Source organism: Oncorhynchus kisutch, linkage group LG27, assembly GCF_002021735.2.
Source record: "Oncorhynchus kisutch isolate 150728-3 linkage group LG27, Okis_V2, whole genome shotgun sequence".
NCBI lineage: Eukaryota > Metazoa > Chordata > Actinopteri > Salmoniformes > Salmonidae > Oncorhynchus > Oncorhynchus kisutch.
The window spans coordinates 25,433,799-25,577,977 of record NC_034200.2 but is presented as its reverse complement, the minus strand read 5'-3'; the positions used below and the strand labels follow the sequence as shown (position 1 = coordinate 25,577,977).

Sequence of the window (144,179 nt, the reverse complement as noted above, 5' to 3'; positions counted from 1 at the left end):
TGGGCTAGCATAGTAATCACAGACGCTCTCTGATTAATGATAGCAATGACTGAATACTGCTGGCACAATTCATGCAACAATTGTGCTCATACTGCAATGCACGTTGGGTAGATGAGTCATAGAAACATGCTACTGTGTTTTTAGTGTTTGCTGAATTTGGTGCTGCTTTTTTGCTATGATTAATGCAGTGGTGGATTGCATTTTGCAGAGCATATCACAAGCTGCTTTATTGCAATGCATTTAGATACAGTAGTAGTAATACAAACAGTGTATAACAGTGTATAACAGTGTATCTGATGACTTTTCAATCATTTGTATTCTAGTGTGAGATATGTATCTGGGTGTATACCTGTATATTAAACACCAACCACACCCACCAACCACACCCAATGGTTGCTGCAGCTATGCATGCATGCTGTCAAAATGACCTCAATGAACAGACTCAAGATATATTATAATTGCTATACCTTTCTGCTAGTCTGACTTTGAACCCAGTGAGTCACAATAAACAGACACTAATCCAGTATTCAGACAGAAACTGAGAGAGGTCTGTTTTCTTTAGCTATATTAAAGGGGCAATCTGGGATTGATGCATCCATTTTTTGCTTTTAGATGAATGATATAGTATATATAGCCAGTTTAGACACACTTAGGTTTGAATAATGGAGCGGGAGGGGATGGCTGCTGCTTTACAGGCTCCTAACCATCTGTGCAATGTTGTTTGTTTTTTCGCATTGTTTGCAACTAATTTTGTACATAATGATATTGCTACTGTCTCCTATGACCTAAAAGAGCTTCTGGACAACAGAACAGCGATTACTTACCTCGAACTGGACAAAGATTTTTTCTTTAACGAGTCCGACGCAAAGGATATACTGCTTTGTCGAGACAAGGCACAAATCCCCGTCATCAGTGTGAAGAAAAGACAGAGAAAAAGGGGGAGGAGGGCGGGTGCCTTGTAAGAATTCGCCAACGAGTAGGTAAACCACCACTTCCCTCCATATTATTGTCCAATGTGCAATCATTGGAAAACAAACTAGACGATCTACGATTAAGACTATCCTACCAACGGGACATTAAAAACTGTAATATGTTTCACAGAGACTTGGCTGAACGACGACACGGATAATATAGAGCTGGCTTCTCCGTGTTTCAGCAGGACAGAGCAGCTATGTCTGGTAAGACGAGGGGCAGGTGTGTGTGTGTCTATTTGTCAATAACTGCTGGTCTAATATTAAAGAAGTGTTGATGTATTGCTCACCTGAGGTAGAGTATCTCATGATAAGCTGTAGACCACGCTATCTACCTAGAGAGTTCTCATGTATATTATTTGTAGCCATCTATTGAGCCCACTACAAACCGATTCAGGCCCTAAGAAAGCATTTATAAGCTGTATAAGGCCAAAAGCAAATAAAAAAAATGCTCATCCAGAAACGGCGCTCCTAGTGGCCGGAGACTTTAATGCAGACAAACTTAAATCTGTTTTACCTCATTTTTACCAGCATGTTAAATGTGCAACCAGAGTGAAAAAACTCAATACCACCTTTATTCCACACACAAAGCTCTCCCTCGCCCTCCATGTGGCAAATCTGACCATAATTCTATCCTCCTGACTCCTGCTTACAAGCAAAAACTAAAGCAGGGTGTACCAGTGACTCGCTCAATACGGAAGTGGTCTGATGACGCGGATGCTACGCTACAGGATGGTTTTGCTAGCACAGAGTGGAATATGTTCCAGGATTCATCCAATGGCATTGAGGAGTATACCACCTCAGTCACTGGCTTCATCAATAACTGTATCAATGATGTCGTCCCCATAGTGACCATACGCATATTTCCCAACCAGAAGACATGGATTAAAGGAAACATCCGCACCGAGCTATTAGCTAGAGCTGCCACTTTCACTAATTCGGATGCTTAACTCTTGGAACTACCCATCCCGGATTTCATCAACTACACTAATTAGCATAGCTCAACAGTAAAAAAATATTACTAGAAAATATTTATATTCATGAAATCACAAGTGAAATATAGTGAAACACAGCTTAGCCTTTTGTTAATCACCCTGTCATCTCAGATTTTGAAATGATGCTTTACAGCCAAAGCAAGACAAGCGTTTGTGTAAGTTTATCGATAGCCTAGCATAGCATTATGTCCAGCTAGCAGCAGGAAGCTTGGTCACGAAAATCAGAAAAGCAATCAAATTAACCGTTTACCTTTGATGATCTTCGGATGTTTTCACTGACGAGACTCCCAGTTAGAGAGCATATGTTCCTTTTGTTCCATAAAGATTATTTTTATACCCAAAATACCTCCTTTTGTTGGTCACGTTATGTTCAGAAATCCACCGGAAATAGCTTTCATGACAACGGCAAAAATCTTTCCAAATTATGTCCATAATATCGACAGAAACATGGCAAACCTTTTTATAATCAATCCTCAAGGTGTTTTTCAAATATCTATTCAATAATATATCAACTGGGACAATTGGCTTTTCAGTAGGAGCGAGAGGAAAAATGACTACCTCTGTATTTTACGCAAGAATCACTCTGAGAGCCCTCAGCTGGCCACTGACGCAATGTAGTCGTTTATCATTCTCATTCTTCAAAATAAAGGCCTGAAACGACGTCAAAAGGCTGTAGACACCTTAGGGAAGCCACAGAAAAGGGAATCTGGTTGATATCCCTTTCAATGGGCAATAGGGATGCATAGAAAGACAGGGGTTTCAAAATAAGAGTCACTTCCTGATTGGATTTTTCTCCGGATTCCGCCTGCAATATCAGTTCTGTTATACTCACAGACAATATTTTTACAGTTTTGGAAACTTTAGAGTGTTTTCTATCCTAAGCTGTCAATTATATGCATATTCTAGCATCTGGTCCTGAGAAATAGGCGGTTTACTTTGGGAACGTTATTTTTCCAAAATTAAAATTAGTGCCCCCTAGTTTCAAGAGGTTAAAAGAAATCCCGCTATGCCCTCAGATGAAACAGGAAAAAAGTAAATACAGGACTACGATTGAATCCTACTACACCAGCTCTGACGCTCATCGGATGTGGCATGGCTTGAAAACTATTACGGACTACAAAGGGAAACCCAGACGCGAGCTGCCCAATGACGAGCTAAATGCCTTTTATGCTCGCTTCGAGGCAAGCAGCACTGAACCATGCATGAGAGCACCATCTGTTCCGGATGACTGTGTGATCACGCTCTTCGTAGCTGATGTGAGCAAGACCTTTAAACAGGTCAACATTCACAAAGCCGCAGGGCCAGATGGATTACCAGGACGTTTCTTCACTGTCATTTTCAACCTCTCCCTGGCCGAGTCTGTAATACCTACATGTTTCAAACAGACCACCATAGTCCTTGTGCCCAAGAAAGCGAAGGTAACTTGCCTAAATGATTACTGCCCATAGCACTCACATCGGTAGCCACGAAGTGCTTTAAAAAGCTGGTCATGGCTCACATCAACACCATCATGCCAGAAACCCTAGACCCATTCCAATTCGCATACCGCCCCAACAGATCCACAGATGAAGCAATCTCAATCACACTCCACACTGCCCTTTCCCACCAGTGAGAATGCTGTTCATTGACTACAGCTCAGCGTTCAACACCATAGTGCCCACAAAGCTCATCACTAAGCTCAGGACCATGGGACTAAACACCTCCTTCTGCAACTGGATCCTGGACTTCCTGATGGGGCGCCCCCAGGTGGTAAGGATAGGCAACAACACATATGCCATGCTGATCCTCAACACTGGGGCCCCTCAGGGGTGCATGCTTAGTCCCCTCCTGTAATCCCTGTTCACCCAGGATTGCGTGACCAAGCACGATTCCAGCACCATCATTAAGTTTGCTGATGACACACTAGTGGTAAGCCTAATCACGGACAACGATGAGACAGCCAGTAGGGAGGAAGTCAGAGACCTGTCAGTGTGATGCCAGGACAACAACCACTCTTTCAATGTGAGCAAGACAAAGGAGCTGATCGTGGACTATAGGAAAAGGAGGGCCGAACACGCCCCCATTAACATCAACAGGACAGAAGTGGAGCTGGTCAAGAGTTTCAAGTTACTTGGTGTCCACATCACCAACAAACTATCATGGTCCAAACACACCAAGACAGTTGTGAAGAGGGCACGACAACACCTTTTCCCCCTCAGTAGACTGAAAAGATTTGGCATGGGCCCCCAGATCCTCAGAAAGTTCTACAGCTGCACCATCAAGAGCTGACTGGTTTTATCACAGCCTGGTAGGGCAACTGCTCGGCATCTGACCGTAAGGCACTACAGAGGGTAGTGCGTATATCCCAGTACATCACTAGGGCCAAGCTTCCTGACATCCAGGACTTAAACTTAGCAACAAAAGAAACGTCTTCTCACTGTCAACTGCGTTTATTTTTAGCAAATTTAACATGCGTAAATATTTGTATGAACATAACAAGATTCAACAACTGAGACATAAACTGAACAAGTTCCACAAACATGTGACTAACAGAAATTGAGTAATGTGTCCCTGAACAAAGCGGGGTCATAATCAAAAGTAACAGGCAGTATCTGGTGTGGCCACCAGCTGCATTAACTTCTTGGCGCACCCATCCCTTTAGCAGGATCAAATTCAAATTAAATTACTAAAAATATAAAATGTTCATGAAATCACAAGTGCAATATAGCAAAACACAGCTTAGCTTGTTGTTAATCCACCTGGTGTGTCAGATTTCAAAAAAGCTTTTCGGCGAAAGCTATCCAAGCGTTTATGTGAGGACATCTCTCTCAGCAGACAAAACATTACAAACAGCTAGCAGCAAAGTAGATTGGTCACGAAAGTCAGAAAAGCAATAAAATGAATCGCTTACCTTTGATGATCTTCTGATGTTTGCACTCACGAGACTCCCAGTTACACAATAAATGTTCCTTTTTTTCCCAAAATATTATTTTTATATCCAAAATACCTCCATTTGGTTGGCGCGTTACGTTCAGAAATCCACAGTCTCGAGCAGTGACGACGGGGGAGACGAAAATTCCAAATATTATCCGTAAAGTTCGTGGAAACATGTCAACCATAATTGTTTATGGTTCAATGAAAATGCATGGGAAACAGTGGTTAAACCCTTTACAATGAAGATCTGTGAAGTTATTTGGATTTTTATGAATTATCTTTGAAAGACAGAGTCCTGAAAAAGGGTCATTTCTTTTTTTGCTGAGTTTATATACAGTGTCATAGGAAGGCCCAGAAAATTGTCAAAGACTCCAGTCACCCAAGTTGTAGACTGTTCTCTCTGCTACCGGACGGCAAGCAGTACCAGAGCGCCAAGTCTAGACCAAAAGGCTCCTTAAAAGCTTCTACCCCCAAGCCCTTAAACTGCTGAACAACTAATCAAATGTCCACCCGGACTATCTACATTGACCCCCCCTCCCTTCATTTTCACACTGCTGCTACTCGCTGTTAATTATCTATGCATAGTCACTTTAGAAATGACCTTCACTGTCCTGTACCCCCGCACATTGACTCGGTACCGGTACCCCCTGTATATAGCCTTGTTATTGCTATGTCAATTTTTTTAACTTTTGTTTATTTAGTAAATATTTTATTTCTTGAACTGAATTGTTGGTTAAGGGCTTGACAAATAAAATATGATTTGATTTGATTTAGAAATGTTATTTTATTTGAATTCCAGATTACCCTTTTAACAGAGACATGTAATAACGCTGTCATATGGGCAGCTCTCCAGAATAGACTGGTAGTGCTGTGAAAAGGAAATGCTGCTTGCATTTAGAAATAGCGGGGTATTGCATGGTCAGAACATCAGCCAGGGCTCGCTGCCAGCCTGGTGTCTGCCTTGCGGCCTTTAAACAGGTGTCTTCCCACACGCCTCCAGTGTGTGTCTGCCTCTGGACCCTAATTGATCCAGGATGGTGATGGCATCTGTAAGAGATCCATCTCTTTTACAGGCAGACATGCAACACACAAACACACACACATACGCCGTACACGAGCACATCCCAAATGGCACCGTATTCCCTAATTAAAAATAGTCCACTATATAGGGAATACGGTGCCATTTGGGATGCAGCCCCTATCAGCTACACAGACAGAGCACACAGCTTGAGAAAACTCATGTGCCTGATCGAATAGCCGAATGGTCTGATGCTTCTCCTCACCACCAAACCACTGGCCAGTGCACTGCACATTGAGGACTGAGAATCTTTTCTGATTGCAAAAAAATTGAATTCTCAGCCTGTGTTTCCAGAGCTTGAAAAACCTCATCATAATTAGCCTCATTAACATAATGGAAAGATCAAACACTTTATTATCTAAAAGTTGAAAGTGTGTGTGGGCGAATGAGAGAAACAAAATGGTGCACTTTGAGGCCATGTGGCAGAGAGTGATACGGCTGCTGGAGATGGGGGTGTGAGCAGGTGGGTCTGGGCAGGGTGGTGTTGTTGTGGATGTTTGTGTGCGTCTGTATGTTGTTGTTTGTATGCGGATGTTTTGTATTGTAAAAAAAATCATCATAAACTATTTAATAAATAATAATAGCCCCATAAAGTGCTTAGCACATGGCAGTCACATGAGACTTTAGCATGTTCATCGACTAGAAATATATATTTTTCATCTGGTGAGGAAAGCGTTTTTGAGATTGCTTGGGTGACTTGCTGTCATATTTCATACTCCACTTTTTTTTGCTACATTAATACATTTCAGAATGAATCTATTTCAAGATGGAGGATACAGGGAATGACAGTGTATGGCCCTTAGCCTGGAGATGATTTGCCTCATTGATTAGCTCGTAGACATGATGGAGCAGAAAGCAAGGCCTTTCTGACAGACTACCACACTAACTAGCAGTATATTTACTTCTCTTACTGTCAGTACCACATGCCCACAGAGTATGTTTGAAATGTTATTTAGACTCTAATAATGTTTGACAAACTCCTTGACTGTGTAGGATTGGGCTTGCCAGCTTCAGCAATGTTGTTGGCAGTGGCACTTCTCAAAACACACTGAAATGCCGTAACAGATCCTCAAAACACAAGCACGTAAAACTAAATTATGGGTTGCTATGAGCAAGACTGAGTGAGGGGCCTTTTGTTACGTAATGCCTTGTTGCGTTCTGAAGAAACGTTGAGTAGCCACTTTTTCTCCTTGGTTCAAGGGAAACATTTAAGCAGTACAATAGTAAAACTGACTCTGAAGGAATGTGCATGTTTTTGTGTATGCCTCTGAAATGGCACCCTATTCCCTACATAGTGCTCTACTTTTGACCATAGCCTATTCCTTTGGGCCCTGGTCAACAGTAGTGCACTATAATAGTGAATAGGGTGCCATTTTAGACACAGTCAGTGTGTGTTTCTCCAACATCCTGATCAATGCTATTCACAGTGAGGTTGTTACATAACGCTGGTCCTCAGCAGCAGTGAGAGCTGCCAAATCTCTGTTTGGCTTCCCCAGCAGCTAGCCTACTATGGCAGTGATTTTCTCATGGAACAAATGAAACGGGGCTCAAGCTAAGGATGACAGATACATAGACTGCGTCCCAAAGTTCCAGGGTCAAAAGTAGTGCACTACATGGGGAATAGAGTGCTATTTGGGATGTAGCCATGGATCCACTCTCCCTCTCCGTTCTCACAAACACTGTGCGGGGAAATCTGACAAATTAAATACGATGTAATATGACAAGTGAAATGTATCTTACACAGTATTTTCAAATAGGTAACCCATTCTGAGGACATCAATTTGTGATGAGATGCAATCAACTGCATTTAAATTCACTAAAAATGTGCTTATTACTAGCCTCATAATCACCAGACTACCATCCATGCAGCGAACATTTATGTAAGCTCGCGAGATCAGGCGGCTTGCAAGGCTAGCTTATTACAGGAACACCAACGAGCAGGGATCTTCATTTACTGGCTAATCAGACTCTCAAGGATAATTGTGTTTTCCTTCTGATGAGAAACAGTTAGTATTCTCAATGTCAACTGAGAGGAAGGAGCAGATTTATGGCAGGTGTGGGAACAGCTTGAGGCCAGTGTCACTATGCTCAGCCAGTGAGTGTCATTGGCCAAGTGATACAGCCTGGCTCTGGCTCTGCTATTGAAGAACCAACTGTCTTAGAGCCTGTTCGTCTGTCCGTCTGTCCGTCTGTCCATCTGTGTGCATAAACTGAACTTTTAGTTCAATTTGGTCTTAATTATGTGCATATTGATGAATGTAATCTATGAGGCAGACTGTTTATCTACATTACCTCAATCTTTGAAAAACCTAAAAATAAAATAAAAACTTGGGCTACAGTAGCATTCTCATACAAACACATAGGGTATCATGGCCGTGTTGGTCCTGGATCAAGCAGGGTCCTGACAACACCGCCATATCAGCACAGCAGCTAAAAGTGTGTGTGTGTGTGTGTGTGTGTGTGTGTGTGTGTGTGTGTGTGTGTGTGTGTGTGTGTGTGTGTGCGTGTGTCTGACACTGTGCTTCTCAAGAGAGTCCCACTGTACTGCTGTCCCACTGGCTACACCAACAAACAGGCCTCACCGTGTTCTGCAGCCTCATCACAGAGGCTGATTATCTTAGACAGCACTGTGCTGCACCACAGAGGGTGTCGCTAACAAACAGACATGGATACCATTCTCATGATACAAATCAAAGACACACAAATAGGCACAAGCACACACACACACGTTACTGTACCCAATATGGAGCCCATTTCTGTGGCATGCAAAACTGCCCCCATCTAAACATGAGATCTGAACAGACTTTGTTGCTTGAAGATTGGTATGACTGCCCTGCTGTGAGTGACTCAGACAAAAATAAACAGTTGGACATGATTACATGGTACCCAATGTAGCTGCAGAAACTGCACGTTTGAGGACAAATGACTCATAGGTGCCTAAAAATACTGTGACATTAAATACACAGCTTGAGCTATGCCTTTCTTTTATTCAGAGCACGTTAATGCACTGTTTGTGGTCTTGGTGACTCATCTTGCAGCACGTGATGAAAGATGAGCCTTGCACTGTAAACATGTTGTCAGACACGATCACATGGCATTGTGGTTTTTAAATGAGGTAAATCTGAGGTTTGGATTAGCTCTGACCTTTTAGTTATATGAGTGCTTCTCAAGTGAGTGAGTCAGTTGGGAGGATTCCCTTTGCGGATGTTGAGAATTCCATTGGTGTATCCCAAATGGCACCCTACTTCCTATGTAGTGTACTACTTTTGACCAGGTCCCTATGGGCCATGGTCAACAGTAGTGCACTACTGTATATAGGGAATAGGGTACCATTTGGGACGCACACCAGGTCTGTGATACATTGGGAAGAGGTCAAGTTCCAGGTGTTCATGTATGGATGTGGGGTTCCTCTGGGTCACTCCTGTTATCATACATTACCCAGCTGCTGTCTGGGAGGCCATGACACACACACGTTCACGCAATCGCATGGACGGACACACGCAAACACAACACGAACACACACACACTCCTCTGACACAGTTTGCACTGGCACACCAGCCCCCCAAAAATTCCAATGATTTAAATGGAATATGCACGTAGCACTTATATAGATACTCATGTGTATAGTAATTTAAAGAGCTCTCAAGTAGAAATAAGCTGTGCTAAACTTTTTGTACTAAATGCATGATGATGATGCAAGGGCAATTTATCTGGAATTTACTCTGAAAGTTTTCTATATAACATGGTGTATGTCCTTAACTGGCTCTGGCAATGTTTTCCATAGGCATAGAGTATATATCCTCTTTCTCTGTCCTATGCATTTTCCATTTGTGGCTGGAGAGTGGTTTCCTTCCTGATTTTAAGAATACAGGATGAATGCTACCCTGGCCTGCACCATACATGCAAGGCCCACTACTCACTGGTCAAATGTCTGTAAGTAGTTAGTTGCAGTTGTAAAACCCAAACCCACATTTCACACACACAGCTACTTTTAAACTTTAGCTATTTTTTGCCTTGTCAGGTTGGGATTTTGATGATTCAACTCGTTAGATAGAACCCTTTTCTAAGTGCTGCACCAACATTTGAGACGAGAACCAAAATGATGGCTGTCTAAAGACTGTGGTCTGAGTAGAGGAAGCTAGACAGAAGCACTCAGCTTTATTACGTTGGGAGCACTTAGCTACTGCTGCAATTAAACACATCCACCACTGGATATTAGCATTACCTGACAACATAGAAAATGTTAGAAAACCCGTTTTTTTTGTCAAGGATGAAGAAAAATACATCAAAATCTGCTATAGATTATTAATGAAATGTCATATCCTACACTACTGAATGTTTGTGAATTATTACATTAAGTCATATTTTTTTTTACATACATTTTACATAAATTATAACATGTTTATTATAGTCATGATCATGTTTAATTTAATCATTCAGGTTTTCAATGTGTTCTAACTGTCATGTAGGTTGGGATTGCTGCACACAGTTTTATCTCTGTTTGTGGTATACTGTAAGGACTCAGGGAAATCTTGTTCCGTACACAATCTTGTTCAGTATACAATCTTGTTCAGTATGCAATCTTGTTCAATATGCAATCTTGTTCAGTATGCAATCTTGTTCAGTATGCAATCTTGTTCAGTATACAATCTTGTTCAGTATACAATCTTGTTCAGTATACAATCTTGTTCAGTATGAAATCTTGTTCAGTATGAAATCTTGTTCAGTATGCAATCTTGTTCAGTATACAATCTTGTTCAGTATGCAATCTTGTTCAGTATACAATCTTGTTCAGTATGCAACCTTGTTCAGTATACAATCTTGTTCAGTATACAACCTTGTTCAGTATACAACCTTGTTCAGTATACAACCTTTTTCAGAATACTCACATGTTCCAGATTAAATATTTACATGGGAGTTCAGGATAGATGCATGCCTCAGGTATGCACAAACATTCAGGATGGCAAATAAGGTAAGTTCTATATGTAATTCTGTCAATGACCCCAGTTGACCCCCCATATATAAAAAAAGAGGGCCAAATATACACATTCACAGCAACTAAGATCAGAGACTGATATCAATGCATGGCCTTACTTCCAATATGAATAGTGCTCTTTTTATGTTGTTTTTCATGCCATAAACTCCGGAAAAGGTCTTACATTGACACACTTGATGGTTTATTGGTCAAGGTAAAGTCAAGACATCTGTTTTGCTGGGAGCTGGACATGAGACACTGTGAGTCATATTCAGCTGGACTGGATGAGGTCTCTCCTCCTGAGCACAAGCCACTGCCATCTTTTCACTTCAGTTATTACAGAGTGTTAGTCTATACACACAGAAAAGAACTGGTCTGCATCCCAAATTGAACTCTATTTTGTATATAGTGCACTACTTTTGACCAAAAGTACTGCACTATATAGGAAAAAGAGTGCCAATTGGCATGCAGCCCTGGAGATGGCATGCAGCCCTGGAGAGTTCCTCAGCAGAGACCTCATGTTCTATCAAATCTTTTAAACATTTTTTTGGGGTCATCCATCTTGGCCCCACAGTGAAAATGTATTGAACTTGTTTCCTAACATTCAGAATCTGCAGAACCTGGTTTTACAGTTTGATGAAAATATTTCCAGAAAGGTTCATTAAGGGTTATTCATTGTGGAAGATTCAATGGATCATCTAATTTAATTGAGCATTTAGTCACAAGCTAGTCTTGGCGTCATTGAGTTACGACTCAAGCTCTTTTACTTGTTTATTCCCCAAACAGATGGTGAAGTTGAATCCATTCCAAGCAGATTATACTTGTCTCATGATGACACAAATAAATGGTACCCTTAAAATGTGTTTATCTTGTCAGTTTCCTGAGATTCTCAGGACAGGTGAATTTCAATCTTAAATCTAATACATTTTTGAACATCAAATCAAAGTCTACATAATGAATGTTTGTTGAGCAAAATGATCATTATTAGGCTAATAATGGCAGCCTCAAGTAAAAACCCACAATCTCTTATGGCAAAATCTGATGCTGAGTGTTGCAAATATGCCTACAGCTGAGACTGACTAAAGAGACTCAGTAGGGCAAAGGGTAGAAGGCAGCAGACTGACTAGGCTGGTGGATGAGACAATGGGTTTCTGTTCCAAAAATGTTGTTTAACGAAGCTCTCTTTAACTTTTCAATGTGCTTGTTTGTTTTCCTGGAATTCAACTTTATCCCAGATCTTATGCAATTCTTCAGATACGTTTTGCACCCATATAATGTTTGACTATTTAGCTGAAAACGTTTATATTTAAAAAATAAAAATAAAAATAATAATAATATCTATTATATTCGGTTGTTTGTTGGGACATAATGTAGATTATCATTATATTCATGAAATCACCAATTAGCTCATATTGTACAATATGCAAAGCAATGCAAAACATATTTTTGCATGAATGTCAATGAGCCTCCATTTGCTTATCATACATGCTATGTTTTTCTAATTGAATGATTGATCCTATAATTTCATTGGCCGACTGTTTCTTTAAATACTGGCACTTTGTTTGAGATGTGGCCCCCCTGGGGGAAGTTGCCATGTGTCTGCATAAATATGTAGGTATTTGATTTGAAGGTGAATGAATGTTTAGGTTGTGCTTCCCTCGACCGTGCACAATGGGAACCTGTTTTTGTTTGTATATTTCAATCTGTTCTACTGTGTGCTCCTTGTCCTTTGACTAGGCTTAAAAGATAGAACTCTGAGGTTTTGACTAATGTTGAAGGACAACATTTTTTGTTGTTGTTGAAACTTACTACCTGTTCACATCTTTATTTTGCCACTTTATGAACCTGTATGTACTGTACATATGTTTGGCAGAGCTCGATATTATCTTGTTTAAACCTGGGGTGGTCTAGGATTAGCTACATTTGTTCCTCTTCTGCCTCACAAATGCCAGGATATTTATGACTGTCATTCTAGAGCAGTGATCTTTTATTAGAAATGTTTATTAAGCTTAGTGCCTAGGTGGGCTATATTTACAGTAGGCAACTCAATTGATCTTTCTCCACAACCTATATTCCATCTGAGGAAAATAATCAACAAGATGGAATTATAAGGGTCTGATATAGGCTGTTTTAAAGCTTCCCTGCATGATGGTAGTTTTTCTGAATAGACTAAAATAACCAGGGGGACAGGAGCAACATCAACTGGGTCTGGGATAATCCCAATGACATTATCAGCTGGGGCTGCTATTTAATCAAACATACACTCACTGTCCAATCACTGAAATGTATATTTTAATCTAAATTGTGTGACAAACTCATGTTTGCAAAGTTATTACATTGGCCACTGTTTTCCACAGTGTCTCTTTCCGAAATGGTGTTGATTGGATGCCACCCCTTATATTCCGTCCCATAGGCTGGTGTTCCAAGCTGTGTAAAATAGATTGTCTGTTAGTTCAGTCACAGTGACATAAGTATTGAGTAAACTAATGCATGATACTTGTTAAAATATCAATACAAACACCAGAATAGATGTAAAGAAATGATTATATTTTAAAACTTGTGCCATAATAGTCAGCTGTAACCAACAGCTTGGAAGGTAAGCTGAAATCATACTATACCGACAGAAATGTGGATTCTTCGCTTTAGTAACCGTGAAAACTTTATATACTGCTCTAAAAATAGAGCCCACATGGTCCAATGGGAATGAAGGAGTATTCAGTCATCGCACCAACCATATCACAGAAGATCGTCAAGGTGGGCGGGTATTACACATTGGCTAAACGATTGGTCAGTATCACGAAAGCGTAATGTAATCACGTGGGGAAGGCTGGCTGTAAGATTTTGAATAGGGAAGTTTACAGTGTCGACGGACTTTCAGGGAGTTCACTGTTTGCTATTAGAGCAAGCAAGAAAGAAAGAGCGTTCCCCGAAGAACACTGGAAGGCGATAGTCAGACCTACTTCTCTCAACTTTTTTACAACAGCATATCATACATGCTAAGACATCGAAGACGCACGTTTAAAAAAAAAAAGACAATTCAACTACCTTGAATTTTGGGTGTAATTGCAGCTGCATCTATATAGGAGCGAAATGGATGTTATTCCTATGTGCAGCATTTTTCAGGAGCTCCAGATTGTACATGACACCGGATACTTTTCAGCTTTACCATCTCTCGAGGAGTACTGGCAGCAGGTATTTATATTTGTGAATAGTCCTATTTTTGACAGAGAAACACTAAAATGAATGAAACATGTTTTCCACATCGCAGTAAACTTGTGCGCAACTGCAGGTTGCTGTCAGTGGAGAGGCAAGCTGTCAGGAATGCAAAACAACAAAGTTTTACTATTTGGACTTGTAGCACGTTCTTGACACCGTAGTAAATTCCATTCACGTCTTTGTAACAACTCAAGCATGGATGCACGTTGCAATTATATTAGTTACGCTAATGGCCTAGTCCAATGCGTGAACCACGACACATTGTTTTTATTCCGTTTTAGAGACGACTGATGCGTCATCGTGAAAATAGTGTGTGTGTCTGTGTGCGCGAGAGAGAGCTCGTATTTGGAATTAGCGGAGACGAGTATGTGCGTCTTCAAATGATTTTGTTAAAAATTACCACCATCTCTGTCAACATGTGTTTTCATATGAATGACATAATATTCGAGAAACTAGGTATTATTTTTCTGCTGGGTGATTAAAGTGAATTTGCTACACGGTGTAGTTTCCCTTGCATTTGCGGGCTTGGGGCTGTTCACTCTCCATGCGGTCTGAGGCATTTAAAGCTCGCCAGAGATTCATTCTGCCCTGTTGAAAATAAATGTTTGCAATGAATACAAAGTATTTTTTTAGGTTTACCAGAAATCTATTACATAACAACTTACTCTATAATGTATATTGCTTTTAACTGATGTTTTCTATATCCAAATAGTTTGAAATTAATTCATTATTAATATTGTTACTTTTGAATATATTAAAGTTAGTGGTCACTTTCGGGTTGTCACGCTTTACGGAAGAGTCCTTACTTCCCTTTTAGAATAAAAAGAAGTCCATAAATGTATGTAGCTCTTGCGGTATTCATAAATAAAGCTTTTTATGGACCTGCTTGAACCAGGCCTACCTCCTCCATTCCCTTGTGTGCCATGTTATTTCTAGCAATGCCACTGGATGCCTTATTAAACCCACATTATGCTGAATAATTGATACATTTAAAATATCTACAAGCACTTCCCTAACACACAGGGGCCCCTGTAGCATATGTAAATTATATAATTGTGCATGATGACAGCTATGCTGGAGGAAAGAGCACCGCCACCAACTGAGTAATTTCTTCTAAGGAAATGTTTACTAACCTTCCCTGATCTAGTCCGCTTCTTAAAAGGCATCCTATTCCCTATATAGTGCACTACTTTGACCACTACCCTGTGGGCCCTGGTCAAAACTATTTCACTATGAAGGGAATAGGGTGCCATTTGGGAAGCAGCCATAGTTCTGGGGACACCCGTTACATGCACTCCACTGCCTTCAGAATTGTACATTGTCTATATATGTACTGCATAGGTTGTTTATATTCCTGTTTCCTACATGGTTTACTCATTATCCTCTCCTCCATCTGTGGGTGTATATATGGATTGTTTCCTACATGGTTTACTCATTATCCTCTCCTCCATCTGTGGGTGTATATATGGGTTGTTTCCTACATGGTTTACTCATTATCCTCTCCTCCACCTGTGGGTGTATATATGGGTTGTTTCCTACATGGTTTACTCATTATCCTCTCCTCCATCTGTGGGTGTATATATGGGTTGTTTCCTACATGGTTTACTCATTATCCTCTCCTCCATCTGTGGGTGTATATATGGGTTGTTTCCTACATGGTTTACTCATTATCCTCTCCTCCATCTGTGGGTGTATATATGGGTTGTTTCCTACATGGTTTACTCATTATCCTCTCCTCCATCTGTGGGTGTATATATGGGTTGTTTCCTACATGGTTTACTCATTATCCTCTCCTCCATCTGTGGGTGTATATATGGGTTGTTTCCTACATGGTTTACTCATTATCCTCTCCTCCATCTGTGTGTGTATTTGGGTTGTTTCCTACATGGTGTCCTCATTTTTCTCTTATCCCATCAGACATGTCTGGAGTTAGAGCGGTACCTCCAGAGCGAGCCCTACGTCTCGGCCACAGACGTCAAGTTTGAGACGAGCCAGGAGGACCTCTGGATGATCCTGGCCCGTGGGGACAAGGCCGAGTCCGACCCAAAGATCCTAACTCACATTAAGGAGGAAGACAATCAGGAGGCCAACAGCTTAAACTCCGACGCCAGCAGCGAGGCGTCCGACGGCTCCGATGACCTCTCCCCTACCCTCGACTTCACCTCCAACCCACTGAGTGACATTATGGGAGAGGACCTGAGTTCTACTGTTATCAGTACTCCACCATCTTCTCCTGAGGTGAGCAAGGAGGCCTCCTCCATATCCTCCCAGGTGTGGAGCGGTATACAGACCGTGTTACACTCACCTGGGAAAATACAGACCGGGGGCATTGGTGGACGAACGGCCGAGAGGGGAAGCTTAGCCAATGGAGAGGATTCTCCAGATGGGAGGAGGCGGGTCCACAGGTGTCATTTCAATGGATGCCGTAAGGTCTACACGAAAAGTTCCCACTTGAAAGCACACCAGCGTACACATACAGGTAAATTGTTGATTGTGTACAGGTAAACTGCATGACCCAACAACATCTCCTCCCATTCAAGTGTATATGTGGATTTAAAAGAGCAGAATCTCTGAGCTATTAGACCAGGCCCTAGTCTAATATTATACAGGTAATGTATGCCAGTCCAGAAAGACTGGTGGTGGGTGTTGTTACCCACATACTAATACTGTTGTCACAGCAGAGAGGCCTTGGAAGAGAAAATCCAGACCAGCTGGTTGTCTCCTCAGTATTCGGAATCTGCAGCCATTTACTTTACAAAGAACATTCAGAAAATTTTACATATTCATAGGCTTACAAGAGTATTTGTTTTTTATTTCTACTCATGAATTTGGTCTCTGCATTCTTGGAATAGTTCACTAGAAGGAAGGTCTAAACTGTGAACTAATTCCCACAGCAGCATTGACTTCACGTTAACTAAGGGGGGTAACATAGCAACCTTTTGTGGGCATAGCCAAGCCAGCCATAGAGGATGTGGATTGGATCTTGAAAGCAGATCACATTTCACCATGGGAAAAGAAAACGACTGAATCATTTAAATTTAGAGTGGTGGGAATTTTACATTTACAGTTATTCCTTTCTGAGTTATGTGAGCAGTTGTCCCCCATCACCTCTGACCTCTTGCTGTTTACAGCTGTCTTGCACATGAGTACGGTTCCAACATTCCAAACCAGAGCTAATGGAATTTTCACCGTTAGAAACCGTCTACATTTATCCCTTCTCACCCGCCCACCGGAGTTTGCTTAGTCAACTATTGTTAAGCTGTACATCACAGCTCATATTTACAAGTTGTAGTACTCTATCTAGTAGTATGTAGAACCTATAGTATGTTATGTCTATTTCTGATTTGAAACATAATGGAGCACTGCCCTTCATGCTGTCTTTTGACACAGAAATAATATCATTTGTTTTCTGTTTGCAGGTGAGAAGCCTTACAGGTGCTCATGGGAAGGCTGTGAGTGGCGTTTTGCAAGGAGTGATGAGCTAACCAGACACTTCAGGAAGCACACTGGGGCAAAGCCATTTAAATGCAGTCACTGTGACAGGTAGGAGAAGTGTTTAGGGATGGATTTATCTTTGTTTGTTTTAAATGTTTTATTGAGAAATGTTGAAAATGTCATTAACCATTTTTAAATGTTTGGGCAGCTAAGGCAAATCCATGCATCTGAAATATTGACTTGAATATTACTGCTGTTATATCAGTCTCTAACCTATTCTAAAAATGCTGAGACTAATTTGCTTTCTCTTTCTCCTCGCAGGTGTTTCTCTCGCTCGGACCATTTGGCGCTTCACATGAAGAGACACATCTAAGAGCTGGGTCCCAGAGCGGTGTTGAGGGATGGTCCTGACGGTCTCCTAACCTGCCTGTGGGGAGGTGCAGTGCCCTGAGAGGGGAGGAAGGTGAACAAGGGGAGTGTGCCCCAGTAAAAGCATGCAGGCAATTTCTGCACCATACTTAGTACCTCCAAGACCTCTCGGAGGAAAGAGCTCTGAAAGGTCGACACATTCTGGAAAAAGAATCACGGAAACTACCAAGGATGATGGAGAATGAAGAGATCCGCTAGAGAGAAATAAGAAAATGTCGAGGACAAGAAATAATGTTTTGTCTTTGTATGGTGTCTGATGCTTTGTGGAGTTAGTTCCTGGTCTGGACACATGCAGCGATACTACTCCAATAAACGTGTGTTTCTTGTGAGCTTGTGAGAATGCCTGTGACTGAGTGCCTGCCTGTGGATATATTACTATTAAGTGTATGGTTGTGAGCTGAATGGCGTTGAGGGGATGTTGTGGGCTGGGGGTTTGTCTCGTTTTGTGGTAATGAATGAATGCAAGCAAAGGTGTTGTGCTGTTGTGTGGGGCATTGGTTGAATCTAGGCTGGGTTTGGCAGTGTGTGTGTCCGAGCCGCCAGTTTGAGGTTTGAGATAGAGCGCCCCCATCTGAGAGGAGGTGGTAGGACACTCTTAAACGAGGTGGGGAGGAGGGAAGCGGATTGTTTGGCGCAGATATAAATTGTGCAATGTATTAAGTAGCGCGTCTCAAAGTTAATGCTACCAAGCTCATTTGTTGTCCATTGTGTAAGCTCTGTATCTAATGGTTGTACACAACATTAATACCTTCATTATACCAGAAGTTGCATGATCTTGGGTTTGTTTGTCACTCGATGAGTTATAATGATGGCAAATCCCAATAACAAGCAGCTATACATCTGTTTTACACCATAGATACCACATTATTGTACAGAAACATGTAGCAGTGACTTATTTCCTTTTTTGTGTGTCTGGAGATATCACTATTGCTTGGCAACTGTCTTGATCATGGAATAGTTTCTATTCTGTTTAAAAATGAATTTCTTTATTTTTGTTCTCTTGGTCTACTCTTTTTCTATATCTGTAAATGCACTGTTGACCTTTAATGATGCCTTATGTAAGTGGCCTTGTCCAGATAAATAGATCACTCACATGGGGGGTTGAAATGCAGTAGTGTATGATTTGAATAGCTTTGTTAAGGCGCCGATTCATATGGCCACACCTTTTGCCCTTGTCTAGGTCAGTCTCAAAACTTGAATAAAAGTCCGCTTTATACTTACTGACATTTTACATTTCTGTGCATCATTTGTCAACATACAGTATCTATCCATTAGGACAAAATCTAAATGTTTTTAAAATGATCCTTGAGCCGAGACACAATTGTAGAGCACTTGAAACAATTGCATTTGAAATGGTTTACTACTGTGTAGTAGCATAATGTGGTATGTTATGCTCTTAAAATGAAATGTGGGATGGTAAATTGGGTAAGTTATTGTCAATTATAGAGTCTCCTAGTTGGTTGGGGGGGGTTGAGTTCTCGTGACATTTGATCTGCTCGGCCACGAAGGCCTTGGTAAATTAAGATTGATTGCAAATAACCAATTCTGGTCAGGCCATGGTATGTTTAGTGTCTGTTGAATTGTTAAACGCTTACCTGACATGAGTACTCTCAAACTGACAGTGGATGCTTATTGACCTGCATGGACGTCCTTGTTTTAACACCATACCATTGTACAGTACAGTTGATCTGGTCAACAGTACTGTTGGAAAGTCTCCTTTTAAAATGTACTTTAAAATGTACATTGTGGATATCAAACCATGCAAAATGTCTTATTTAAAAATAGTTTTTTTCAAAGAAGCTTATATTTTGCAGGGTAAGGGACCAAACAAATCTAAATTGTGCAGTTTGTTTATGAAAAACAAAGACCAGGACACATTTAACTTGAGAGTACTAATGGCTCAACAAACAAAACAAATGATGTATTGTTTACTTCTGATAGTCTGCTACAGTGTTGGAGAATGATTGACATTTTCTAGCTTGAACGGGGAATGATTCAGTAAAGAGAAATAAAACTGATTGTTGGAGGGATTACACACTGAACAGCTTTCTATAATCAAAATCAAAACTGCAAATTGTCAGCCCTATCTTTAACTAAAGTATCTTTATTGATGGAAAAAAAGGTTTCTTTTTGTTTGATTAATGGCATGTTTTTTTTATTTCAAATTGTTTTGTAAAATAGTTATTTCTGTATGAATGTATTTTTTATTGGAGTAATGATTAAAAAAAAATCTCAAATATTTTGGTGTTTTTGTTCTACCTGCTTAATGAGCTCTTACAGTAACTTGAGTGCAATGAAGGTAAAGCTTTTCAAATGTACTCCTTCAGTTTCCTGTCATGTTCAGATCCACCTCACTGTATAGTCAGCTACGTAGGCTACTACCTTTTGGTTACTGGCCCAATGCTTTAACCACTAGGCTACCTGCCATAATAATGAATGTTAGTTTAGTTTGGGCTCTTAAAATCAAATAATTAAATTGAGACTGAGCTGTGTATAGTAATAGCAGTATGCCATGCAGTATCACAGACAGCGATGGTCCAGTATGTTCTCATTTCATTATCATGCAGTTTCTAGCACATATAATTAGACTGGTCAGAGGTTCCATTAATGTTATACTCATTACATTTCTATGTGGTATCATTTTAACACGCCACTGTGCTCTTAACACTAGCAAAAGATCGAGCACATCCTTCTCATGCATATCAAACTGGATCTTCCCAGCCAAGGTCTACTAGTAGAACGAGAACCTCCACAAGCTTAAAACTAGACCATAGTGCATCCCTAGCATTCAACCACACTAATAAAACCTGTGTAGCAACATTGAGGGATCCAGTGCAGTCTGTCACACTGCGACAATGGTAGAGACAATGGCACCAGACTGCCTGCTTGGTCTCCGATGCTGCTGCTATGGGTTAAGTTTAGTTATGTAAGACATAGGCTGCTTCTCAAATATCACCCTTTTCCCTATTAAGTGCACTACTATTGACCAGGGACCAGAGTGGTCTGGTCAAAAGTAGTGCACTATACAGGGACAAGGTGCCATTAGGGATGGAGCCCTAACTGAGATGTGGGGATATTTGTTTCGAGTTCAAAGTGTACTGTGTGTAAATGAATAATGGGCCCTTTTAATAGGCCGTGGTAATGAGCTGCTGTACATCAGAGGAGAAGAGGACCCAGGGGGGATGCAAACGCATGAAGGCACAAAGTATTTGAACCCAGTTCTGGCCTGAACTCAGCCTCAGCCCCCATTGGCCCATTGCCTGTAGCCCACTGCCTGTACACAGAGTGGTGAACTAACCCATGCTGCTCAGCCCTCTGGAAAAGAGCGAAGAGACACAATACTGTGTGGTAGAGAGAAGTGCAGAGGTACCAATTTAATGGATGACTTTAATGATGTTTGCAATAAATGTGATGTAAACATATAATCTGCACTGTGTGCTTTCTAAACGTGCAATGTCTCAGTCTAAACAAACAATTTAAGGTAAATATATGCTGCATCCTAAATGGCACCCTATCCCCTTGTATTACGTCAGATGGCATGTCGATTCTGCTTGCAATGATCAGTTGAGGGACGAGTGCTGCCTAGGAGTGACGCCATCTGACTTAAAACAATGACACTATCCCCTGTATAGTGCACTACTTTTGACCAAAGGCCGTAGGTCAAAAGTAGTGCACTATGTTGGGAATAGGGTGTCATTGGAGACGTAGGCAGCCATTTGGAGGTAAATATAGATTTCTATAACAATCAGCTACAGCAGCAGGTCTTGATCCCTGTTCCTCTATGTATGTGTGTTTGAAAGTGAACCTGCTGATGGTCTCTATGATACCAATGAGATGATGGTCTACCAACCCCATGCTGGGTTAATGACCTTTCAGTTTACTCTGGTTTTAACTGGCACCCCCTGACCCCAAGGTCATATGAGAAGAGCTGTGATGTGGTGGGTGAGGGAGGGAGGGAGGGAGGGAGAGGCATCTGTCTGTCTGTTGAACTGGTGATCTATAGTGTAGGCTGCTACTTTGGATGAAAACAGATGAGATCAATGCAGTGTTTGTGGTTTAAACATCCACATGAAGACATTTCAACAGCTATTACAGCCTTATTATAAAAATATATATTGATATTAATATCAGTTGTGATGAGATAGTGTCACTGCATCATCTTGGTTCAACATATGGGATTGATACTTACATTACGGACAGAGGGACAGAGGGACAGAGGGAGGACAACATGTATTCTATCATAATGAGATGGAATAAAATGTATTCTATCATAATGATATGGAATAACATGTCTTCTATCATAATGAGATTTCATCAAATGTCTTCAATCATAATGAGATGGAATAAAATGTCTTCTATCATAATGAGATGGAATAAAATGTCTTCTATCATAATGATATGGAATAAAATGTCTTCAATCATAATGAGATGGAATAAAATGTCTTATATCGTAATGATATGGAATAAAATGTCTTATATCGTAATGATATGGAATAAAATGTATTCTATCGTAATGATATGGAATAAAATGTATTCAATCATAATTAGATGGAATAAAATGTATTCTATCATAATGAGATGGAATAATATGTCTTCTATTGTAATGATATGGAATAAAATGTCTTATATCGTAATGATATTGAATAAAATGTATTCTATCGTAATGATATGGAATAAAATGTATTCTATCGTAATGATATGGAATAAAATGTATTCTATCGTAATGATATGGAATAAAATGTCTCCATTATTTGCATTAACAGCTTCATTGTGTTACATAAAAACTCAGTTTGTGGGGTTCTTTTGAAGTAACAACCCATAAAAGCAATTTGGCCATAGATTCACGCACGACTGTAAAGTCATTTAAAAGACAAGACCTTCTCTTTAAGGTCAGTGAAACTTTTTTCACTAGAAGATCCATCCGTACCTTTTTGTCTTTTAGGTTAGCTGACTCCACTTGACTCCATTTGAATGCATCTGTCACCATGGCAACTACTTTATTTGGACTTGTTTTTCCTGTGGGAGGTTTTTCAGTCAGCTTTTTCTCATTTCACAGCATGTGAATATCTCCATTCAGTAATTACAATCCCATCCATTCTCATTTTCTGTGTCCAGACAATGTGCCTAAATATACAAGCCCAAAATGTCCACGCTTCCCCTATCTCTCTGCCTCACACACACACGCGCACACACACACACACACACGGAAAAGCATTTAACAATGACGAACCCCTTGCCACACACACACATGCACACAGGCATGCAAGAGAGTAAAAGTCAAATTCAATTATCCAACTTTTTTTCAAAATCCAACTTTTTTCCCTCTAACTCTAAACAAAAAGGAGAGGAATAGGAAGTAGCCTAGTACCACATCCATTGTCCCTTTAAAGGGCAGAAAGGTCTTAAGTGATAACACTTGACTTTGTGACAGAGTCAGGATATGTCAGTTTGTCAGTTGGCCCAAAATGCAATGTTAGTGTGATGTCACACCAGATGCCTGCAGCTTTACTCGTCCGTCCATGATCTGAAAATACTTTAAGAGGTTAGCGACACGTTCTCTAGAAAGCTCCAGTTCAGAGGTGACACATGAAAGATATGTTAGTGTACCTGGGGGCTCTGGTCAAAAGTAGTGTTCTTTATAGGGATTAAGGAACCATTTGGGACAATACCACCCCAACTCTACTAAGCTATCCAGACCTGCTTGACCAAAATGTCACATATTATAAGTCGCAATGTATTGCCAGTGATGAAAAATATTTGTAAAATAACACAATTAATGAGCAATTATGTAGACATTTACAGATACTGTATCTACATACAGTGCTTTCGGAAAGTATTCAGACCCCTTGACCTTTTACACATTTTGTTATGTTACAGCCTTAATCTAAAATATATTAAATCAAAAATGTCAATTAAAATTCTAAAAACCTGTTTTCGATGTCATTATGGGGTATTGTGTGTTCCTGAAGATTTGTTTTTAATCCATTTTAGAAAAGGCTGTAACCTAACAAAATGTGGAAAAAGTCAAGGGATCTGAATACATTCCAAATGTATTGTATGTATGGCAGATGGTATTCGATACCAACATTTAAATATAGAGTACTGTACTTTAACTCAGAGTGCACTAAATGCCACCAGGAATGAAACCATGATATTCTATACATCATCAGTGTAATCTGTGTTCCTTGTTGTCTGTCTGTCCTTGTAAGTTTGTGTTCCTTGTTGTCTGTCTATCCTTGTACGGGTGTGTTCCTTGTTGTCTGTCTGTCCTTGTAAGTTTGTGTTCCTTGTTGTCTGTCTGTCCTTGTAAGGTTGTTTTCCTTGTTGTCAGTCTGTCCTTGTAAGGTTGTGTTCCTTGCTGTCAGTCTGTCCTTGTAAGGTTGTTTTCCTTGTTGTCTGTCTGTCCTTGTAAGGGTGTGTTTCTTGTTGTCAGTCTGTCCTTGTAAGGGTGTGTTTCTTGTTGTCAGTCTGTCCTTGTAAGGGTGTGTTTCTTGTTGTCAGTCTGTCCTTGTAAGGGTGTGTTTCTTGTTGTCAGTCTGTCCTTGTAAGGGTGTGTTACTTGATGTCAGTCTGTCCTTGTAAGGGTGTGTTACTTGATGTCAGTCTGTCCTTGTAAGGTTGTGTTTCTTGTTGTCATCATGTCCTTATAAGGGTATGTTTCTTGTTGTCAGTCTGTCCTCGTAAGGGTGTGTTTCTTGTTGTCAGTCTGTCCTTGTAAGGGTGTGTTTCTTGTTGTCAGTCTGTCCTTATAAGGGTGTGTTTCTTGTTGTCAGTCTGTCCTTGTAAGGGTGTGTTACTTGATGTCAGTCTGTCCTTGTAAAGGTGTGTTACTTGATGTCAGTCTGTCCTTGTAAGGGTGTGTTACTTGATGTCAGTCTGTCCTTGTAAGGTTGTGTTTCTTGTTGTCAGTCTGTCCTCGTAAGGGTGTGTTTCTTGTTGTCAGTCTGTCCTTGTAAGGGTGTGTTACTTGATGTCAGTCTGTCCTTATAAGGGTGTGTTACTTGATGTCTGTCTGTCCTTGTAAGGGTGTGTTACTTGATGTCAGTCTGTCCTTATAAGGGTGTGTTACTTGATGTCTGTCTGTCCTTGTAAGAGTGTGTTACTTGATGTCAGTCTGTCCTTATAAGGGTGTGTTACTTGATGTCTGTCTGTCCTTATAAGGGTGTGTTACTTGATGTCTGTCTGTCCTTGTAAGGGTGTGTTACTTGATGTCAGTCTGTCCTTGTAAGGTTGTGTTTCTTGTTGTCAGTCTGTCCTTATAAGGGTGTGTTACTTGATGTCTGTCTGTCCTTGTAAGAGTGTGTTACTTGATGTCAGTCTGTCCTTATAAGGGTGTGTTACTTGATGTCTGTCTGTCCTTGTAAGGGTGTGTTACTTGATGTCAGTCTGTCCTTGTAAGGTTGTGTTTCTTGTTGTCAGTCTGTCCTTATAAGGGTGTGTTTCTTGATGTCAGTCTGTCCTTGTAAGGTTGTGTTTCTTGTTGTCAGTCTGTCCTTATAAGGGTGTGTTACTTGATGTCTGTCTGTCCTTGTAAGGGTGTGTTACTTGATGTCAGTCTGTCCTTATAAGGGTGTGTTACTTGATGTCTGTCTGTCCTTGTAAGAGTGTGTTACTTGATGTCAGTCTGTCCTTATAAGGGTGTGTTACTTGACGTCTGTCTGTCCTTGTAAGGGTGTGTTACTTGATGTCAGTCTGTCCTTGTAAGGTTGTGTTACTTGACGTCTGTCTGTCCTTGTAAGGGTGTGTTACTTGATGTCAGTCTGTCCTTGTAAGGTTGTGTTTCTTGTTGTTAGTCTGTCCTTATAAGGGTGTGTTTCTTGATGTCAGTCTGTCCTTGTAAGGTTGTGTTTCTTGTTGTCAGTCTGTCCTTATAAGGGTGTGTTTCTTGATGTCAGTCTGTCCTTGTAAGGTTGTGTTTCTTGTTGTCAGTCTGTCCTTATAAGGTTGTGTTTCTTGTTGTCAGTCTGTCCTTATAAGGTTGTGTTTCTTGTTGTCAGTCTGTCCTTATAAGGGTGTGTTTCTTGATGTCAGTCTGTCCTTATAAGGGTGTGTTTCTTGATGTCAGTCTGTCCTTATAAGGGTGTGTTTCTTGTTGTCAGTCTGTCCTTATAAGGGTGTGTTTCTTGTTGTCAGTCTGTCCTTATAAGGGTGTGTTTCTTGTTGTCAGTCTGTCCTTATAAGGGTGTGTTTCTTGTTGTCAGTCTGTCCTTATAAGGGTGTGTTTCTTGTTGTCAGTCTGTCCTTGCAGTAGTTTTTTCAATAAAAAAATGTATTGTTATTATTATTTTTATTAAGTTGAACACTGGATCATTAGATCTTCATCACTGAACATATGTTTCCTCTTTCCAAAATGAAGCGGCTGTGATCCTGATTAATTGGATAGTTATTTTTTTACTACGTCCTATAGCTTGTTATTTACAAGGCCAGTTAACTTTTCTAAGGGCGCTAGAGGTCAAGAGGCTACCAACTGGTTTATTTAATGACAATGGCCCAGGTTAGCTAGTGTTTACCATAGAGCACTGTAGAGGATTCAGCCTAGTGTCCAAGGCAAAACAGATATAGTTACTGATATATTGTTGATGGCCATACCTGACAATGGATCCACATTTAGACTGTAGACTTTCAGGCTAGTTTCATTACTTTTATAAATGTGTTTTTCTCATATCGTTATATTGCTCCATAGCAGACTAACAACGTAAGGAAGTTCAATCGTGTGGCCTTCTGAAGTCCTTCCCTCACGTGAACGTTTCTGTATATTTTGTTAAGATAACGAACAATTTGTGCAGCTTGTGAAAGTTCAAAGCAAACACAAAGTTCCTTCATTTGCATCTAATAATGCATTTCCTTTGTGGTGGTTCTGAAAGGCCTTTTAGGAACTGACACTTCAGCCACAGAAAGGGCAGCATGGAGTACTATAGGCTATATGCCAGGCATGCTCAGAATATTTCTGTCGGCACACACACACACACACATACACACACACACACACACACACACACACACACACACACACACACACACACACACACACACACACACACACACACACACACACACACACACACACACACACACACACACACACACACACACACATCACAGTTTGTTTATTCAATGAGTCAATGTGTTTGTACCTGCCCATGCCCCTATTGAAATAAACCGTAGATCACCTGCAAATTAACAATCACTTGCCGTTAACATAGAATACGATTGATTCAAAAAAAATCATGGCAACAATGTATTGTTCATGAAATTATGCTTGAATTTGACATATTCCCACCCCCCACCCATTGTTCATGAAATTATGCTTAAAGCCAACATATTCCCACCCCCATAATTCAAATATCTGACCACCCAAACATTCCAAGTCAAAGCCGACATGTAAACAATGTGTCATTGTAAAGTGTTTGATCACTGAGCCTATTCTCATGGAGCTCCTGAGGTTTGTGACTGGGGTGATACACTCAAGGCTGAAAAGCATAGCTTTTTGATTTGGGTTTCGTGGGATCATTTTTTTTTTAAGAATAATAAAACAACTGTCAACTAATTGGCAAAAGTAGCAACCCCTGGAAAACTACAAAGTGATTCCACATGGGAGATGTAGAAAACCACGTTATTAGCAGTAGCACTGCAGACACAGCAGAGAGAGAGTGAGGAGAGGAAGTTTCAGAGCATCTTCTGCTACAGTATATTCCCAGGAGTAGCTAGTATTTTTATACTTTCGTTGTAAAATATATGTATTTTCACACTACAAAATAGAAAGTCGTGATGATGCCAGAGGAGCGATTGTTCTTTGTCAATTAACTCAGATGGTGGTGGTCTAGGATTGATGGATGACTACATTTAAAATGACCCTGACGCACACTCACACACTCACACACAGAACTCCAGAACAGACTTAAATCAGTTTTTGCTCATGTCCGTCAAAGACAAAATGACATGGTTTTTTTCGGGTCAAATAATACAATTCTTCATATGTTCAAAGACATATACAGTGCCTTCAGAAAGTACTTACACCCCCGGACTATTTCCCCCCAAAATTGTGTTACAAAGTAGGATTAAAATGCATTTAATTGTACTTTTTTGTTAATGATCTACACAAAATACTCTGTAATGTCAAAGTGAAAAAAATATTGGATTATATTTTTTTATACACCACCCAAAGTGTAATTAATAACTTCTCCATGCTCAAAGGGATATTCAATGTCTGCTTCTTCTATCTTTTACAAAGGGGTTGAATACTTATTGTCTCAAGACATTTTAGCTTTTCATTTTATTATAATTTGTACAAATTTCTAAAAACACAATTCCACTTTGACGTCATGGGGTATTTTAAATTCAGGCTGTAACATAATAAAATGTGGAAAAAGTCAAGGGGTGTGAATACTTTCTGAAGACACTGTATCTTCCCCCATCATAATACTAATAATATACTATCACCAGAATAACCACTAAATACACTGCTCTGCTTGTTGTGTGCTCTGCTTTCTTCCACTGCAGATGTCAGAGAGCCATGCAAAGCTATTTGGCATGTTGTGCCAAATCCACAACTTCGGCCTACTGAAAGGTATGAGATAGGTGGGTGCTTGCAATGCTCCAGTGATCTTGTGAATGACAGAGAGAGAAGATTATTTTTCTCTCTGAATCACAGTGCACTGCACTCCTCTGAATTTCCTATCACTATTGACTAAAAACAAAGCATGTGTGTGTGTGTGCACTGTGGGCTCTAACACACACACACACACACACACACACACACACACACACACACACACACACACACACACACACACACACACACACACACACACACACACACACACACACACACACACACACACACACACACACCACACACACTCATACAAATCCACATGTAGAATTGACTTACCTTTACTGCTAAAATAAATATTCCTCAATTATTCCAATGGATGAGACTCAGTGTGTTGGGTCTGAATAGGATGGTATCAAGTAGCTATAATTACGAGACTAAAATTATACAGTTTAGTATACAGTCTCAAACCATAATAGCAAATTATGTTAAACTGTAAGCTTGGTGCATAATTATTTTAATTTAGTTTACACCAAGATCATGCATAATCATCATATTTGGACTAAATACTTGACAGGAACATTTGTCTTTGTTTTGACAAGTACGGTTCATGTACAGATGTAGGATCTTAATTTGATCAGTCTGTTGCAGGAGAACTTTCTGGATTGCAGGAAATGTAAAACTTGTAATGAATTTGGTTGAAAAAGGCTTCTGAAGTTTGTAATTTCCACTTTGAAATTTCAGACTTGCTTTTCCCTTATTAAAAAAGTATCAACCCCTACACAAATGTCCATTCATTATAATTCACATAATAATTAACATTTTCTATTTCTATTATTTTCCTTCTGTAGCAAACTGGTTCAAATTAAGATCCTACATCTGTAAGATTGATGTCAACCAGAAGTAAACAGACAAACAAACAAATAAACAAACAAACAGTGGAGGAAGAAGGGTCACAGTGGAGAATATGTTCTCATTTCTCGAGTGGTAAGACAAAGAGGCCGATCATGTCACCATGACAGCATGAGAGTGCCGAGTATAGGATCAGAATGACTAGAATGGGATTTCCATGATTCTAATTATATGGTGCTGAGCACTCAGTGTGTGCATCATAAAGATCCTATTAAATTATTAGAGGGTCTATGTCATGAACCCTAAAAGCTCCATAATGGGGCCAAAGTCGCAGCCATCTTGGTCAGGGAGAAATCCAATACCAGTCTAATTAGAATGAATGACAGTAGAGGCATAGTTAATCCAGGAAAATATAAAGTAAGGTATGTGATGGTTCTGAAATTGTGTGATGGGATTATAGTCAACCTAAAATATTGTCGTATAATTATAAATACAGTTTATACAGGTTTTATACACATTTTCAGAATAAATAGCCTCTAAAATATATGTAAGCAGCCCATACATTTCTCAGATTTTGTTTTCTTGGAAAGCTGTGAGTGCGATTATATGATACCATGTCAGTACTTGTATTTATTTATCATCAACTGATTTGAGCCAGTGTATGGCTGTGGATTGACTGCATTATTTGAATGGAATGTTGGCACATTGGCAGTTGATTAGAAAATAGTATTGAATAATTCCTGTTAGCAGTTGATGTTATTATTTAATAACACAGACCCCACCGCAAATCAGGGGGAGGAAAATTGGTTTATTCAAAGATGACAAATCATGCTTGAAAGTAGATGGTCATTCTCCCCTCTCTTCTGTGATGCTCGCCTGAGACTCTCTCCTGTAATTCTCTCCACAGAACAAAGGTACAGGATGTAGCTTATAACCCAGACCTAGCCTGTGGTTGACCAATTAGAATTCCTTGCAATAAAACTGAGCCAATGGCCAAATAACAAGTATCCTGTTTCAGGCATTTCTGACATTCCTAACAGATGTTGAATTGAAAACCAACCACTTCCATTGATAATTCCCTATCACAGAAAAATCACAATTTCCCTTGATCGTTATTACTCTATTGACTTTCGTCCTCTGTCTCTGCGTTGTGCATTTATCTTCGAAATATTCTTATTTAAAAAATAAATATACTTAAATGTATTTTTAGGAAAAAAATGTAAACATGAAAAAATAGGCAGTATAAAAAAACATGAAACACCTTGCATTTCATTAAAACACAAAGGGCATATTGTACTGTTACAATGAGAAATAGATTTCACACAAATTTATCGAAAATAATTATTAACAGGTGTAATGATGATGTCCCTTACGATTCCTACCTCATCCTGTATTAGGAGGAAACTCCCAACAAAAAAGTATTGTCTACAAGACAATAATATTCAGTTGTCCTATTGGCAAGGTAATCACTCACAAAGTCCTTTAAAAGTGACCAGCTCTTCCACACTGGTATCAGTAACACATAGATAACTATTAAAAATGATGTTCTGACAGTCTGCCGAATACGTCTTCCGTTCCACTGGTTGCACTTCACCGGTGATCTTGTATTGTTTCAGGTACAATCCTTGAATCGAAGGATATTGCTGCAGCCTCAGACGATAGATTATTCTCATAACCTGTAATGAAGGAAACAAAAAAGTGAAAGTAACATGTCTTGGTTTCAAGAGAAATTGATATTTCGCATAGATTTTTAAGTAATTATTTTTCATTTTATTGCATGACATAAGTATTTGATACATCAGAAAAGCCAAACTTAATATTTGGTACAGAAACCTTTGTTTGCAATTACAGAGATCATGCGTTTCCTGTAGTTCTTGACCACCAGGTTTGCACACACTGCAGCAGGGATTTTGGCGCACTCCTCCATACAGACCTTCTCCAGATCCTTCAGGTTTCAGGGCTGTCGCTGGGCAATATGGACTTTCAGCTCCCTCCAAAGATTTTCTATTGGTTTTTCAATTTTCTATTTGGTCTATTGGGTATTGCTTCTTACGGAGCCACTCCTTAATTGCCCTGGTTGTGTGTTTCGGGTCGTTGCCATGCTGGAAGACCCAGCCACGACCCATCTTCAATGCTCTTACTGTGGGAAGGAGGTTGTTGGCAAAGATCTCACGATACCTGGCCCCATCCGTCCTTCCCTCAATACGGTGCAGTCGTCCTGTCCCCTTTGCGGAAAAGCATCCCCAAAGAATGATGTTTCCACCTCCATGCTTCACGGTTGGGATGGTGTTCTTGGGGTTGTACTCATCCTTCTTCTTCCTCCAAACACGGTGAGTGGAGTTTATACCAAAAAGCTCTATTTTTGCCTCATCAGACCACTTGACCTTCTCCCATGACCATCTGGATCATCCAGATGGTCATTGGTAAACTTCAGATGGGCCTGGACATGCGCTGGCAGGATTTTAATCCATGACGGCGTAGTGTGTTATTAATGGTTTTCTTTGAGACTGTGGTCCCAGCTCTCTTCAGGTCATTGACCAGGTCCTGCCGTGTAGTTCTGGGCTGATCCCTCACCTTCCTCATGATCATTGATGCCCAACGAGGTGAGATCTTGCATGGAGCCCCAGACCGAGGGTGATTGACCGTCATCTTGAACTTCTTCCATTTTCTAATAATTGCACCAACAGTTGTTTCCTTCTCACCAAGCTGCTTGCCTATTGTCCTGTAGCCCATCCCAGCCTTGTGCAGGTCTACAATTTTATCCCTGATGTCCTTACACAGCCCTCTAGTCTTGGCCATTGTGGAGAGGTTGGAGTCTGTTTGATTGAGTGTGTGTCTTTTATACAGGTAACGAGTTCAAACAGGTGCAGTTAATACAGGTAATGAGTGGAGAACAGGAGGGCTTCTTAAAGAAAAACTAACAGGTCTGTGAGAGCCGGAATTCTTACTGGTTGGTAGGTGATCAAATACTTATGTCATGCAATAAAATGCAAATTAATTACTTAAAAATCATACAATGTGATTGTCTGGATTTTTGTTTTAGATTCCATCTCTCACAGTTGAAGTGTACCTATGATAAAAATTACAGACCTCTACATGCTTTGTAAGGTACAGTTCTCCCCACTGTAGATGTCCCTAATATGACTGAGGTCCCTAATATGACTGCGGTGAACAACATAGAAGCTTATCAGGTTCTTACTATGCTTCTTCACCTGAGATTGGCCCCCAAATGCTAATCAATCAGTTATTTTTTCTCCAGGCTCCGCTTTGTAATCAAAATGGACAATCTTGCAATGAGTGACACGTATCCATCATGATTTTCCCTGGACTTTTACTGTGAGTGTGACTAGGGGGTGTTCTAGTCTTGCATTTCTATGTTGGTGTGAGTATGGTTCCCAATTGGAGGCAGCTGATGATCGTTGCCTCCAATTGGGGATCATACTTAGTGTGGTCCTTTTCCCACCTGTGTTTGTGGGATATTGTTTCGTTTTGGTTTAATGCTATGTGCGCTACGAACTGCACGTTTGTTTATTCTTTGAAGGTTCACTTTAATAAATATGTGGAACTCTACTCACGCTGCGCCTTGGTCCGCTCATTATGTATACGATGAACATGAGTTCATTTTAAAATTGTAATGAATAATTCCTCAAACTCTCTGGCTAGCTAACACACATCAGTGCAGATAAATTATTTTACACAACATCTTCTCACAACACCGTCAAATCATGGTTGACCAACTCCCTGACCAACATGGCTGACCTTTGGACCATCCTAAGACGGTTCATGTCCATTCTAGTATTCTAATTCTTTGGCATGCATATGGTCCATGGTAGGTTGGACAATCTTTCTGCTCTGATGTGAATTGTTGTTCCCTGGTTGCAACTCATATCATATTAAAACTGGTTTATTGTACCTGCTGTTGCTCTGTCCTGGGGAGCTGAGTTTTCCTTATTACATCCCTATATTAGACAGTCCTTGCAGTGACAACCAGTGGAGGACCCAGACATCGCTCCCAGGCAGACAGTAAATATCACCAGTGGGTGAGGTCAGAGGAGACATTAGATCTGATTGAGCCTGAGGTCTGCAGGCAGGCAGCTTGTTCTCATTGCGAGGGAGCGGAGCGGAGAGGAATGTCCTCTAAACTTGTGGCTGATCTGCAATTCCAATGAGAACTTTGCTGATTAATGAGAGAACCAAAGGTCTAAATGCTGTTGGTAAATGATGGTGTTCTAAATGATATGCATTTCCTTTTAATGAATGTTTTTATTTATAATGAGTGTGTCTGCAGGGCCACTTGTGGATTCCCTCCCACAGCAGTGCAGAGTGGAGGACAAGTGTGGTTGAGAACCAAATGGAACCCTATACCATTTATAGTGCACTAGTTTTGACCAGAGCCATAGGGAATAGGCTGCCATTTGGAATGTGTCCTGTAAGGACTGTACATGCACAGAATCAGAGATCATTGGAGAGAGTTCAGTTTATTTGTGACAATATTTTCATAATAGGGGGCAAATGCATTACAAAACGGGGAAACTTTGGTCAGCTGATCTGAAGGAAAGTTGCTGGTGGAAGAAGTTGAGACATAATGTATCTCTTATTTTGCAGTTTCTGTCTCAGACATTATGGCACTTGTCATGAAAGACCAGAGGTTGCACCAGCTGGGTGTGAAAAGGTTTGTCTTAAACGGTAAATTGGACATAGAGTTTGACCAGGCGTACATCCAACTGGTGCAACCGGCCCCTGGTGCATCTCATCTGGGTTAAGAGGATAACTGACGATATTTAGCTATTTAGCTAGTTGGTGTACCCCTGGAGAGGGATATAGAGAGAGTCATTACAGAGAGATGGAAACACAGCACTTAGGCCTAGACCACAACAACCAGCTCCTAAACAAGAAAACAGGCCAAATGCTTTTTAGCAGCGTGTTTAGCTTCCCCCAGTTTGTCCTTGGATCCTGAAATGTACTAAAAGCATTGTTGCCATCCCCCTTTCCCAAATCCCTTGGTTAGTTGTGGTGGGAACCACGCAGCAAGAAGGAAAAGGGATTGCAGGTGTGTCAAAAAGAAGTATACGAGAACAATGGATCCTTGATTAACTATTCACAAGCTGAATGAATGTGTGGGCGTGGAAGAGGACTGAAGAGTCCATTTTCGCATTGTCAGGTTTGTACACCTCAAATGAGAGTTAGATATTAAAATATAAACCTACCTTTCTGAAGATACCAGGAGATGTAGTGTAGTAACATACTGTATCAACAATCTATTTTTACACACATAAAAATTCAATGATAGCATGATAAACGCAAACACGTTGATAAATTATCTGTGCTATAATAAGCTTGGTCATATTCATATGCTAGATACAGCATTTAAATATCTTATTGTCCTTGTTGTGTACAGTGCAGCTATACAAAACACGTAGAGAAAAGCTAAATGCACATTTTGTGATAAGGTTTATTCCTTGGAATGAAGATTAATGGCACACTAGAGAGATCTCTCTTTGTGCACATAGTTGAAGAGGTTCTCTGCATTATTTGTGAAGGCCTCCCAGGGTAATTAACATTCAATGTTTCTGACCCAAATGGCACCCTACTCCCTATATAGTGCACTACTTTTGACCAGGGCCCATAGTGCTCTGGTCAAAGTAGTGCACTACATAGGGAATAGAGTTCCATCTCGGATGCAGACAATGTCATCCAGAGCTAGCATTAGCCCATAATTACAACATCAGTCATTATTGATCATTGTCACTTAATAAACAGCTTAACATTTTGAGGAATTCCAAGATGAAATGCCCCCACAACAAAGGAGGCCGTCCACATTTATCTTGAGGACAAGAGATAAACAAATAGACTAAGCAAGGTCTGTATCCCAAATGGCACCATATTCCCTACATAGCGCATTACTTTTAACCAAAGCCCTGTGGGTAGTAGTGCACTATATAGGGAATAAGGTGCTAATTGTGACAGGAATTATGCCTGGCTAAGGATTTGGAGCACTCCATGCAGGATCAACATCCAAACAGTCATTTAAAAAGGAACATATAAAGTCAGCTCGCCCTTAAGCCTCCATTTCAAGGATTGGCTGTTATTGTTAGCATTGTTTCCTTTTCCATTACGAATAGTTGGGCAAAATGTCAATGTAAGTCTTTGGCGGAAGGAATGCTGGCAAAAATGTAGATGGAAGGTGAGTTACTCTCTCTACCGTGTGAGAGTGTAAGTGAATTCTGAGCAGCACACAAAACAAACAATGCATTAGTCCTACACACAAGACTTCTGATACAGTCTGATTGTCTTGTTGCTCACTAGGGTTTTTGAACTTGAAGATGAGGATGAGTATCTAGTGTTTATTGCCATGGGAAACCTGAATAGAGATTATAGATACATTGCCTTCAGAAAGTATTCACACTCCACATTTTGTTGTGTTACAGCCTGAATTTAAAATTGATTAAATTGTCATTTCTTATCATTGGTCTACGCACAATACCCCATAATGTGAAAGTGCAATTATGTTTTTTTTTGTTGAAATTTTTACAAATGAATACCAAATGAAAAGCTCAAATGTGTTGAGTCAATAAGTATTCAACCCCTTTGTTATGGAACGCCTAAATAAGTTCAGAAGTAAAACAATTCACATAATAAGTTGCATGCACTAACTCTGTGCTCAATAATAGTGTTTACAATTATTTTTGAATGATTACATAATCTCTGTACCCCACACATAGAATTATCTGTAAGATCCCTCAGTCGAGCAGTGAATTTCAAAAACACATTTTCAACCACAAAATACAGGGATTTTTTTTAAGCAGACATTGAAAATCATGGAGATTGGTGAAGATATTCATGACACTATGGATGGTGTAGGCATCCTTCCTAACTAAAAACTGAGGATGGATCAACAACATTTTTGTCACTCCATAATACTAACATAATTGACAGAGTGAAAAAAAGGAAGCCTGTACAGAATAAAAATATTCCAAAACATGCATCTTGTTTGCAACAAGGCACTAAAGTATTACTGCAAAAAAATTGAAAAGCAATTCACTTTTTGTCCTAAATACAAAGTGTTATGTTTGGTGCAAATCCAATACCACTCTTTTCAAGCACAGTGGTGGCTGCATCGTGTTATGGGTATGCTTGTAACTGTTAAGGACTGGGAAGTTTTTCAGGATAAAAAATAAACTGAATGAAGCTAAGCACATGCAAAATCCTAGAGGAAAACCTGGTTCAGTCTGCTTTCTAGCAATGATCAACAACCAATTTGAATACTTTTTAAAAGAATAATGGGCAAATGTTGCATAATCTAGATGTGGAAAGCTCTTAGAGACTTACCTAGAAAGACTCACAGTTGTAATCACTGCCAAATGTGCTTCTACAAGGTATTGACTCAGGAATGTGAATACTTACATGAATTAGATATTTCAGATTTATAATTTTCAATACATTTTCAATCAAATCTAAAAACATGTTTTCAGTCTTTCATTATGGGTTATTGTGTGTAGATGGGTGACAAAATCTATTTAATGAATTTAAAATTCAGGCCATAACACAACAAAATGAGGAATACATCAAGGGTTATGAATACCTTCTGAAGGCACTGTAGTTACTAAATCTCAGAGTGTAAGAGCAAAAACATCAGAAAGAATGGCATCATTATCGTGCACAACAAATGTAGCATACACAGACCGTGAAAAGAGTTTTGGCATGTGCACATTTTTTCTTGAATCTGGTTTGAGTCTTATACCTTGTATAACACCAGATTGTCTTTCAAATATGTTTCCCCCCTTCTATTCAGCACTCTTTTGGGTGAAAAAGAGGTGCAAGCTGCGCTATAGTGTTGAAGTTCACCGCTACAGCGCACTTGAAACAAGTTCTGATTGAGCCGACATATGGACCCTGGTCAAAGGTTGGGAGCCATTTGGGACATAACCTCTGTGTACATGGCCTTTTCAGTAAATGCCAAGGGTCCTTAAGTGGTTGGTGGAAATTCCACTAACTGGGAGCAGCATGGTTGCCTAAACACTGACGGTAGGTCATTGGTTCCCAACCTTTTTCGGTTACTGTACCACCAACTGAATTTTGCTCTGCCCGAAGTACACCTGAATGATCCACTCATGTGCATTTTATCAGTAAGCCTATGGTCTCATGAGTCTTCGCAAGTACACCCTGTGAATAGGCCAAGTACCCCCAGGACTCCTAGAACCCCTGGTTGGGAACCAATGCAGTAGGTGAACAATATCCTTCATTACAAATGTTGAAAAGCAATAACCAGACCGAGAGAAAAGACAAAAACAAATGAAGTGCCAGCTTAATTGGATAAGGGAAATGTCCAATAGTGGAACTAGCGGAATTACTCAACTAAAAAAAATGCTGGGTTGTTTGGATGACCCTGGATTGCAGGCATTGGGTCACTTAGTTGGGTTATTTTCTTTAAAAATAGCAAGGTTGGGTTATTAATATTGGGTTATTGATGTTGGGTTATTGAGATATGACCCAATGGGTGGGTAACTTCTCCTGCCAAATCCAGAAGATCAAAGTGATCAGGCAAACTCGTGAATGAGGATTGTTGCAGCTGTGTATCAAGTCTGAGTGGAATTAGATACTTTTAGATGGACAAATGGGCAAGGCTTGTGGCTGATCAAAAGCGATGAGTAAAAAGCTAGCTAGCTAACATGACTAATTATTTATTCAGGAATAAATGACCTAGATAGCTATCATAATTCTATATTATCTCAGTCATTGATTTTGGATAAGTTTAGCTAGCAAACAACCCCAAGCATACTAGCTCAAACATTATTTAGGTAACATATGATAGCTTTACGTAGCTGGTTAGCAAGCTATTTTCCTGTGCTCTGTGGTAGCAAACATTTTAGATTTTTGTTGAAGTTTGGCTAGTTAGCTAGCAACGTCAGGGTGTTAATGTGTGGTGCATTGTTTCACATCAGGTTGCTATCTAGATAACTTAGCTTAGCTAGGTAGCTAGCTCAAACTAGGTTTATTGCATGGTTTGGCTAGCTAAGACCAGCAAGCTAGCTATAGATTTTACTAAGCTAGCTAGGCCTATTCCCTGTCTTTGAGTTAATTCAACATGGTTATTGCTAACGTAAACTCGTACATCGCCTTGGTCCGTACAATTGACCTTATTTTAGTGCCCCAAAAACGTATTACTAATACAGATCAACTGTAATGTCAATACTATTGTGAAGCACAATTTCTCCCCTTTCCAACATAATCAATTACATGACCTAAACGCTGCCCATTTCTGTATAATCCAAGCAGAGCCCCGTCGGGTCTTTTTAAAAATGGCGGGTGGGGAAGCGAAACTAATGCGTGATAGTGAGAAGGAGAGTGGATGTTGTGTGGGAAAATTGCTTTTTTTCACTCAATCTGTCCAACTTATCACCTTATCGCCTCTAAAATGTAAATAAAACACTATAAAGAGTTTCTATAATGTGTCATTACATACCTATTTGAAGGTTTGTGTTGAATTTGAATCGGGTTTTTAGGGCGGTGCTAAAGTGATCTTAGAAGTAAACAGCGGCTTTGAGAATGATGATCGCATGCAATGATGATGAAAAATGACTAGGTATCCCCCTTACCCCCGTCACTGTCCATTTCTTGTTTTTAAAGGATGAGAGAAGTGCTACACCTGGTGGAGAGAGATTGTAAGACAGAAATAGTTGCTTTATGCGTGCTGTACGGTATGACATGACACGTCAAGATGTAACGGAGGGTCAGTTTTTTCAACTTTTCTCCAACACCATGTTGATCAACGCTTGAATAGAAACCCAGTTCACACCCCCGATTTTGACGTCAACACAGTCGCTACAGTCCCATTAGTTTTCTTTGTAGCCTCGTTTGAATGTTGCAGTTGCGCACATTTGTACGGAATGGGGTGAGTTTACGTTAGTGGGCAAGCTTATAACTCATGCTTTAATGGTGGTTCAGTTACTGTATGTTTTTATATCCTAGCTAATTGTTTCTGAGTTAGATACCTAGCTGGCTAGCTAGTCTCAGTCTGGATGCAGACAGTTACTTTAACGTTATACAGAAACGAAGGCGTGTCTCAATTGTTCATCCAAGTTTAGGCTATCCATTTTCACTCTCCACTTAATCTGTTAATGTTATGTCTTTGTCACCCACTGCCCAGATACTAGAGGCTGCATGGCCCTGAGAGTACTTATCCCACCACCAGTACCGAATGCAGGCAGCTACAAATTGAAATGAAAGTAGTTACTCAAATGTTAATTCACGTTTATTTTGTCTGTCCCCTAAAACCTTATGTCTTTGCCCCTTAAAGACGGCATGATCTTGAGAGTGTTTTTCCCACCACCAGTGTAACGAGATGGAAAGAAGACTGCCCGCCCAAGAATTGATGAGGCCCAAAAGTCATAATGTATTGCTACTGTAATTGAGTAGCTTTTCCAAGTTAGTTGTACTTTTTATTTATTTTTTCAAAGTCAGTTACAGTACTTCTACTTGAGTAGGCTATCTCAGTACTCTTCCCAAAGCGTCCACTCACAAAGTGGCTTGACTCATCTCAATGCAGATTAACGTGTGTGTGTGTGTGTGTGTGTGTGTGTGTGTGTGTGTGTGTGTGTGTGTGTGTGTGTGTGTGTGTGTGTGTGTGTGTGTGTGTGTGTGTGTGTGTGTGTGTGTGTGTGCAGGCTTGGCAATAATGTAATGAGTGTCTTGATTATTGTACAACATTTTATAATCATATTCTCTAATCCCCAGGCTGGATCTAATATGGCTGAATATCTCCGCCAGGTGACCAAAAGAACAAGAGACCCCATCCCTTTGTTCTGACTCTCGGGGACAATCGCCTCTACTCCCTGACAGTCAACATTGGTGAGTGGGCAGGCTCTGGAGCAGAAAACATTATGTTTCGTTGTTGTTGTTTTACATGAATTCATCTTGAAAATTGATACCTGGCAGGGGTTGGGGGAGTAGATGGTAAAGTTTGTACTTTTCTTCTGCCCTGTTCCCCAGCTCTAATTGGTAGGTCTGCTGTGATTGTACAATAATGGATTCTGCTTCTAAAGTGTTGGTTCATTTGTATGTTCCTTATTTGTTGTTTATCTTTTGCATAACTTAATTTTGTAGCTGAAATTAATATCTGAAAATGAACATTTTGTATTTTATCTACAATTTGTCATGATTGGCCATGTCATTTTAATAATTTCATAGACTGTGAAGTAACGTTGTAGCATTGATTATTATTGTTCAAATATTGGTACCTTTAGAAAATGTACAGATTCTGTAATAGAGAGGTAGTAGAGAGGTAGAATAGAAGGTAGAAATAAATGAACAAGCAATAAAGTCAGAAACACATGAATAACAATAACCCAGCAAAAGAGTGAAATGCAACCCACTGCTGGGTCAAAATAACCCAGGGTTAGGTATGTACTATAGTGATCCAGTGCTGGGTTACTATTGACCCAACATTTTTGAGAGCATCCACACATCTGTTGTCATTCCAATTCACTTTGACCACCATGTCCATTCTCAGAGTCAAGTTTAGTCCTCACAGAGAGCTGGAATATCCTAGATCCTAACTAGGGCAATGAGCTTTCCCTGACCACGTGATATGACCTGGAAAATATCTGAGCCTTTACCATGACATGTTTCATGGTTTCATAGTGTGTATGATGACTACCACTGGCAAATAAACTTAAAACTGCATAAAGGTTTGGTATTTCTACCAATGCCTATTATTTTGGTTCTGTACGATCTCTATTTCATGAATACAGGCCAGCTAGACAAACGATCCTTTCTATGTGGCCGTGTTTACCCTCTTAGTATTGCATAATACTGACGAGGGCTACATTTCTTTCACCATACTCCTGAGTATAACAATGATTCATAGTCATTGGCTTCTAGATCTCTCTCTCTCACAGAGAACTTATCAGACTCAGAGAAGGAACTCCTAATGAGAAATACATCCCTTTTCATCTACATTAAGGAATTCCAATAAGGCTCCATAAGTTACGATATATGGCCATTCTGGGAGGGTTCATTCAGACAGTATCAACATACTAAGCTCAGCTATACTAAACTCATCTCTAATAAGCTCAGCTATACTAAACTCATCTCTAATAAGCTCAGCTATACTAAACTCATCTCTAATAAGCTCAGCTATACTAAACTCAGCTCTAATAAGCTCAGCTATACTAAACTCATCTCTAATAAGCTCAGCTATACTAAACTCATCTCTAATAAGCTCAGCTATACTAAACTCATATCTAATAAGCTCAGCTATACTAAACTCATCTCTAATAAGCTCAGCTATACTAAACTCATCTCTAATAAGCTCAGCTATACTAAACTCATCTCTAATAAGCTCAGCTATACTAAACTCAGCTATACATGTAACTGTTGAAAGCAAAACCATGCCGAGAAGTGAACGCTTGTAAAAGAAATATATTTAATTTGGCTCACTAGGCTCAACTGCAAAGTTATTAAAGGTTGTTTTCAACACTTTTAGGCTAATGACCTGTGTCAAACCAGTCTATTCATGCAAGGAGATCAAGAATGTTATTTATTTATTTTGGTATATGCCCCAGGCTGCACCCCCAACGGCACCCTATTCCCTTGATAGTCCATAGGGAATAGGGTGCCGTTTGGGACGAAGATCCAGACTCCACCCTGAAATAACAACCTACTCTATCACATCAAATAGTTGAACTTGTCACATGTATGCAACAGGTAGACAGGTAGACCTTAGTGTGAAATGTCTACTTACAAGCCCTTAACCAACAACGCAGTTTTAAGAAAAATAAGTGTTAAGAAAGTATTTACTAAAATAACTGAAGCAAAAAAGAAAGAAAAAAGAAAAAGAAAAAGGAAGAAAATTAAAAAGCAACAATAAAATAACAGTAACGACGTTATATACAGGAGGTACTGGTACAGAGTCAATGTGTGGGGGCACAAGTTAATCGAGGTAATTGAGGTAATATGTACATGTAGGTAGAAGTAAAGTGATTATGCATAGACAACAAACAGAGAGCAGCAGCAGCGTAAAAATAGGACCTTCCTCTGACACCGCCTGGTATAGATGTCCTGGATGGCAGGAAGCTTGGCCCCAGTGATGTACTGGGCCGCACGCAAAACCTCTGTAGTGCCTTGCGGTCGGAGGCCGGGCATTTGCCATACCTGGCAGTGATGCAACCAGTCAGAATGCTCTTGCTGGTGCAGCTGCATAACTTTTTGAGGATCTGAGGGCGCATGCCAAATCTTTTCAGTCTACTGAGAGGGAAAAGGTGATGTTGTGCCCTCTTCACAACTGTCTTGGTGTGTTTGGACCATGATAGTTTGTTGGTGATGTGGACACCAAGTAACGAAACTCTTGACCTGCTCCACTTCCGTCCTGTCGATGTTAATGTGGGCCTGTTGTTATTCTGCCACCACACTGACAGTTCTCTGATCTCCTCCCTAAAGGCTGTCTCATCGTTGCGGGTGATCAGGCATACTACTGTTGTGTTGTCAGCAAACTTAATGATGGTGTTAGAGTCGTGCTTGACCATGCAGTCCTGGGTGGACAGGGAGTACAGAGGGGACTGAGCACGCACCCCTGAGGGGCCCCCGTGTTCAGGATCAGCTTGGCAAGTGTTTTGTTTTCTACCCTCACCACCTGGGGGCGGTCTGTCAGGAAGTCCAGGATCTAGTTGCAGAGGGAGGTGTTTCGTCCCAGGATCCCTAGCTTAGTGATGAGCTTTGAGGGCACTATGGTGTGGAATGCTGAGCTGTAGTCAATGAACAGCATTCTCACGTAGGTGGTCCTTTTGTTCTAGTTGGGAAAGGGCAGTGTGGAGTGCAATTGATATTGCGTCATCTGTGGATCTGTTGGGGCGGTATGTAAATTTAAGTGGTTCTAGGGTTTCTGGGAAAATGGTGTTTATGTGAGTCATTACCAGCCTTTCAAAGCACTTCATGGTTACAGACGTGAGTGCTACAGATCGGTAGTCATTTGGGCAGGTTGCCTTGTGTTCTTGTGCACAGGGACTATGGTGGTCTGCTTGAAACATGTTGGTATTACAGATTCGGTCAGGGAGAGGTTGAAAATGTCAGTGAAGACACTTGCTAGTTGGTCAGCGCATGCTCGGAGTACACATCCTGGTAATCCGTCTGGCCCTGCAGCTTTGTGAATGTTGACCTGTTTGAAGGTCTTACTCACATTGGCTACGGAGAGCATGATCCCGCAGTTGTCCGGAACAGCTGGTGCTCTCATGCATGCTTCAGTGTTGCTTGCCTCGAAGCGAGCATAGAAGTCATTTAGCTCATCTGGTAGGCTCGCGTCACTTGGCAGCTCGCGGCTGTGCTTCCCTTTGTAGTCCATAATAGTTTGCAAGCCCTGCTACATCCGACGAGTGTCAGAGTCGTTGTTGTCGGATTCAATCTTAGTCCTGTGTTGACGCTTTGACTGTTTGATGGTTCGTCGGAGGGTGGAGTGGGATTTCATCCGGGTTAGAGTCCTGCTCCTTGAAAGCGGCAGCTCTATCCTTTATCTCAGTGCGGATGTTGCCTGTAATCCATGGCTTCTGGTTGGGGTATGTACATACGGTCACTGTTGGGAAGACGTCATCGATGCACTTAGCGATGAAGCCTGTGACTGATGTGGCGTACTCCTCAATGCCGACGGAAGAATCCGGGAACATATTCCAGTCTATGCAGTCTGACCACTTCCGTATTGAGCGAGTCACTGGTTCTTCCTGCTTTAGTTTTTGCTTGGTAGCAGGAATCAGGATGATAGAGTTATGGTCAGATTTGCTAAATAGAGGGCAAGGGAGAGCTTTGTACATGTCTCTGTGTGTGGAGTACAGGTGGTCTAGAGTTTTGTTTTCCTCTGGTTGCACATGTAACATGCTGGTTGAAATTAGGCAAAACAGATTTAAGTTTCCCTGCATTAAAGTCCCCGGCCACTAGGAGCGCCGCCTCTGGATAAGCATATTCTTGTTTGTTAATGGCCTTATACAGCTAGTTGAGTGTGGTCTTAGTGCCAGCATTGGTTTAGGGTGGTAAATAGACAGCTACAAAAAAATATAGATGAAAACTCTCTTGGTAAATAGTATGGTCTACAGCTTATCATGAGATAACAAATTTTCCCCTGACATCGGAAATCCCCTCCACTCGATGAGGATTAAATCACCTCAAACTCAACATTTATTTTGCGACTAAAGACACCCGTCTGCTAGCTGACCACCAATTTTCATTGCAATTTATGTAAGTTAAGTTTAAGTAACACATACACATTTTGTGGGACACGCTTTATGTTGTAAAATTCTACTGCGTGACAGACCTCACATAATTTAATATCTAACTTTTTACCGACTTCAGGCAAGTAATTTTTTTAACTGGAAGGCTTGCCAACTAGTCAACTATCTAGTAAACACTTTGATACAAGGTTGGTGTCTCTTTTTTTACTTATCAAAAAGCTGATAGTAGTAGTTTTTCCTCTGAAATGTCAAACATGCTAATTGCTAACCCATTAGCTAACATTTTTATGATGTCAATATCACAAAACATTGAGGGCTTGATCACAAAATATCACTGTTGAAGGTAATATATTTCTTAAACGCTGTTGAATATGCCGATAACAAGGGGTGCTACGCTACTCTACACTCGAGCAAAACCCAGAGACTTCCTTAATATTAGATTTCGTGCACCAACTGTTATTCACAAATAGACACAGACCGCCACTCCTTGTGTTACCGGAGACAGCTGTTTTATCTTGCCAATTCACTAAAAACCCAGACAGCTGTATGTTATCCATATCGTCATTCAGCCACGACTTGGTGAAACATAAGATATTACAGTTTTTAATGTCTTGTTGGTAGGATAGTCTGCAAAGGAGCTCATCCAGTTTATTATCCAGTGATTACACGTTGGCCAATAGAACGGATGGTAGAGGTGGATTACCCACTCGCTGTCAGATTCTTACAAGGCACATTGTCTGGACAGTAAGACATGTTAAGTAGGTATATAATGACGATGCTGCCACTTCTAAGTGTCAATAATATGCTGGCTCTATCTAACATTATACCAACTTATCTGTATTTTACGTAACAGACTAAATGTGCACTTTGGCTACCAGCCAACATAAGTAATTGAGAGAAAAAGTTGTGTGAGACACACCCATGTTATTCTTTTTTTTCACATACTCATTCATCATCTGGCGTGGCCTTTTGACACTCACAATGAAGGAGGAAGAGGAAAGAATGCAGAGGCCCCAGAGCACAAAACATTGGCCTACTATTTTAACATACTGTTATTTGAACAGGTTTTTCAAAAGGCTACCATGCATGGGGTGTGTGAAGCAAATTTATAGCCTATATACAGGTAAGCTATACAAGTCTACTGTTGCGAACTAAATCAAATGAGCAGCAATGTTAACTATCTGACAAGTGCACTATGATGGAGTTCTCAGTGCTTGGCAGTTTATGAGATTTACACCTCTGTAGGTACTTAACGTGTATGTACATGGAATCAGCCTAACAGTATGTGCATATCTCATTGAGGTCTGAAAGGGCAAACCCCTATTACGTCACAGGGTATTTACAGTGCAATATCCTCATTTTAACGTTAGTAACCATGGTACATAGTAGAGTAAAATGCTGACTGTAAGGAGGGGAGTGCACAGTACTAAACTATGACATTTGATTGACTTTTCTGTTTTACAACCAAATCCCTATTTTTGATGTAAATGTTATAGAAGGGTACAGACACCTTTTTTGTGATTTTATAACTTTTCGAGAAACTTATCCCAAACAGAAAATCACATCCTCATCCTCATTGTGTATTAAGGGGGCCCTGAAAAAACATCTCCAAAAACAACTAAAAACGTCCTTTTAGAAATGTCAAAGCTCTCAGTATAGTGCTGCAGGTCGCTAGATGTTGTACACATGAAGTTGTGTCATTCCAAACTTTATCCGCAATGTTATATTCCCTTTTGCATGGCTTGTCCAGTCTGCTGCTACAGGTTACTGCCAAAACAAAGGAAACACCAACGTGTAGATTTTTGTGTGTGTGCATTTTATCCCCCTTTTTCCCCCAATTTCGATCATGTCTCATTGCTGCAACTCCCCAAAGGGCTCAGGAGAGGCGAAGGTGGAGTCATGCGTCCTCCTTAAACATGACCCGCCTAACCATGCTCCTTAACACCCGCCAGCTTAACCCGGAAGCCAGCCGCACCAATGTTTCAGAGGAAACACTGTTCGACTGGCGACCTAAGTTAGCCTGCAGACACCACAAGGAGCCGCTAGAGCGTGATGAGCCAAGTAAAGCCCTCCCGGTCAAACCCACACCTAACCCTAACCCCACCTAACCCGGACGACGCTGGGCCAATTGTGCACCGTCCGATGGGACTCCCGGCCACGGCCGGTTGTGGCACAGCCCGGGAATGAATCCGGGTCTGTTGTAACGCCTCTAGCACTGCGATGCAGTGCATTAGACCGATGCGCCTCTCGGGACGCCCAACATATAGGGTCTTAATAGGGCATTGGGCTGCCAGAACAGCTTCAATGCGCCTTGGCATTGAAGATTCTGTCAAGTGTTTGGAATTTCCTCTGTGGAAGCACCGTATGCTTTCAATATATTTTGTATCCCCAAAGATTATGGATATACTAACAAGACACATGTCTCTCCACCCTAATAATGGGAGTCATTGTCCACAAAGCAACAGGGCGGGCTGTCTAGCTCCCGCCTATCCTTTCTCTGGTTTGGTGGATACATCTCATGATTGTAATCCTTTTTTTAAATAAGCCTTTAAATAAGCCTTTAATTTTTGTTGTTGACCAAAATCGAGTCTCTCAATGACCTCTATACAAAAGCTCCTTGCTTGGTGGGCAAAACAACGAAAACATGCCACCTGCTTGAGGGAGACAGATTTTTTGTTTAGTTGGGCTCTCTCTTCTGCTCTGCTATCCCTCAAGTGTTTTCTTTATCTTGGCAGTAACCTGCAAACTGGACGGAGAGGTATCTTTCAAGTCGCAAAAGAAAATGGAATATAATGTTGTGGAATTACACAATTTAATGTGTACAATATCTAGAGAACTGCATCACTATACTGAGAGATTTGCAGTTTCTAAAATTATGTATTTGGGTGTTTTTGGAGGCCTTGTTCATGTTTTTTTTCGGATCCCCCATACTACAGAACCAGGATAAGGAAGTGAAAACGTGAAATCACAAAAGAAGTTGTCTGGACCCTTCTATAACATGCAAATTGACATCACAAATTGAGATTTGGTTGTAAAAAAAGATATACATTAAGACCAGAATTATTCACATATTTTATGAATGTATTTATCAAATGGATAAAGACAAGATTCAATTTTGTATTTCTTTGAATGAATACCTGAGAGGTATTTGTTTTACCTGATGATTCCATGGTGGCGGTGCTTCCCTCTGACAGTGATTCCCTTTAGCGTTTGATCGACAGTGTTTTTGAACAGTGTGAGTAGCAGGAGAAAATGTATCTCAATGACATTTTTTGAGGTAAGGATCTGATCCAAACTCAGTAGGCCATAGTGGCCTGTTCATTCAAAATGTGATTACAAGGGAGGGAACACACTGTAGCTGTAAAATAACCTTGATCTGTGAACGGCGTCTCCTTACTAAAGGATTTGGGGTCTATAAGCTGCGTCTGATTTGAGAACTTTCTCCCAGGCCTGACTGACACTGTTAACCCCATGTTATAGTAAGCTTCTACCACTCTAAGCGAGGCGACAGCACTATTTTAGTCCCCTAGGCCCTGAGCCTGACACACTAATTATATAACAGCAATGCCAGAGCAGCTCTTGCTGCTCCATTTATTTTCTATGTCATAGTTTACAGTAACACTTTTCACACACATCACATGGTGTGTTTTCACGTCAATTTACATTTTACACATGCATGTGAATACTATAGTGGGTTATCTGTACATTTTCCATGGTGTATTACAGATTTAGAAGGTTTTATGGTTATGAACATTTCTGAAATATATATAATATATATATTTCTTAGAACTGTTTTACTTCCTATATATTTTTGTGATTGTACTCCTCAAATCACTGTATTTGCTTATTTTGATCCAATAAAGGTGACTAAATCCCACATGATTTATCAAAAATACTCAATTGTGAACAAAGACATGACTGTCAAGCATAAAAACAGAAGTAAGTGCCTGGGTTTTGATATTAAGCTTCAAATGACTGCTTGTGAAATGCAGTAAATGGGTCTCCTTCCCTCTCAGTTGAATACAGCACAAGGTACGGTAAGAGGGGGGTTGTTAGTGAAGTACAGCACTTTCCTCCCCTGAGGGGAATGGACTTGTGCTGGTAAATTATTGGGCCAGCAGCTGACACAAAACATTATTCAAATCATGCTTATCCCCAGACTGGTAAAATCTGACATTTAGCTGCAACATGAGCCGTTTATGAGAGTAATAACACACGAACAGAGAGCATTTTGTCAATGTTTGTGTTTTCATATCAAGACTCTCCTGTGGGATTTCCTCCAGACCCTTGCAAGGTGTGCTTATTGTGGTCCGCTTAGTAATGAAATATTTGATTTGGAGCCAGTCTAGATTTGAGACAATGAAAAAGGACTTTAGCTTTCTCTAGCTAATAACACCAAATAATGTTCTCCACTCTTCCGGTGTATACTTTGGAGAAGAGTTCAACCAGCTGGTGTCTGAGCCTACAGATTTCTAAATATGACATAAATGTTTGTGTCTTCTGCTTTCTGTCTAAACTAAAGCGTAAGAGGATAATTGAACACAACAAAACTAATATCAACAGGAAAATGAAGAGGGCATGGTCATCAACAATGCACATGGTACTGTAAGTACCAAAGAGATCACCATCAAAATCACCAACAGAGGACACAGAGCTAGGGTAATCTCTAAATTATGATTTCCCAACTGCCTGTGAAATGTCCTTTAGGGTAGATTCTGGTAAGTTGAGACATGTTTTTTTTAACATTCAGCATCACTCTGTCATGGGAGATATAGTATTCTTTCTAACAAAGATATCTACATATAATCAGAATTTCAAAACATAGCTTGTCACTTGGCACAACTTATGGTATGGGGTAAATTGCTTCGCGGGACAGGGTAAGTTAAGCCACTTACACATTTCTGAACTGAATTATATATTACCATTACCTTTTACAAAATATATATATTTTACCCACTTTTTCAATGATATCCAATTGGTAGTTACAATCTTGTCTCATAGCTGCGACCCCCCCCCCCCCCCCCCCCCCCCCCCCCCCAACGGACTTGGGAGAGACAAAGGTCGAGAGTCTCCTCCGAAACAAGACTTGCCAAGTCACACTGCTTCTTGACACACTGCTCGCTTAACCTGGAAGCCAGCCTCACCAATGTGTCAGAGGAAACACTGTCTAACTGACAACCAAAGTCAGCCTGCAGGCACCCGGTCCACCACAAGGAGTCGTTAGAGCACGATGAGACAAGGAAATCCCCCTGGCCAAACTCGGGCCAATCGTGTGACATCCCATGGGACTCCCGGTCGCGGCCGGCTGTAACAGCCTGGGATCAAACCAGAGGCTGTAGTGGCTCCTCGACACTGTGATGCAGTGCCTTAGACCGCTATGCCATTCAGGAGGCCACCACTACTTTTTTTTAAAACAATGTGTATCTTAATTTATTTTTTGTCTTTTCATAATTTTAAGCAACTATCAACACAGGCTAAACGCCTAACAAACGCTTTGTGCTTTTTTAAACACTTTTAACAAAGGCCAGGCCCGTTGTTACCTCATATCACAGCGATAATGCCTTGCATTACGCCTGGAAAGAAAACACTTAGATTTGCTTAACTTGCCACATTGGCTAAACCATTGTCTCAACTTACCCCAAGGCAAACATTTTGACTATATTAGCCCACACAGCTACAAGGATGCATTTCATGCTTGGTTTAGGACCTCATATTGAAGTTTATGGAGACTCCAACTGATGTATAGAACAATCTTAAAACTATTTCATTTGGTTGAGATACAAGCATCATGAAACCTCTAACACAATAAATTAATTTGACTTGGTGAAAAGTGTTGTTGTTTTTTACTACCACTTTTTCTATGTGGTTTCTTCCTTCACAGATTCCATGACATTGTATCCTTTTCCTAATTATTTGGACAAATGGTACATTTTGTGTATGGTTTCCTAGAAACATGCGTGTCTCAACTTACCCTTTTGGTTCAACTTACCCTACTCTCTCCTAATGACTGAGTACTGTGGTTCTGTCATGTAGCCTAATATGTCATCATCACAGGACGTTCATGTCCAACAGTCAGAACCAAGGTGCGTTTGCGTTCAGAAGCTGTACACTTTCCAAATGTATTATGATAAAAACTGGTTGAATGTAGTGTTGTTTTTTGCTATGTTAAGGACAGCAGAGCTAGAAATAGTAACCCCAAAATACACTTTATGTCAGAATAAAGAAAATGGGAGACCAAGTGAAAAGATTTGCAGCTGTTGCAAAAATTATTTCGGAAAAAAGTAGCACATACTCAACAACCTCTGAGTTTGCTAACCTTCAACACCCCACACACTGCACTGCACTACAGACAGTACTCATAAAGAATGCTGTTATCTATTCACATCTCTTCCTTTGTGGAGCTGATTTTATGATTAAGACACGGTTGGGTCAAGGTTGAATGTTTACCCCGATGCGTCGTCCTCCCCACGGATAGCGACAGGAGGAGAAAACAGTACACTATTCCCTTCGTTGCACAATATTTTGGGACATTTAGCCTATTTGAATCGTTATGGAGCACAGAACATATGTAGCAGTTAAAACCTGGAGTTTGGTGCATGGTTCACAGCGACTGAACCATTGTCACCACAGTTCTCTGATTAGTGAGGATTATTAGGGTAGATTTAAAGGACTTCTGTTCAACCCCTATTGTACACTTTTCTCACCGTCCAATATTTCACGGATTGAACAATTTTATTTTATTTATTTTTTATTTCACCTTTATTTAACCAGGTAGGCTAGTTGAGAACAAGTTCTCATTTGCAACTGCGACCTGGCCAAGATAAAGCATAGCAGTGTGAGCATACAACAAAGAGTTACACATGGAGTAAACAATTAACAAGTCAATAACACAGTAGAAAACGAAGGGGGGGTCTATATACAATGTGTGCAAAAGGCATGAGGAGGTAGGCAAATAATTACAATTTTGCAGATTAACACTGGAGTGATAAAAGATCAGATGGTCATGTACAGGTAGAGATATTGGTGTGCAGAAGAGCAGAAAAGTAAATAAATAGAAACAGTACGGGGATGAGGTAGGTGAAAAGGGTGGGCTATTTACCAATAGACTATGTACAGCTGCAGCGATCGGTTAGCTGCTCAGATAGCTGATGTTTGAAGTTGGTGAGGGAGATAAAAGTCTCCAACTTCAGCGATTTTTGCAATTCGTTCCAGTCACAGGCAGCAGAGTACTGGAACGAAAGGCGGCCAAATGAGGTGTTGGCTTTAGGGATGATCAGTGAGATACACCTGCTGGAGCGCGTGCTACGGATGGGTGTTGCCATCGTGACCAGTGAGCTGAGATAAGGCGGAGCTTTACCTAGCATAGACTTGTAGATGACCTGGAGCCAGTGGGTCTGGCGACGAATATGTAGCGAGGGCCAGCCGACTAGAGCATACAAGTCGCAGTGGTGGGTAGTATAAGGTGCTTTAGTGACAAAACGGATGGCACTGTGATAGACTGCATCCAGTTTGCTGAGTAGAGTGTTGGAAGCCATTTTGTAGATGACATCGCCGAAGTCGAGGATCGGTAGGATAGTCAGTTTTACTAGGGTAAGCTTGGCGGCTTGAGTGAAGGAGGCTTTGTTGCGGAATAGAAAGCCGACTCTTGATTTGATTTTCGATTGGAGATGTTTGATATGAGTCTGGAAGGAGAGTTTGCAGTCTAGCCAGACACCTAGGTACTTATAGACGTCCACATATTCTAGGTCGGAACCATCCAGGGTGGTGATGCTAGTCGGGCATGCAGGTGCAGGCAGCGACCGGTTGAAAAGCATGCATTTGGTTTTACTAGCGTTTAAGAGCAGTTGGAGGCCACGGAAGGAGTGTTGTATGGCATTGAAGCTTGTTTGGAGGTTAGATAGCACAGTGTCCAAAGACGGGCCGAAAGTATATAGAATGGTGTCGTCTGCGTAGAGGTGGATCAGGGAATCGCCCGCAGCAAGAGCAACATAGTAACTTTCTGGACGAATCAAACCACCGTATTTTTGATTCACAAATACTTTCCTAAACCTAAATAATATTCAATTATTTTTTTATCTACCTATTGGTTCTGAAAATGAGATGAATATGCGTGTATTTAGGCCTACATAGAATTCTTTAATTGATCCCTAATAATCTGAACCGTTCTCTTCATATATTCTAGTCTGTCATGAACATTCTAATTAAAGCTACACCAAATTGAAATGGATGTACTGAAAACCGTATTGAATGAAAAAGCAAGTGGGAGGGTTTTCAGTGGTTGACCTACATTTATGCAGTGCACGCAAGGGAACCACATCTGCAAAGCCCCTACGCACCTGCAGAAGTCCGAATTCCAACTAAATCAAATCAAATTTTATTGGTCACATACACATATTTAACAGATGTTATTGCGGGTGTAGTAAAGTTATTGTGTTCCGAGCTCCAACAGTGTAGTGGAGGTCTTGTGTTCCGAGCTCCAACAGTGTAGTGAAGTTCTTGTGTTCCGAGCTCCAACAGTGTAGTGGAGGTCTTGTGTTCCGAGCTCCAACAGTGTAGTGAAGTTCTTGTGTTCCGAGCTCCAACAGTATAGTGAAGGTCTTGTGTTCCGAGCTCCAACAGTGTAGTGGAGGTCTTGTGTTCCGAGCTCCAACAGTGTAGTGGAGGTGCGTGGAAAAGGTGTGCATAAGAGATGAGACATTTCCAAGGTCTGAATCGGCCCTTCACAAAAGGAGAAAGGGAGTTAAATTTCCAGCTAATATTCATTCATTTAAAAATGTTGATTACTTCTCCTTTTCATTACCATTCACTTGATGACAAGACACGTGGGTTGCCGGTTTGCCTGGGGTGGGGGTCCCTAGGCAAGAAAGGAACCCGTTCTCTCTTTCATTCTATCTCTCCATGTCTCTCTCTCTCCTAAGCATCTATCCCTCCAATCAAGACTAAATTGAAAGGGATAGTTTGGGATTTTGGCAATGAGGCCCTTTATCTAGAGTCAGATGAACTTGTGGATACCATTTATATGTATCTGTGTCCAGTATGAAGGAAGTTAGAGGTAATTTGGCATGTGCCAATGCATACTAGTGCAATGACTGGAAACACGCTCGTTGTTCCCATAGACTTCTAGTCAATGCGCTAACGCCAGTTAGCAACTTCCTTCAAACGGAATGCAGCTAGGCCTAACAAAAAAATGGTATCTGCGAGTTAAACTGACTCTAGGGAAGTAGATAAATGGCCTCATTGCCAAAATCACAAACTATCACTTTAAAATGTGAAGAATAAAGAAACCGCCTCACACTGCCTCTCCAGATCTAGATGATATCATCCATGGCGATGAATGAAAGCATTAAAAAGCGACTAACCCCCCCACCACACATGGACACACACACACTTGATTAAGCTGTTGCTAGGACCTAACTCCAGAGGGATGTTTCATGGAAGAGATCATTTTTGAGAATGACCCCCTTTGTGCTGGTGCTGTTTGGGGTCAATTAATAGATCAAATGTGGGATAGACAATGTAGTCAACGATAAACTGGAGCCAATTATTATCTTTGTCTCTCCCTGGGGCTGCTGGCCGGGCAGGATTGGATGGGGGCTGGGAATGCACAGTGCAATGTCCGTCCTGGGTAAGGCCATTCGCAACATACATTCATGGCTGGCTTGCTCTACTATAAATGTCATGCGAGCCGAAGGCTATTCCATACTATTTTCTTTCCATACCAGCAGCTTACAATTAACTATTAAGGGCAATCCACACCTGCCAATGACCAAGCCTGCCGTTGTCATAAAAGTGTCCAATAAAGGAGGCTGTGAGAGTGGATCCTTTGGGAATTCATCCTGAACCTGGTGGTCATATTTACTCACACCCCTCGGCCTTGTTACAATATATGACCCATTTATGTCTATATTGGCTGTTTGTGTTGACCTTCACGTTTATGAGACAGAAACAGAAAGGGCAACTGGCCTGATTCATGTGCCATGCCTGTAAACTGACTGTCTAGCTATAACGACGCTTGATATACTGTAGGCCTATTTCTATGCCCAAGTTTGAAGCATTATCTGAGCATTTCAATTTAGATACCTGTTAGATTCATCTTGAGCATTATTGCCCAAGATGTAGGTACAGATGCAGGATCTTAATTTGACCATTAATGTGACAGAAAAATAATCCTTCTTGATCGGTGGTTAGGCTAATAGCTGGCCAAAATGAGGCTACATGAAAAGTGCAACATGGTTAATATAAACATGTGTTTTAGTGCAGATTTTCAATGAATTCATGTGAATCATGAAGCTCGTCTGCATTTCCTGCAGGGCAGGAAAACTCTTAGCAACAAAAGTGTTATCAAATTAAAATCTTACACCTGTATTGTATAAATATTTTCTGGAAATACATTTTTCACCTTTTAATGTACTATTTATAGTATTCATTATTTTATTGTATGACTATTATATATATTTGTGCTAGAAAAAGTGTGTTTCCTACAGTATGTTTGCTCCCATGGTTTTCTGTTCTGTTTCATTTCAGTTAAACACAGAGTCTGTTATTTGTTAACACCTTAGAGTGAAGTTATTGAACGTTGCAAGGCCTTAACATAATTAATACACAGATTCCTCTGCATGTCTTCCGTGTTCTATTCCACCCTACATTCCTCCCTCCTTCCCTCCCACCATTCCCCTGAGGTTCTACACAGTAGGGTCTCAGCTGGGTGGAATCCAGCATGAGTGCATCCCGTTGTTGCCATAGAAACCCTGTAAGCCAACAACAGCTATGGGATTCAAAACGCAGGCTTGCTGTATACAGAGATACACAAATAAAAGTCCCGCTTAAACTGGAGCACAATAAAAGGTTGACAAATTGATTTTCAAAACACCAAAACGATTACAAGGAATATTTAAATAGTGAGTCGCTGTGAATGAATAATTATTTCAGAAACTATCAATCAAAGTTGTCTTTGAATTGTTGTCATCTACTGTAGGTTTTGCAGGTAGCTACTTTAATCTATTAGATATAGCATCACAGCCTATTGCTCTACAGTATGTCACCTCATATACAGTATGTTGCTGTGATTTGACTACTGGAGTGTCTTCCAATAACAGCCTGTCTTTCTGTGATCCAAATTGACGTCTTCTCAGCCCTAGCTGCTCCATTCAAATGTTCCCTGAGTTCCAGCTGCTACCAACTAACACAGTCAATCTTTCATAAAGGGTTATAGATCTGTCAGGACAAATAAGACTGCTGGCATTTACAGGGTGATCACACAGAAAGGCCTATCAATTGGCCACAATGGCACCCTATTCCCCATATAGTGTGCTCCTTTTGACCAGGGCTAATAGGGAACTGGTCAAATGTAGTGCCCTATATAGGGAATAGGGTGCCATTTGGGATGCATCCTTGGTCAGCTTTCTATTGTGGAAATAAATGAAGTGAATCCCCAACAGACAACCAACAGTGAACAGTTAATAATACTTTAGGATATGGGACGTCTAACATCTTACTAAATATTTATTACAAGCTAATTGACCATGGCTTCATGAATATGTATCTAATTTATTACCTGTTAATTGGTAGTTAATTAGCCTTGAATGTTCATCCAATTAGACTCAGGCACACACAAGCTATTAGGGACTGACTAGTCATTAGTTAATCACCCAAACTAAGACTAAATGTTGACCAATATGAGACAAATCTATCATTGCAAGACATAAGACACTCTAGTGGATTTGATGTACTGTTGTTGACAGCATCCCAAGAGTTGTGAAAAGCCAGTCAGTCTATTGCTACATATAACAAGCAATATGTAAATGTTAACACTCCAAGGACATGGTTCCTTGAGGAACGCCAGCAAAGCGAAGCACAGAGACTGTCACATTGTATAAATGATTGGAGACAGGCGCAGGAATACGTAATAGGGGGTTTTAATCTCCACCCAAAAATACAACATGCCATGAAAAGTCACGGGGCGAAGCCCAAAACAAACACGTATCCAAAAACACAGGGATGTAACCCAAATAAAAGGGCGAGGCTAAACCTCTAATAAATACACGGGACGAGACCCGTAATAACAAGTGCACAACAATACACGCACACGAAAGCCAAAACAACAAAGCACAGGTACCAATGGACATGGGAACAATAACCAACAAGACAATGGTGAACAGAGAGCACATATATAGAAGTACTAATCAGGGGAATTGGAATCAGGTGTGCGTAATGAGACAGTTCAGTGACGCCTAGAGGCCGGTGATGTAGACCTCCGGAACTGCTGCATGGAATGAGCAAGTACCCCCGAAGTGCTGCACCAGCTGCGGAACGACACCGGCCTCGGGGACGACCACAGCGACGCGGTGTGGGTCGGTCAGGGCGCTGATGGGGAAAATCCTCAACGAAGAGTCCAGGATGTCCACCGCAGGAACCCAGCACTGCTTCTCTGGACTGTACCCCTCCCCTGACACGCTGCACCAGCAGCTGGGCGACACCGACCTCGAGCATGACCACAGGGACGCCGGTGCGGGTCGGGCAGTGCCAGTTGCAGTTGCAGCTGCAGAAGTTGCGACAGCGGCGGACGGGCCAGTTGTATTTGGCGAAGTTGCAGCGGAGTCGGAAGGACCAGTTGCAACTTCCGAAGTTGCAGCAGCGTCGGATGGACCATTCCTGCTGTCTCCATTTATGGTTGGTTATTCTGTTAGATTGTATAAAGGACTGGAGACAGGCGTAGGAATATGCAATTGGAGATTTTAATACTCCACCCAAAATATACAACATGCCATGAAAAGGATGAAAATGTTTTTGGTAAAAGCCCAAAACAAACACGTATACAAAAACACAGGGATGTAAGCCAAACAAAAGGGCGAGGCTAAACCTCTAATAAATACACGGGACAAGACCCATAATAACAAGTGCACAACAATACACGCACACGAAAGCCAAAACAACAAAGCACAGGTACCAATGGACATGGGAACAATAACCAACAAGACAATGGTGAACAGAGAGCACATACATAGAATTACTAATCAAGGGAATTGGAATCAGGTGTGCGTAATGAGACAGTTCAGTGACTCATTTTATCACTACTGCGTTTTTATGGAAGCAGACAGCATCACTGTGGAGAATAAACTGTTCGTTGTTCATGGAGAAAGTGAGAGAGAAATGTATGCCTTTAATTAAGCAGGAATGCTACTGCAACTGTAGTGCTACTCACCACAGAGATGTGTGCTAAAGGGCTTCATGCAGCAGGATTAAAGGGGCAATCTAAGATTCAAACAACAACAGAGCAGTAACCCCGACACTTTTGGGGGGGATTGGTGCTGGAAAAATGTAACTACTGTCAAATTCATAGACCATCCCTGAGATCAAAATGATATTTTTGAAATCTACAGTGTATTTGGAAAGCATTCAGACCCTTTACTCAGTAATTTGTTGAAGCACCTTTGGCAGCGATTACAGCCTCGAGTCTTCTTTGTTATGACGCTACAAGCTTGGCACACCTGTATTTGGGGAGTTTCTCCCATTCTTCTCTGCAGATGCACAGATATTTTCAAGCCTCTCCAGAGATTTTCCAATCATGTTCAAGTCCGGGCTCTGGCTGGGCCGATCAAGAACAGAGACTTGTCCCGAAGCCATTCCTGCGTTGTCTTGGCTGTGTGTTAAGGGTTGTTGTCCTTTTCATCACGGAACTCTATGTACTTTTCACCGTTCATCTTTCCCTCAATCCTGACTAGTCTCCCAGTCCATGCTGCTGAAAAACATCCCCACAGCATGATGCTGCCACCACCATAATTCACCGTGGGGATGGTGCCAGGTTTCCTTTAAGTTCTCCCACTTAAAAAGATGAGAGAGGCCTGTAATTTTCATCATAGGTACACTACAAAAATGAGAAAAAAAATCCAGAAAATCACATTGTAGGATTTTTAATTAATTTATTTGCAAATTCTGGTGGAAAATAAGTATTTGGTCAATAACAAAGGTTTATCTCAATACTTTGTTGTATACCCGTTGTTGGCAATGACAGAGGTCAAACGTTTTCTGTAAGTCTTCACAATGTTTTCACACACTGTTGCTGGTATTTTGGCCCATTCCTCCATGCAGATCTCCTCTAGAGCAGTGATGTTTTGGGGCTGTTGCTGGGCAACACAGACTTTCAACTCCCTCCAAAGATTTTCTATGGGGTTGAGATCTGGAGACTGGCTAGGCAACTCCAGGACCTTGAAATGCTTCTTACGAAGCCACTCCTTCGTTGCCCGGGCGGTGTGTTTGGGATCATTGTCATGCTGAAAGACCCAGCCACATTTCATCTTCAATGCCTTTGCTGATGGAAGGAGGTTTTCACTCAAAATCTCACGATACATGGCCCCATTCATTCTTTCCTTTACACGGATCAGTCGTCCTGGTCCCTTTGCAGAAAAACAGCCCCAAAGCATGATGTTTCCACCCCCATGCTTCACAGTAGGTATGGTGTTCTTTGGATGCAACTCAGCATTCTTTGTCCTCCAAACACGACGAGTTGAGTTTTTACCAAAAAGTTTTATTTTGGTTTCATCTGACCATATGACATTCTCCCAATCTTCTTCAGGATCATCCAAATGCTCTCTAGCAAACTTCAGACGGGCCTGGACATGTACTGGCTTAAGCAGGGGGACACGTATGGCACTGCAGGATTTGAGTCCCTGGCGGCGTAGTGTGTTACTGATGGTAGGCTTTGTTACTTTGGTCCCAGCTCTCTGCAGGTCATTCACTAGGTCCCCCCGTGTGGTTCTTGGATTTTTGCTCACCGTTCTTGTGATCATTTTGACCCCACGAGGTGAGATCTTGAGTGGAGCCCCAGATCGAGGGAGATTATCAGTGGTCTTGTATGTCTTCCATTTCCTAATAATTGCTCCCACAGTTGATTTCTTCAAACCAAGCTGCTTACCTATTGCAGATTCAGTCTTCCCAGCCTGGTGCAGGTCTACAATTTTGTTTCTGGTGTCCTTTGACAGCTCTTTGGTCTTGGCCATAGTGGAGTTTGGAGTGTGACTGTTTGAGGTTGTGGACAGGTGTCTTTTATACTGATAACAAGTTCAAACAGGTGCCAATAATACAGGTAACAAGTGGAGGACAGAGGAGCCTCTTAAAGAAGAAGTTACAGGTCTGTGAGAGCCAGAAATCTTGCTTGTTTGTAGGTGACCAAATACTTATTTTCCACCATAATTTGCAAATAAATGAATTAAAAATCCTACAATGTGATTTTCTGGATTTTTTTCCTCATTTTGTCTGTCATAGTTGAAGTGTACCTGTGATGAAAATTACAGGCCTCTCTCATCTTTTTAAGTGGGAGAACTTGCACAATTGGTGGCTGACTAAATACTTTTTTGCCCCACTGTATATAGTAAACAAATTAAAAATAACAGTACACCAACATTAGTTTCCATTCATACAAAGTGTCAAGTAAATTGCCACAGTAGATTTTCCATGGTAAACGAGGAAATACTTTTTTTCAAATGTACAGAATTAATGTAAAATAGATAAACTGCCCGTAGTCAGATCAAAAACGACTACCAGGACTAAGGCAGAGAGGAAGAAGCGAAGCGAGAGGGCTCACTCTCACCAAAATGAGCTCAATGCATTTCTATGGGCCTAATATGCAAACCTTGTCACCTGCCTTACTGCCTTTGGGACGACTCACATTTTTAGAGATCAGCTGTGCGGGTGAATTTAGTGCATATTGATGGTTTAACGAGACATCAAATTGCGATAATCTAGTGGCATCAATGGTTGTAATAGGCACCTTGTTATTTGATTATATTCCAACAGACTACATTTTTTACAAAATGTGGTACGCGACCTGTTAGCCTTTCAATAATCACATAATGAAATGTATGAAAAACGATAATATATTGTTTGTGTTTCCCTGGGTAAATTGATAAGATGATTTGGGGCAAAAGTTGATTGACAGAGGTAGGTCGACTGTAGAATGATAAACTTTCCTCCAGTGTGGATGCTCGCCAATGTTTGATAGCTAAGCTATGTATAATTTTCAGTGGTGGGTAGAGTCCTGAAAATCTGTATTTAAGTAAAAGTATTGTTACTTAGATTGTAATTCACTCAAGTAAAATGAGCCTACTCAAGTAAGAGTAACAAAGTATCCTGTCCAAAAACTACTTAAGTACTAGTTACAAAGTTTGTTTGGTAATTTTTTACACCTTATGGTAAACTGTGACAGAAAACAAATAGGACACTAACTTAGTACAATTGATTTGACATTCATTTATTATTAAAGCCTGCCAGCACCACCTTGCAAATGTCCCCCAGCACAGGTACTCTCTGATGAAGAATGACATCAAACGAAGTCCATAGGCTGTACAGTTTCAATTAGTCTTTCAATGTTGACTGAATATGTGCACGATTTCATAAAAAGGTCAATGGTACTCGAGACATTGGAATCATTTTACAAGTTCAACAGTATTAATGAAAATGTATTTCACAATAACATTTCAAGTACATGTGATGTTGAAAAAGATTTACACCAAGTAAAATGTTTTGTTCAGAATTAACAGTTTTAACAGTCAAACAATAATCAATACAGAAATGTCACTCTCAATCATGTTACTAGTATGTAAACCAGACACTTTCAACATGGAATAAAACATGTGTTTTTGTGCATTTTAACTAACCCTAACCCTATTCCTAACCTTAACCCAATTCTAGTTAGCTGGGTCTTTCAATAAATAAAGGGGCCAATGTGAGAAACATCAGGGTCAACATTTAAATAGATTTAAATATGATTTTCTTGCAGCTTCACATGTGGTCTAGATAAGCACAATGAGACCATAACTCCTAGCAACAACAAATCATCATGTTATTCAAATTGTCACATGAAACATGGACACTGCATTTTCCTTTGTCATGCCTAGTAGCCATGTCTGTTTGTGCTTTAGTCAACTTCTCTATCATTTATAACCATGCTAAATTTTCCAGAAGAATGAAAAACATAAACAACAGAATTTCTATATTTTGTAATAGTTGATATACTAATTTAATACAATAATATAATACAATGGGTTCTGTCAACCAAAATCTTTTGTAATAATAATAACCAGTAATAAAATAATTTTAATCAGTAAATTCTTCAAGCAGTGTGTGTGTGTCAATACACACTAAATCTTATGCAGAAATTGAGGAAGCTTACCTTATCTTGGCACTGTGGCACAGTATGGGCAGGTATTAATCAATTCATTAATAGATAATAGATTCATAGAATGAGGTTAGAAGGGTGAGCTACTACTTTGAAAGGACAGGAAGTGTTGGCCGTGCACTTGATCAGGCACTCCACATTTAACCCCACCCACATTTGAACATCATATCAAGTTGTTTTTTCGTTTTATATACAAAAACAAAAAAACAAGCAATACAATTTTTTATTATACTCAAAGACGAATGGACATGCCGTTTTCACATTCCTGATAGTTTTTCGGGTTAAAACGGAGCAAATGATCAAAAGCTACACGGACCATAATCTTACCTCGGGAATCTTGATTTAATGTTGTCCACGAAGTAGGATAATTATCTTGACTGCAGTAATGACATAGACAACAAAATGTTCTGTCAATTCTCGAGATCAACATTTATTCCCACACTTTGGCTGTTGTTAAATCGAGTCCAGTATCACACAAGCTCTTTATCCTCTTGACTGTCATTCCGAAAAATCCTTTCCTGAATCAGCTGATGTTGTGCAATAATTGTCCTCATCAAACAACTATTATGCATCACTATTGAAGAACTCCCTTAATGACAGTATCGATGTTTGTTTTATTAACCATCTTAAAGTGACTCTTTCTGTTTGAAGTATTGATTTTGTAATCACATACATTATACAGTACACTTATGAGATCTCCATACGAACAAGAGTCTGAAAGCAACATCCAGGAATTTCACAGTATCAAGGTAAATATGTAATTTAATTGATAAATGCTTAGTATATGATATAACAACAAACCACAGTATCATAAATGTAAGGAAAGACAGCTAGTGTTTTATGTCACACGATTTTTGCCAAATCTGTGAAGACTCCAAGCATGGGAAAGCATAAACATAGGTTTTGATTCAACTCATTAATTATATTGAATGTTTCCCCTTTATATCTTATAACGGCAAATTGTTTATAGAATGAATCAGCTAACTGTCACGTCCTGATCTGTTTCACCTGTCCTTGTGCTTGTCTCCACCCCCCACCAGGTGTCGTCCATCTTCCCCACTATACCCTGTGTATTTATACCTGTGTTTTCTGTCTGTCTGTTGCCAGTTCGTCTTGTTTGTTCAAGCCTAGCAGCGGTTTGTCTCAGCGCCTGGTTGTCCCTAATCACTCTTTTTCCTCGTCCTCCTGGTTTTTGACTTTTGCCTGTCCTGACCCTGTGCCTGACCCCTGCCTGACCTGAGCCTGCCTGCCGTCCTATACCTTTGCGCCACCTCAGGATTATTGACCTCTTCCTGAGCCTGCCTGCCGTCCTATACCTTTGCGCCACCTCAGGATTATTGACCTCTTCCTGAGCCTGCCTGCCGTCCTGTACCTTGGCCTCTGCTCTGGACTATCGACCCCTGCCCGACCTGAGCCTGCCTGCCATCCTGTACCTTGGCCTCTGCTCTGGACTATCGACCCCTGCCTGACCTGAGCCTGCCTGCCGTCCTGTACCTTGGCCTCTGCTCTGGACTATCGACCCCTGCCTGCCTTGACCTGTTGTTTGCCTGCCCTTGTGGTTACAATAAACATTGTTACTTCACACAGTCTGCACTTGGGTCTTACCTTGACTCCTGATAGCTAACTAACCATTTGATTTGCACTTGTTCTCAAAACACAATTTCAACAGCAGAATCTTAGAATAGTGCTGAGAGAGTAGTGCTTTTTAAATCTGTTCTTTTTTTGGTTTGATGATTCAAAAATAATCACTGATTTCAGTTGATTCTTTTTTTTAAACATTAAAGGCACTATGCATTATGTGGGTTGAATGTTGTAACAATACAGAATAAAACAATTAAGTCTCATGATGGTAGTGACTGCCCATTACTGTTTATCACTTCGTTTACTTTAATAAAATACTTCGGTGTGTATATTAAATCTTTACATATTTCATTCCATTTCTATAGAGCTGCTGCCTATGCTGACTGACAAAAGCCACATTTTGTAGCTCTTCAAAGTAAATAAGGCATACATGTCAGAGTCGTGTGTGTGTGTAGGTGGCAGGGAAGTCAGGCGCAGGAGAGTAAAATGGAGTGTAATGGAGTCTTAATATATGTCCACAAAACATACTCCAAACACTAAATGTACATACATAAATAAACATGGGTACGAGGACCCGTCGCGCACCTATACAACCATATAAACAACACTGACATAAAACAATCTCTGACAAAGACATGAGGGGAAACAGAGGGTTAAATACACAACAGGTAATGAATGGGATTGAAACCAGGTGTGTAGGAAGACAAGACAAAACCAATGGAAAATGAAAAATGGATCAATGATGGCTAGAAGACCGGTGACGTCGACCCCGCCGAGCACCGCCCGAACAAGGAGAGGCAACGACTTCGGTAGAAGTCGTGACAATACATTTATGACTGCCTTAGACCACCTATCAATCACTAACAGTTTATCATGTATTTTCAGGTAGAAATACATGGCAAAGCAACAGCTGCTCTCTAAATCGCCTCAGGAATGCGCACTCTTCTCTCTTCCATAGTTCTAAAAGAAACACAGACTGGACAAGAAGGTGCGCATTATGGTCATTGTAGTTAACTAAACTATGTAAAACTATGTAAATTATTGGCCTGTTGGAAACTACAACTCCCTACTACATCACACATTTCAGGCTGGAATTTATCTCTAGAGAAACTGTGCCATGTGCGCATTGAGCTCACAGAAAAAACATAACGAAATGGAATTCAAATAATTTATCCAACATCAGTCAATTTGTTGTTTAAAAAACTGAAAATAACTAAATGGTTAATCGCTCAGCATTATCTTAGAAATACTTGTCTTTCTCCAGAAATATATAATATTACAATGGCAGAAGGTAATTAAAGTGCAACTTACCTCTGATCGTGTCTAGCTAAGAATCCAAGAACCAAAATATCCTCAGGTGTGAAGTGGCTTCACTTCAAGAGCCGTGGTGAGATAAAACGGTTTGGCAGACAACTTTGAGAGGCACTGGTCTCAAGAGTTTGGATGACAAGCTATTTTGAATACAATACATTGGTCAAGGGGTTGTGAAAAGTTCATACAGATGTAAAGGGGAACCAATAGTATCGATTCATGTAAAAACAAATAAAAATCGCCACATTTTGTTAGGAGGTTTAAATCTGACAGCGACAATATAATAACATGAATCTGTGTGGTGATTGGGTAAAATATAACAGAGTAAAAAGTAAGTTACTTCCTTCAGAAATTACTTGAGTAACAGTACAAGTACAGCACACAGAGTAACTAGAAAAGTAACGTTACTAGTTCTTCCAAAACATCAAAGGACAGTAGTAGGTTGGATTTGAACCCATACCTTGGGTTGGGGTTGTATGCTGTTCTCAGTGGCTGTACCCGATGAACCACTCAGGTGCTGAGATAATCATGAATTTATTTTGCCTATTGATTGCCTTGAACATATAATAAAACAATTGATCTAAACAAAAAATATATCTACCCTCTACAAATGTTGTCCATTTCTTATAATCTATATAAGATTTCACAGGAGACACGCTGTAACCTGCACTTAGTTTACATAGGCTACTTGAACTGACATCCAGTGGACCTGCATTCTAAGTTATTGTAACCTACAAACACCACTTCCAGGTGCCCCCTGGTAGCAATTCAAAATATTATATAGACATTCAAATCAACATTTTTTTTGTGACTAACTCAAGCTAGACCACAGCCTGTCATTTCAATGGGAATAAATGAGACATAGTGGGCAGATGAAGCGAGGAGGGGGCAGAGCCAAGCCAGAGCTAGCGAGATCATATTGGCACGTTCTAGCATGAATTCAGACCCTTTAATCAGTACTTTGTTGAAGCACCTCAAGTCTTCTTGGGTATGATGCTACAAGCGTGGCACACCTGTATTTGGGGAGTTTCTCCTATTCTTCTCTGCAGATCCTCTCAAGCGTCAATGCACAGCTATTTTCAGGTCTCTCCAGAGATGTTCGATCGGGTTCAAGTCCGGGCTCTGGCTGGGCCAGTCAGTGACATTCATAGACCTGTCCCGAAGCCACTCCTGCGATGTCTTGGCTGTGTGCTTAGGGTCATTGTCCTGTTGGAAGTTGAACCTTCACCTCAGTCTGACATCCTAAGCGCTCTGGAGTAGGTTATCATCAAGGATCTCTCTGTACTTTGCTCCATTCATCTTTCCATCAATCTTGACTAGTCTCTATGTCCCTGCCGCTGAAAAACATCCCCACAGCATGATGCTGCCACCACCATGCTTCACCGTAGGGATGGTGCCAGGTATCCTCCAGACTTGACGCTTGGCATTCAGGCCGAAGAGTTCAATCTTGGTTTCATCAGACCAGAGAATTTTGTTTGTCATGGTCTGAGAGTCCTTTAGGTGCCTTTTGGCAAACTCCAAGCGGGCTGTCATGTGTTTTTTACTGGCACCATCCCTACAGTGAAGCATGGTGGTGGCAGCATCATGCTGTGGGCATGTTTTTCATACCCTTGAGGTGCTTCAACAAAGTACTGATTAAAGGGTCTGAATACTGACAGGTATGTAAATGCTATATTTTCATACATTTGCAAAAAAATAAATAACTGTTTTTGCTTTGTCATTATGGGATATTGTGTGTAGATTGATGATGGAAATAATACAATTATATCCATTTTAGAATAAGGCTGTAACATAAAAATAAATGTGGAAAAAGTCTAGGGGTCTGACTCAAATATGGTGATGAGAGGAAGATGGTGATATGGTGATGAGAGCTTAATGATGAGTTTGGAGGGTACTATGGTGTTAAATGCTGAGCTGTAGTCGATGAACAGCATTCTTACATAGGTGTTCCTCTTGGGTTAGGGCAGTGTGAGTGCTACGGGGCGGTAGTCATTTAGCTCAGTTACCTTAGCTTCCTTGGGAACAGGAACAATGGTGGCCCTCTTGAAGCATGTGGGGACAGCAGACTGGGATAAGGATTGATTGAATATGTCCGTAAACACACCAGCTAGTCTGTGCATGCTCTGAGGACGCGGTCAGGGATTTGCCCTAACGAAATATGTAGCAAAACCTACAGAAATATCTATTAATTATAATCCACATAATAATTCACATTTCCTGTTGCTGCAGGATTATTTTCCTGCTGTAGCAAACTGTCTCAAATTAAGATCCAACATCTGTATGTAACACTGCAACCCAGGGACTAGTGGGGCAATGGGGTAAATGGGAGTGCACACCTCAGTAATGTTACAGCTGGGCTATATAGCCAAGCTATGAAATCTATATGGTCTTTCTATGCTGTATTTCCTTCAGTTCAGTCATGTACTACATGGATGAACTGTAAGTCTGCATAAAGAAGTAAGCTACTGGAGAACTCACTCAACAATTCTGTGCAAATAGAAAAAAGTTAATATAATTGAATTTGATTGGTTTCTTCTCAATTATAATTGTAGACACAAATGTCAAATATATGTGAAAATGTGTTCATCCAAAGAACGTGTTAAATTTCAGGAAAATACAAAAAGAGAAGACTTGTTCAGTTTGCACAGAATGGCCCAAAACCATAATTGGGTTCTTTGATTAGACAACTAGAGACAAGGGCAGTGTCCCAAATTGCACCCTATTCCCTATATAGTGCACTACTTTTTCCAGGACCCATAGGGCTCTGGGCCAAAAGTAGTGCACTATCTGAAGATAGGGTGCAATTTAAGACAGATTCAAGAACTGCAAACTTCCATCAGTGTGACATCAAATCTGATGAAAGCTCAACAAGCTAATATTAGTGCCACGACGTGCTTTGCAGTCCAGTGTGTGTGAGCTCCATTAATTGCTTATTTTTAGGGCAATTATTTTGGTCTTGGTATTGTCAATCAATTCTAAATCTTTTATACCGATATTAAGTAGATTCATATCAGTGCCTTTTCATGGTTCAGTCGTTGAGGATAATAAAATGACAGTGGACTAAATTTCATAATTTTGTGACAATCTTTTGTATTTCTTAAAGAAATTGAGAGTGGTGTTAAAGGCTACCTCTGGGAATTGGATTCAATTATTTACTAAATTAAATGAGAATAATATGTACAAGTTTCATTAAATGCAATTATTTTAATTCTACATCTCTTGGGATTTACAGCAATTTGCCATAAATACCTAATCCAGCCACACTGTAACCTCTGTTGTATTGCATGTATTAATGTACTACACAATATACATTATACAGGTCAAAATGTAATCCTCTGTAGGTGGAGAGATGCCAGGTGATGTTGATAGCTCATCTTAAATGTGTCGTAAAGTCACTGAGGGAATTGTTATTAGTATTTTTTTTTATTCATTCGAGGCATTTCCATTAAACCATAACAAAACTTCAGAGGCCCTGGACACGACCCCAACAAACACTTTCAAGAAAATACACTTTAGGCTACATGATCTAATTTACTTTAAAGTTTAGGTCGAGACCAGTGGCGTGTATTCATGGATGCCAAGGGAAAAAATTGACCAAGAAAAATTGTTTATCTTTCATCGCTCTGTGTTTCAGAATTTTCCTACAATTGGCAAGAGGCTGAATATATCTCACAGAAGAAAGCATTAGAGCGGGCGAAACAGAGCAACTCTGTCTCTCTACGTGTAGACAATCTATCTGATGTTCTATGATCCAAACGAGTATGACATTGTTGCCGCATTGTTGTAGCCAGCGAACATCTGGCCTCCCTTAACAAAAACAGTATAAGAATTTGCCAATTGGCATTGAGCTAAACTGAGCGAGCTCAACCGTGAATGGTTCTGGCGCACCAAAAAAAAGTGTCAAGGGAAGACAACTTGGATTAGGTCATTGACCGAAAAACTTGAATTGTTGCATCTCGTTGTGTTGTTGTCCTCCGGTGGCTAGCAAGCCAGCTAGCTAAAATGGTCCCTTTCCTAAATTAGCCTTGGATGAAGATAGGGATTTGGACTTGTGGTTTTACTTAATTCTCCATACTGACCAATGATTATAACGGTGATTCTGATCCAACCATTAATACATTGTTGTGCCCCTGGCCTGAGAGGATGGAAGTTCATCATGTAGCTAGATGTAGAAGGCTAATGTTAACTAGCTAACGTTGCACATGAATGGAAGTTAGGCTAGCGAACAAGCATTTTAGCCAGGTAGCCTAGGACAACAAAAAATAAAAGTGTATACAGTATGACAAAGTAATAGAACGTTTTGTCAACATGAAAGAGAGGATGATGGCATTGGCGTTTCTCTACAAGTAGGGTGAGTCAACATGCTTTTTAACTTTTCTACAATCGAGAGCATACTGTCGGGCTGCATCACAGCATGGAACGCTCAGCCGAATGCACCATCACTGCCTGCACTCCAGGACACCTACACCCCCCTGGAGGGCAGGCAGAGATGGCGCATTCGGCTGAGCGTACCGCGAACCTTGCGATCAGCGGCGGTGGAGTTGCCGTACTAGGCTGTGATGCAGCCCAACAGTATGCTCTCGATTGTGCTCCTGTAGAACACTGAGGGCCATCAGGGACAGGCAGAATTTCTTCCGCCTCCTGAGGTTAAAGAGTCACTGCCGTGCCTTCTTCATCATGGTGTCCGTGTGGTATGACCATTTCGGCTCATCAGAGATTACACAGAGGAACTTGATGTTTTTGACTATCTCCACGGCGGCCCCATTTATGAGGATGGGGGCTTGCCCAACCTGGTTCCTTCTGAAATCCACAATCAGCTCCTTTGTTTTGCTGACGTTGAGGGAGAGGTTGTTTACCTGGCACCACGTCGTCAGATTTCCTACCTCCTCCCTGTAGGCCGTCTCGTTGTTGTTGGTAATCAGGCCTAATATTTTCATGTCGTCAGCATACTTGATGATGGAATTGTAACTGTGTGAGGCCATGCTGTCATGGGTATACAGAGAGCACAGGAGGGGACTGAGGACGTACCCCCTTGTGGGGCCCCCGTGTTGAGGATCAGTGTGGAGGAGGTAGTGTTGCCTACCTTCACCACCTGGGGACAGTCCAGGAAGTCCAGGATCCAGTTGCATAGGGAGGAGTTCATTCCAGGGTCACGAGCTTTGTGATGAGCTTAGAGGGCATTATGGTATTGAAGGCCGAGGTGTAGTTGATAAACGACATCCTCACATATGCATTCCTTTTGTCCAGGTGGTTGAGGGCAGTGTGCTGTGCAATGGCATTTGCGTCGTCCTTGGATCAGGGTGGTAGGCGAAATGGAGAGCGTTGAGTGTGTCCGGGAGGGAGGATGCAGGTGAAGTGTTCTTTGACTAGCCTCTTGAAGCAAATCATGATGACAGAAGTTAGTGCTGCTGTTCGGTAGCCATTCTGTTCAGTTACTTTCCCTTTATTGGGCAATATAGACATGACCTGATGAGTGAAGACTGATGTAAAAACTAGAACCTAGGCTCTGTCCCAAATGGCACCCTATTCCCTTTATAGTACATTACTTTTGGGATGGATAACCAGTCATCTTCTTTTATATCGCAGTGTTACGACTCACTCGGTACAGTTTAGATTGGTACAGTAACAATAACGCAGAACCACTGAACCATTTAAACTACGGTGCTGACACTAATAAGTGTTCACAGTCCTCATAGTGGGCCGAAGAATCTATTATTTTTTAGAGGCACTCAGAACCTCCTTCCCAAATGGCACCCTATCCAATGGGCTCTGGTCAAAAGTAGTGCATTATATAGGGAATAGGGTGCCATTTGGTGAGAGAAGCAGCAGAAGCAGCAGCTCCACTAACTCTCTTTAATATCAGTTTCCTTGGATTTGCCATAAGAAGAGATATGAATTGTTTTAACTGCATGGCAGGCAGGCCTCATGGGATTTCCCCCCACTCAGCAATAATGAGCAGTGCAGGCAAAATTTTGCTTATGGGCCCATAAACAACATACTTATTGAGATGGAAGTAGCTGCAGGCACCCAGGCTAATTCAGACACAGTGGTGGTGCACAGTGCACTGGGGGGTGATTTCATAAAGGCAAGATCCAGGGACATGCAGCTCTGCTGTTTCAGAAGCAGTCCATCAACTGGTGTAACACTCAGTGGAGCAAGCTTAGGGGAGTCTAGTGTCCTGGTACTATAAAGCGAGGGGGAGGGAGACATGGAGGGAGCATGCCTATTAATAAATGATGCTATTGAGATTAAAGATGTCATAAATGGACTTGTGTGAAAAGATTCCCTGATGAGCTGAACTCTTACGGAGACCTCAGATGTACAGAGGATAAACTAAATTGCCATTAATACGGGATAAAGAAGGCCTTTTGGAGAGTCAAATCGGTCAGATTAGTTCTCCTTTAACATTGAAATGTCAGACAGCTAGCTGCCTCTGCCTGCCTGTGGAGATACAGTGCGCTGAATTGTGTCAACTCCACAGTGGATGCTCAATGGGGAAGTTGCTTTGTGTTTTGTGGGTGGAAAAGAGGATAACAAAGTCTGTTCAAAACAGTCCTCTCCTCTCTCCAAATAGTTTTCCTTTATTCTGACATGTTTACACATCACACACACGTGTTTGTACACACACACACACATACACACACACACACACACACACACACACACACACACACACACACACACACACACACACACACACACACACACAATTACATACACACACAAACAGCTATTCCCTCTTACCATGTGTTATCCATCCATTCTCAAACACATGTGCCATTGGTTGAGCCTGTTTCCATGGAAAACAGGATAGTGGATAATGATAATGACATTCAAACAAAAACACACACTAGAGTTGACAAAATAATAATAATATACACGGTAAACTGAAAAAAGTAATATTTTATTGTCTGTAATAGGTTAATCTACTTTATGTCTACAACAGATTAGTAGGTCACTGCAACCTGCTGTTGTTGTTGACATACATACAGTGTGTACACTAACATTTGCATTCATGAATGTTTGAAGGTGAATAAGGTCAAATCTGGTCTTATCTAACCGTACATAAAAGTGTGTTATAATATCCAAACCATTTCTAGCTCATTAGATATCAGATGTCTGATAGTCATGTAGATATCAGTATACAAGGAGAGCTGTAAAAGGTTAGCATCTAACACAGGGAAGCTTATTTTCCCCACTGAGCTCTGAGGTTCCAGGTGAGTGAGCCCTGAGGGAGATATATTGCCTTCAGAACTTATTCCCCATTTTGTTGTGTTACAGCCTGAATTCAAAATTGATTAAATAGATCAATTTTAACTTCAGGCTGTAACTCAGGGATGGGAATCATTGATGGGGGTAGGGGCCACAAAAAATCAGAACTCATCATGAGGGGCCACAGTGGCTCATGGGTCTGCATACCCACATGCAGTGCCAGCGCTAGACTAACTTAACAATCTAAAATAAAATTGCTGACATGGACTAATTAAGTGACTGCTTATGCACAACAACATTTTCGAAATTGCACCTTGTGTATTCTATTATTCTAACTCTCAACAGTAAGCTGAAAACCTGACTGAGCACCGTATTCCCTACTGTATATTGTGCCTACTTTTGACCAGAGCTCTGGTCAAAAGTAGTGCACTATGTAGGGAATTGGGTGCCATTTGAGACGGAGCCAGAGAAACTACTGCTGCACATTGATAACGAGCCAAGGACTCTGGAAGGAAGTGAGGCGCACATCAAATGCATCCTGTGTCTCAGAACATCCTGCCTGGCAGCCAGTCAACCTCCTACCCTCTATAGTCTACAACCTCTGTCACACACTCACAAGTCAATGTCACTGAAACGTAGATAGCATAATTGTTTCGTTCCCTATGACTTCAGGCAGTTGTCAGATGCCCCTGCAAAAACAATGATGAATGGTCCAAAATAATTAGTATTGAAAATAGTGATTTGAAGTCACACTAACATTTCTATGGCGTAGCTGTAGCTCCGTAGCCCGAACCCATCTTAAACATCAATGCAAGGCCACCGCCTGAGGTCACAGTGAATTAATTTCAACATCAACAAACACCCATTTAAATTCCGTCATACAGTAGACAGACACAAATCAACACCCAGGCTGCATCCCTATTCCCTACATATGACACTAATTTTGACCAGAAGCCTAAGGGCCCAGGGCAGAAGTAGTGCACTATAGGGAATAGGGTGCCGATTGGGACGCATTCATAGCTATAGTGCTGTGTTGCGTCTATCCAAGGTAATAAACGATCTCCAGTTAATTATGCGCGTCCCACATTATATGACCGTCAGGTCGAGGTCGACGTCTGTAATTTACCTGACCTTTTTAAATGCGCCAGACACAAATAGCTCACCAGAGACTCATGAAAAACAGGTGGCTCTTAAAGGCATCGGTATGGTCTCACCATGGTTGCGTCCCAAATGGTACTCTAGAGTATTCCCTATAAAGTGCACTACTTTTGACCAGGGCCCTATAGTGCACTATATAGGGAATAGGGTGCCATTTGGGATGCAGTCAGGGATTCAGGCTGCAGCATTACCTGTTGACCAGGAGCCTAATGAATGATCTATGAGGGGAGTCGCGATGAGACTTTTGCCTGTGTGATGTTCTCTGGCACGTTGACTCTATTTGTGCTTCATAGACAAGAACATCTTTCCCCTCTCCTCCCATTAAATGTTAATAAAAACCTTGCCTTTAAGATGCAAATCAAGAAGTCATGGTAAATAGTGTTGGCCCCTTTTATGTTGCTGGCTTTCTATCCCTTTGAGGGAGTTTTATTGAGCGTGCTGCTGTCTATGTGGCACGTAGTCTTTCTGTTGTCTTTCATTTTGCATTTTTACGGCTCTCCTGATGGTGGTTAGCTACATTATTGAGCATCTTTTTTGGAGTAGATATTTTCTGATCACTCATGCAATCTTAAAGTCACAGGGGACACACTGACAGTCTTCAGTAAAAAATGTCTGCACAAAAAAAGTAATTTCATGCCTTGTTTGGCAGACGCACCTTTGATGAAATACATTTGGTTTGAGAGGGAGATAAACTTACCAAGTAAAGCAAGGGAATTCATTCCTGTATTATTTGTTTATAGCCGCACTTTCTAGTCCCCTTCCTAAAAAAAACTAGCTGTTTTGTGACGTCTGTGATGGCTTTACATGGCAATGGAGCCCCTGAGGAGAACAAGGAGCCAATCAAGGACTGTCACTGAGTTAACATCGCCCGTCAATAGGGCTGCAGAGTACAAAGAACGACACCCAGGGAATTCAAACTCTGGGGTTCGACTTTGGAGCCCTAGCTTTTTTTTAAATACGAGACACATGCTGTTTGGTTTCCAAAGTGGTACGAGGAATTACTGCATATAACAGCGATAACGAGTGTCTGCATATTGGGATTAATATTGTTCTGTGAAGTTCTTGGCACTGCCCATTAATTATGCATGAATGTTGGAGAGATGAACATTTATTTGGGAATTTTCGGCAACATTGTCAAAATATATAATGATATTCCTGTCTATTATAACTCTAATGAATAATTTACATTTATGACAACACATTGCATTAAAGGAAGCTTTTTAGAAACTGCCACAAAGGTTTGCCTTTCATGACCATGGCATGTTAAATTGATATCGCTGTCAACTATTCCTAAAAATGTCTATGTGTCACTTCAAATGTGACACAAACACTGGCATTGATCAAGGATACAATGTCAGATCACATCACATATACTATTCTTTGTGATTACCATTTCAAAAACAACTGTTGGCAACCACATGTGGAGATGTAGAGTACACAAGGCCTACTATTAAAAAGGCTACACTACATGTGTTCATAATTGTACAATAGAGAAAGTTCACACCAGAACAGCAGGCAAGGAAGCCCAGAGCCAAATCCCCGAGCTGACAAGATACAAATCTGTCGTTCTGCCCCTGAATAAGCTCAGTTAACCCACTGTCACCCATCTATCGTCGCCCATCTATCGACCTGGCCAAGGCTGTCGACTCTGTCAATCACCACATTCTCATTGGCAGACTCGACAGCCTTGGTTTCTCAAATGATTGCCTCGCCTGGTTTACCAACTACTTCTCTGAAAGAGTTCAGTGTGTCAAATCGGAGGGCCTGTTGTCCGGACCTCTGGCAGTCTCTATGAGGGTGCTACAGGGTTCAATCCTCGGGCCGACTCTCTTCTCTGTATACATCAATGATGTTGCTCTTGCTGCTGGTGATTCTCTGGTACACCTCTACACAGATGACACCATTCTGTATACTTCTGGCCCTTCGTTGGACACTGTATTAACTAACCTCCAGACGAGCTTCAATGCCATACAACTCTCCTTCCGTGGCCTCCAACTGCTCTTAAACGCAGGGAAAACTAAATGCATGCTATTCAACCGATCCCTGCCCGCACCTGCTCGCCCGTCCAGCATCACTACTCTGGACGGCTCTGACTTAGAATACGTGAACAACTACAAATACCTTAGACTGTAAATTCTCCTTCCAGACTTACATTAAGCATCTCCAATCCAAAATTAAATCCAGAATTGGCTTCCTATATCGCATCCTTCACTCATGCTGCCAAACATACCCTCATAAAACTGACCATCCTACCAATCCTCGACTTTGGTGATGTCATCTATAAAATAGCCTCCAACACTCTACTCAACAAACTGGATGCAGTCTATCACAGTGCCATCCGTTTTGTCACCAAAGCCCCATACACTACCCACCATTGCGACCTGTACGCTCTCGTTGGTTGGCCCTCGCTTCATACTTGTCGCCGAACCCACTGGCTACAGGTTATCTACAATTCTCTGCTAGGTAAAGCCCCGCCTTATCTCAGCTCACTGGTCACCATAGCAGCACCCACTCGTAGCACGCGCTCCAGCAGGTATATCTTACTGGTCACCCCCAAAGCCAATTCCTCCTTTGGTCGTCTTTCCTTCCAGTTCTCTGCTGCCAATGACTGGAATGAACTGCAAAAATCTCTGAAGCTGGAGACTCATATCTCCCACACTAGCTTTAAGCACCAGCTGTCAGAGCAGCTCACAGATCACTGCACCTGTACATAGCCCATCTGTAAACAGCCCATCTATCTACATACCTCATCCCCATACAGTATTAATTTATTTATCTTTCTCCTTTGCACCCCAGTATCTCTACTTGCACATCTACCATTCCAGTGTTTAATTTCTATATTGTAATTACTTCGCCACTATGGCCTATTTATTGCCTTAACTCCCGTATCTTACCTCATTTGCACTCACTGTATATAGACTTTTTGTTTTCTTTTGTTCTACTGTATTATTGACTATGTTTTGTTTATTCCATGTGTAACTCTGTGTTGTTGTATGTGTCAATATGCTATGCTTTATCTTGGCCAGGTCGCAGTTGTAAATGAGAACTTGTTCTCAACTTGCCTACCTGGTAAAATAAAGGTGAAATAAAAAATAAATGTAAAAAACTGCTCCTAGGCCATCATTGAAAATAAGAATTTGTTTTTAACTGACTTGCCTAGTTAAATTAAGGTAAAAAACTCCCTGTATTTGCTTCCCGATTATTAGCATACATGTTACACCTGGATTGTATAATATTTGACTTTTTTTTTTTTACATTTAAGCTCTGTCATGTTAGTTGTTTACTAGAAAGCCATTTTCAAGTCTTGCCATGGATTTTCAAACAGATTTAAAAACTGTACCTAGGCCATTTTGGAACATTCAATGTCATTTTGGTAATCAACCGTGTAGATTTGCCCTTGTGTTTTCAATTTTTGTCCTACTGAAAGGGGATTTTGTGTCTGTTGGAAAGCAGACAACCAGGTTTTCCTCTAGGATTTAGAATGTGCTTAGCTGTATTCTGTTTCTTTTTATCCAGAAAACTCCCTAGTCCTTGCCAATGACAAGCATACCCATAACATGATGCAGCCACCACCATGCTTGAAAATATGAAGAGTGGTACACCATCATGTGCTGTGTTGCATTTTCCCCAAACATAACACTTTGTATTCAGGACATAAAGTTCATTTTGCCACATTTTTTGCAGTTTTACTTTAGTGCCTTATTGCAAACAGGATGCATGTTTTGGAATATATATTCTGTACAGGCTTCCATCTTTTCACTCTGGCATTTAGGTGAGTATTGTGTTGTAACTACAATGTTGTTGATCCATACTCAGTTTCTCCTATCACAGCCATTAAACTCTGAAGCCGTTTTAAAATCGCCATTCCTCTCTGGCATCTGAGTTAGGAAGGATGCCTGTATCTTTGTAGTGACTGGATACACCATCCTGTCACGCCCTGACCTTAGAGATCCTGTTTATGTCTCTATTTTGGTTTGGTCAGAGTGTGAGTTGGGGTGGGTATTCTATACTCTATTATTTGTTTTTCTATGTTTTGGCCGGGTAGGGTTCTCAATCAGGGACAGCTGTCTATCGTTGTCTCTGATTGGGAACCATACTTAGGTAGCCCTTTTTTCCACCTGTCTTTGTGGGAAGTTAACTTTGTTTAGGGCACATAGTCTTTAGCGTCACGGTTTGTTTTGTAGTGTTTAATGTTTTGTTCGGCGTCCAAATAAAGAGAAAATGTACGCCTACCACGCTGCACCTTGGTCCTCTTCTTTTAACGGTCGTGACACATCCAAAGCCTAAAACTTTTGAACAGTAGTGTAACTCCACTTTGACATTATGGGGTATTGTGTGTGGATCAGTGAAACAAAATCTAAATGTAATACATTTTAAAATCAGGCTGTAAGACAACAAAATGTGATAAAAAGTCAAGTGGTGTGAAGACTTTCTGAAGGCACTGTAGGGAGTAGGGTGCCATTTGGGGGACACGCATGGAGATACGCAGTATCCGTTTATGGCTCCGAGGCAGCCCATGCAAAGCAAACTGGATTGGGAGCTCCTGACTGACTGAATTAATCTTTAGGGATCTGTTTTTGATCAAACAGCAGAATGAGACTGTCATTGGGGTCCAGTCTGAGGAGGATGATCCACTAGTAGTGAAACACAGCTTACTTTAATAAAAGTAATGTGAGAAACTGGTGAGATACAGTACAGTAGCTAATGGTGAAGCTTGTGAATTTGCCTCAATGAAAATTTGGCTCTGAGAATTTGCTCTACCTTTATTTTTGTCACAATACTCCATATTTTAGAGCACAATTTAAAGAGTATAACGACACAAAGATGTTGTCTGTATAATGTACAGTTCACAGATCATAGGATCTTACAGGAGGCAGGTATCAGTCTAAAAAGGGCCTAAAATTGCCACTTTCATTATGATTTTCTCAAAAATGGTTTGTGATACAAATGTAAAAAGCATGTCAAACATCCTTCCTCCCAATGAAGTTTACATGTGAGAATTGCCTCAACAAACTGAACAACCTGAGATGCCAAAAATATTTTTGGGTTACACAGTTCAAAACCCTAATAGGTTTGAACTCAAATCAAATCAAATCAAATCAAATCAAATTGTATTAGTCACATGCGCCGAATACAACAGGTATTTCACCTTACAGTGAAATGCTTACTTACGAGCCCCTAACCGACAGTGCAGTTTCAAAAAATACAGATAAGAATAAGAGATAAAAGTAACAAGTAATTAAAGAGGAGCAGAAAAACATAACAATATATACAGGGGGATGTCGGTACACAGTCAATGTGCGGAGGCACCGGTTAGTTGAGATAGTACGTACATGTAGGTAGAGTTAATTAAAGTGACTATGCATAGATGACAACCGAGAGTGGGAGTGGTGTGGAGAGGGGAGGGGGGGGGGGGCAATGTGAATAGTCTGGGTAGACATTTGACTAGATGTTCAGGAGTCTTATGTCTTGGGGGTAGAAGCTGTTTAGAAGCCTCTTGGACCTAGACTTGGCGCTCCAGTACCGCTTGCCGTGTGGTAGTAGAGAGAACAGTCTATGACTAGGGTCGCTGGAGTCTTTGACAATTTTCAGGGCCTTCCTCTGACACCGCCTAGTATAGAGGTCCTGGATGGCAGGAAGCTTGGCCGCAGTGATGTACTGGGCCATTCGCACTACCCTCTGTAGTGCCTTTCGGTCGGAGGCCGAGTAGTTGCCATACCAGGCAGTGATGCAACCAGTCAGGTTGGAGGATGCTCTCGATGGTGCAGCTGTGGAACCCATGGCAAATCTTTTCAGTCTACTGAGGGGGAATAGGTTTTGTCGTGCCTGCTTCACGACTGTCATGGTGTGCTCGGACCATGTTAGTTTGTTGGTGATGTGGACACCAAGGAACTTGAAGCTCTCAACCTGCTCTACTGCAGCCCCGTCGATGAGAATGGGGGCGTGCTCGGTCCTCTTTTTCCTGTAGTCCACAATCATCTCCTTTGTCTTGATCACGTTGAAGGAGAGGTTGTTGTCCTGGCACCACACAGCCAGGTCTCTGACCTCCTCCCTATAGGCTGTCTTGTTGTGTCATCGGCAAATTTAATGATGGTGTTGGAGTCGAACTGAGTTACTTCACATGCTATTGACCTCTCTGCTCTCTCCATTAAATCTCAATCTCACAAGCTACTGTTCATTGTGCTCTTACAATCTGTCAGATTTCTATATAGTGCCACAGTATGGTTTTTACTGCGTCCAAATGAAAGAGAACAGGACCCAGGGCCATTCGTCAGAGAGAGAAGCCATCTGAGGTCCATATGTGTTGAGTGGCTGCGGGAGGATATCTGTCCTGATAAATGTCACACTGAGATCAACTATAATATTTCAAACCAAACACATCATATAGAGAGAGAGTGCGTGAGAGAGATGCGTTCGGCTTGTGTGTGCACAGTGCAAGTAAGTGCATACTTGATAACCTAAAATGGTTGATTCTCTTCATTTATATAGTTGCGGGCGGGCTAGATGTGGCACAAACAGCTATAGCTCACAGGAAGACAATATCAGAATTCTGATCAATGCACTATACTGCGCAGATGCCTGAATTAAGATCTTGGGAGTCTAGACAGGCCTGTCCTGCATAGCACTGGCCATAAAAGCAGACTGTGCTAGCCTAGAGAGCACACTGTTGAGCACACCAATAATTATTGGGCTCTAGGGTTGTGTTCGAAAATGCTGCACTACAGACACTGAATGTGATGCACTACTATGTACGCTTCTACATAGGGGGGCAACTTTGGTTTTAGAAATGGGGGGGTACATAACTATTCAGTTTTAGTTTTTTAATCCAAAACACTCCAAACAGGCTCCCCGACCGCTCTGAGGCGTCCACATGGTCCTAAAGCACACCGTTACCTCATTCACATTCCATGACATTCAAATGATAAAACTCGGAGGGGGGAAATGCTATTTCAGAATGTGGGGGGGCGCCCCTGCTTCTACATAATCTTTAAAGGCCCACTTTTCTGAACAAGTTGAGCTTAATTTGTCAAGATTCAAAATATACAATCTGATTCCTCTACATACAACCTCTGTTGTACTGATACTGTGGTATATCAATGGGATAGCTCATGTGTAGATGTCTTGTGTGTCAGAGGTCCTTGTATGATAACGTATACTACTCACAGGTGTCCACTCGGCTCCTGGCAGTGGCTCCATGCCACCAGCTCAAGGTCTCCTCATGCTGATGGTGGAATAACTTCAGTTTGCTGTCAATGGAAACGCACCGAATAACCCTGAGTGCATCCATCATGTCCATGCATTACATTCAGACCTAGTAAATACAGTAGGGTATTATATCATTAGGGGCTGTGATGAAGAGCACTTTATTTTCTCCAAGAAATAAACTGACATATTTGTAGTGTATGAGCAAATAGCCTAGTTTGTGACCTGCATTTGTATAAAGACACACACTTCAGCATTACACACTGCAGAGATATTGTAAACAGTAAAGCAACAACTGAGCATGGGCTACAAAGTAACATGTTCTGCATACTTCATAATACAGAAATGGACTGAAATTGCTACATTGCAGAGTCACACGAATTGACAGACATGACCCTCTGCCTTCATCTGCTGGTAGAAAGAGCAACTTACAGCCAGACTGAGAAATGGGAAAAGAAGACTGTTTATCTAGCTACTTTCTCTGCTGGGAACATGACTGGAAAGTGTGCACAAAATTAACACTGAAAAATAGAAAGATAGGCTAAGTATTGACTTAGTATTGATCGATTGAATACAGTGACTTTACATTTGTATTCATCTGTGCTTGCAGAGATATTTAAAAGCCTGATACGGCAACTTTACTGTCGCTGACCGCAAGGCTCTACAGAGGGTGGTACGCTCAGCCAAACGCACCATTGGGTGCACACACTGCCTGCCCTCCAGGACAGAGAACACCAGGTGTCGTAGGAAGGCCAAGAACAATCATCAATGACCCCAGCCACCCAAGCCATGGCCTGTTCTTCCTGATTTCAACACTCAGATGTGGGCAGTATAGGAGTATCATGGCAAAACTGTCAGACTGGCCAATAGCTTCTACCCCCAGACCATCAGGCTGCTGAATAGACACGACGAGCCCTCCCTCCCCCACTGTACCCTGCAATTACATCTCTAACATGTGCATTGAGTTTCCACTAGTTACCACAAACGCAAAGTCACAATTGGCTATATCATAACATTTTATGAAAACAAAATGTTGCTTTTTTGTCTTAATTTAAGGTTAGGCATGAGGTTAGCAGTATGGTTAGCCATAAGTCTAAAATCAGATATAAGAAGAGGAATTGTATAAATAAGGGAGGTTTATTACTTTGTGGGTGTGGTAACTAGTGACGACTCCTTTGCATGTGACTCCCTCAGACCCATCAAGCAAGGACTTGTTGTTTGGAATGTCGAATTTGGTCAACAACAACATAATGTCTTATTTGCTAAGTGAGGTTTATTTGATTGAATCGAAGTTTCGTAATGCTTAGGTTGTTACGAGTGTGACATCTCCACAACTTTCAGAAAAAAACACTTTATATCGGAGTTGTCTTGAGACGGCTATGAATGAGGCTAGTAATCAAAGTCCCTCTGTCTACTTTGAAAACAGGTTGCTGACGTCAACAACTCTCATCGAATATTCAAATATATATAAAAATATTGAGATATATATCCACCAATCCAGAGAAAGAATAGACGGGATCTAGAAACTATGCCGAGTGGATTTGTGGACAACGACTACCTATAGTTTGGGTGGAGAGTACATCCACAATCTTTGTCTAACCATCTAATTAATTTTAGGAAGGTGTTCCTGTGTTGCGCGCATATTATTTGTTGTGCCCATGAAAACTGCGACCAACGACTCGTCTTAATCACATTTTGTTGCAACAATTTTAAAACGGGTGAAATAATAAGAACAGTCATCAAATTTGCGAGAATTAATCACAAACTCCACAATTAAACACTCCCGCTTCACAACGACGCCATCTTGGTCCATGTTTTGCCCTTCGAAAACTTCCCAACGTATTGGATGTGTCATAATCGTCATACCACGTTTACCCAATCATATTTTGTGTTATTACCAGTTTAGCCAATAAAAAATTTGATTGTACAACACTAAAAGGAATAGCCCGCTAGCTCGAAATAGCAAACCGCAGCTTATGTAGATCTATAAACAGCATGAACCCACTCATACCTATAAGAGTGTGTGACTTGCCCCATGGCAGGTATTGGTTTGTCTGTAATATGCGCAGATGCCACGTTAACATGTCCACTTCAATTTCAATGTGTCAACTACTGACAGCATGAGAGGATATGGATGTGCAGCAAACCAAATCGTGCTGATGTTATGATAGTAAAGCTGTTCAGCGTATAGTATTCGGATATGCACGTTCATTGATAAATAACAATTAGATATATTGTCACTAAATTAAGGAAATAATGTTTAGGCAGAGTAAAACAGTTCTCCAGAAATGTCGAAATCTACGGTGAGTATACATTAGCTAGCCAGCTAGCCCTGGACCATGACTCAGTTACATCACATTGCACATAACCGTAGGATCTTTATGAGTAAATCTCACGTCCGGCACCTGAACAAATCCGTTGAACGGGCATTTGATTTCCATAGGGGGATGTTTTTTTACGGGACATTTTATGTGGAGATAGGCTATAACCGGGTGGGGGAAAAATGTACAGTTGAAGTCGGAAGTTTACATACACCTTAGCCAAATACATTTAAACTCAGTTTTTCACAATTCCTGACATTTAATCATAGTAAAAATGTCCTGTCTTAGGTCAGTTAGGATCACCACTTTATTTTAAGTGAAATGTCAGAATAATAGAAGGAAGAATGATTGATTTATTTCAGCTTATTTGTCACATTCCCAGTGGGTCAGAAGTTTACATACACTCAATTATTAATTGGTAGCATTGCCTTTAAATTGTTTAACTTGGGTCAAACGTTTTGGGTAGCCTTCCACAAGCTTCCCATAATAAGTTGTGTGAATTTTGGCCCATTCCTCGTGACAGAGCTGGTGGAACTGAGTCAGGTTTGTAGGCCTCCTTGCTCACACACACTTTTTCAGTTCAGCCCACAACTATTCTATAGGATTGAGGTCAGGGCTTTGTGATGGCCACTCCAAAGCACCCCCTACAAAGCACCCCCTACAACATGATGCTGCCACCCCCGTTCTTCACAGTTGGGATGGTGTTCTTCGGCTTGCAAGCCTCGCCCTTTTTCCTCTAAACATAACGCTGGTCATTATGGCCAAACTGTTCTATTTTTGTTTCATCAGACCAGAGGACATTTCTCCAAAAAATACAATTTTGTCCCCATGTGCAGTTGCAAACCATAGTCTGGCTTAATGGCGGTTTTGGAGCAGTGGCTTCTCCTTGCTGAGCGGCCTTTCAGGTCATGTCAATATAGGACTCGTTTTACTGTGGATATAGATACTTTTGTACCCGTTTCCTCCAGCATCTTCACAAGGTCCTTTGCTGTTGTTTTGGGATTGGTTTGCACTTTTCGCACCAAAGTATGTTTATCTCTAGGAGACAGAACACGTCTCCTTCCTGAGCGGTATGGCGGCTGTGTGGTTCCATGGTGTTTATACTTGCGTACTATTGTTTGTACAGACGAACATGGTACCTTCAGGCATTTACAATTTCTTTTCTGAGGTCTTGGCTGATTTCTTTTGGTTTTCCCATGATGTCACGCAAAGAGGCACTGAGTTTGAAGGTAGGCCTTGAAATACACCCACAGGTACACCTCCAATTGACTCAAATGATGTCTAGCCTATCAGAAGCTTCTGAAGCCATGACAATAATTTTCTGGAATTTTCCAAGCTGTTTAAAGGCACAGTCAACTTAGTGTATGTAAACTTCTGACCCACTGGAATTGTGATACAGTGAATTATAAGTGAAACAACAGACATCTATCTGTCTGTAAACAATTGTTGGAGAAATGACTTGTGTCATGCGCAAAGTAGATGTCCTAACTGACTTGCCAAAACTATAGTTTGTTGACAAGAATTTTGGCGTGGTTGAAAAACGAGTTTTATTGACTCCAACCTAAGGGTATGTAAAATTCTGACTTCAACTGTGTATATGAGTGATTCTACAACTACGGGCACTTCTATGTCCTCGGGGTCAATTTCTAAAAAATATGTTAAATTCATACTACAATCACCCCGTATGTTTTAACACATTAAGTATTTTATCTACTTTTCAGTTGCATTTTTTCTGCCTACATTTCACTGATTTTGCCCTTGTCCCTGACCCAGACTTTTGAGCTTCTACTATGTTTTTCTATGAGAAAACATTAATAATTACTCATATAATGTTATCTACTAGAGAAAGAGTCAATTAAATAAAATCTATATCAATATTTATTGAGCGTATGCCCTTTTATATTGTTATTTACACAAATATACCTGTCCTTTGGTAATGGTGTAATTTACACCACTGAGGGCAAGTTCCTCATTAATATAGTTTTGTGAAGAGCATGTTAATTTAGCTACCATGGAAAATGGCTGCAGTGGGCAGTTGTCCAAAAGTTGAAGAAATATCTAGGTAAATTTGACTTGTGTAGAGAATATTTTTGTCAGTCATTTCCAAGCAGTCTATGATTTCTTTAATTTGTGGTATAATTTAGGAAAAAAAATGTGTATTTTATGTATTTGTTGTAAACTACAGTAAATACTCATTCAAGGGTTTTTCTTTATTTTTACTATGTTCTACATTGTAGAATAATAGTGAAGACATCAAAACTACGAAATAACAGCTATGGAATCATGTAGTTATCTAACCGCTACAGAATTGGTGGGTCCCCCGTGGGACGGTTGAGCGAAAGTAGGCTAATGTGATTAGCATGAGGTTGTAAGTAACAAGAACATTTCCCAGGACATAGACATATCTGATATTGGCAGAAGCTTAAATTCTTGTTTATCCAACTGCACTGTCCAATTTACAGTAGCTATTACAGTGAAAGAATGCCATGCTATTGTTTGAGGAGAGTGCACAGTTGTGAACTTGAACATGTATTAATAAACCAGTTAGGCACATTTGGGCAGTCTTGATACAACATTTTGAACAGAAACACAATAGTTCATTGGATCAGTCTAAAACTTTACACAAACACTGCTGCCATTTAGTGGCCAAAATATAAATGACGCTTGGCCTGGCATAATACATGATGGCCTTTTTCTTGCATTTCAAAGATGATGGTACAAAAATAATATTTAAAAAAATATATTTTACCAGATCTAATGTGTTTTATTCTCCTTCATGAATTTAACATTTCCACAAACTTCAAAGTGTTTCCTTTGAAATGGTATCATCTGATGCAAGCCAGCAATGATCTCTCTCTTGGCAAATCCAGTTTCCAGTGGCAGAATCCTTCATGGAGGTTCAGGAGCACCTCAGCAACAGAGAGGGCATTGCAGTACCAGGCAGGACAGAAGATCAGTGGCTTCACAGTTAAGGAGGTAAAATGCCGGGCCAAAAACTAAAATGTGAATCACTTTGGGTCAATAGGATTGGAAAACACTGACCCACAACAAGAGTAAAATCCTGATTCTGATAAATTCGCATACACTTCTAGTCAAGGTTTAGCATAAAGTCAGGATAAATGTGATCTTATCCTCCTGTGTTTCTGCAGGTGGTTACTGTTCCTGACCTGTTCCTTACAGCTGTCAAACTGACCCATGACAACACAGGCGCCCAGTATCTACACGCAGCTAGAGATGACAAGAACAATCTCTTTAGGTAATAATCCCACATTTGTGGAAGTATACTTTATTTGGCTAAGTTTGTATGTTAAAATGGAACCTTGTTCCCAGACTCAATTGCTTCTCTGATAAAGAGCCGGCTGGTTGAAGAGATTAGATCAAATTAAATGTTCTAGTTTAGTAATAAAATACTTATTCTAAGCCAGTGCTTTTTCTAACGACAGTGTTTCCATCTCTTGTCGTAACACCTCTGCAGTGTTCAGCTCAGGACGACCCCAATGGACAACACAGGGGTCCCACACATCCTGGAACACACAGTGTTGTGTGGCTCAGAGAAGTACCCCTGCAGAGACCCCTTTTTCAAGATGCTCAACAGATCCCTCTCCACCTTCATGAACGCATTCACAGGTGTGTGTGTGTGTGTGTGTGTGTGTGTGTGTGTGTGTGTGTGTGTGTGTGTGTGTGTGTGTGTGTACACGCATGGTGTCTGAAACGTCATTGTTTTTTCCCCCAACAGCTAGTGATTTCACTATGTATCCATTCTCCACACAAAACGGGAAAGACTTCCAGAATCTCCTCTCCGTGTATCTAGATGCAGTGTTTTTCCCTTGTCTACGAGAACTTGACTTTTGGTAAGTGTGGTGTTTAAATAGCTACCTCTTTAATCAAAATCATTGACATCAGAAGTCTGCATTCATATCCTTGTGTTTTGTTAAAGGCAGGAGGGATGGAGACTGGAGAATGAAAACCCTACAGATCCTACTTCCCCTTTGGTCTTCAAAGGAGTTGTCTTCAATGAAATGAAGGGCGCTTTTGTGAGTTACTTCGTTCCAAGTTATTTATTTAGAGATTGTTATTTAGATTTATTGTGATTTAATTTGTGAGAATTACAGAATCATTTGGTCAGGAGATGGACAAATAGAAGTCACATTGGAATCTTACATTTCCTCTCTGTATGTGATTTCAGTCAGACAACGAGAGGGTATATGCCCAGCACCTGCAGAACAAGCTGTATCCTGACCACACATACGGTGTGGTGTCTGGAGGGGAACCCCTGGCCATCCCTGACCTCTCCTGGGAACAACTGAAGCACTTCCATGCTACACACTACCACCCCAGCAATGCAAGGTACAGTACACTATGACATGCACAATACACCACCACCACCATGCTTCAATACGAGCTACTGCTCATTGTGATACGCCATGACCTGTACAGTACACTGTCACACATTACCACTTAGCAATGCACGGCACAACACACTGTCACACACCCCAATATTATATACTCGGCACAGTAGCACTGTGTCTCACACAACTCTGTTGGGCCTTGGCAGTAACAGGGTTTCCCCTTTTCTGCTCCTCAGATTCTTCACCTACGGGGATCTGCCCTTAGAGCAGCACTTGAAACAGATCCAGGAGGAGGCTCTGTCCAAGTTTGAGCGCACTGAGCCTGACACTGCTGTCCCTAACCAACCCCACTGGGACAGGCCTGTGCGTCTGCCCATCCAGTATCACTGTAGCTCTTTCAGTACCTGCTTTCAGATATTACTTTATTCATTATCAGCTCCCACATATTACAAATCTATGCACTCCACTTGAGCAACTTTGGCAAGGTCTATGGTTTGGAAGTTTGAATTAATTTCACCGTAATGCTTATTTGATCCTGTTTGATGTTTTAATGTCCGTTTTTTTTTTATGCCTGACGCCAAAGACATTTCCACATTTGTGTGGACAGAAGTGTTTCTAATTGTAATGGACTTTTCCACAGAGAGAGGACCATGTGACCTGCAGTCCCGATGCTATGGCTCCTGATGCAGCCAAACAGAACACGCTGTGTATGAGCTACCTGCTAGGAGAGTACGTAATACTGAGCTACTGCAACACTGAGCTACTGCAACACTATCAGTTGTTTCTCTAAACTTGTTTCTGGGATAGTATACATTGATTTGTTTTAAAGGGACTTTAACCTCAATTGTTGCATGTCGAGATTTACATATGCATTTTGGTCATTTAAAATCCGTAAGTAGTGGTCTCATTCGGGTGTCCTTCTCTCTGCAGCATCACAGATACATTTGAGGGTTTCACCCTGAGTCTGCTGTCCTCTCTGATGATCTCTGGACCCAACTCTCCCTTCTACAAGACCCTCATAGAACCCAAGATAGGAACAAACTTCTCCTCTGTCGTAGGGTGGGTTAACCTCTTTGGAGATGGATTTAGAAGCCAATGAACATTGATAAAACACTTTAAAAAGATATAGACAGTCCCAGAATACAGGCACTTTATCTCAACGAAGTTAAAGAACTGTTGATATATACTGAACAGTAAAATTCTTTATTTACCCGTATCTGTTATTTTCCAGATACGATGGGAGCACCAAAGAGGCATCATTCAGCATAGGCTTGCAAGGAATGGCTGAAGAAGACACTGAGAAAGTCAAGCAAATCATTGTCCAAACCATTGATGAGATCATTGCGTAAGTATACTGCTGATGTGTTATGTACAGTAACAGTATCATCACAATAATGTAATCTAACTGTACTTCTCTCCTAACGATGCAGCAATGGATTTGAGGAGGAGAGGATAGAGGCCCTGCTTCATAAGATTGAAATCCAGATGAAACATCAGTCTACCAGCTTCGGGTTGTCACTGGCCTCAGTGAGTACAAGGCCACAGTTTGTCTGGTGTCTCCACTGTGATGTTTTAACCATGAAAATGTTATTGTTTTCTATACACACACACACTCTAAACAGAGGTGAAATGTATATAAAGACAGACTCACGAATATAAACATACCATAGTGATTGTCCTGGGAGCTTGTCCTGTATACAGTATTACCATATTAACCCTCTGGTAAGTTTACTATTCCATTAGTCAGCACCTCTCTAACTACACTGAACAAAAATATAAACTCAACATGTAAAGTGTTGGTCCGATGTTTCATGAGTTGAAATAAAAGATCATAGAACTGTTCCAAATGCACAAAAAGCTTATTTTTCTAAAATGTTGTGTCCAAATTAGTTTACATCCCTGTTAGAGAGCATTCCCCCTTTGCCAAGATAATCCATCCACCTGACCGGTATGCATTTCAAGAAGCTGATTAAACAGCATGATCATTACACAGGTGTGACTTGTGCTGGGGACAATAAAAGGCCACTCTAAAATGTGCAGTTTTGTCACAAAACACAATGCCACAAATGTCTCAAGTTTTGAGGGAGTGTGCATTTGGCATGCTGACTGCAGGAGTGTCCACCAGAGCTGTTGCCAGAGAATTGAATGTCCGTTTCTCAGTATGGCAGTATATCCAACCGGCCTCACAACCACAGACCACATGTAACCACTCCGCCCCAGGACCTTCATATCTGGCTTCTTCACCTGCGGATTGTCTGAGACCAGCTACCTGGACAGCTGATAAAACTGAGGAGTATTTCAGTCTGTAATAAAGCCCTTTTGCGGGGGAAAACTCATTCTGATTGGCTGGGCTCCCCAGTGGGTGGGCTGTAGCCCTGCCCAGTCATGTGAAATCCGTAGATTAGGATCTAATGAATTTATTTCAATTGACTGATTTCCTTATATGAAATGTAACTAAGTAACATTTTAGTATTTTTGTTCAGTATATTTTGGGTGCGTGTTGTCAACTCATGCTTTATACTTGTCTCTGCAGAACATACAGTAGCTTCCTGCTGGAACTACAATGGAGACACGCACACCTAGGTGCTGCTCATTAAATGAGTATGACCTTTTACCCTGTGTGTTGTCTCTCTGCTAACAGTACATAGCTTCCTGTTGGAACCATGATGGAGACCCAGTCCAGCTGCTGAAGATCAGTGACAGTGTGGCCCAGTTCAGACAGGCCCTGAAGGACAACCCTCGCTTCCTCCAGGAGAAAGTCCTGCACTACTTCAAGGTGAGAGACCAGACAGGATAAATGCATTGCGTTTCTTTCAGTATACATAGCATCTAAATCGGAATAGCCTATGTAACAGTAAATTGTAATGGGATAAAGCAGTCTAATCAAGAAAGTTGATGTCATCATGCAGGGGTCATAGACCAGGGGGTTGTTGAAAGAAGGAAATTACATCAGTTTAATCATGTCACTGACTTTAGTGTAATGTCATGTCACATTAGCATCTTGTTTGTGCCCATGCAGGACAACACTCACAGGCTGACTCTGTCTATGAGTCCTGATGAGGCGTACCTGGAGAAACAGGTCAAAGCAGAGGAGGAGAAACTCCAGAAGAAGGTACAGGCTCTGTCTGAGAGTGACAAGAAAGACATCTATGAGAAAGGTAAGTTATACGCCAACAGCTATAGACGGGTTGCCTGACAACATCACAAAAAAGATGCGTTCTCATCGATGGGGCAGAAGGTTGTGTGTTATGAATCTGAACAGTCAGATGGCAAGCAACAATGACAAGAAGCTGCCTGTATCTTGTTCTTGGTACTACACTACATGACCAAAAGTATGTGGACACCTGCTCATCAAGCATCTCATTCCAAAATCATGGGCATTAATATGGAGTTGGTCCCCCTTTGCTGCTATAAAAGCCTCCACTTTTCCACTAGATGTTGGAACATTGATGCAGGGACTTGCTTCCATTCAGCCACGAGCATTAGTGAGGTCAGACACTGATGTTGGGCAATTGACTGCAAAACCAGGCCTAATGTTCCAATTCATCCCGAAAGTGTTCGATGGGGATCAAATCTAATTTTATTGGTCACATACACATGCTTAGCAGATGTTACTGCGAATGCAGCGAAGTGCTTGTGCTTCTAGTTCCGACAGTGCAGTAATATCTAACATGTAGTCTAACTATTCCACACAACTCCCTAATACACACAAATCTAAGTAAAGGAATGGAATAAGAATATAAATATATGGATGAGCAATGACAGAGTGTCATAGGCAAGATGCAATAGATGGTATAAAATACAGTGGGGCAAAAAAGTATTTAGTCAGCCACCAATTGTGCAAGTTTTCCCACTTAAAAAGGTGAGGCCTGTAATTTTCATCATAGGTACACTTCAACTATGACAGACGAAATGAGAAAAGAAAATCCAGAAAATCACATTGTAGGATTTTTTTATGAATTTATTTGCAAATTATGGTGGAAAATAAGTATTTGGTCAATAACAAAAGTTAATCTCAATACTTTATATAACCTTTGTTGGCAATGACAGAGGTCAAACGTTTTCTGTAAGTCTTCACTAGGTTTTCACATACTTTTGCTGGTATTTTGGCCCATTCCTCCATGCAGAACTTCTCTAGAGCAGCGATGTTTTGGGGCTGTTGCTGGGCAACACAGACTTTCAACTCCCTCCAAAGATTTTCTATGGGGTTGAGATCTGGAGACTGGCTAGGCCACTCCAGGACCTTGAAATGCTTCTTACGAAGCCACTCCTTTGTTTCATCTTCAATGCGCCTTCTTCACCACGCTGTCTGTGTGGGTGGACCATTTCAGTTTGTCTGTGATGTGTACGCCGAGGAACTTAAAACGTTCTGTCCCGTGGATGGGGGGATGCTCCCTCTGCTGTTTTCTGAAGTCCACAATCATCTCCTTTGTTTTGTTGACTACGGTTCAGTCATGTGGTCAGGTGCCAGTCAAGTTCTTCCACACCGATCTCAACAAACCATTTCTGTATGAACCTCACTTTGTGCACAGGGGCATTGTCATGTTGAAACAGGAAAGGGCCTTCTCCAAACTGTTGCTACAAAGTTGGAAGCACAGAATTGTCTAGAATGTCATTGTATGCTGCAGCATTAAGATTTCCCTTCACTGGAATTAAGGGGCCTAGCCCGAACCATGAAAAACAGCCCCAAGCCATTATTCCTCCACCACGAAACTTTACAGTTGCCACTATTTATTCGGGCAGGTAGTGTTTTTCTGGCATCCACCAAACCCAGATGAATCTGTCGGACTGCCTGATGGTGAAGCATGATTCATCACTACACTACAGAGAACGCGTTTCCCCTGCCCCAGAGTCCAATGGCGGCGAGCTTTACACCACTCCAGCCGATGCTTGGCATTGCGCATGTTGCTCTTAGGCTTGTGTGCGGCTGCTCTGCCATGGAAACCCATTTCATGAAGCTCCCGACAAACAGTTATTGTGCTGACGTTGCTTCCAGAGGCAGTTTGGAACTCAGTAGTGAGTGTTGCAACTGAGGACAGATGATTTTTACACGCTTTAGCACTCTGCGGTCCCGTTCTGTGAACTTGTGTGGCCTAACACTTCGCGGCTGAGCCGTTGTTGCTCCTAAACGTTTCCATTTCACAATAACAGCACTTACAGTTGACCGGGACAGCTCTAGCAGAGCAGAAATTTGAAAGGTGGCATCCTATGACATTGCCACATTGTAAGTCACTGACCTCTTCATTAATGGCGTTTTACTGGCAATGTTTGTCTATGGAGATTGCATGTCTGTGTGCTCAATTTTATACACCTGTCGGCAACGGGTGTGGCTGAAATAGCTGGATGCACTAATTTGAAGGGGTGTCCACATACTTTTGTATATATAGTGTAGGTCTTGTTTTGAGGTGTTTTGACTGATGTCATATCTATGCTAATAAATATGCTAGCTAGCTAACCAATATCTGTAACGATGTATTTGAGAGACACCAAGTGCTCATTGTGCAAATGTATTTGTTTTCAATACACATTTGGAGATAATATAATTCACTTTTTCAATAATCCTTGTTTTGCCCCAAAGTTGGGCACTCATTTGTTTTGTTGCTTAACAACCCACTTGTCTTTTGAGGAAAATGGAGAATACTCATTCACTTCATTATCAAAACTTTATAAACCATTCATGATCATAATGTTCTTCAGTATTTTTGTACTAATTTATGACTTTTTATTCAGGTCTTGAGCTGCTATCAGTTCAGAGCAAAATCCAGGATGCCTCATGTCTCCCTGCCCTGAAAGTGTCTGACATTGAGCCAACGATAGCAGTCACACCTGTAGAGATGGGCACTGCAGGTACAGTACTACCTGTAGTACACGCAGACGCTACACTCTAGTTACTCTAGGCTCCGAGATAACACTCTAATAGTGTTTCCCATTTCCAGTCCTCCCAACACCACATCTCCTCCTGTCCTCCAGTACCCCCGACACCACATCTCCTCCTGTCCTCCAGTACCCCCGACACCACATCTCCTCCTGTCCTCCAGTACCCCCGACACCACATCTCCTCCTGTCCTCCAGTACCCCCGACACCACATCTCCTCCTGTCCTCCAGTACCCCCGACACCACATCTCCTCATGTCCTCCAGTACCCCCGAGACTACATCTACGTCGTTCTGCCCCTGAACAAGGCAGTTAACCCACTGTTCCTAGGCTGTCATTGAAAATAAGAATTTGTTCTTAACTGACTTGCCGTTTGAATAAAAGATTAAAAAACAAATTCAGGCCAATCTTGGTTTCATCAGACCAGAGAATCTTGTTTCTCATGTTCTGAGAGTCCTTTAGATACCTTTTGGCAAACTTCAAACAGGCTGTCATGTGCCTTTTACAGAAGAGTGGCTTCCGTCTCGCCACTCTACCATAAAGGCCTGATTGGTGGAGTGCTTCAGAGATGGTTGTCCTTATCGAAGGTTCTCCCATCTCCACAGAGGAACTCTGGTGCTCTGTCAGGTTGACCATCGGGTTCTTGGTCACTTCCCTGACCAAGCCCCTTCTTCCCCAATTGCTCAGTTTGGCCGAGCGGACAGCTCTTGGAGGTTCCAAACTTCTTCCATTTAAGAATGATGGAAGCCACCACTGTGTTCTTCAATGCTGCAGAAATGTTTTGGTACCCTTTCCCAGATCTGTGCCTCGACACAATCCTGTCTCAGAACGGACAATTATTTATACCTCATAGCTTGATTTTTGCTCTGACGTACACTATCAACTGTGGGACCTTATATAGATAGGTGTGTGCCTTTCCAAATCATGTCCAATCAATTAAATTGACCACAGGTGGACTCCAATCAAGTTGTAGAAACATCTCAAGGATGATCAATGGAAACAGGAGGCACCTGAGTGCAATTTCGAGTCTCATAGCAAAGGGTCTAAATACTTATGTAATAAGGGATTTCTGTTTATTTTTAATGAATTTGAAAAAATGTCTAAAAACCAGTTCACTTTGTCATTATGATTATTGTGAGGAGAAAATGTAATTTAATACATTTTAGAATAAGGCTGTAACTTGACAAAATGTAGATATGTTTTGATGTACAATTTCCAAGTATTGGTAGACTGGCAAATAAACTGGTCCACATGTCAAGACAGAAATTCTTGGAGTCATGGTTTTGTCTCCCTCTGACATTTGTCCTGTTCTACTCTCTTCACCCCACTAGGAGGCGTCCCAGTGCAGTACTGTGAGCAGCCAACCAATGGGATGGTCTACTTCAGGGCTATGTGTAGTCTCAACACCCTCCCTGAAGACCTCAAACTATATGTGCCCCTCTTCTGCAGTGTCATCACCAAGTGAGTCCAGACCCCATATAATATGACCAATCATTTGTGTATTGTCTAGAAGGCATAGCTCGTGTGGTTTGGTTTCATAAACATGTGTTGAAGGTAATGGAGTTAGTTGCAATTTGTGATGAGTATTGAGTTTTTGTCTTGAGAATGTGTGTCCGACTGGGTTACTGAGGTGATTGTGAGAAGGCGTTCTGCGTCGGTCCAGGTTGAGCTACCGGTAGGTAGTATTTGTGATCAGTTAATGATCCGTGTGAATTGTGATCAGGTAATGGAGGTGTGTGTTATTTTAGGATGGGGTGTGATTTGATAAGGAGTATGTGTTGGTCTAGGCTGTGAGATGAGACATGCTAATGGGAGTGTGTTGTTACCAGGATGGGCTGTGGAGGGCTGGACTACAGGCAGCAGGCCCAGCAGATGGAGCTGAAGACAGGAGGCATGTCCATCTCCACATCAGTCAACCCGGACTACTCTAACATGGACATGTATGAACAGGTCAGTCCTAGGGCTGGGGTGGTACGTTGTATTCATTCGAATGTATGTTTTTGCGTGATATTCCAAATGCCTGTATCACAAGAATCAAGGTTTTGACATTTTTATGAGCATCTCCTTCGCTCCTTCTGTGCTGTGTGCACCTTCCCATTTACACCAGAGATCTGTATATAATGACGAGATGTACGTCTCCGCCCTAAGACGTCGTCCCAAAGGCGGGAAGGGAAGCTACAAGTTTAGGTCCAAAATATGCCCGTACAAACGCATTGGCCTTACTTTGGACAGATTTTATTCTTCTTCTATGGTTTACACACCAAGCCCCACCCCTGCCGCTCACGCCAACAAAGTTGAGAGATCACATCGTCCTCTCTGACATGCGGTTTCAACTCGCTTTTCCATTTGAGGTTTTCCAACATAATCGGTCATATGGACACCAAAACACATTGACACATTATTTAAACTTTTGTAACGATACCCTTTTTATGTCTCAACTACTCAAATTGCGCATCGCAGACACTACTAAAACGAGAACATCAATGAACATTGATTCTGTCAAATTAATGCAGTTTGTCACATGCAGCATTGGAGTACCACGTACTGCTAGCAGCATTTTAGCCAAAGACTGTTATACTAGCTTTCTAGTTTGTGTTTTATAAATGTGCAATAAGTATTAAATTCCATTATATGAAGAATTGGCAACTCGTTCTAATTCTGAGAAATAAGGTAGGCCGCTTGAGTTCAACATCTGAACAAAGTGGACAGGCCAACATGCTGTTCAAACAGTTGGAGGCAGACAGAAGGGTGTGTTCATAGCAATTCAACTGTTCAACCTTGTTAGCTAGCAAATCTATCCAAGTTGGCTAAACTTGAAATATAAACATTAGCTGGCTACTTACTAGCACGTGGGCTTGAGAGATTGTTGATGAGACCTGTGTTCATTTTCTGTAGCCTAATGCCTGCTACAAGAGTTGAGTCATTATTAGTGAATTTGCATTATGCATGGTTATAGTTACATTTGTAACAAAAAGGGCATTTTCATAGACCGACTTGAAAGACAGATCAGTGAATATTGCAACAACAAAAAAGCAGGTTAAACTATACTGAACAAAAATCTAAGTGCAACATGCAACAATTTCAAGGATTTTACTGAGTCACAGTTCATATAAGGAAATCAGTCAATTGAAATAAATGTATTAGGCCCTAATCTATGGATTTCCCATGACTGGGCAGGAGTGCAGCCATGGGTGGACCTTGGAGGGTACAGGCCCACCCACTTGGAAGCCAGGCCCACCCACTCGGGAGCTAGGCCCAGCCAATCAGAATGAGTTTTCCCCGCAGGTGAAAAAGCCAGCTGTAGAGGTCCTGGGCTGGCATGGTTACACGTGAGGCCGGTTGGACGTACTGCCAAATTCTCTGAAACGAAATTGGGGGCAGCCTATTGTTGGTAGAGAAATTAACATTAAATTCTCTGGCAACAGCTCTGGTGGACATTCTTGCAGTCAGTTTGCCAATCTCACGCTCCCTCAAAACTTGAAACATCTGTGGCATTATGTTGTGTGACAGAACTGCACATTTTAAAGTGGCCTTATATTGTCCCAAGCACAAGGTTTCTGTGTAATGATCATGCTGTTTAATCAGCTTCTTGATATTCCACACATGGAATGGGATGGATTATCTTGGCAAAGGAGAAATGCTCACTAAAAGTGGTGTAAACAAATTTGTGCACAAACTTTGAGAGAAGCTTTTTGTAGGTATGGAACATTTCTGGGATTTTGTATTTAAGCCCATGAAACATGGGAACAACCATTTACATGTTGCGTTTATATTATTTTCAGTGTATTTTGATAGAATAATTAAATCATTAGTGGGTCTTGTTGTGGAAGGCTTTATATTTAGCCTAGGTATAAATTCACAAGCCCTGAATTCATTAGATTATTTCTGACTGTTTGAAATGCAGTGTATTTGACCTTTTAAGTTTACAACAATGCTTATTTAGAGAACGTTTTTTTCCCGATATACTGTATATTGTGACTCGCCCATAAGTTTGAAAAAAATCGAGATATGATATTTAGGCTATATCGCCCAGCCCTAGCTCAGTCCCCAGCCAGTCAGTCAGTTATAATGAAGTCTAATGTATACCTTTACGCAAGTATAACACAATTCGCTATAAGAAAGAGCATTGTTCATTCACAGTCTGATTCACAGGGAGTCCTCCTCTCGTCTTCCTGTCTGGAGAGGAATCTTCCTGATATGTTTCACCTGTGGAGTGACATATTCAACAGGTAGGGTCGCATGTCCATCAGAATAATGCCATGGCACGTAATCCATCTATGGTCGCATGGTCACTAATAAACCACATGTCCATAGTTTTTTAATGACTCGTTTGATTGATATTATTTAAGCCCTTCTCTCTCTGTGCTCTGACCTTTGAACCTTTTACTTGACCTACAGCCCGCACTTTGATGATGAGGAGCGTCTGCGTGTGCTGGTCATGATGTCGGCTCAGGAACTTGCCAATGGGATCTCTTACTCTGGTCACATGTACGCCATGACGAGGGCGGCTCGCAGCCTGACCCCAACAGGAGAATTACAGGAGACCTTCGGAGGGATGGAGCAGGTGCAAAGGGGAAAGGACAATGAGGGTTTGGAAGCAAAGAAAAAGCTGTATGATGAAGGAAAAGGGTTATTGTAACATCTGAATGAGAATATAATGCACTTCTGTACCCTCAAATGAAATGCATCTGTTTTCTTGTGTATCTTGAATATCAGGTCAAGTTCATGAAAAGGATTGCGGAGATGCCAGACCTCACCCAAGTTCTACGGACACTTCCTAGAATAAAGAGACACATTCTCAACCCACTGAACATGAGGTGGGTATAGTCTTTACACGTGACAGCTACTTCAAGATTTTACTATAATTTCTCTGTTTTTGACTTGAAGGTAAAGTATATTACAACTTCTCGTTGTTCGGACAGATGTGCGGTCAACTCAACTCCTCAGAAGATGTCTGATGCTGCTGGACAGTTGGATAACTTCATGTCTAACGTTGCTTCCAATAAGAAGGATCGCAAACCCGTCCGCTCCGATATCACGGAGGTATGAATTTGTCAAACTATCATAGTACAGTACTGAGACTGCACTGTAACAAAGTGAAATACATACTTGGGATATGTCCCCAATGGCAGCCTATTCTCTACATAGTGCACTACTTTTGACCATGGCTCATATGAAGTGCACTATGTAGGGAATAGGGTCCCATTTGGGACATACCTGAATCTTGTTGTGAGTTGACAGGTGTTTTTAATCCTAACAGAGACTTCTTGACCCACTGGCAGCTCCTGGATCTGGCCCAAGTAGAAAACTAATCACTGTGCGTACAGCCTCCACTTTTAAACTAGACCTATGTCAAGCATCTCAGCAGGAATACTGATTGAGGATCATTAATAAGATTACATGTTGGACAGGGGGGACCTGATCCTAGATCAGCACTCCTACTCTGAGACACTTGATCCATACGGCCTCTGAACATTAGTTTGGTCTTCCTTTCATTATTGTTGAGTAACGCTTTTATCATTGGTTTCTGACCTTCTTAATCTACCATTGAGCTAATGTAAGTGTGTTTGATCATCACCCCACAGGAGCCCAACTTCAAGCCCTGCCAGATGAAGACATTTTTCCCAATGCCCTTCCCAATCAACTTTGTCAGCGAGTGTATCCGCACCGTGCCCTTCACCCATGAGGACTATGCGAGGTGACTCTTAAAGGGATAGTTTGGGATTTTGGCAATGAAACCCTTAATCTACTTCCCTAGAGTCAGATGAACTCATGGATACCATTTTTATGTCTCTGCGTTCAGTTTGAAGGAAGTTGCTAACTAGCATTAGCACAAATGCTAGCTGTTTCTGTAGATCCATGTTCAAAACATACTTTCCCCAAATTCCCTGATGTTCCAGAAATCTGGTTTGGATATTCCTGGAATCAGGCGGGAATAAGCACAAAATCCAGAATCCTCAAACCAAGATTTCTGGAAAATGTAGGATATTTCTGAAAGTTACAAATGTTGTAACTCCATATTTACCCATGCTCGTTCCCCTCTCTCTCCCTCAGCCTGAATATCCTGTCCCGGGTGATGACTGCTAAGTACCTGCACAGAGAGATCAGAGAGAAGGGTGGGGCCTATGGTGGAGGGGCCAGGGTGGGAGGAGGACTATTCACCTTCTATTCATACAGGTGTGTAGTGTATTAATGTACTGTAATACAACAGGATTATACTGTAATTAAACAGGTTTTAACAGTAGTCATACAGATTAAGACATGACAAAGCTGCAGAAAGACATGTTGTGGAAAATCTCCAAAACTAGAACTTTTCAGGAAATTGAAGAAACTGCCTTATTTTACCATTGAACACATAATCACAAAACATCACAAGCTATTTTGAATATATTTTCTTGATCCTAGAGTCATGAAATGTTCAGAGTACATTAAGGGGAGTTACACATTTTAATTAATGTACTCTTTGAATACATGTATTAGATCACTTCTTGGCATATTTAATTCGCTTTAACCCATTGTTCCATGTCCCTGTGTTGATTTCAGAGACCCCAACTCGGTGCAGACTCTGTCAACCTTCCGTAAGAGTGTGGACTGGGTCAGATCAGGACAGTTTACCCAGCAGGACATCGACGAGGCCAAGCTGTCCGTGTTCTCAGCCGTGGACTCCCCCGTCGCCCCCTCCAATAAAGGTGAACAGAGGATGTGTCCCAAATGGCACCCTATTCCCTATATAGTGCTACTTTTGAGCGGAGCCCTGCAGGCCCTGGTTAAAGGTAGTGCACTATATAGGGAATAGGGTGCCATTTGGGATGCTACCAGAGCCCAAATGCCAGCTCTAAACCACTTCACCTGACATTTAACATTCTGTTATTTTATGTCCTGTTAAGTTTTACTGTAGTAACTTGTTATAACACATGTATAACATGAGGACAGTTCTACAGAGAGGCATTTACTTAGAGAGGTTGTCCCTTACCAGGGTCTCACTTTGGAAAGAAACATGACTGTCTTCTAAATGACATGTTATAAATGGACCATGATAAGAGATGAAAAAGACCAAGTGTCAAACCTTGTCTTGACATGTGATGTCATGTTGCAGGTATGGGCCGTTTCCTGAGTGGAATCACAGATGAGTTGAAACAGGCCCACAGAGAGAGACTGTTCGCTGTCACAGACAAGAGCCTGGTCGATGTGGCTGGCAGGTAATGTGGTTTTTGGTTTAATATTATTTCAGGTGTTGTTGAATCAGTTTTTTTGTGCTCCAACTCCTGTTTACCATGAATCAGTCCTTTTTGGAAGTTTATTGAGCATGCCCTATTTTTGGACTTTGAATGAAAGTGAATATGAAGAGAATGGCCATTTTCATATTTTATATCCATGTTTTACACAGGTACCTTGGCATTGGACAGAGGACATGTGGAGTTGCTATTCTTGGTCCTGAGAATGACACCATCAAGAAAGACCCCTCATGGGTGGTAAAATAACCTCAGGGAAATGATCCACATGTATCTTCTCCAATTAAGAGACTTCAGATGCACTGTGTTTGATGGTAAGTGATCAGTGGTACGTGATTGTCCTAAAAAACTGGACTGTTGCTACAGTGTTAAAATATACATTTATTATTGAATTAACCAGACAGTTGCTTTGGTTTTTGATGTTGTTACGGCTCTGTGTTACAAAGTTTAATATTCCATTGAGGTATGTGTGTAAAGCTATTTTGTAGGCAAACTGAATGCGCACAACAGTAAACAGATAATATCACGTCTAATCTCACCTGAATACCATATTCATAATGTATCAAATATGACAACGTACATTTCATTCAAAACATCAGAATTTCTTTATGGCATAGAACCCTACCTCTGGCTTCAGAATGTGTACGAGTATGTACAGCAATGGCTTCTGTTTACTGAAATATTGTATTTCTATAGAGTACATGTGTATATGACCATTAAATTATCATGATGTTGTAATCAATGTGTTATTATCTACTCCTGAACTCATACCTTCCGTACCAGACACAATGCTACATGCATCTTTATCCTGTGAGATTTCCATGCCCATCCTCTGACCTCAAATGTTGAATAGTGTGGTGAGGAGAGGTGACGTGAACTTCACATTGAGGTTTCACAATTGTCATCACAATAAATATTCTTTAATACTTGGAGAAAACACTCGGATCACACAGTGAGTTAACATTCCAATGGGTTTCACAAACAGATCCTCAACTAAGCCACAAAATACAGCAGTGGAACTAACATGACCTACTCTTAGATGCCAACCCAGGATTGATACAAAGTGCAAGTACGGAGTGACAACACAACGTAACAATGGAGTAGACCTACAGTAGGTGGCGGGATAAACAGCTCTCCCTTTAGAAGAAGACGGAGAGGGAAGAAGCACCTATGGGAGTAGACTAGGGCGACATCCTGGTTCTCCACCCTTTTCCAAAAGTGTGCACTTGCACACTGCCCATCATGAATTTAAAAGCATAGGATTGGTGTAAGCATTGGCTGGAAGCAGTTTCTACCAGTGTAAAATCCATATGAGAAAGTGTACAAGTGCATAGTTCAGAAGAAGGGTGGGCAATTGAGCCCTAAGTAGCTTCTGAGGGGACATGAGTATGGGACGGAGTGAAAGTGTTGGTAAGAGTTACCATGATTGGAGCTAAGTTACACTGAAAGGGCCGGTCTGCTCTGAGCTGATCCAATCTAAAGACTAGCCTATCCAGACTGTGCTGGTCTAGCCTACTCAGACTAGGTGCTGTTCAGTCCACCTTCTTGGGCCTGACCCGGGTCACATGCTCCAGCTGGCCAGAGTCAGACACGTCGTAGCTGGTCTTGTATTTAGCCAGGATCTTCATCAGGGGGCGGAGCTTCAACCACCACTGTTCCTTAGGGATCCTGTGGCTGATAGGGTAGAATAGGACAACACACACACACACACACGAGACCATGATGACATAAAATAAACAGTTTGAAGCTTTAGTTAATGCACTCAATTTGGCACTTTGTTTTATACGGGTGGACATTGTCAGTTAAACTGAAGGAAGAATGTTTTAACCTTGTGCTACCATGTTAAAAGTTGCCTTACACAAAGTCTGTTTGGTCTTTGAGCTGCACCACTGGTTGGAAGACCATGGCTCTGCGACGCATCCCCAGCAAACAGGCAGTGTCCTCTGTGTTAGCAAACACCTTCCCTGCACAAGGAGAACAAATACAGTCAGGCACACTTATTAGAGTCCGAATTACACCCTATTCCCCCTATGGACCATGGTCAAAAGTAGTGCACTATATAGTTGATACGGTGCCATTTTATGACGTATATTAACCAATATGCAAACTAAAAAGGCATATTTTCGTGTTTTTTTTGTAATATTTTTAGTATTAAATTCAGAACATGTACTCTACCTTCTTTATATGACTCCTTGAGCTTTCTTGAAATCCATTGAATCGCTTTGGCTGCAATCTTCGTTCCAAAGTTCCTGTCGAATGGGGAAGGAGCACCTCCCTTTGGAAATAGAATAAATAATCTGTTTTACTCAGGTCAGTTTATTATGACATGAACCTAAGGTAATATGTGGATTACACAGTAACATGATCAATATACAGTATGTTGTCATTCAATTCACATCTGAGTGGTATCAGTTGCAATCGGGCTACAGTGTGTGTCTGTAACCACACCTGCTGCATATGTCCAAGGACATTCTTCCTGCAGTCGAACACTCCTTTCCCCTCCTCAGAGTACAGCTGGTAGATGAAATCTGTGGTGAAGTTCTCATTGGAGTTCTCATTCCTGTAGCGTCACACACACACACAATGTCAAGGTTCCATTTGTCCTGCTGCTGCGTTACAGGATGATTCTTCCTATTGTGTTGAGAAATATTGAGTGGTCTCTATAGAGCCTCGATAGATCATCACAAACGGTAGAGTATTTTAACATACAAATCATTTGTATTAGTAGCCTACACAGAGTGGCATAAATATAGTAAGACTAGCATACATAGCTGGCTACGTACATGTGTGCCTTTATTGTTAACATACTGTACATTTGTAAAGAGGTGATCATGCCAGACATGAGCTCTTCCTTACCTCAGCACCAAGCCCCTCTGGATGCCCGTCTTCATCTTTTCTGTCAAATGCTCAACGTTGGACTGAAGCAGAGAGAAAAGCCTCACATTATCTGTGATAAGTCTGAAGTATTCTAGAGTTTTCCACCTCCATCTGTAACCTACGTGAGCTTTCCGAGCTGCAGAACTCTGTCCCTGTGTCTCAGGGACAGAGTTCTGCAGAGTGCTCTGGTGACCAGGAGGTGGCACACTTCTTACTGCTGTTCTGTCCCTACTTGGATGAGTTGTCGCCATTCACTCCAATTAAAGTAGGCTACAGTATACAGCATGCCGATGGAACATATGCTAGACCACTGAATTACACTCAACCTTATCTTTTGTTTATAATGAGTGTGTGCACTTTGCAACACATGGGTAAATATCGACATCACCTTGTTACACAATGGAGCATATATATAACATTTATTACATTAAATAATAATGTAGCATATAATATTCATTGCATTAAATAATAGAAATGATTTCATCTGTCATTGGACCAGGTCTTAGGAGACTGCATATTTTACCCATGATCTGAAGGGCTCTACAACATTTGTGTACCTGACAACAGCAGAATGTCTCTCAGACAATAACAACTAGCACGACAACAACACTCTAGTGCTGTTGAGTAGGCCTCCTCAAACCATAACAATGAGATCTGTCTTGATCAGAGCTTAACACTCCTGGAATGATGATGCGTTCTACCTATTAATAACCACCATAGCTACGTACTGTAATCTGGGTCACTTGAGCACTCCTAAAATAGAGGCCCTGTTGCACCGAGGGAGGAGAGAGTGATTATATGTACATCAGTTACTATGGATTCCAATGAGGAATTAACTTTGATGTAAATATTTAGGTTTATAACAGTGTATACTGTATAAAACTGAGATTCCACAATTGCCAGGTTTTCTATAATTCCTGGTTGGAGGATTCCAAATCAAATTGTATTTGTCACATGCTTTGTAAACAACAGGTGTGGACTAACAGTGAAATGCTTACTTACGGGTCCTTCCCAACAACGCAGAGAAATAATAGAAAAATAATAACACAAGGAATAAATACACGAGTAATGATAACTTTGCTACTGTCAGGGGTACGAGGTAATTGAGGTAGATACTGTATGTATATATAGGTAGGGATGAAGTCACTAGGCAACAGACAGATAATAATCAGTAACAGCAGCGTATGTGATGAGTCAAAAGAGCTAGTGAAAAAAGGGTCAATGCCGATAGTCCGGGTAGCTATTTAGCAGTCTTATCCTGCATATTCCCTCCTGATGCCAGGAATCTTCCAACCAGAATTTCTGTAAAACCTGGGAATTTCTGGAAAGTTACTAGAATTTTTCTACCTTATGTAAAACAATGTCCCTCACCTGGAGGTCTCTGATGTCGAAAGGTTCCTCATAGATGTAGACAGCGTCAGCCCCCGCAGCCAGCCCCCCGACACTGGCCAGGTACCCACAGTACCCCCCCATGGTCTCAATGATGAACACACGCCGCTTGGTCCCACTGGCAGACTGCTTGATGCGGTCACATGTCTGACACACACACAGATGCTCATAATCAGATCAAATAGGCACACAGGTTGTGTCCATAATGGCACCCTATTCCCTTTTTAGTGCATTACTTTTGACCAGGGCGAATAAGGCTCTGGTCAAAAGTTGTTCACTATAAGGGAATAGGATGGCATTTGTGACACAAACCAATGTCACGATTATCAATAGCATGCAGACAATGTTGTTTTGTTAGGTATTAGCTACTGTACATACAAAATGCTCTGTATTGGTATCAAACATGCTCACACAATTACCCAAAACATGATCCATGTCACAATATAATACGATCATAAAATACAAACAGCATTTCAAGATTTACCAGGATGCAGCTCTAGTCTCAAAGAATTCTTCCAAAACATCAAACCAGAAACCAGTTAGTAAAGGAACAGGAAGTCTCATTCTAACTAGTAAAGCATGTATGTTCTAAGTGTACACAAATGGGGTTGTTTACATTGTGTGCCTGTGAATGTGGAAGAGAAATCATGGGAAATATCTGTCTGTTGTCAGTCTATATTCCCACAATAGTTTCACAATGTCAACTAGGGTCGCACATCGGTCCAATAAGTGAACTAGTTTTTGAGCAAATAATTATGACTTGTAGATCTCTAGGAAAGCAGACCACATAATAATACAAATCTAGTGATCACTGATAACTTCAAATGGTACAGTATCATTTCAACCCTGTTAAAAGCTGTGTTCTAGCCTGAGTGCCAGTCTGTTTGTGCTATCATGCCAACTCATTGCCACTCCTTGTTGTGCTTGGCTTGACAATGACACCAATGGAGTTGGCAAAAGCATAAACAGACCTGGGACCAGGCTATGTGAGTTCTACCTTACCTCCACGATGGCATTGAGGGAAGTGTCTGCCCCGATACTCAGATCAGTACCAGGCACATTGTTACTAATGGTGGCAGGCAGCACACACATCGGGATGCAAAAGTCCTCATGGCTGGTCCGGGCCTCATAGAGCTGCAGCAGACACTCAAACGCCTGGTGAAGTGGTGCGGCACAAACTCGTTACACCACTAGGTGGAGCATCTCATCAGAGAGACCCTACTACATGGTACCCTAGTATGGTGCGTGTTCCAAATGGCACCCTATTCCCTATGTAGTGCAATATATAGCCCATAGGGCTCTGGTCAAAAATAGTGCAGTATAAAGGGAATAGGCTCTCATTTGGGAGGCAGATCATACTATATGTTACCCTATTAAGGCCTGATCTACACCCTACCCCATGTAGTATCTGTGTGTGTAAGGCTCTTTCCGTGTAAGAGAGGAGTTGGCTTGGTATCCCATTGGCAAAGAGGAGACCGAAGAGGGGCGGGGTTGGTTGGTCACCCTAGCTGGCAGACAGACAGAAGTGTTGTCGTGGAAACTACAGTAGACTCAGTCAGTCACAATGCAGCCTGGCGATACTGCACTTGACCTCACAACGTGAGGGAACTTTTGTACGCAAGTGGCAAAATGCTGGTCGTTATCCGTCAGGTCCACTACCCATGCAGACAATCGTGTTCAAAACAAAATGGTGGTCTGTCCTGGTTGAAGACAACAATTAGATAGGCTATTACTGTTCTATGAATTATTTAATCTCCCTTTATTAAAGTTATTAAAGTTAATTAACTTCTTTCTCCAATAGAGTATAGTGTATATTTGTTTCAGATGCTTCGTGAGAATCTAGCTTTTGTTGATAATAGAAATAAAATCAACTATGGGTAAAGTAAAATGATTGGTTAGAGAAAACATCTAAATGTTAGTACAACTACTACTTCTACTTCATTCATACCCTTCTCTTCCAAACCTCCACCTCATCTACCACATCCACCTGGCTTGTAGCCATTTGGATAGCAGGTTAGGAGTGTTGTAGAGCTACGGGTGTATTAAACCAGACCAGGGACCAGACATCTCATCATGTTTAGTAAACAAGGTGCAGGGAGAACAATGGAAGTGGCAGGGTGCAAAACATGCCACGTCACTAGTGCATGCCCCTATCTACCACTTACCTGGGACCTAACTGAGAGCTCCACTATGACATTTACCAGCAAAAACAACAGACATCAGAGGCCTCAGACTGAAAGAACTAGCCCTAATATAGTACTACACTCCTAATATTACCCCAACCCCTAATACTACCCCTACCCTTAATATACAGTGCCTTGCAAAATTATTCACCCCCTTGGTGTTTTTCCTATTTTGTTGCATTACAACCTGTAATTGAAAAATATTTTATTTGGATTTCATGTAATGGACATACACAAAATAGTCAATTTGGTGAAGTGAAAAAAATTACTTGTTTAAAAAAATTCTAAAAAATAAAAACAGAAAAGTGATGTGTGTATATGTATTCATCACCTTTGCTATGAAGCCCCTAAATAAGATCTGGTGCAACCAATTTCCTTCAGAAGTCACATAATTAGTTAAATAAAGTCTACCTGTGTGCAATCAAAGTGTCACATGATCTGTCACATGATCTCAGTATATATACACCTGTTCTGAAAGGCACCAGAGTCTGCAACACCACTAGGCAAGGGACACCACTAGGCAAGGGGCACCACCAAGCAAGCGGCACCATGAAGACCGAGGAGCTCTCCAAACAGGTCAGGGACAAAGTTGTGGAGAAGTACAGATCAGTGTTGGGTTATAAAAAATATCAGGAACTTTGAACATCCCACGGAGCACTATTAAATCCATTATTAAAAAATGGAAAGAATATGGCACCACAACAAACCTGCCAAGAGAGGGCCGCCCACCAAAACTCACGGACCAGGCATGGAGGGCATTAAACAGAGAGGCAACAAAGAGACCAAAGATAACCCTGACGGAGCTGCAAAGCTCCACAGCGGAGATTGGAGTATCTATCCATAGGACCACTTTAAGCCGTACACTCCACAGAGCTGGGCTTTACAGAAGAGTGTTTGTTTCACAAGAAAAAAAAATGTCATCTTCAAAGTGGTAGGCTTGTTGTGTAAATCAAATTATACAAACCCCTGAAAAATCTATTTTAATTCCAGGTTGTACGGCAACAAAATAGGAAAAATGCCCTACCCCTAATATACCGACCTCTAATATACCTACCCATAATACTAACCCTACCCCTAATACTACTCCTAATATACAGTGCCTTGCGAAAGTATTCGGCCCCCTTGAACTTTGCAACCTTTTGCCACATTTCAGGCTTCAAACATAAAGATATAAAACTGTATTTTTTTTGTGAAGAATCAACAACAAGTGGGACACAATCATGAAGTGGAACGACATTTATTGGATATTTCAAACTTTTTTAACAAATCAAAAACTGAAAAACTGGGCGTGCAAAATTATTCAGCCCCCTTAAGTTAATACTTTGTAGCGCCACCTTTTGCTGCGATTACAGTTGTAAGTCGCTTGGGGTATGTCTCTATCAGTTTTGCACATCGAGAGATGACCGTTTGAGCAGAGAATGATTTCTCATTCCTCCTTGCAAAACAGCTCGAGCTCAGTGAGGTTGGATGGAGAGCATTTGTGAGCAGCAGTTTTCAGTTCTTTCCACAGATTCTCGATTGGATTCAGGTCTGGACTGACTTGGCCATTCTAACACCTGGATATGTTTATTTTTGAACCATTCCATTGTAGATTTTGCTTTATATTTTGGATCATTGTCTTGTTGGAAGACAAATCTCCGTCCCAGTCTCAGGTCTTTTGCAGACTCCATCAGGTTTTCTTCCAGAATGGTCCTGTATTTGGCTCCATCCATCTTCCCATCAATTTGAACCATCTTCCCTGTCCCTGCTGAAGAAAAGCAGGCCCAAACCATGATGCTGCCACCACCATGTTTGACAGTGGGGATAGTGTGTTCAGGGTGATGAGCTGTGTTGCTTTTACACCAAACATAACGTTTTGCATTGTTGCCAAAAAGTTCAATTTTGGTTTAATCTGACCAGAGCACCTTCTTCCACATGTTTGGTGTGTCTCCCAGGTGGCTTGTGGCAAACTTTAAACGACACTTTTTATGGATATCTTTAAGAAATGTCTTTCTTCTTGCCACTCTTCCATAAAGGCCAGATTTGTGCAATATACGACTGATTGTTGTCCTATGGACAGAGTCTCCCACCTCAGCTGTAGATCTCTGCAGTTCATCCAGAGTGATCATGGGCCTCTTGGCTGCATCTCTGATCAGTCTTCTCCTTGTATGAGCTGAAAGTGTAGAGGGACGGCCAGGTCTTGGTAGATTTGCAGTGGTCTGATACTCCTTCCATTTCAATATTATCGCTTGCACAGTGCTCCTTGGGATGTTTAAAGCTTGGGAAATCTTTTTGTATCCAAATCCGGCTTTAAACTTCTTCACAACAGTATCTCGGACCTGCCTGGTGTGTTCCTTGTTCTTCATGATGCTCTCTGCGCTTTTAACGGACCTCTGAGACTATCACAGTGCCGGTGCATTTATACGGAGACTTGATTACACACAGGTGGATTGTATTTATCATCATTAGTCATTTAGGTCAACATTGGATCATTCAGAGATCCTCACTGAACTTCTGGAGAGAGTTTGCTGCACTGAAAGTAAAGGGGCTGAATAATTTTGCACGCCCAATTATTCAGTTTTTGATTTGTTAAAAAAGTTTGAAATATCCAATAAATGTCGTTCCACTTCATGATTGTGTCCCACTTGTTGTTGATTCTTCACAAAAAAATTGAGTTCTATATCTTTATGTTTGAAGCCTGAAATGTGGCAAAAGGTCGCAAAGTTCAAGGGGGCCGAATACTTTCGCAAGGCACTGTACCTACCCTTAATACTAGCGCTAATATACCTACCCTTAATACTACCTCTAATATACCTACCCATAATACTAACCCTACCCCTAATACTACTCCTAATATACCTACCCTTAATACTACCGCTAATATACCTACCCATAATACTAACCTTACCCCTAATACCACCCCTAAAATACCTACCGCTAATCCAACCCTACCCCTAATACTACCCCTAACCAACCTAGCCCTAATCCAATCCTACCTCTAATATACCTACCCCAAAATGACCTACCCCTAATACTACATCTACCCCTAATATGCCTCCCCTAATACTCTCCCTGCCCGTAAATGACCTACCCCAATACTTCCCGTACCCCTAATATACCTCCCCCTAATACTATCCTTACCGCTAATATAGCTACCCCTAATACTCCCCCTACCCCTAATATACTTACCCCTAATACTATCCCTAACCATAAATGACCTACCCCTAATACTACCCCTAATACACCTCCCCTAATAGTATACCTACCCCTAATACTACCCCTACACCTAATACACCTCCCCTAATAGTATATCTACCCCTAATACTACTCCTACCCCTAATACCACCCATACCCCTAATACTACCCGTACCCCTAATACACCTCCCCTAATAGTATGTCTACCCCTAATACTACCCCTACCCCTAATATACCTAACTTAATATACCTAACCTAGCCACGTGCTTCTACACCTGCATTGCTTGATGTTTGGGGTTTTAGGCTGGGTTTCTGTACAGCACTTTGATATAAGAAGGGCTATATAAATACATTTGATTTGATATACCTACCACTAATACTACCCCTACCACCGATATACCTACCACTAATACTACCCCTACCTCCAATATACTATCCCTACCCATAATATAGTACTACTCCCCTAATATACCTCCCCCTAATCTAACTCCCCCTAATATACCTACCCCTAATACTACTCCTACCCCTAATCTACCTACCCCTAATAATACCCCTACCCCTAATATACCTATCCCTAATATATCTACCCCTAAAACTCAACCTACCCCTAATTACCTACCCCTAAAACTAATCCTACCCCTAAAACGAATCCTACCCCTAATCACCTACCCCTACCCCTAATACTACCCATACCCCTAACACACCTACCTCTAATACCCTTCCTACCCATAAACTACCTACCCCTAATACACCTACACGTAATACTACCCCTAATATACCTATCCCTAATACTACCCCTACCCATAATATACCTATCCCTAATACTACCCCTACCCATAATATACCTATCCCTAATACAACCCTACCCCTAATATACCTATCCCTAATACTACCCCTACCTCTAATATACCTATCCCTAATACTACCCCTACCCCTAATATACCTATCCCTAATACAATCCTACCACTAATACTACCCCTACCCATAATATAGTACTACTCCCCTAATACTACCCCTGTCACTAATATATCTACCCTTAATATACCTCCCCCTAACACTACCCCTAATACACCTACCCCTAATACTACTCCTACCCCAAATATACCTCCCCTAATACTACTCCAACCCCTAACATACCTAACCCTAAAACTAAGTCCCCCCTACCCCTAATTACCTACCCCTAAAACTAATCCTACTGCGACCCTTAATTACCTACCCCTAATACTACTCCAACCCCTAATATAACTAACCCTAAAACTAAGTCTCACCTACCCCTAATTACCTACCCCTGAAACTACTCCAACCCCTAATTACCTACCCCTAAAACTAATCCTACCGCGACCCTTAATTACCTACCCCTAATACTACTCCAACCCCTAAATACCTACCCCTAAAATGAATCCTACCGCGACCCTTAATTACCTACCCCTAATACTACTCCAACCCCTAATATACCTATCCCTAAAACTAAGTCTCCCCTACCCCTAATACCTACCCCTAAAACTACTCCAACCCCTAATTACCTACCCCTAAAACTACTCCAACCCCTAATTACCTACCCCTAAAACTAATCCTACCGTGACCCTTAATTACCTACCCCTAAAACTACTCTAACCCCTAATTACCTACCCCTAAAATGAATCCTACCGCGACCCTTAATTACCTAAGCCTAATACTACTCCAACCCCTAAATACCTACCCCTAAAATGAATCCTACAGCGACCCTTAATTACCTACCCCTAAAACTACTCTAACCCCTAATTACCTGCCCCTAAAATGAATCCTACCGCGACCCTTAATTACCTACCCCTAATACTACTCCAACCCCTAATCACCTACCCCTAAAACTAATCCTACCGCGACCCTTAATTACCAACCCCTAATACTACTCCAACCCCTAATATACAGTGCCTTCAGAAAGTATTCACGTGTTGTTGTGTTCCAGCCTGAATTTAAAATGGATTAAATGTAGATGTGTGTGTCACTGGCCTACACCCAATACCCCATCATGTCAAAGTGGAATTATGTTTTAGAAATGTTTACAAATTAATACAAAAATGAACATCTGAAATGTCTTGAGTCAATAAGCATTCAAACCCTTTGTTATGGTAAACCTAAATAAGTCAAATGCTTAACAAGTCACATGATAATTGCATGGTCTCACTTTGTGTGCAATAACCGTGTTTAACATGATTTTTGAATGACTACCTCGTCTCTGTACCTAAGGTCCCATGTCAAGCAGTGATTTTCAACAGATTTGACCACAAAGACCAGCAAGGTTTTCCAATGCCTCGCAAAGAAGGGCACCTATTGGTAGATGGGTAAAAAAAATATGACATTGAATATCCCTTTGAGCATGGTGAAGTTATTAATTACACTTTGGATGATGTATCAATACACCCAGTCACTACAAATATACAGGCGTCCTTCCTAACTCAGATAGGAAGGAAACAGCTCAGAGATTTCACTACGAGGCCAATGGTGACTAACACAGTTACATTGTTTAATGGTTGTGATAAGAGAAAACTGAGGTTTGATTAACAACATTTGGAATTACTCCACAATGCTAACTTAATTGACAGATAATAAAAGGAAGCATCATATTTGCAACAAGGCACTAAAGAAATACTTCAAAAAAACCTGGCAAAGCAATTCACTTTTTGTCCTGAATACAAAATGTTATGTTTGTGGCAAATCAATATAACACATTACTTGTCATGGTTCCTCCTGACAGACGGTGGCAGAGACCGCCCTAGAGACTTTTATTGGACCCCGGTATGTCTTATTCTTTTTTTTCTGTGGTCCTTTGCAGAAACTTGAATTGTTTACTGTGTGTGGTCGTTTCCTGAGTGAGTTTTTGAGACTTAGTGGGGGGGGGGGGGGGGGTACTGTGTACACAGAGTGTACTGTGGTCTCTGCACCTGGGTCCAACCTCATCACGTCACATTATTGAGTACCACTCTCAATACTTTCAAGCATAGTGGTGGCTGCATCATGTTATGGGTATGCTTGTAATCGTTAAGGACTGGGGAGTTTTTCAGGATAAAAAACTACATGGAATGGAGCTAAGTACAGGCAAAATCTTAGAGAAAAACCTTGTCAGCTTTCCACCAGACACCAGGAGATTGTTTCAGCGGGACAATAACCTAAAACACAAGGCCAACTCTACATTGGAGTTGCTTACCAAGACGACAGTGAATGTTCCTGAGTGGCTGAGTTAGTTTTGACTTAAATCTACATGAAAATCTATGGAAAGACCTGAAAATGGTTGTTTAGCAGTGATCTACAACCAATTTGACAGAGCTTGAAGAATTTTGAAAAGAATAATAGGCAAACGTTGCAAAATCAAGGTTTGGAAATCTCTTAGAGACTTACCCAGAAAGACTCACAGCTGTAATGGCTGCCAAAGATGCTTCTACAAATTATTGACACAGGGGTGTGACTACTTATGTAAATGAGATATTTCTGTATTTCATTTCCAATAAAACTGCAAAAGTTTCTAAAAAACAGGTTTTCACTTTGTCATTATGGGGTATTGTGTGTAGATTGGTGAGAGACCCCCCCCCCGCCAAAATGTAATCAATGTTGAACTTAGGCTGCAACACAATAAAAGTGGAATAAGTCAAGAGGTATGAATACTTTCTGAAGGCACTGTACCTACTCCTAATACTACTCCTACCCCTAATATACCTAACCCAAATTACACCCCTACCCCTAATATCCCTAATCCTACTCCTACCACTACTAATCATATACTACTCCACCTCTTTACATGGGTTGAACTTTAATGAAATCACTGTTAACTTCTTGCTGTTTGTACAATAGTCTCTTGCAACTGATCAGAGGATAAGTTGTCATACTATATCTAACTCTTTCACTTAGTGTTTACTGTGGCTTTTTAAACTCTACCTAACTATTTCCTTTCAGATGATAAAGTAGCACATGCATACCTCGGTCAACACAAATCAGTTTGGTGCCTTTAGGTAACGCTCAGTTACATTCAGCCAGTTGTGATGCTGGTAAATGTCACGCCCGAGCTGCGATCAGTGATGCCCCCAATTCTGATTGGCTGGAGGGTGTTCTTAAAACACGTAAACTTGCGACCTCTGACCCCCAGCCAGACTTACATCAGTAATAGCATTCAAAGCTGTGTCTGCGCCAATGCTGAGGTCAGAGCCCGGTATATTGTTGGAGACCGTGGCAGGGACCATAACCATGGGGACACAGAACTCATTATATTTCTCCCGGGCAGCGGACAGTTCCATGACTCCCAGGAAGGCCTACAGTACAGGGCAGAGCCAGGGCTTTAGAGCGGAGAGTTAATTGGGTAGCATCCCAAAATGGCACCCTATTCCCTATATAGTACACTACTTTTGACCAGGGCTGGTCAAAAGTAGTGCAGTGTATAGGGTATAGGTTGCCATTTAGGACACAACCATAAAGACAGGACAAGGTGGGCGGAGCCAATGTGAGGGAGCCGGGCCTATCAAAACGGACAGTGTGACATAGGAAGCACCACACAGTGTAACTGACACAGATATGGGGGACACAGGGAGGAGAGCCTGAAGGGTGCTAGGAATTGTGGAGAAATATGTTCTTAATAATCATAGGAGGGAATAAATGAATGAATACAACAGTGTGACAAACGTAGAAAAAGATGTGAGATATAAAATATATATTCCAGTGTATTTCTCAAAGATTATTATTAGTATTACTATTAGAGTGTATTACTATTACTAAAATTCTAATTTTACTCAAAATATAGGATTCTAATGTAAGATCTTTTCAGTGTGCCGGACAATGCATTTAACCAAGTACTTAAAGTATTTGAGGATTACTAGACTATGCTAAAAACTTTTCACATTTATAAAAAGTACAATATACAATTTTGCAATGCATAGTAGTGGTATAATACTGTAATAATATTAAACTGCTATTTCAATGTCCAATGCATTTGATGCTGTGATGAGCTGTACATACCTCAAATCCACCGATAACAAGCAAAGCATTGATGTTATGTATCCTGATTTGTTCAGCTATCTTATCAAGATGCTTCGCTGGAAGGGTTCTGAAATAAGGAATGAAAATCTGTGTTAATCTACAGTACCCGATATGTCAGTGTTGACTTTCCATGCTGCACGTTTTGAAACACTTGCTGTGTCCCAAATGGCACTCTATGGGCTCTGTTCATTGGCCTACCTCTTTGTTCCCAGTATGGACCCCCCTTGTCCAGTCCAACCACCTACATCTCCCCATTTAATCTCCTTTATCTGTGTGGACACAAACACAACAAAACTGCGTTTGAGATTGAGGTTTCAAATGTGTTCTGAGTAGTCTCCATAAAGCTCTCCTAATTGCTAACATCCTCATTCATTACGTTCATTTCAATGGGACACAAAACATGCTAAAGGAAGGAATGACATTCTAAAAAACAATCACGCACATCAGATTTGCAGTCAATGATATAGACATATAACTTCTATCCTGCTTTGTATGATAGCTTGATTGTACTGTATTATTGCACATTGAAGCACACAGGCTCTAATCTACCAACAGTACTCTACCAAGGTCTCACTCATCCCTCAGTGTTGGGCAAGGTAAAGTAGCATTTGACCATTATTTTCAATCACTTATCCCTGCCTTCATGCTTTCCTCCAGCTGAGTGCCCAGGGCCCTTGAAACAAAGACTGACCCAGGCAGTGTTGTTTGAGGTCTGGTGACAGAGAGAGTGGGTGACAGAGAAAGGGAGTGGGTGTGAGGGTGAGAACGTAGGGGTTAGAGGCCTAGGAAATGGGGATGAGAGTGGAAGTGAGAGAGAGGCCTGCATAAAGGAGAAGGGGTGAGAGAGAGGCCTGCATAAAGGAGAAGGGGTGAGAGAGAGGCCTGTGTAAAGGAGAGGGGGTGAGTGAGAGGCCTGCATAAAGGAGAAGGGGTGAGAGAGAGGCCTGTGTAAAGGAGAGGGGGTGAGAGTGGAGGTGAGCGAGAGGCCTGTGTAAAGGAGAGGGTGTGAGAGAGAGGCCTGTGTAAAAGAGAGGATGGGTGAGAGAGAGGCCTGTGTAAAGGTGAGGAGGTGAGAGAGAGGCCTGTGTAAAAGAGAGGGTGGGTGAGAGAGACCTGTGTAAAGGTGAGGAGGTGAGAGAGAGGCCTGTGTAAAGGAGAGGGTGTGAGAGAGAGGCCTGTGTAAAAGAGAGGGTGGGTGAGAGAGAGGCCTGTGTAAAAGAGAGGGTGGGTGAGAGAGAGGCCTGTGTAAAAGAGAGGATGGGTGAGAGAGAGGCCTGTGTAAAAGAGAGGGTGGGTGAGAGAGAGGCCTGTGTAAAAGAGAGGGTGGGTGAGAGAGAGGCCTGTGTAAAAGAGAGGGTGGGTGAGAGAGGCCTGTGTAAAGGAGAGGGGCTGAGTGAGAGGCCTCTTCTGCATAAAGGAGAGGGGTTGAGAGAGAGGCCTGCATAAAGGAGAGGGGGTGAGTGAGAGGCCTCTTCTGCATAAAGGAGAGGGGGTGAGAGTGGTGGTGAGTGAGAGGCCTGCATAAAGGAGAGAGGGGGGGGTGAGAGACCTCTTCTGCATAAAGGAGAGGGGGTGAGTGAGAGGCCTCTTCTGCATTAAGGAGAGGGGGTGAGTGAGAGGCCTCTTCTGCATAAATGACAGGGGGTGAGTGAGAGGCCTGGCCTGCATAAAGGACAGGGGGTGAGTGAGAGGCCTCTTCTGCATAAAGTAGAGGGGGTGAGTGAGAGACCTATTCTGCATAAAGTAGAGGGGGTGAGTGAGAGGCCTGGCCTGCATAAAGTAGAGGGGGTGAGTGAGAGACCTCTTCTGCATAAAGTAGAGGGGGTGAGTGAGAGGCCTCTTCTGCATAAAGGACAGGGGGTGAGTGAAAGGCCCTCTTCTGCATAAAGGAGAGAGGGTGAGTGAGAGGCCTCTTCTGCACAAAGGAGAGGGGGTAAGTGAGAGGCCTGGCCTGCATAAAGGAGAGGGAGTAAGTGAGAGGCCTGCATCAAGGAGAGGAGGTGAGTGAGAGGCTTGCATCAAGGAGAGAGGGTGAGTGAGAGGCCTGCATAAAGGAGAGAGGGTGAGTGAGAGGCCTGGCCTGCATAAAGGAGAGGGGGTAAGTGAGAGGCCTGCATTAAGGAGAGGAGGTGAGTGAGAGGCTTGCATCAAGGAGAGAGGGTGAGTGAGAGGCCTGGCCTGCATAAAGGAGAGGGGGTGAGTAAGCGGCCTGTATAAAGGACATTGGGTGAATGAGAGGCCTGTATAAAGGACATTGGGTGAGTGAGAGGCCTGTATAAATGACAGGGGGTGAGTGAGAGGCCTGCAGAAAGGACAGTGGGTGAGTGAGCGGCCTGTATAAAGGACATTGGGTGAGTGAGAGGCCTGTATAAATGACAGGGGGTGAGTAAGAGGCCTGTATAAAGGACATTGGGTGAGTAAGAGGCCTGTATAAATGACAGGGGGTGAGTGAGAGGCCTGCAGAAAGGACAGGGGGTGAGTAAGAGGCCTGTATAAATGACAGGGGGTGAGTGAGAGGCCTGTATAAAGGACAGGGGGTGAGTAAGAGGCCTGTATAAGTGACAGGGGGTCAGTGAGAGGCCTGCAGAAAGGACAGGGGGTGAGTGAGAGGCCTGGATAAAGGATAGGGGGTGAGTGAGAAGCCTGGATAAAGGACAGGGGGTGAGTGAGAGGCCTGGCCTGGATAAAGGACAGGGGGTGAGTGAGAGGCCTGGATAAAGGACAGGGGGTGAGTGAGAGGCCTGGATAAAGGACAGGGGGTGAGTGAGAGGCCTGGCCTGGATAAAGGACAGGGGGTGAGTGAGAGGCCTGGCCTGGATAAAGGACAGGGGGTGAGTGAGAGGCCTGGCCTGGATAAAGGACAGGGGGTGAGTGAGAGGCCTGGCCTGGATAAAGGACAGGGGGTGAGTGAGAGGCCTGGATAAAGGGCAGGGGGTGAGTGAGAGGCCTGGTCTGGATAAAGGGCAGGGGGTGAGTGAGAGGCATGGCCTGGATAAAGGACAGGGGGTGAGTGAGAGGCCTGGATAAAGGGCAGGGGGTGAGTGAGAGGCCTGGCCTGGATAAAGGGCTGGGGGTGAGTGAGAGGCCTGGTCTGGATAAAGGACAGGGGGTGAGTGAGAGGCCTGGTCTGGATAAAGGACAGGGGTAGATTGAGAGGCCTGGATAGAGGGCAGGGGGTGAGTTAGAGGCCTGGTCTGGATAAAGGGCAGGGGGTGAGTGAGAGGCCTGGTCTGGATAAAGGACAGGGGTAGATTGAGAGGCCTGGCCTGGATAAAGGACAGGGGGTGAGTGAGAGGTCTGGATAAAGGGCAGGGGGTGAGTGAGAGGCCTGGTCTGGATAAAGGACAGGGGGTGAGTGAGAGGCCTGGCCTGCATAAAGGACAGGGGGTGAGTGAGAGGCCTCTTCTGCATAAAGTAGAGGGGGTGAGTGAGAGACCTATTCTGCATAAAGTAGAGGGGGTGAGTGAGAGGCCTGGCCTGCATAAAGTAGAGGGGGTGAGTGAGAGACCTCTTCTGCATAAAGTAGAGGGGGTGAGTGAGAGGCCTGGCCTGCATAAAGGACAGGGGGTGAGTGAGAGGCCTCTTCTGCATAAAGGACAGGGGGTGAGTGAGAGGCCCTCTTCTGCATAAAGGAGAGAGGGTGAGTGAGAGGCCTCTTCTGCACAAAGGAGAGGGGGTAAGTGAGAGGCCTGCATCAAGGAGAGGGGGTGAGTGAGAGGCCTCTTCTGCATAAATGACAGGGGGTGAGTGAGAGGCCTGGCCTGCATAAAGGACAGGGGGTGAGTGAGAGGCCTCTTCTGCATAAAGTAGAGGGGGTGAGTGAGAGACCTATTCTGCATAAAGTAGAGGGGGTGGGTGAGAGGCCTGGCCTGCATAAAGTAGAGGGGGTGAGTGAGAGACCTCTTCTGCATAAAGTAGAGGGGGTGAGTGAGAGGCCTGGCCAGCATAAAGGACAGGGGGTGAGTGAGAGGCCTCTTCTGCATAAAGGACAGGGGGTGAGTGAGAGGCCTCTTCTGCATAAAGGACAGGGGGTGAGTGAGAGGCCCTCTTCTGCATAAAGGAGAGAGGGTGAGTGAGAGGCCTCTTCTGCACAAAGGAGAGGGGGTAAGTGAGAGGCCTGCATCAAGGAGAGGAGGTGAGTGAGAGGCCTGGATAAAGGACAGGGGGTGAGTGAGAGGCCTCTTCTGCATAAATGACAGGGGGTGAGTGAGAGGCCTGGCCTGCACAAAGGAGAGGGGGTAAGTGAGAGGCCTGCATCAAGGAGAGGAGGTGAGTGAGAGGCCTGGCCTGCATAAAGGAGAGGGAGTAAGTGAGAGGCCTGCATCAAGGAGAGGAGGTGTGAGAGGCTTGCATCAAGGAGAGAGGGTGAGTGAGAGGCCTGCATAAAGGAGAGAGGGTGAGTGAGAGGCCTGGCCTGCATAAAGGAGAGGGGGTAAGTGAGAGGCCTGCATTAAGGAGAGGAGGTGAGTGAGAGGCTTGCATCAAGGAGAGAGGGTGAGTGAGAGGCCTGGCCTGCATAAAGGAGAGGGGGTGAGTAAGCGGCCTGTATAAAGGACATTGGGTGAATGACAGGCCTGTATAAAGGACATTGGGTGAGTGAGAGGCCTGTATAAATGACAGGGGGTGAGTGAGAGGCCTGCAGAAAGGACAGTGGGTGAGTGAGCGGCCTGTATAAAGGACATTGGGTGAGTGAGAGGCCTGTATAAATGACAGGGGGTGAGTAAGAGGCCTGTATAAAGGACATTGGGTGAGTAAGAGGCCTGTATAAATGACAGGGGTGAGTGAGAGGCCTGCAGAAAGGACAGGGGGTGAGTAAGAGGCCTGTATAAATGACAGGGGGTGAGTGAGAGGCCTGTATAAAGGACAGGGGGTGAGTAAGAGGCCTGTATAAATGACAGGGGGTGAGTGAGAGGCCTGCAGAAAGGACAGGGGGTGAGTGAGAGGCCTGGATAAAGGACATTGGGTGAGTGAGAGGCCTGGCCTGGATAAAGGACAGGGGGTGAGTGAGAGGCCTGGATAAAGGACAGGGGGTGAGTGAGAGGCCTGGCCTGGATAAAGGACAGGGGGTGAGTGAGAGGCCTGGCCTGGATAAAGGACAGGGGGTGAGTGAGAGGCCTGGCCTGGATAAAGGACAGGGGGTGAGTGAGAGGCCTGGCCTGGATAAAGGACACGGGGTGAGTGAGAGGCCTGGATAAAGGGCAGGGGGTGAGTGAGAGGCCTGGTCTGGATAAAGGGCAGGGGGTGAGTGAGAGGCATGGCCTGGATAAAGGACAGGGGGTGAGTGAGAGGCCTGGTCTGGATAAAGGACAGGGGGTGAGTGAGAGGCCTGGATAAAGGACAGGGGGTGAGTGAGAGGCCTGGATAAAGGACAGGGGGTGAGTGAGAGGCCTGGCCTGGATAAAGGGCAGGGGGTAAGTGAGAGGCCTGGCCTGGATAAAGGACAGGGGGTGAGTGAGAGGCCTGTATAAATGACAGGGGGTGAGTGAGAGGCCTGCAGAAAGGACAGGGGGTGAGTAAGAGGCCTGTATAAATGACAGGGGGTGAGTGAGAGGCCTGTATAAAGGACAGGGGGTGAGTAAGAGGCCTGTATAAATGACAGGGGGTGAGTGAGAGGCCTGTAGAAAGGACAGGGGGTGAGTGAGAGGCCTGGATAAAGGATAGGGGGTGAGTGAGAAGCCTGGATAAAGCACAGGGGGTGAATGAGAGGCCTGGCCTGGATATGGGACAGGGGGTGAGTGAGAGGCCTGGATAAAGGACAGGGGGTGAGTGAGAGGCCTGGCCTGGATAAAGGACAGGGGGTGAGTGAGAGGCCTGGCCTGGATAAAGGACAGGGGGTGAGTGAGAGGCCTGGCCTGGATAAAGGACAGGGGGTGAGTGAGAGGCCTGGCCTGGATAAAGGACAGGGGGTGAGTGAGAGGCCTGGATAAAGGGCAGGGGGTGAGTGAGAGGCCTGGTCTGGATAAAGGGCAGGGGGTGAGTGAGAGGCATGGCCTGGATAAAGGACAGGGGGTGAGTGAGAGGCCTGGTCTGGATAAAGGACAGGGGGTGAGTGAGAGGCCTGGATAAAGGACAGGGGGTGAGTGAGAGGCCTGGATAAAGGACAGGGGGTGAGTGAGAGGCCTGGCCTGGATAAAGGGCAGGGGGTAAGTGAGAGGCCTGGCCTGGATAAAGGGCAGGGGGTGAGTGAGAGGCCTGGATAAAGGGCAGGGGGTAAGTGAGAGGCCTGGCCTGGATAAAGGGCAGGGGGTGAGTGAGAGGCCTGGATAAAGGGCAGGGGGTAAGTGAGAGGCCTGGCCTGGATAAAGGGCAGGGGGTGAGTGAGAGGCCTGGATAAAGGGCAGGGGGTGAGTGAGAGGCCTGGCCTGGATAAAGGGCAGGGGGTGAGTGAGAGGCCTGGATAAAGGGCAGGGGGTGAGTGAGAGGCCTGGCCTGGATAAAGGGCTGGGGGTGAGTGAGAGGCCTGGTCTGGATAAAGGACAGGGGGTGAGTGAGAGGCCTGGTCTGGATAAAGGACAGGGGTAGATTGAGAGGCCTGGATAGAGGGCAGGGGGTGAGTGAGAGGCCTGGTCTGGATAAAGGGCAGGGGGTGAGTGAGAGGCCTGGTCTGGATAAAGGACAGGGGTTGATTGAGAGGCCTGGCCTGGATAAAGGACAGGGGGTGAGTGAGAGGTCTGGATAAAGGGCAGGGGGTGAGTGAGAGGCCTGGTCTGGATAAAGGGCAGGGGGTGAGTGAGAGGCCTGGTCTGGATAAAGGACAGGGGGTGAGTGAGAGGCCTGGTCTGGATAAAGGACAGGGGGTGAGTGAGAGGCCTGGTCTGGATAAAGGGCAGGGGGTGAGTGAAAGGCCTGGTCTGGATAAAGGGCAGGGGGTGGGTGAGAGGCCTGGTCTGGATAAAGGACAGGGGGTGAGTGAGAGGCCTGGTCTGGATAAAGGACAGGGGGTGAGTGAGAGGCCTGGTCTGGATAAAGGACAGGGGTAGATTGAGAGGCCTGGCCTGGATAAAGGGCAGGGGGTGAGTCTGGATAAAGGACAGGGGTAGATTGAGAGGCCTGGCCTGGATAAAGGGCAGGGGGTGAGTGAGAGGCCTGGCCTGGATAAAGTAGAGTGGAGGTGAGAGTAATTGGCTTAGTTACTGACTTACTTACTGACTTTATTGGGGATCATTTTGTTGCAGTGCCATGTACACGTTTAAATACAAAATACAAAACCAAATTGACAATAGAACTGTAAGCTGTTTATCTCCCCACACATCTTATCTGAAAAACACCATCAGTGTCTGTGGCAGGGGACGAGTAAAGGTGACTTACAGAGCTACTTTTCTACTCTGCAAAGCCAGTCAACAAGGTCACTATAACCTTTAGCTTACCTGGCTTCGCTGTCATGTTTATATTAATCATTTTAAATATGTTCTTGTTATTCTAATGGCGTAGACTGCATTTCAAGGTTAATGGTGTAAACAATACTAGGGGACAAATATGATCAAATGTGTTTAACAGTGAGAAAACAACCTGTTGATCATGTGGCAGTGAGACCCTCATTCTCATTGGGCAAGAATAAAATGACTATAATCATGTGTCTTAACTCCAGTACCTGTCCCTTGTAGAACCCCTCGAAGCCGTCGTTAACGGCGAACATCTTGTGGCCCTCGGTGATGCCCACCCTGACGGCCGAGCGGACAGCTGCGTTCATGCCCGCAGCAGGGGCACCCACGTTCAGCACCGCCACGTTGAAGGAGCTCTGAGGATCAACAGCACAGTCGTCACACACACACATTTAGAAATACACACACACACACACAAACACACACAAAAATACATACACATTTTAAACCAGCAGAGTTGGGGTCATTTCAATTTCTATTCAGTAAATTCAAAATGCTCATTGATACCCATATCACCAAACCCCTCTGTATACATACACCTGCTCATAGTGGTTGATACTGGGTAGAGATGCTCTACAAGCCTGGCAAAGCTGTTGTCTCCGTGGAGAATGGAGCAGCATGCAGAGACAAGCCTAGCAAGGCCTCATGCTACGGCCCCAAAATGCTGCATCTGTATAGGCTGTTGTTGTACTTCACATAGACCACTGGCTCTGAGCTCCATCACATGATCACAGCGTGCTCATGGACAGATAGACCCCACGTATATGAGTGCCCTCATAGGCGTGGTAATCTCAAAGTAATCTCTTACTTTGAGCAGATCACAAGCATGTGTCTGATTGATACTTCTATGCAGCAGAACTAGTTAGTAGGCTACTATGACAACAGCAAGCATACTGAAAGTGCAGGAACAGGGCACTTCTTAGAACACAGATATACTGTGCTTCTACTAAGCAGAGTCATGAAGAAATAAGCAATGAGGCTACAGCAACAGACATCTGTCGTTTTGTGGCACTATTTATGTTCAAAATGGTCTAATCCAACATGTACTGCGTCAGAAGCTGTCTAGTTCAATCATGGCCCTATGGAGGTATTATTCTATTCAAATAAATATGTTGTTAGAGAAAATGTAACCTAAAAGCTACTTGTTGTTCTATTCTACAGGGCCATTGATGCAGCAAATTAGTATTTCAAACGAAGCCTGGTCCCAGATCTGTTTGTGCTCTTGCCAACTCCATTGCTGTCATTGTCAAGCCAAACACGGAGAGTTGGCATGTTAGCACAAACGCTATACATATAGGAGAACTTAGCACTGATCTAAAGCTGGTATATTATAGTAGGTTACAGTACAGTACGTACATTATATGGGAGCTCATCCTCTTCCTATCCCCTCAAGACAGAAAACAATTTAACAAACACACTCTGTTAGTGTCACAAAAAGACCTCAGTATGAGCCACAATGCACCTCAACAGGAAGTACCTGATCCTAACGCACAAATCTGAGAAACGCTGGAAAGACACAAACGTTAGGGAAAACACATGTGAATGTCACAGTAACTTTGTCAATGTACAATATACAGTGGGGCAAAAAAGTATTTAGTCAGCCACCAATTGTGCAAGTTCTCCCACTTAAAAAGATGAGAGAGGCCTGTAATTTTCATCATAGGTACACTTCAACTATGACAGACAAAATGAGAAAAGAAAATCCAGAAAATCACATTGTAGGATTTTTAATGAATTTATTTGCAAATTCTGGTGGAAAATAAGTATTTGGTCAATAACAAAAGTTTATCTCAATACTTTGTTATATACCCTTTGTTGGCAATGACAGAGGTCAAACGTTTTCTGTAAGTCTTCACAAGGTTTTCACACACTGTTGCTGGTATTTTGGCCCATTCCTCCATGCAGATCTCCTCTAGAGCAGTGATGTTTTGGGGCTGTTGCTGGGCAACACGGACTTTCAACTCCCTCCAAAGATTTTCTATGGGGTTGAGATCTGGAGACTGGCTAGGCCACTCCAGGACCTTGAAATGCTTCTTACGAAGCCACTCCTTCGTTGCCCGGGCGGTGTGTTTGGGATCATTGTCATGCTGAAAGACCCAGCCACATTTCATCTTCAATGCCCTTGCTGATGGAAGGAGGTTTTCACTCATAATCTCACGATACATGGCCCCATTCATTCTTTCCTTTACACGGATCAGTCGTCCTGGTCCCTTCGCAGAAAAACAGCCCCAAAGCATGATGTTTCCACCCCCATGCTTCACAGTAGGTATGGTGTTCTTTGGATGCAACTCAGCATTCTTTGTCCTCGAAACACGACGAGTTGAGTTTTTACCAAAAAGTTATATTTTGGTTTCATCTGACCATATGATATTCTCCCAATCTTCTTCTGGATCATCCAAATGCTCTCTAGCAAACTTCAGACGGGCCTGGACATGTACTGGCTTAAGCAGGGGGACACGTCTGGCACCGCAGGATTTGTGTCCCTGGCGGCGTAGTGTGTTACTGATGGTAGGCTTTGTTACTTTGGTCCCAGCTCTCTGCAGGTCATTCACTAGGTCCCCCCATGTGGTTCTGGGATTTTTGCTCACCGTTCTTATGATCATTTTGACCCCACGGGGTGAGATCTTGCATGGAGCCCCAGATCGAGGGAGATTATCAGTGGTCTTGTATGTCTTCCATTTCCTAATAATTGCTTCCACAGTTGATTTCTTCAAACCAAGCTGCTTACCTATTGCAGATTCAGTCTTCCCAGCCTGGTGCAGGTCTACAATTTTGTTTCTGGTGTCCTTTGACAGCTCTTTGGTCTTGGCCATAGTGGAGTTTGGAGTGTGACTGTTTGAGGTTGTGGACAGGTGTCTTTTATACTGATAACAAGTTCAAACAGGTGCCATTAATACAGGTAACGAGTGGAGGATAGAGGAGCCTCTTAAAGAAGAAGTTACAGGTCTGTGAGAGCCAGAAATCTTGCTTGTTTGTAGGTGACCAAATACTTATTTTCCACCGTAATTTGCAAATAAATTCATTAAAAATCCTACAATGTGATTTTCTGGATCTTTTTTTGTCATTTTGTCTGTCATAGTTGAAGTGTACATATGATGAAAATTACAGGCCTCTCTCATCTTTTTAAGTGGGAGAACTTGCACAATTGGTGGCTGACTAAATACTTTTTTGCCCCACTGTAAATGTTTGCCTTGGGTTAACTGAGGATACTTACATTTGGGAGTTCAGAGTCTGCTTTCCGGTAAGACAGGAGTTTGTAGGTGTTCAGGTTGTTTTCGAAACTCCTGCAAAATATGAATGAAACATACTGTTATTCATCCATCTACCTTTTGTCCAGAAACCTCCATTACTAAGTTGCATAAACTTTTAAAGGCAAGAGGAAAATTAATCTGAATCCTGTAACGCAGTAATGGTCCTGCTAGACTAGACTGCTGGCCAAATAAAGATATGCATCTTAGAAATACAGAGATATCACTTTATTTGATCAAAGAATGTAGAATTGGTACAAGAGTCAGAAAATGTACCTGCCACGCAGTCTCACAGCTTCCTCAAAATTCTTCTCGTCCATGGCTTTCTGGACGTCTTGTGTCTATTGAGAACATAAATACGAGTGGTTAATGTGTCTGGAATCAACAGCCTATCAATCGTCTTTATTCATAATAGATATATAATGTATACAGTAGGTAGAAGTACTTGATGCATTCTGTGAATGGTGTAGAACCTGAAAACATCACAAAGGGGTAGGCTATTACTTCATACGTGTTCATTAATGTTGAGTAAAGCAATCTCACACCCACTATCTTGGCTGGCGGCCATCCCCATCTGTACCCTGTACAGAATACTAATCCAGGGTCCCAGCAGGGCCTATATAGCATGTGAACACACAGTGTAAGTGTACCATCTGAACACACTCCATGAGGGGCAGACGGACAGCCTGGTTCCCACACAGAGACACTACGCAGGCCGGTGTGCTGGCTGACGCCTCCAACAGGGCCAGGACCGCCTCCACTCCCATACGACTGGCCTGGACAGACAGGGTGGAGGGCAAAGGTCAAATAATATTTATACTGGGGTCAACTTAGAATTAATGGTGATTTGGGACACTGGGAAAATAACTTCAAGTTCAAGTTAGAAATTGCATAACAGTATGAAATGACATGCTCTTTAAATGATGATTATCATACTGAAACTTCCTCATGGTTACTAACCAAAACAAACAAACCAGGGATATTATTCAGCTATCAGACAGACGGCAGCACAAATGGCTGTGCCTCTAACTGAAAAGTTGTGCATTATATAGAGAATAGGGTGCCATTTAGGAAGCAACCCAGTCTATAAGTGCCTTTTCATTGTATGTGAGTATGTGGGTAACACTCACCAGGATCCGGTCAAAGGCAGAGGGGGTTCCTCCTCTCTGGACGTGACCCAGGATGGTGACTCGGGTGTCAAAGCCCAGACAGCTAACAACCAACTATAGTAGGAGAGGAAGGTCAGGTATTGAGCAATGTACGTTTCCTCAAATTAGTCATCAAATAACACTTACGTCCCAAATGGCACCCTATTCACTACTACAAAAGTAATGCATTATATAGATCAGTGTTTCTTAATCCTGGTCCTGGGGACCCAAAGGAGTGCACATCTGATTCCACTAATCAAAGATTTGAAGATTTGATGATGGGCTGAATCAGCTGTGTAGTGCTAAGGCAAAAACCAAAATGTGCACCCTTTTGGGTCCCCAGGACCATGATATAGAGAATAGGGTGCCATTTGGAATGCAACAATTGTCTATTTGTATTGTATGGTAGAAAGAGAATGACAATGGCATGCTATACCTTAGGAAGAAAGACAGTAGGGGAAAGCACAAGCACTGTACACCCATGCAAAACAGTTCCTGTCATGTACACTGTAAGTGAGTCTCCAACACTTACACCTGTGTGTTCCAAATGGCCCCCTATTCCCTATATAGTGCACTACTTTAAACCAGAGCTGGTCAAAACTAGTACAGTATATTATAGAGAATAGGTGCCATTTTGGACTCAGACCTTGTTCTTTTGTTCTGCCAGGTAAACTGTACTGTATAAGACTCTTACCAGAACAGAGATCCTATAAGTTCTATATGGATTTCTATGCTTACCAGGTTAGGTATGCTGATGAAGAACAAGGTTGCAAAGGCACAAACAGGACAAAGAATAATTCACAGAAGTTCACATCACTAAGAAAGATCCAATAAAATATTTAGATGAAGAGTTAAAACATGGACAGCATGTTGTTAATGGGACAGAGAGGTGGAGAGATGACGATGTGCAGCCAGAAGTAACCACGGCACACAGAAGTACTGTACCAGACCTGGGTTCAAATACAATATGAAATCATTTCAAATACTTAATGTGGGCTTGATTGAGCTTGTCTGGCACAATTAAACCAATAGAAAGTCGCAAAAATATTTCCAATAGGATTTGAACCCAGGTCTGCAGAGGAGTACTCCACCAGTACAGGACAGCTGAGTACTTACTTCCTTAATATGGTCTGTAGTGATAGGCTTGTTGTGAGAATCTATCGCCCCCTCCGCTACAATAATGATATTGAGCCGTTTCTTATCTGCACGATTCTATAAGAATACAAACAAAGCATAGATATACAGTACATGACAGAACATTTTTGCATTTGGCTTTTCAAAAGCTGGACCCGGTTTATGCTGAAACAGCTGCATGCCTACCAGAGAGAGAGAAAGAACAGATCTGCCTACTACCTCTGTCCATCTCTCACTTAACAGAGTCCTTTCATCTGTAAAGCATGGAGCTATTCACACATCTGTAGGACCTGATTTTGGTTCCCCCTACGTTGCATATTCAGGTACTCACATCCTTGACATTATTAACAGTAATAGCCTTTCCTTGTCTGTCAATGGCTCCTTCAGCGACAATGATTATATTCAGCCTTGAACCCCTGGATCGGCTCTGGACATTAAGAAACACAATGAACACTGCTGCTTTTGCTATGGTTGAAGGAAATACAATACACTACAACGTGTTATCACTAAGCAGTAAATCCTATTCAATGTGAGGTATAGATTGAAATGTATTTGTTAGATCTGCAGATGTCGGATGTTTCCTTTATGTGTGTGTGTGTGTGTGTGTGGTTACCTCAGACAGTTTCTGACACATCTGTTCCTCCCACCCGTCCTCAGGGGGCATCTCAGGGATCAGCACCCAGTCAGCCCCGCAGGCCAGAGCACTTACCAGGGCCAGGTACCTACACACACACACACACACACACACACACACACACACACACACACACACACACACACACACACACACACACACACACACACACACACACACACACACACACACACACATACATACATACAAACCCATTTGTATGTATTATGTACAAACATTTTCAAAGCAGGAGTCCATTGCTAAATTGTAGCAAGTACAAGAATAAAGCAGGAAATGAAAGCAGAAATGAAATGCCATTCCATACCCACAATGTCTTCCCATGACCTCCAGCACAAATGTCCTCTGGTGGCTGAGAGAAAGGAGATAAGTCTGTAAATGTTGTATGTGTACAAACAACACCACTGAGCTAAATATGCCACTGTATCTGTCAGTACCTCTGTCTGTGTAAATGTTGGCTCATCTAAAAGTTAAGAAATGTACCATTCAACAACAATCATCTATGTCAGTACCTCTGGGCTGTAGTCATGATTGCGTCCACCACCTCTATGATTCTGTGCAGGGCAGAGTCTGTCCCGATGGTCATGTCAGTGCCACAGAAGTCGTTGTCGATGGAGCCCACCATTCCCACGATGTGCAGCTCTGAATTGTTCTGGGCAGCCTTCTCATCAATCAGACCTTTATTCACAATGCAACGCAACATGAACCCACTGGCTTCACTACTGAGTAGTGTACACTCATAGATGGAATGGCTGTATACAGGCTTTGGTAATACATAGTAATACATGTTTTACTACAACATGTCAGGCATATAAATAAAAACATTTGTGTAGAAATGAATGATGGAGTAGATTACTGTGAACATTTGGTCCACTCCATTGACTATAACATTGAGATACCCTGCTGGACCAGTTCCTCCAGTAGTCCGCTCCACTCCTCTCTGAAGAGGTTGGCCCCAGTGAGGCTGCCGTCCCCTCCGATCACACACAGGTTGGTGATATCACGCTGCACCAGGTGGTGGGCAGCCTTCAGACGCCCCTCGTGGCTGCGGAACTCCTTGCAGCGGGCACTGCCAATGACTGTGCCACCCTGACAGGAAAACACAACGGTCAAGAATTCAGATGAATGGATGAATGACAGTTGGAAAGATGGATTGATGGATGGATGACAACTGAACTGATGGATGGATGACAACTGAATTGATGGATGGATGACAACTGAATTGATGGATGGATCGGCCAGAAATGCAGCTGCGCTCATCTGTCACATGCAATTTGTAAATTCTGGGACCACTGATATATTCAAACCATTAACCATCATATACTGTATAGTATACTGTAGCCTCTGGCCAAAATATTAATTAACCACTACGTATACTATATATATAGCCTGTGACTGTGATGATAATGTTAAACAAATCCATAGTATTTTGCCTAAAGGCATTCATTGCACTACTTACCACTTGCAGCATGCTGGAGACACTTTCCCATGATGCCTCTTCAATGTTATCCCCACCATCTACCATACCCTGGTAACCCTGCATTGAGAAAATACATGTTAACATTATCTCAGAGCACAGGCCTATATTTCCTAATAGTAATTTGAACATATTCATGAATTACAATGTTGTTACATAGTAACAGTCGTTGACTCTGCAACGCATCTTTGATAACATCAGGGATATTGACTTACATTCATTTTGAGAGGACAATGCTAAATCATGCTAACTGCTACCTGTAGCAAAAGTAAACAACAGATTATCATGGATGCTGTCTCTCAGTACCAAGTCGATGTGGAGGGGTAATTGAGGTAGATATGTACATATAGGTAGGGATGAAGTCACTAGGCTACAGGATAGATGATAAACAGTAACAGCATGTGATGAGACAAATAGTTAGTGCAAAAAGGGTCAATGCAAGTAGCTAATTAGTTAATGAACTATTTTAACTATTTATTTAGCAGTCTTATGGCTTGGGGGTCGAAGCTGTTCGGGGTCCTGTTGGTTCCATACTTGCATCGGTAGTGCTTGCTGTGTGCTAGTAGAGAGAACCCTTTGACTTGGGTGGCTGGAGTCTTTGCTTAAGTGTCGTCTATTGTTAGAGACTCCAGTGTTTGATGACTGATGAAAGGTATTCCATTGAGCAGGCTCACAGCACACTCACTGTCTGTGTCTCAAGTGGCACACTAGTGCCTATATAGTGCACAGCTTTTTACCAGAGCCCTATGCACACCAAAAGTAGTGCACTATACGGAATAGGTTGGAATTTGGGACATACGCTCTGCAAGAGGCTAACTGTAACATGTTGTTATCTACTCTGTCTGACTCAATGGAGGCGGGAGGATAAGAGCTCTGGTGTCAATGTCTAAATAATTGGATTACAGGAAGCTTCAGACGTCCCTGTAGTGCCATCGCCATGAGTCTGAATAAACAACAGCATGCTGTGAGATACATCAGTGTACCTTTAATAAGGGGACATCATTTGTGTTAAAGGGATGGTTCATCTCATTTTCATGTTTGGGCCAAATTGATCTTACCTCGAGTTGTCTATGTATGCCGGTACCCCGTGTATATACAGTAGCAAAGTTATCATTACTCGTGTATTTATTCCTTGTGTTATTATTTTTCTATTATTTCTCTGCGTTGTTGGGAAGGACCCGTAAGTAAGCATTTCACTCTTAGTCCACACCTGTTGTTTACAAAGCATGTGACAAATACAGTTTGATTTGATATTCTCATACAGTATTCCATCATGACCTCTTATGACCAGGCGTTACGTCATCCTTATAAAAGCATTAAGTGAAAGTAGAGACAGAATCTGTAGAGACAGAATCACACCTAAGTTAATTCTTAAACCCTGAAATTATTTTATTTGACCCCATTGTTGGGAAGGGCCTGTAAGCAAGCATTTCACTCTAGTCTACACCTGTTTATGAAGCATGTGACAAATACAATTCGATTTGACCCCAGTGGACAGGAACATTATTAGTTAAGATAACCTCCAGAGTAGGATTTCCTCAGCAAATGAATTAGCTGCTTATGTATGGGAAACTGCTCCCGCTACCAACACCATGACTTCACAAGTTTCCAACTCAAATACTTCTCATTTCCATGACCCTTAAATCAAATAAAAGTCATCTCGTTGAACATTAATGCAGAAGAATCGCTCCTCCTCTGTTTTATTTAAACATTACACATTCTGCATAGAGATCCTTTTAATCACCAATTTAATTTAGTGTTCTATTTCATTCTGTAACATTTTGTTTATCCAAACCACTACTGCTCAAAGCTAAAGCTTTACTCTATGAGCACAGAGCTCGTCGGTGTTGATTTGTCTCAGTGTCAGTGGTAGAACAGTACAAGCCCGCGGGAGTGTCTATCATGATCTCACCTCATGGACGAAGTAGACTTTAGCTCCCACATAAATACCCATGCGGACCACAGCCCGTACAGCAGCATTCATACCTGCACAACAACAACAACACAGAGGCAGAGAGAGTCAGAGAGAATGAAAAATACATTCATTATATGACAATGCATGTTATATTTGGTAGGCTACAGTCTGAAAATACAAATCAGGGAGATTGGATGAATCGTGTAAATCAAGTTAACATGGTGTGCTCTGTCCAGCAGAGAAAGATACTTGCATAGGCATTGACCTTGATTCAGTATCTAGTACATTTTCCATTGACAGTGTGGAAATTGGTCATAATGATTACAAAGACTTGCATCTTAGTTGCACCAAAACTAAAACTGAATGCAGTATCTTTGGTCACCTTATTACGGACAAGACAATACACTCTAATCTAGTACCTACAGTAAAAGGGTTATCTGGCTGTCCCCATAGGAGAACCCTTTTTGGTTCCTTTTTGCTTCCCCTTCCACAGAGGGCTCTACATGGAACCCAAAGGGGTTCTACCTGGAACCAAAAAGGGTTCTCCTATGGGGACAGCCAAAGAACCCTTTTAGAACCCTTTTTTTCTAAGAGTGTAGCACTTACTGCTTACAGCTACATTCTCATTAGTCTGTACACGCAGCCAAGAACAGTAGGGCAGCCCTGTGGTGCCAAGACTGCTCTATGCTGATGTCCTTCCACTTCTCCCACACCACACAACAAGGCTGCTATTCACTGGCTTCCCAGAGCACTCTGAGTGTGGGCGGGAGCAGGCGCTGCCTTGGATGTCATTATTGTTAGTGTCAGCCTCCAAGAGCTTCTTAGGCCCACAACAATGAACTCACGTGTGTCTGAAATGGGACCCTATTCCCTATAGTGCGCTAGTTTTTACCCCTATTCCTTATATAGTGCACTTACTTTAACCAGGGCCCACATAGGGTACACTATATAGGATATAGGGTTTCATTTCAGAATCAGCATGCCTTCACAGTAAACAGACTGTAGAGAGACCAGAGTGCATGGTTGGTCTGGCACAGATATTAAGAGTCTGTTGTCTGGGTCGATGCTAACGAGCACGAATTCTGGTACTGTGGGTTGGCTGGTGCCAGTCACTGTTGCTAGGAGTCCAGTAACAATATAAGATGAAGGAGACCTGTGTGTACACAGAAAATGGTGCATATATTAGCCAATGTAGGTTAACAATGATAAACACTGAATCCCACTGGAAGATTTCCTGAAGCATGGCCAATGGTTCTGTAAGTAATTTTAGGAATCACCCTATATACAAAACCAACTGATATTTTCTGGCAGATAAGACTGCCAGAAGTCTTAGTGGTTTTTACTTACATCATGTGAATGTTCTAGTCTTCAGGGTAGGCTACAGGATGCTTTCTAGCTTCGACCACAGCTGGATTCTGACGGGACTTTTGCACTATATTCCTGCTGTGTAGACAATGGTAGATTTCCTGGTAGATAGTCTCGTACAAAGTGCTTGGTCTAATGGTAGCCCACTGTTGACACAGCAGGAATGTAGTGTGATTGTAACAAAAGTTTGATTCAGGTGTTTATTTGATAGCGAGGGACAAATGTATCTTTACGACGGCCAAGTAGTGTTCGTAGAGATTATGGATTAGGTATGTTTAGTTATGTTTGATTTCTCTACAGCAGGCAGTGGTGTGTATTCATGAATACCAAGGGAAACCTGGCTTCCCCCAAAAACGTACCAAGAAAAAAATTAAAACACATAAAATAATGTATCTTTCATCTCACAGGAGAAAGCATCCGAGCGATCAAAACAGTGCACCTCTGTCTCTCTACGTGACAACCATCTACAGTTGAAGTCGGAAGTTTACATACACTTAGGTTGGAGTCAAGAAAACTCATTTTTCAACCACTCAACAAATTTCTTGTTAACAAATTATAGTTTTGGCAAGTCACTTAGGATCTACTTTGTGCATGACACAAGTATTTTTTCCAACAATTGTTTACAGACAGATTATTTCATTAATAATTCACTGTATCACAATTCCAGTGGGTCAGAAGTTTACATACACTAAGATAACTGTGCCTTTAAGAGCTTGGAAAATTATGTCATGGCTTTAGAAGCTTCTGATAGGCTAATTGACATAATTTGAGTCAATTGGAGGTGTATCTGTGGATGTATTTCAAGGCCTACCTTCAAACTCAGTGCCTCTTTGCTTGACATCATGGGAAAATCAAAAGAAATCAGCAAGACATTAAAAAAAAATTGTAGACCTCCACATGTCTGGTTCATCCTTGGGAGCAATTTCCAAACGCCTAAAGGTACCACGTTCATCTGTACAAACAATAGTACACAAGTATAAACACCATGGGACCATGCATCCGTCATACCGCTCAGGAAGGATACGTGTTCTGTCTCCTAGAGATGAACATACTTTGGTGCGAAAGTGCAAATCAATCCCAGAACAACAGCAAAGGGCCTTGTGAAGATGCTGGAGGAAACAGGTACAAAAGTATCTATAGCCACAGTAAAACGAGTCCTATATCGACATAACCTGAAAGGCCGCTCAGCAAGGAAGAAGCCACTGCTCCAAAACTGCCATGAAAAAGCCAGACTACGGTTTGCGACTGCACATGGGGACAAAGATCGTACTTTTTGGAGAAAAGTCCTCTGGTCTGATGAAACAAAAATAGAAAAGTTTGGCCAAAATGACCATTGTTATGTTTGGAGGAAAAAGGGGGCTTGCAAGCCGAAGTACACCATCCCAACCGTGAAGAACGGGGGTGGCAGCATCATGTTGTGGTGGTGCTTTGCTGCAGGAGGGACTGGTGCACTTCACAAAATAGATGGCATCATGAGTGAGCAAAATGATGTGGATATTTTAAAGCAACATCTCAAGACATCAGTTAAAGCTTGGTCGCAAATGGGTCTTCCAAATGGACAATGACCCCAAGCATACTTCCAAAGTTGTGGCAAAATGCCTTAAGGACAACAAAGTCAAGGTATTGGAGTGGTCATCACAAAGCCCTGACCTCAATCTTATAGAAGATTTGTGGACAGAACTGAAAAAGCGTGTGCGAGCAAGGAGGCCTACAAACCTGACTCAGTTACACCAGCTCTGTCAGGAGGAATGGGCCAACATTCACCCAACTTATTGTGGGAAGCTTGTGGAAGGCTACCTGAAACATTTGACCCAAGTTAAACAATTTAAAAGGCAATGCTACCAAATACTAATTGTATGTAAACTTTTGACCCACTGAGAATGTGAGAAAATAAATAAAAGCTGAAATAAATCATTCTCTCTACTACATTCTTAAAATAAAGTAGTGATCCTAACTGACCTAAGACAGGGAATTTTTACTAGGATTAAATGTCAGGAATTGTGAAAAACGGAGTTTAAATGCATTTTTCTAAGGTGTATGTAAACTTCCGACTTCAACCTACTCATCTTGTTGGCTGACAAAAGTAAATGTGGACAGTTCTTCCAATATCTTCAAAGTTCACCTCGGAATTGGATAAGGACGTGCGCAGTTGTGTCCCTGATGTGTCTGTCTTCACTTGTAGCCTGTGAGAAAGACCCGATCGATCACTTGATTGAGTGTGCAGCACTCACTGGCCACAAAAGGCATGGATTCTTTTAGGGTGCATTACGGCCACACAAAGGGGATGCCGCCATGAAATTCTAGACATGATCAAGTGCTTGTCAAATTGTGAATGAGTGATTGATGTAGTGTGTACAGCCTAGGCAAAAAAACAAAGCAGGGGTCATGCCTTTCAAGCAACCTTTTTCAAATCATCATTAGAGTCGCATCATGCAGCCTTAAAAATTAAAAAATCAAAACATCCATCATACCGCTCAGGAAGGATACACGTTCTGTCTCCTAGAGATTAACGTACATTTGTAGAAAAACTAAAGTTACATTAATAACTCTAAATTAAGCATATAATAATACCTATTTCTTTGTTAACCGCTCAACACAGAATAGCTGCATGTGCGCACTCCCTCAAATTGTTTGGAGAAAATATTGATTTGTTTCACCTGTCTTTGTCATTGTCTCCACCCCCCTCCAGGTGTTGTCCATCTTCCCCCTTATCCCCTGTGTATGTATACCTGTGTTCTCTGTTTGTCTGTTGCCAGTTCATCTCGTTTGTTCAAGCCTACCAACGTTTTGTCTCAGCTCCTGTTTTTCCCTAGTCTCTCTTTTTCTCATCCTCCTGGTTTTTGACCCTTGCCTGTCCTGACCAAGTACCCACCCCCCTGATCACTCTGCCTGTCCCTGAGTCTGCCTGCCGTCCTGTGCCTTTGCTCCACCTCTGGATTGCTGAACTCTGCCTGTCCCTGACCCTGAGGCTGCCTGCCGTATTGTACCTTTGCTCCTACTCTGGATTATCGCCCCCTGCCTGTCTTGACCTGTCGTTTGCCTGCCCCTGTTGTTACAATAAACATTACTTCACACAGTCTGCACTTGGGTGTTACCTTGATTCCTGATAGTTTATATTTTATTCAGCTTTGTTCAGTTGTATTCTTCATACTATAAAATAATGCCATGGAATTCTAAGCAAATCTTGTCTGCTAAATTCACTTTTGTAGCCCACAGCCATTTGGCTTAGCCAGATCAGGACCTAACATAAGGACAACTCAGAGTATGCTATTCTGTTCTTCTGAAATAGACAACATTTTCTTCATATCATGCTTCTTTAGACCTGTCTAAATTAAATAATGTATTTATTGTGGAGGTGTAGGCTATATTACATGTATTTATTAGACTTTTTAAAATGTAGATGTTCAGAAGGTCAGCATCAGTGACTTGTGAAAGCCAGAAGATGGTAAATGTGTTTATGTTAATTAACGGCCAATTACCGTGAGACAACAGTTATTTTCGTGACCGCCACAGCCCTAGGTGCACCAGGAGGTGATTTTACCCACGCACGCAACTGACAGCAGGGTTCCCCAACTGGTAGTTTATTTGGCCCTCCCAAGTTTCTTTTTTTGCATTTTCATTCTTGGACATAGAAGACAATAACAACACCAGGAAATCGGCCCTAGTGATTTTAATTTTGGTCATCTGTTTCCATGTATTCCCACACATAATAGAGATACAGTGGGGCAAAAAAGTATTTAGTCAGCCACCAATTGTGCAGGTTCTCCCACTTAAAAGGATGAGAGAGGCCTGTAATTTTCATCATAGGTACACTTCAACTATGACAGACAAAATGAGAGAAAAAAAATCCAGAAAATCACATTGTAGGATTTTTTATGAATTTATTTGCAAATTATGGTGGAAAATAAGTATTTGGTCACCTACAAACAACCAAGATTTCTGGCTCTCACAGACCTGTAACTTCTTCTTTAAGAGGCTCCTCTGTCCTCCACTCGTTACCTGTATTAATGGCGCCTGTTTGAACTTGTTATCAGTATAAAAGACACCTGTCCACAACCTCAAACAGTCACACTCCAAACTCTACTATGGCCAAGACCAAAGAGCTGTCAAAGGACACCAGAAACAAAAATTGTAGACCTGCACCAGGCTGGGAAGACTGAATCTGCAATAGGTAAGCAGCTTGGTTTGAAGAAATCAACTGTGGGAGCAATTATTAGGAAATGGAAGACATACAAGACCACTGATAATCTCCCTCGATCTGGGGCTCCACGCAAGATCTCACCCCGTGGGGTCAAAATGATCACAACAACGGTGAGCAAATCCCAGAATCACACGGGGGGACCTAGTGAATGACCTGCAGAGAGCTGGGACCAAAGTAACAAAGCCTGCCATCAGTAACACACTATGCTGCCAGGGACTCAAATCCTACAGTGCCAGACGTGTCCCCCTGCTTAAGCCAGTACATGACCAGGCCCGTCTAAAGTTTGCTAGAGAGCATTTGGATGATCCAGAAGAAGATTGGGAGAATGTCATATGGTCAGATGAAACCAAAATATAACTTTTTGGTAAAAACTCAACTCGTCGTGTTTGGAGGACAAAGAATGCTGAGTTGCATCCAAAGAACACCATACCTACTGTGAAGCATGGGGGTGGAAACATCATGCTTTGGGAGTGTTTTTCTGCAAAGGGACCAGGACGACTGATCCTTGTAAAGGAAAGAATGAATGGGGCCATGTATCGTGAGATTTTGAGTGAAAACCTCCTTCCATCAGCAAGGGCATTGAAGATGAAATGTAGCTGGGTCTTTCAATATTACAATAATCCCAAACACACCGCCTGGGCAATGAAGGAGTGGCCTCGTAAGAAGCATTTCAAGGTCCTGGAGTGGCCTAGCCAGTCTCCAGATCTCAACCCCATAGAATATCTTTGGAGGGAGTTGAAAGTCCGTGTTGCCCAGCAACAGCCCCAAAACATCCCTGCTCTAGAGGAGATCTGCATGGAGGAATGGGCCAAAATACCAGCAACAGTGTGTGAAAACCTCGTGAAAACTTACAGAAAATGTTTGACCTCTGTCATTGCCAACAAAGGGTATATAACAAAGTATTGAGATAAACTTTTGTTATTGACCAAATACTTATTTTCCATCATAATTTGCAAATAAATTCATAAAAAATCCAACAATGTGATTTTCTGGATTTTTTTCCTCATTTTGTCTGTCATAGTTGAAGTGTACCTATGATGAAAATTACAGGCCTCTCTCATCTTTTTAAGTGGGAGAACCTGCACAATTGGTGGCAGACTAAATACTTTTTTGCCCCACTGTATCGTATACAACTGTAAGCAAGGTTTGAAATGATGTTTTAGTCAAATATTATGGTCTTCTTGTGGTCAATTTGCAGTAAAAAAAAAATGTTATTATGTACCGGCCCACTGACCAGCCACTCAAAAAAATACATTTGGACGTGGCTGAATCTAGTTGATGATCCCTGCTCTACAGCAACAGGATGCAGTGTATTTCTCAAAACAGACATATGCATACAACCTCTTCCTTCCAGCACTACTGACCCTTCAAGATAGGATCAAGCAAAGTAAAGAACAGCAGGCCAATGAAACACAGCGACACAACAGTGTGTTTGAAGGGTTTGAGCAAGGTGAAAATATTTGGGCCATGCCAGTAACAATCTTTAAAGCTGTGAAGAGATAAAGCATCATTACATGGTTACACGTGTAGGCTTTTTAGAACTAGTACTCTGATGAGAAAGGGAGTAGCCTACTATTCTACTCCCCACTATGTCACACTTTAATGACAGATACAGTAGACTATTGTTGCAAATGTACTACAGTATCATAAATTCAGTGGAAATCTCAGCCTGCTGTAGTCTGCCAATAAGACAGTCCATGTAAAGAGAGTACAATATTATTAATGAATGACAGCCAGGGCCAGTCATTGAACAATGAAGGGCTGAGTCACACTTATTACTACCACAGTCCTTTACTGAGATGTCAGTTGTGTTTCCACATTATAGTGACTCATAGAGGTAGCCAAATTTCTCAACTCTGTGAGAGGTAGGCTACATTTCGGAGTTAAGAAACCCAGGGGACAAATCCACTACTTGCAGCGCCTCACGTAGGTCTACCCTATTCTCATCCCCATCCTCCTCTTCGCGTGCTTGTCTGCCCATTAGTAATGCCATGCGCTACAATAGTCAAGATGTGTTTTAATTGGCAGCCACCTCTCCTTGTGTCCCATGATAAGGTGCACTGTGGCTGTGTCCCAAATGGCACCATATTCCCTGTAAAGTACACCAATTTTTATCTGAGCCCTATGGGTCCTGGTCAAAAGTAGTACGCTGTATTGGTAATTTGGGACACAGCCCGCCGCCACTTCCTGCCAGGCTGGCACAAATGTTAATCCTCAGATGTTTTAATGCACAGGGAACTTTATAATGATAGTCACATTGAAATAGGCTGATATAAAATTAAATACATTACAATATAGATAGGCTAGTATGCAGTGGCAACCCATCATTCAGGACAGGTGGGGCAGAGCTGAAAAAAGTGCCTGTTTTGCATTAACACTTGCTAATATCAGTTTGCAAACAATGTAAAAAATAAAAACACAAACATGGTCTGTTTTTTGCTTTCTTGAGTAAGGCAGCTCTAAAATTAAGGTGTTTCAGCCTAGCTCAGTGCTTTCTGTGGTGGTGGGGCAGCCAGTGGAAAATACGGAGCATAGGGGTTGGTAATGTTCTCTTGTTGCGCCGTGATTGGCTAAGTGTTCTGTCACTCACGGGGACACTACGTCACCGCAAAATCTACAGAGAGAACTCGAAAATTCTAGGCCCTTTGGTGCTGACATACAGTTACATTAGAAGTGCCCATCAAAGGCTCAAGGTCATTGACCACAGATAAAATGACATCAAATCACATTATATCTACTGTAGCTTAGGTTGGACTGATCATGTCAATATCAAACTTTCAAAATCTTAGCTAGCAAGCTAGACAAGCAGTCATCCTCATGAATCAAGTCGACAATCTACTGGCAAATCCTTTTCATATGAAGATAAATTATAGATAAAACGTATCGGTGCTCATCGGCCATTGAACATAAACATTACACAACAAGATGGAAACTCAGCAATGAGAGGCTTCGAAGGAATCAGTGGCTAACTGCAAGCATTGCTAAGCAATCACTAGCCTGCTATTCAGTGGAGTGGGTGTGTTGTCCAAGTCTGGGTTTAAGGGTCTCTTTTCCAAGCTTAAAAGGATACAAATTCACATGCAACAGACTTCAGTGAGTTCAAGAGAAATGGGAACGCTGACAAAAACTAGCTCGGACTTGGACAATAGATTTTGAACGATTATCCAACTCGGATGTCGGGAACTTGGGCTTCTTTCTAGAGCTCCGATCTGAAGATCACTGACGTCATGAATCGGCCTTGTTTTTTTGAGTTCCCAGGTGTCTTGAAAGCACCATAAATCCAGAAAATGCCAGATTTTGATGACTAAATTTGCCCACAAGAAGGACGCTGTGCCACCTTCCTGTTCAAGTGAGCACAGCACAACAAGGTGAGTCCAAAAATATATTGTATGCTGCTGCATAAATTATGTAATATGCCAGGGAGATATGTATACTGTAGCTAAGAAAGCAATACTAAGTGTATGTTGTGTAATAAGCTATTAGTAGCCCATGTGGCGCACCCTACTAATTTGGCCCCTTTCCCCCTCATAACCTAGCCTACTGTTCTTACTTGGTGGTGCACATGTAGCCTATAGCCTGTTTGAGAGAAATGTAATCATTTAATATTTTAAGAGCTTTCATTGTCTGCTTATATGCCCCCTTCATTTATCCCACGGTTCTGTCTTGGTGTACAGGGAAAATACTGTAAGAATGGCCCATGAACTTAATTCTATTAATGCACATTTCAAAAGTGCTGAACAAATAGTTGACTACGTCCGTCTACGTCCGTCCAAGCTCGCTCATTAATGTCTTAATCAAAATGACAAATAGCCTCTTATCCGATTGTCGTCCCCTTATGCTATAGTTTGTACATCTCAATTGTTAGTAGAAACCACATTTGTTTAAGCAAGTCAGCTATATCAGCAGTTTTTTTAAGGCAGTAAATGAGGCTGAATTAACTGTTTAGCTGCCTCACAAGGCTCCTCTGATAGCCAGGTGTAGCAGTGGTAAGGATTCACTCCATGGTGCTGAAAAGAAAGCTCTGCTCTTGGGACAGCTTTATGTAGGCCCTAACAGTTTGTGGGAACCGTTTGATTTGTTATAATGCAATTAATGTATTGTGTTGTGTAGTGGCTTTGCTGGCATGGATCCCAATTTTTTGTTTTTGTTGAGTTTGCCCCACCAAGATTTACATGCTAAAATCGCAACTGCTACTATGCACATATGCTTAGCTCTCTGCAATTGGCATGTTGAGTTTAACATCCAGGGCGTGCGCCTGCAGACGTGATGACATATCTGCGCCATAGGTTATCAACGAATGGAATTCCGCAATGCAGGCTTCAGTGTCGGATAGTGCTATCCGGGATTCTTGGGACGTCCACACTCTTACCCTAACCCTAACCTTAACCATAAATATCCCTTACCGGATAGCACCGACCCTTCAGTATGATACACTTTTTTGCTCCGTGTTTTTGTTGATTACAATAAAGCATCATCTCCCTTTTCCAATGGTGTGACAATTCTATCCAAAAATAGCCTACCAATTGCCTACATACTCCACAAATAATGTTATTATGAATTTTTATTTAATGTTGAACAGCTTTTTTTGGTCAATACTCAACTAGCCTACATTATCTTTTGAATAATTAAGTCAAACACATGAGAACAAAATACTAAGTTCCTTTAGGCTAAACACAATGACAGCACTTGTAATACTGATATTAACTCGACACTTTGTTTCCCTTTTAGTATCGTAATGATTACACAATTCCAGCGTTTATTTCAGTATCACTCTAATCCACTTGTAGCCTAACAGTAACTGATACCTTGAGCATCTCCTCCGCTTGTCAGAACGCCGATGGATTTTCCAGCACCGGAAAGATTCTCAAAGAATTTCTTGGTGTCCTGCCGCTTCGCCATGGCTCCCTCTTCTACCCTTTACAAGATTATATACGAAAAGTCTTATTTTTGTTGATATGTAGGTTTTGAAATTAAATAGGTGTCGGTATTTGAGAGACCGACTGTAAATGAATGCAGTGGTTAACGCCCCCTTCCTTTCCCTGCTTCGCTGACTCGCTTCTGACAGTCACCGATGGCAACAGTGAGGTCACGGCTAGATGGGATACAGTTTGTGTCAAATTAACGTCTAAAGTATTTTTTTTTTGGGGGGGGGGGGGTAGCTAACCCTAAACCTTTTCATAACCTTAACCTAATTATCATAACCTGATAAATTAGTTATCTTAACTTGCTGCTCAAACCAAATCTGTTAAATTATGATATAAACTGTACCCCATCTAGTCAAAACCCAGCGGAGAGCCTATAAAGCAATCATCCTGTAATTAATTGACAGTGGTGTCATCCAATAGAATGCTGCATCACGTATATTCCTCCAACTATTCTGACCAATTGGGCCGGTAGAAATTACTAGCGCGACAACGCTAAGGCGGGGACAACGATGAGGTAGGGACTAGGAACAGTTAAACAGGGAGCAATGAAGTAGCTGGCATTTTACTAGTTTTTATTTTATTTTTTATAAATCTGTCCATAGGCATAGTTGAGTTTCAACCTCAAAGTGAATTTACTATGTAATGAAATATAGTCTCTAATATTGTCTGATTATAACTATTTTGTCCTGCATCACTCCTTCAGCCTAGACCAACTGCATCATATTACATAACAGGCCACAGCCCCATCATGAGCAAGAAACCAAGATGGCATCTCAGAGACTCAGACGATCCGCTGTCATACTAATAGCCCCCACCAAGCTTGTTACCATCCAGGCATCCTTATTTTCAAATTTGATCCAGACTGAAATGATACTACTCTGGAGAGGGGTGGCTATAGAATATTTATGTGAAGAATCAATTGCTTGGCCAGAAAAGAGAGAGTGGCACACCTACTGGTAGAAAGAACATGGATGATGAAGAACAGACACAAGGATGTCAGTAGCATGCAATATTCTTCTGCCCCACACCACATTACCTAATTGGTTGTATTTACACAGGCAGCCCAATTTTGATACTTTTTCCACTAATTGGTATTTTGACCAATCATATCAGATCTTTTCACATCAACTCTTTTTCAGAGTTGATCTTACTGATAAAAATACCAATTAGTGAACAAGTTCAGATTGGGCTGCCTGTGTGAACGCAGCCATACTGACACAAAGCTATTGTCTGCCTAAATGTTATATTATTCCTGGAAAGCCTCTCCTTACAAAGCCCTAAAATATTAATGAATGTCCAGGTGTGGGAGTAGTAGAGCCTTTCGTGTGTATGTTATTCTCTGAGTCGATATGACAAGCAGTGATGCAGAACTTCTAAATATAGAGTAGCCTTGGGTCAGGCTGGTGCTAGGGGTGATGGAGAGGGAGAGGAGAGGGGAGAGCCCACACAGCTCTTGGAATGCCATGGTCTGATATTGCACATACAGCACCGAGCAGTTTTGGTCCTGCATTTCACAATGAGCAGTCTCTCGTTGACAGGCTTAACTAGCCAGGAGTTAGTGCTCACCCAAGATTAGGTTCTGGGTGCTACTCATATTTACTCATATTGAGTAAACATCTCCTTTGTTTTAATGGCCTCTCGCAGGTTGGTTGTTCAGTGTTGGTTATTTAACCCTGTCAAAAAGGGCAAGCAAAGCAGGCGTGAAAGTCCTCTAAACACTGGGTCTGAAATCATTTGACCAGCGTTGGTGTGATACTGCTAGATTTAATTAATGAATCAGCATATTGTCAAAAAATGTAAGAAAAAAAGGCATCACTGTTTTCCTCAATTTGACTGTTTTCCTTAATGTGCACATGAAGTCCAAATTCATTACTTTTGTCATAGAATTCCAGTTCATTGGAGGTTTGTTTGATGATGCATTTAAAAAAAATTGCATCTGTGTTTTTACTGTCAGTAAAGAGAGACATCTAGTGGCATATTGCATCTCTGCAGGCTGTTGTGGCCTTTTATGAATGTACTCTGCTTTCCAACCAGAAAGGGGAGCTCAACCCCAAAAAAATGACTCT

General features: G+C 41.9%; 3 protein-coding genes across 14 annotated transcripts; 2 read left to right on the top strand and 1 right to left on the bottom strand.

Moving 5' to 3' along the window:
• The first annotated feature begins 13,621 nt into the window (after positions 1–13,621).
• Positions 13,622–20,251, top strand: LOC109871920 (Krueppel-like factor 6). The gene is made up of 4 exons (XM_020462950.2): positions 13,622–14,124; positions 16,066–16,627; positions 17,568–17,691; positions 17,905–20,251. The coding sequence occupies exons 1-4, from the start codon at positions 14,023–14,025 to the stop codon at positions 17,954–17,956; spliced, it is 840 nt and encodes a 279-aa protein (XP_020318539.1). The 5' UTR covers positions 13,622–14,022; the 3' UTR covers positions 17,957–20,251.
• A 62,073-nt stretch (positions 20,252–82,324) lies between these two features.
• On the top strand, positions 82,325–100,784 carry LOC109871620 (presequence protease, mitochondrial). The gene is made up of 27 exons (XM_020462538.2): positions 82,325–82,569; positions 85,458–85,563; positions 85,737–85,843; positions 86,063–86,214; positions 86,324–86,438; positions 86,525–86,621; positions 86,774–86,934; positions 87,173–87,299; positions 87,577–87,665; positions 87,867–87,995; positions 88,168–88,281; positions 88,367–88,463; positions 89,578–89,712; positions 89,956–90,094; positions 92,667–92,783; positions 94,142–94,271; positions 94,640–94,760; positions 96,963–97,039; positions 97,209–97,374; positions 97,527–97,627; positions 97,733–97,853; positions 98,071–98,127; positions 98,396–98,508; positions 98,865–98,987; positions 99,354–99,499; positions 99,907–100,009; positions 100,198–100,784. Exons 1-27 carry the CDS (start codon positions 82,523–82,525, stop codon positions 100,289–100,291), a joined length of 3,084 nt encoding a protein of 1,027 aa, XP_020318127.1. The 5' UTR covers positions 82,325–82,522; the 3' UTR covers positions 100,292–100,784.
• LOC109871622 (ATP-dependent 6-phosphofructokinase, platelet type-like) lies at positions 100,411–142,502 on the bottom strand. 12 transcript variants are annotated; one of them, XM_031806423.1, is made up of 24 exons: positions 141,994–142,262; positions 131,620–131,693; positions 129,690–129,767; positions 129,130–129,319; positions 128,743–128,908; positions 128,538–128,582; positions 128,192–128,300; positions 127,910–128,005; positions 127,561–127,656; positions 126,427–126,519; positions 125,947–126,072; positions 125,573–125,637; positions 125,263–125,332; positions 123,405–123,428; positions 122,258–122,404; positions 114,865–114,935; positions 114,646–114,733; positions 113,793–113,945; positions 104,291–104,455; positions 102,899–102,960; positions 102,491–102,602; positions 102,218–102,317; positions 101,901–102,006; positions 100,411–101,716 (listed from the first exon to the last, which is right to left on the bottom strand). In XM_031806423.1, the coding sequence occupies exons 1-24, from the start codon at positions 142,085–142,087 to the stop codon at positions 101,575–101,577; spliced, it is 2,472 nt and encodes an 823-aa protein (XP_031662283.1). In that variant the 5' UTR covers positions 142,088–142,262; the 3' UTR covers positions 100,411–101,574. The 12 variants fall into 12 exon arrangements, with proteins under 12 accessions (XP_031662283.1, XP_031662284.1, XP_031662286.1 ...); XM_031806424.1 differs by lacking the exon at positions 113,793–113,945 and adding an exon at positions 105,311–105,463; XM_031806426.1 differs by lacking the exons at positions 113,793–113,945; positions 123,405–123,428 and adding an exon at positions 105,311–105,463 and having other exon boundaries at positions 141,994–142,265.
• Between the last annotated feature and the right edge of the window lie 1,677 nt (positions 142,503–144,179).

Coding starts and splice junctions, on each gene's coding strand:
- LOC109871920 (XM_020462950.2), top strand. CDS start 14,023: ATGGATGTTATTCCTATGTGCAGCATTTTTCAGGAGCTCCAGATTGTA. Junction 14,125..16,065: donor TCGAGGAGTACTGGCAGCAG/GTATTTATATTT, acceptor TTATCCCATCAG/ACATGTCTGGAGTTAGAGCG. Junction 17,692..17,904: donor AAATGCAGTCACTGTGACAG/GTAGGAGAAGTG, acceptor TTCTCCTCGCAG/GTGTTTCTCTCGCTCGGACC.
- LOC109871620 (XM_020462538.2), top strand. CDS start 82,523: ATGTTTAGGCAGAGTAAAACAGTTCTCCAGAAATGTCGAAATCTACG. Junction 85,844..86,062: donor GACAAGAACAATCTCTTTAG/GTAATAATCCCA, acceptor ACACCTCTGCAG/TGTTCAGCTCAGGACGACCC. Junction 87,300..87,576: donor AACCCCACTGGGACAGGCCT/GTGCGTCTGCCC, acceptor ACTTTTCCACAG/AGAGAGGACCATGTGACCTG.
- LOC109871622 (XM_031806423.1), bottom strand. CDS start 142,087: ATGGCGAAGCGGCAGGACACCAAGAAATTCTTTGAGAATCTTTCCGGT. Junction 126,073..126,426: donor CTGCCTTTGACCGGATCCTG/GTGAGTGTTACC, acceptor CTGTCTGTCCAG/GCCAGTCGTATGGGAGTGGA. Junction 102,318..102,490: donor TCCTTGGACATATGCAGCAG/GTGTGGTTACAG, acceptor CTATTTCCAAAG/GGAGGTGCTCCTTCCCCATT.